The sequence below is a fragment of the Pterocles gutturalis genome, unplaced genomic scaffold (genome assembly GCF_000699245.1).
Source record: "Pterocles gutturalis isolate BGI_N339 unplaced genomic scaffold, ASM69924v1 scaffold8635, whole genome shotgun sequence".
NCBI lineage: Eukaryota > Metazoa > Chordata > Aves > Pterocliformes > Pteroclidae > Pterocles > Pterocles gutturalis.
Genome location: NW_010143460.1, coordinates 1 through 104,870, shown reverse-complemented (window position 1 = coordinate 104,870; position 104,870 = coordinate 1). Strand labels below are relative to the sequence as shown.

The 104,870-nt window shown below is 40.3% G+C and overlaps 1 protein-coding gene across 1 annotated transcript; it reads left to right on the top strand.

The window, feature by feature from the left end:
• Window positions 1-10,748: 10,748 nt before the first annotated feature.
• On the top strand, window positions 10,749-96,634 carry LOC104459503 (ecto-NOX disulfide-thiol exchanger 1; the record flags this gene model as incomplete). Its single annotated transcript, XM_010084749.1, has 10 exons — window positions 10,749-10,797; window positions 11,176-11,390; window positions 26,114-26,220; window positions 29,529-29,646; window positions 48,835-49,019; window positions 65,549-65,656; window positions 71,550-71,606; window positions 89,297-89,399; window positions 92,395-92,480; window positions 95,685-96,634. Coding segments are annotated over 10 exons (1,160 nt in total), but the record flags the coding sequence as incomplete, so codon positions are not given.
• Window positions 96,635-104,870: the final 8,236 nt, after the last annotated feature.

The window sequence follows — 104,870 nt, the reverse complement described above, 5'->3', positions numbered from 1 at the left end:
CTCCTTCTCTGGAGATATTCAAAGCCCACATGGATGTGATCCTGTGTGATCTGATCTAGGTGTTCCTGCTCCGGCAGGGGGATTGGACTAGACGATCTTTCGAGGTCCCTTCCAATCTCTAACTTTCTGTGATTCTGTGAAATCGTGCCTGACAAATTTGTTGGCCTTCTATGATGGGGCCACAGTGCTGGTAGATAAGGGAAGAGCAACTGACATCATCTACCTGGACTTCCACAAAGCCTTTGACACTGTCCCATATGACATCCTTGTCTCTAAATTGGAGAGACATGGATTTGATGGAAGGACCACTAGCTGGAGAAGGAATTGGCTAGTCAGCTGCATTCAGAGAGTTGTGGTCAATGGCTCAATGTCCAAGTGGAGACCAGTGACAAGTGGTATTCCACAGGGGTCAGTATGGGACCGGTGCTGTTTAACATCTTTGTTAGCAACATGGACAGTGGGATTGAGCGCACCCTCAGCAAGTTTACCGATGACACCAAGCTGTGTGGTGTGGTGGACACGCTGGAGGGAAGGGATGCCATCCAGAGGGACCTTGACGGGCTTGAGAGGTGGGCCAATGCAAACCTCATGAAATGCAATAACGCTAAATGCAAGGTCCTGCACGTGGGTCAGGGCAATCCCAAGCACAAATACAGCCTGGTTGGAGAATGGATTGAGAGCAGCCCCGAGGAAAAGGACTTGGGATTGCTGGTTGATGAAAAACTGAATGTGAGCCGGCAATGTGCACTTGCAGCCCAGAAAGCCAGCCTGGGCTGCGTCAAAAGAAGCGTTAGCAGCTTGTCAAAGGAGGTCATTCTGCCCCTCTACTTCGCTCTCCTTAGACCCCAACTGGAGTACTTTGTTCAGCTGTGGGGTCCCCAACATAAAAAAGACCTGGACCTGCTGGAGCGAGTCCAGAGGAGAGACACGAAGATGATCAGAGGGCTGGAGCACCTCCCCTATGAAGACAGGCTGAGAGAGTTGGGGTTGTTCAGCCTGGAGAAGAGAAGGCTCTGAGGAGACCTTCTAGCAGCCTTCCAGTACTCAAAGGGGGCCTACAGGAGAGATGGGGAGGCACTCTTCATCAGGGAGTGTAGTGAGAGGACAAGGGGTATGGGTTATAAGCTGAAAGAGGGTAGATTTAGATTAGATACTAGGAAGAAATTTTTCACTGTGAGGGTGGTGAGGCACTGGAACAGGTTGCCCAGGGAAGCTGTGGATGCCCCATCCCTGGAGGTGTTTAAGGCCAGCTTGGATGAGGCTTTGAGCAACCTGGTCTAGTGGGGGAAACGCTATGACAAGGGGTTTTGAACTCGATGGTCTTTAAGGTCCCTTCCAACCCTAATCATTCTATGATTCTATGATTCTATGATTCTATGCCTTGGTCTCCATTGCCTGCTCTGTGTTAACTATCCCAAAACCCTTTATATGTGCAAAGAACTTGGTTTGAACACATGATTTATGCAGAAACAGGGGAAACCCATCAAACTGTGGAGTGCAATTTTTTACCACTTTCCATTTTCTACTGTGTAAGACAGTGCTATTTTGTAGGTAACTTGCTTTTCCTTTTCTATTTCCTTTTCCTGTTTCCTGGTTTTTTGTGGGTTTTTTTGTGTTGTTTTTGTTTTTGTTGTTGTTGTTTTGTTTTGTTTTGTTTTGTTTTGTTTTTTTCTCCATTAAGGTCTTCAGGGTCCTGCAAATTAAATCCTTCATAACTTTTTACATGTTGGCAGTGTGGACATTTTATCCTGCACCTTTCATTTTGTTAGCCAAGAGTGTATTCACTTTTCTCTTAGTGCCTGCAATGTTGTTCCTCTCCCTATCCACCTGTTGTACTTTGTTATTGCCCCTTTTCACTATGTGGTAGTGACATACTGGTTGTAGGTCTCATGGATTTCAGCCTGTAGCTTTAAAAATATAGGTCTACACTATTAACTTTAATTGATTAAATATTTTTTGACCTGATCTGCACTGATAATTTGCTAGTTATGTTCTCTGACAGAGCCAAAAGAAGGAGAAGCCAAGGAGATGATAGTTCACAGAAGAGGAGATTTCCTGCATTGGAAAGATGACTGGTCAACAAAATATTTGATTTAAATTTGTTTCATGCACTCCCACTATTCATGAGTCCAGCACTTAGAAAGGAGTAGAGACCTGAGCCATTAGAATGAAATGAGCTCTAGCATTCGAGCTAGATGGGTAACATGGGGAAAAACATGAGCTCCTTCTCGTAGTAGGACTATGCTGATTAGTTTTAAGTTCATACCACACGTTTTAGGTTTGCAAGCTGGTTAGGAAAATAAAACCACAATTTAATTTTGCATGAACAAGTTATTTTTGTTTGGGGGTTTTTGACCTTCCAAACCACTAAAGTGGATTTGAAGGGGGAAAGCAAAATAAAAAATAGGCACCATTTGTTTAAAATGGTAACGTAAAATTTCAGTTTTTCGAAAGGTACTCTTCAAATCTACTTTTTTATCCTAATATTCCAAAATTTGTCACAATATTGCATATAGTTTCATCAAACAATTTTCTGATTTCCACAGAATAAGATAAGAGCTAAGCATAACTCGGGTTAGTAGAACTTCTGGCCTCCTTTCTGACATCCTCCTGCCTTAGGTAAAAATCTGTGTTTCCTTGAGGAAATATATCAATAAATTAATAGATGTGAATTCTGAGAAACCAAGGTCTTTTACAGTGAAGTGGAAATTTGAATTGTCTCCTTAAATAGCCTTTGAGCCTGAGTTCTTGTTTTGACAAAACCAGCAGAATATTTTGTCTTCTGCTATTACATTACAAAAACTTGACCTTCTTGTCTTCTGGTTCATTACAGCATTTTGTTTAGTGTGTGTCTTTGAGATCTTAATTCCTCACTATTAAATCGAATGTGTTATTACTGCACAGTGAGATGTGTCAGTAGATATTTAGGATCAAATCTGCATACTCTGACATCTGTTTTCCTAGGTGCTTTATAAACGGTTGAGTAATGTGGTACCCAGAACATCACACAAGTGGAGATAGGCTGAACGTTTTATCCTTAAGTGGAACGCTGCTCTGTCAGGTGCATTGGAACAAAACATTTTAATCTGTGTGCTTATGACATTTCAATTTTAAAGCAGAATTTCAAACATTGTGGTATTCTTAATTCAAGCATATCTGTACCTAATGGTATCATCTTCAGAAATCACTTCTTTCAAATAAGCTCCTTTAAAATACTACATCTGTCTTATTTGCTACAGGTAGTTAAATAGTTCCATCATCTAACAAAGACATCTCTTTATATCTGATTGTCTGTTTTTTAAATATTTTTATCAAAGGATACATAAATATCTGCAAGTTATATATAAATACCCTGGAATTTACCTGCCTTTTAAGCACAGTAAAATTATTCATGTGGTTTTTCCATTTAAAAAAAAAATATAATTTGAAAAATTAAGAAGCTGCTTCTTTGCCAGGCAGTGTATTATCCCCTGAAGAGAGAACAGATTGGAAATTTAAATAAATAGATGGCAGTTACAGTAGAATGAACTAGCCGGGGATGCATCTTGTGAAAGATTCAGGTAACATCAAGCCTGACAATCTCAACCTTTGCACATCGTTTGAAATATAAACAACATTTAATTGCTTGGGAAATAGGATATTTCACTGAGAAGAAAACCACGGTGCTTTCATTATCACTCTGCACTTGAGAGCCGGACTTGTGGAGAACTGCAGAAGCAGTGCGGTTATCCAGAGAGGCAAGCCTCACAGAGAAAGGATCAAATTCAGTGCAGGGTTATGTCAGAAGGAGAGGCAAAGCTGAGATCCTCCCACCAAATCCAATGAATGCCAGGTTTAATTGCTACTGAAAGACTCCAGACCTTTTTTTAGCACAATCTTTTTTTATTAGAAGTATATCAGGATAGAGCCCTACCACAGACATGTTTCAACGCTTTAGCATCAAATCTGTTCACTCACCCTTCCTGTTTTTAGATCATCATTTTCTCCTTCCTTCTTCCATATGCTGCTGACATCTGCTGTGACACAATACATCTGGCTCTGAGAGCCTCACACAGGGGCTGTGAGCAGGCACAGTGTGAGGGCACTTTTGTCTGATGGCAGAGGGCGTCAGGTGGGCTCAGCTATTGGCAGCCTGTTAACCCAATTCCCTGGGCGCCATCCTCCGAAAGCCTGCAAGAAATACGTTCACTGTTAAGTGTATTACTAAAAGTGTCCTCCTTCACCTAATCTGCATTATAACAACGCAAATTTAAAGATACTAATATAAACCCACTTGATTAAATGTAATGCACTGCAAAATGACTCTTTAATTACTGTAAGCTGTGAAATTGTAGTGCACGAATCTGAAAGTTTGTGGTGTGATTTTGAAAAATAGGAGGGAAACTCAATACCCCCATAATTACTTTTATGGGAAATAATGGCATCATCAGGATAAGATAACGGATTTCTATGTCTCATATGAAACACCCATCTCTGGAAGAATATTGTGTGATTTAATTTGGAAGAAAGAGTTTGATGATACAAGGGGGAGAGACTACCTTTTAAGATATCTTTTAGTAAACATATATGCATATTTTTATAAAATCTAGTTTCAGCTAGTCATTTATTGCATAACTGGAAAAGTTCCTTGGTTATAGCATACAGTTAAGGCTATGTAAGAAATAGTAAGGTGGATATTAATCATTCTTTAAAATAACCCTTTGGCAGGATTTTCACTTATTATGCAGTGCCATTGGGTTAAAAATGTTGTTAATCCCAAAAGCACCAGACTGATGTGTGTTGAATGGCACAATTATATAAGGTGTTTGAGCATTGCAAAAAAGAAGGTGAGGGTAGTAGCTGAAGAGTTGTGTTTCTAGGTCAGTGGCAGCCACTCTGTGCGGGAGAAGCTCTTAAGCCAAGAGAAAAACAGGTCATCATTGTGGTACCAAAAGTAGCCTGTGCTGGGCAGGAAATTGTTCCTGATGCACAGGGGAGCTGGGCTGAACTTACTGATGAGAGAAGTTAGTAAGCCTTTATCCCTGACTTGCTTCACCCACAGCAGTCACCCACTGTGGTTTTTTATTTTTTGTATTGAATTCAGTGTTTGCAGTTTAGAAATCTTAGTTATATCATAATAAGTTATAAATCAGAAGTCAGATTAAGAGTAACCTTGGCCATACATCCTCCCTTGGCTGCAGTTACATGGAATGAAGAAATCTGCATCCTGAACTGGCCTCTACTACTTTTCTGTAATAGCTGGACTGGGCCCAGTATGATAAGCTGAGCAGCTCCAGGCAGACCTGAGGGCAGTGTAACCGTGAGCAAAGGGGTAGGTGAGCAGGTGGGGATGAGGCAGGGGACACAAGATCCTCATATGGCATAGCTACAGCTGACAGGGACAGGCTGTCAATCAGAGGCAAATGGATGGGACACATCCTATGATTCTTGTCCCTTCTCTATATGCCCTGCAGCTCAGTCATTCTCATTGTTCAGAAGAATACCTTCAAGATCAACTGGATTTCTACTGGTCAGGGCAGAGCTTAGCATAAGGGCACACCTACTCCTTCCCATCTTACAGAAGGGCCAGAGAAACGTCAGATCATTAATGCAGCCCAAAATATACACAGCCAGCACAAGAGCTTTCCAGGTGTAGTCATTAGGATAAAGAACAGCTCTGTCTTTTCAGCATCTCCTTGCAAGCCTAGGAGATTGCGTTACAGAGCAAGATTAGGGACAAGAGATAGTATGTGCCGACTCTTGACAGCTTCATGGCCCATAGGACAACATAGAAGGATTGCCGTGACTTAGACAGGCTCCAAGTGTTGTGTGAATTATCTCAGATAGTTCTCAAACATTTGAGAAAGCTCAAGGTTGGGAAGATACTGACAAAGCTAAAAGCAACTGTAGCCCAATATTTGATCTTATCCTAGCTAGAAGTCCAGCATACAATGTCACTCTCTAAATACAGAAATATAAAGTAAGCTATATCTGAAATATATCTATAAAGGTAAAAATGATAGTAATAGAGTGTTTGAATGCCTGGCTTCAGAGTGATGGATTAGTCTATCTCCTTTCTAATGGTTAAAACCTTAGAAACCGTCACCCAAGTTGTGAAAGCACCTTATGGAAGTGCTTAACATTGTGAGATAAATAGTCACAACACTTTAGATTATTCTGAGCTGAATTCTGCTCTGTGTTACACCAGGGAAACTTTGTAAACTGAGAGTAAAATCTCTGTTTCCAACACTTCTTTCCCAGTATACCGTTTTGTAGCAGTTCTTGTCATAGCTTTTTTTGTTAAAAAGTCTATGCCAGTTGGGGTTGCTTAGAGGTGGTCAAATTACAAGCAGAAGAATGCAAAACATTTGTCAACAATTATTCCTTTTTTTTCATAGAAATATCCCTGTTGACAATTTCCTATACAGCTCTAGGGATGCATTTTCTTTTCTTTACATTTCATTTCATCTAAGTTGTGAGCTCGGATTTAAGTGCCAAATATCTTCAGTTGATATAAGAGGAATTTGAAATATCTTATCTCTAGAGGCCTGTGATTGAGTCTACTAGCAGCACCTGGAAATCTCTGTCAACAGAAACCCGGCAAGCCATCCTCAACAGATGGGTAATATTAAAGCCACATAGTGTACATCACAGATTGCAGTATAACTGAAAACCCAACACAGGTACACAAATGCTGAGCTGGTGTTCTGTAACTGGTGCACTGGTGCAATGGTTGAGATTACTCTGACTAAATGTAGATGTTTGTTGCAGAGATGTCTACATATGAGCAGGTCACCCCAGGCTGCCTTTACAGCTGGTTGAGGGAAGCAGCCACTTCTGGGGCACAGTTCACCTCATGCTCAAATAGACACCTAAAACAGGACTGGTGAAGCCTGTCTGACAAGCGTCCATCTTTTTTCCATGGACTGTACCAGGACCCTGAAGTTACTAAATGTTGACATAAAGGCGATGAATCCTACCTGATCTGCTTAAAACATGCTATAACTTGGAGGAGAAAAATCTTGAAGTGTGAGAAATTTGTTGCATGCTCATTTTAAAAGAACAATTACATATGGGAGGATGTCTTATACAAAGGAATTTATTTTAAGTGTATGTTTTTAAACAGTGTATATTTATGTGCATCCTACTGCAAGGGAATAATTTTGAACAGATTTAGGACTTTTGTTTTATTTTTTTAATGAATGGCTGCAATCATGGAATCATAGAATCATTAAGGTTGGAAAAGACCTCAAGGATCATCAAGTCCAACCATCAGCCCACACCACCTAACTCACTAAACCATGTCCCTAAGCACCACATCTACACGTTTCTTGAACACCTCCAGGGATGGTGACTCCACCACTTCCCTGGGCAGCCTGTTCCAATGCCTGCTCACTCAGTGAAGAAATTTTTCCTAATATCCAGCCTAAACCTCCCCTGGTGCAACTTGAGGCCGTTTCCTCTTGTCCTATCACTTGTTACTTTAGAGAAGAGGCCAGCACCCACCTCACTACAACCTCCTTTCAGGTAGCTGTAGAGAGTGATAAGGTCTCCTCTCAGCCTCCTCTTCTCTAGACTGAACAACCCCAGCTCCCTCAGCTGCTCCTCATAAGACCTGTGCTCCAGACCCTTCCCCAGCTTCGTTGCCCTTCTCTGGACCTGCTCCAGCACCTCAATGTCCTTCTTGTGGTGAGGGGCCCAAAGCTGAACACAGGATTCAAGGTGCAGCCTCACCAGTGCCGAGTACAGGGGCACAATCACTTCCCTAGTCCTGCTGGCCACACTATTTCTGATGCAGGCCAGGATGCTGTTGGCCTTCTTGGCCACCTGGGCACACTGCCGGCTCATGTTCGGCCAGCTGTCAACCAGCACCCAAAGCACCAAAATCATAAGGCAGTTCATGCTCTGCTTATATTAGATTCCATTGATGCATATCTTCTACTATCTATCTATTAAATAATAAAAAAAAACCCAACAATCTGGTATAAAAATCTGATTTTCTACGTGAACTTCCTGATTGTTCAGAAAGGGTCACTGCATTCTAGATAAAGAAAATTAATTCATGGTGAGTTACCTTATGCCAATTACTGAGTATTCAGCTCAAGAACAGAAAAGTTAGAAATTAAGGTGAAATAAGGAAATTTTAAAACTACAGAGAAAAGATTTTATTTACTAATGTGCTCCTGTTGTGCATATATTACCCTCTAGCATTTTTAAATTTATCTTCTAATTACATAACCAATGAAGATGCTGATGTTTACAAATGAAAGGATTTTTTCCTGCTAGTACGGAACCAAGAATTATCTATAACAGGCCTACAGACCTCTCCAGTTCCCCGGCAGTATAGTGCATTGAAAATAGGTTTTCAGCATGTCCTTTTAAATGGTTTGAATCTATGTGGCAGAAGGACAGCATGTTTGTGAACTTCCCTCACAGACAGCAACAGTGCCTGATAAAAAAAAAAAAAAAAAAAAAAAAAAAAAAACAGTTTGGCTCCCGGTTCAACTTTCCTTAGTAAAAATACAGAAAAAAAAAAAAAAAAAAAAAAAAAAAAAAAGAAAAAGAAAAAGAAAAAGAAAAAGAAAAAGAAAAAAAGAGAGAGATGTTTTCATTTCATAGAGACTCTATAGCAAAATAACATACATCTCTGTACTGGGGAAATATTAAGGAAGAAAAAGGGATAATGGTTCTGTGCAACTGATTTTCCTCATGGAAATACATGAAACATTTTTGCTTAGTTCTGCACACTGTTTCTTCACAGGTCAAGGTGGACCTCTTCAGAGATGCTTCTGTGTATCATTTCTCCCAACTTTGCTGTTTGTGTCTTGACCTAGATTGAATGGGATAATTTACTTGAAATGGGACTTCAGTGCTGGGTGAAAAATTATGTGTGATCATCTAGATAATGATGTCTACAAGGGAAAAAGAGGAGCATTCAGCTATTGTTACTCTCTGCTCACAATCAGCCACATCCTTGGTGTTAACAGGCTCGTGCCATCCACAGGGTGACCTGACTGTACAGACTTGGAAATTGCATGCTTACATTGCCAGAAACCATTGCAGGTTATTCTTATTGACTACTGTAATTATAATAAACATTATGTTCCAGGGATGAGTTCTTGGCTGTACTGGATCCATGACATTCGGCTCCCATGTATTTCAGCAGGCTGAAGATTTTACCCAAGCATGGAACACCTTATCCTAGTGTTTTCTTGCAATGAAGATGCTTTGCATGAGTTTTGTTTACATTTGGCTTTCCTGAGGCCCATACTCAGCCACCTTCACTTGTTAGAGCCACTTAATAGATACATGCCCTGTATGTATCCAGCAAATCTAGGACGTAGAGTCTAATCCAACAGAGCAATATGCAAAGAAAAGATGCCCATCTGACTCTTCCTTCCCAGAGACAATTATTTAATGAATGATGAGGCAGAATCGTATGTTAAAGTAAAGTCACAACAGATACATCATTGTACAAAGGGAGGGTGTTAGGATGCTCTTATTTTGCAAATTTTTTCAGGGATCTTGGGTGAACATGCCTATCCATCTGTGGCGATGAAATCCTATTGCTGTAGCTGAAAGCACGTTTCAGTTAATAAGATGCTAAATATCAGGCAATATAAAATCTACTCTTCACAGGTTGTGGGCACAGATCACGTCACTTGCCCTCTTTGTACTTTGGGCTCCTCACCTTTTAGGGAAGTGATTGCTCATTTAGAATAAAAGTCCGAATCGTCACTTAAGAATTAGTATTTCATTATTCTTTGTACATTGAAATCAAAGTCTTACAAACTATGTCCCACATTTCTGTGTTCTGTAACACAGTTGGTTGGGTTTTATATTTTCCAATTTTCATTTTAAATGTCTTTTGGTTAAAAATCATCGAATCATAGAGTCATAGAATCATTAAGGTTGGAAAAGACCTCAAGGATCAAGTCCAACTGTCAACCCAACACCACCTAACTCACTAAACCATGTCCCTAAGCACCATATATATCTACACATTTCTTGAACACCTCCAGGGATGGTGACTCCACCACTTCCCCGGGCAGCCTGTTCCAATGCCTGATCACTCTTTCAGTGAAGAAATTTTTTCTAATATACTACTAAAATATACTACTTATCCCCATCATAACTGTATACCTTCTCCTATAGAAAGGTATACCTACCATCTAAAATATATATATAAAGAAATCTAACCAACAAGGACTAGATGAGATGTTTAAAACGATTTGTTGGGAAATGGAAGTTTTATGGAATAAAATTCTAGGGAAAAAAAAGAGATCGAATTGCACAGAAATGGTTCCACAGGAAGACACTGTGTCGTAACAACATTTTATTGCAGTTCAGCCTAGATGGGACTTAAAAAGAAATGTGTCCCCTTAATCCTGATGAAGACAGAAGTGTAATGGAGGCTGTGCTAAGAGTCTTATGGGGAAGCTGGAAGCACTGTCAGAGGAAAAAAGATTACTTGGAGAAGGAGTGCACAAAATCTAGCCACCAGTTTTGACGATCTTTCTGCAGAGAGATAGAATTTTAATTACCTGAATGGTAAACATAAATCCAGGTGTTTGCCTGAATTCATCTGGGCTCCTTTAAAAAATATGTAGAAGAAAACACAGACAAATGCAAAATACAAAACAAGTACAGACACATCATCTGTTCAAAGCGGTTCCTTGTAATTAATCAGTGCTTTGAGGAGGAATTGTTCAGCCTCGTCATTGTTCGTTAATTAAGAATGTGATGTTAGTGAAATCTGTTGACAAAAGTACAGCTGAGCCCAAGCTCCAAGACTGAGCTTTTGGCTGAGCAGATTAACGTGGACACATTTCATTTCCTCAGTGGGTCAAGTGACACAGAGGTCTCCTCACTCCCACTGTAAGGTCATTTCATATCACTGAACGGCTTAAGCGAGATGTTGTGAAAGGAAGGACTCGGGTCTCAGGGAAGGGAAGGGTGCCCTTTGGTGTGAGAAAGCTATTAAAATCAGCAGAAGACAAGTCTTGAAGGAAGATTTATGTAGCTTCATGTGGCAGTATTGGCTTCCAACATCCGATAAAACAAAGAACTAGAAGTTGCCCAAAATGATATATTGCAAACAGGATTTATGGTGATTTTAATGTGACATGGAGCAGAAAATGTGTTCTCAGCAGGATATTTATGCCTGCAATTTAAAACCTGTGCTTTGATCTTTTTAGATGATAGCAAGTTTTCAGAGGCCATCACAGTGCTGCTTACCTGGATTGAGCGAGGCGAGGTGAATCGTCGCTCAGCAAACCAGTTTTATTCCATGGTGCAGTCGGCCAATAGCCACGTCCGCCGGCTCATGAACGAAAAGGCCGCTCATGAGCAGGAAATGGAGCAAGCCAAGGAGAGTTTCAAAAATGCCTTAACAGGGATCCTCACTCAATGTAAGTAACTCTTTTTTGTCCAGTGTTGTTGTAGTGATGGTGGTGGTGGTAGTGGTTTTTTTATCATTTTGTTTGTTTGGGGGTAAGTAGTCGCAATGCAGTCATATTCTACTTCATATCCTATTCCGTACCCTATGGCAATTTGGAGGAACAAGGACCATTCCTAAGAGCTTATTTCTCAAGGTGAGCAAAGTTTCAGTAGTTTTTTTATTAATAGACAAAGACATGCTCTATGCGTAATGTCTACTGTTGCATAGACATAACGCTTCAGGAACGGACCAGACAGAAGCCTCCCTGTTCTGAGCAAAGTTCGTGCTTTTCTGGACAGAAGTGATATGTAGCCTGTCCATTGCAGCTAGTTAACTAGGCCAATTACAGAACAGAGGACAATTAGGTTACATTTTTAGCCTGGGTTTAGGTAAAAGGAAGTAGGATTCAGCAAGTTATGGAAGTATATTCACAGTATACAGGCCACCCCCACAATAGAAGAATATGCTATACTGCTGCTGGCATCAAGACTGCTTGTCTGATACAATGCCAGTATTAATTTGGCAGAAAAGCTGCCTGAAATATTTAGTGCTGGCAGCTATTTCCTTAGTGCAGAAATATAATCAATGAAACTACCTTAATGAGGTTCCCTCATAAAACAATAATCCGGATACTTGCCTAGAAGTGTTCTTCAAAGGGAAGAGGAGAAGAGAGGAGAGAAGGGGAGGGGAAAGGAGACAATAGAAGGGGACGGGAGAGGAGAGGAGAGGAGAATAGAGGAGAGGAGAGGAGAGGAGAGGAGAGGAGAGGAGAGGAGAGAAGAGAAGAGAAGAGAAGAGAAGAGAAGAGAAGAGAAAAAAGAAAGAAAACTTATTTAATTGTTGCTGGTTTTTTAACATGTCTACTCATAGCTGCTCATGAGAGGCTTTATGATACTCAGAAGGATGGAGCCTGGACCCAGCTCTCATATGCAAGTTAAAAACAAAAACCAAAACAATTTACCAAAAGTAGGACGACGATGCAGTTGTTGCATTGCAATTTCTGAATCACACCCCTAATCTTTACATGTGAAAAAAAAAAACCAAACCAACCTTAACGGGACCTTTGGAAGTTAAGGCTGAAGGCAGAAGCTTAGATGGACTTGCCTGAGTTAGGAGAGCAGCCTCTGGAACCTTCCATGTGATGGAGAGCTCAGCACCTCAGAAGATCAATTCACTCCTAGGGCACATGTCCTTCTAATTTTAGAGTTTAGGTGCCTGAACTTAAGAAGAAAGAATCTGGGCCAAAGTAATTTGATTTCTGAGGATATATGTTCAGTGAGTAAATTTAAATAGCAGCTAATTCCCTTGGTAATTGGCTAGGCAACGTCATCTTCCAGCTCAGCATCTAAAAGGGAGTGTGAGGAGCAGAGACAGGCACCACATGTGGCCGTGCTGTTCAGTTCACAACAGGGCCTCTGTAGCTCTGTGTGCACAGCCATCCCTAGCATTCGGAAATGCCTTCTTCAGCTGCATTTAAAAAAAAATCCCCCATTGTCAGCAGGCTGAGCTTTAGTTAAATCAGTCTAAATTAGCCTGTTTGTCACCAACTGTTGTAGAACATCTGTCACTTGGAAATAGAGATCCCTGTAGTTTCAGGTGGAAACTTGCACTTTCAGCTGTCTGCTTTGTTTCTGTAATGTTATGAATGCTGAACTTACAAAACCAGAAATAGGTCTGGCTTCAAACCATGAGTTTCAGGGTGCCACAGTCACAGAAATGCCTGGAAGAAGAGAGTTTCTGGCAGATCTGGCCTAGGAGAACAAGGTCAGCAAAAACAAAACAGACTCAGGAAAAGGTGTTACACTTTGTAGACTTTATAAGAACAAATTTTATAAGCTTTCCAGATGCTCGACATTAGTTATTTTATAAACATCATAAACATTGGCCATTATTAGCATTTATAGGTCTTATTAAAATTCTCTGCAAACTTTCTACAAACAGATGGATGATGTTTTTGCTTTACATGTGTATATGCCTAAGATTGTTAAACATGGAGACTGTGAAATGAGCTTCCCTTTTTCAAGAATTTTTGTGTGTTTGAGTTGATCTGAGGAATGTTTTTCATGTGTCCTTTTCCATTGTTTTCCCACAGCCCTTTTTAATCAGTTACAATATGTCACCTGCTTTATGAAGAAGAATTTGAAACTATTAGATGACCAAAATAGGTGCATGTGGTCTATTAAATTCAGCAGAGTGGCAAAAAACCACACTTGCTGTTCTGCAGTAAGGATCCAAAAGTCTAGTGTAATGCTGCAGCTGTGTGGCCATTTGTCATAAGCATTACAGTATTTTTAAAATACCATGTGGCATTCCTCTGTCATGATCTAGGTCAGATGTCCAACTCTGAGCTGACCATTCTGGGCTTTATTTGCAGTCGGCAGAAAAAATAAGCATCTCCATGGGATGAATCATCAGGCCAACCTCATGGTACTCTTCCAGTGAGATGAATCATCCTTTGGAGATGCCATTGTTTCTCTGCTCCCCATAGAGGACTCGCAGGGGGCCTAGCCCAGAACCAGATGTCCAGCTTTTTACATGCCTTGTTCAGAGCAGATTAATCCCACTTGCTGTGTGTAGTCTTGATACAGAAGCACATAGCACAAGCAAAGAACTTGGAGTTAAATAAAAATGGCAGCATGATAGCAATGAATATTAAGGGGAGTGAAGAAGAAATACATTAGCAAAATGGGCTTCAAGTGCGCTCACCTGGAACGCACACACTGTCTATGTGAGTCTCGGTATAAAATGCTAATGAGGATTAGTGTGACCAGAACATTTCAGCTTATGGCCCAACTACTAAAGAAGTAGTATTGAAATCCCTGCTACAAATTTCTGCCTGCAGGTATTTAGAAGATTACCAAGCGGATTACCCCTAAAAATTTGGGTCAAGTGTTCAGCACGTGAATTAATTACCTGACCAATATTCTTTTGCCAGGATAATCAGAGAAATAAAATGTATTACTGCTGTCACATCACCAATTTATAGCCCCTGATGTAAGTTCTACCGGGAGTCTTAGCCTTATTATGGTGCTTCTTCAGTTATTTAAGGGATAAAGAGAGAAAAATGCCCACTACCTTGTTTTTTATTAAATTACTTAGTTTTTCTAGATTTGAATCTGTGCTTACAACATGGATTGTTTTCCAGGATTTTGGATTGTTTTGTCTCTGTCAGTTTGGTATGTAAATTCTTTTACTTTGGTTCCACTGCACAGTTACATGTGACGCTGCTCCCTGACTTTCCAGGCCTCTCCATTTCATTTCCTCCCAAACAACCTTTTCAGCCTAAAGCTTGTAAATGTTGATCCTCATGTTTAAGAAAAATGGAAGCCCATGAGACATCCATGTGTGGCAAGATGCAGGTAGACAGGTAGACAGTGTAATTAACAGAAGTGCCCCATAGCTGGGTACTGAGCAGCTAATGACACTCACTTATTGGGTCATTTTTGTCAATTTTACTAATGGATGAATCTTGAAGGGACTTAGGTAGCAGATCCCCATCAGGGTCTATAAATCAGTCTCTTGTGTGCCTGTGGGAGAACAGTGGTTTTCATCACGGAGGCCCCTGGCCAGATTACTTCCTTGTCACATGGTGACCTTAACTTTCACTGTCTCCTTGGCCTTCAGGGAATTTCAGTGCATAGTGGTCAGGACAATCTTTTGGAAAGATATGTTTAAACGCCCTGAATGCCAATGAAGGAACTGAACCTAAGCCTCCCTCCTTCCATGCGTGCTCTAAATGGTGAGGTCTGGTGCTCTGAAAGGCAATATTGACCTTCCTTCAGGTGTCTGACAGATGGCTTTTAGGCACCTGATCCAGAGCAATGTCAGCTGGAGGGAGGTGTCTCCATGTCTCTAGTAACACAGCACTGAACAGAGACAACAGCTGCACCTATGGCGCGTCCCCACCCAGGAGATGCGTATGCATAGTCCATCAGCTAGTTAAAGCAGTGGCTGTATATACCTTCCCAAATGTGAAGCTCTTCCCATGTACTTTGTAGGGCACCTGAGCTTTAACCAGTAAACCACATTTAATTACAGATAATCAACCAGGGTCTTAGAACTTGTGTAAAAGGTCTGAGAATCAAAATGCAAGTCTGAAAGTGTGGGTAGACATATGGTTCATACTAGAGGGCAAGCTGGAGTATAAACCTGCAGAGCCATTTATTCCCGTGCAACTAATCACAGAAGTATACTTACCTCCTGATGGATGTGAGGTTGCTGGAAAGGGAAGGCAGTTCCCAGGGCACCAACCCTGGGATCCCTTTGTGCATTAACTGGCACCAGGGAGAAGAGATGTGGTGCAGGTTCTTACACTACCTTGGCAGGCAGTAATTAGCTCATTGACTCTCAGTAAGCAATTTTTGAAAAGAGAACGTAGACCCCCTAAATCTCTTAAACATGTTTAAAGGTTGTCATCCTGAATTTCATTCTCAACAGCTAAGTGACAACCCGGCTGTTGGCATTAGGCAATCCAGTGGCAATCTAGTGTAGCAGTCCCAAGGACACAAACTGGGCGAATATACACAGTAGACCATCCTGGTCTTTTTAGGGGGCCTCATGAACAAGCTACACACCTTTTTTACCATTTCAGCTGCTAGTTACCATGCTATCATAATAAGAAGTAAAATCAAAACTGTTACAAAGTTTAATGTCATTTATAAGTGACAGGATATAATCTTCAGTAGTTCTGCTGGCGTATTTGTAAATTGTTAAATAGATTTTGCCACTAACTAAAAATAAAATATTGGTATCTTTTTCTTGGTACAGTTCTAATTGTGATTAGAGACCAAAACCTTGTAGGTTTGGACCACTTATGAAGTCTTAAAATACCAGGATTCATATCTGGGGGTAAAAGTGACATCTTTAATTCTTTTAAAAAGGAAAGAGACAGCATCTGAGTGAGTCCCTACTTTGTCCCTACTGGACAATAAGCTGAATTCTGAGTGGGTCAGAAAAAGCACTGCAATTTTCGTTCACACCACTTCACTACCTTTTCCACAAAAGACACGGTGGTGGCAGAGGAAAAGCCATCTGCATGTGAGTAGTATCCCAGCTTTGCAAGGAGCTGTGATCAGAGTGATGTGCTATGGTGCTCTGAATCTAACAGCTCCCATGTAAGTGTGCCACTGCACTTAACTGACATGGGTGAGGAGGGGAAGGGGGAAGAACCCAGAGCTACTGGAGTATTAGGCATCATCTAAAGCAAGTGCACAGCATCATCAGCCAGAATTTCATTACAAGTCTACCTGCTGTAGCCTGCTTTGATTTTTTCAAAGTGGTCTCAAGATCTGAACTGCATAGTCTATTTCCAGTCATTCTGTAGATACTCTATGCATCTTGCCATCAATTCAATTGCTCTGCATTAATAACAACTTCTAAAAGGATTTTCTTGCTCTTTAATTTATTTTAACTCCACAGCTTAGTATACAGAGTGCCTGCAACTTTGTTCCACTGACAGTAAGCTTGTTTGCTTCCCTGTGTTCTTGCATTGCATGTAAAGGTGTACATGGAAGTAAAAACAGAGATACTCATCTTTCAAGAAGTCCTGAAACCAAAGGAATGTGGAATTGTGAAATTGTGCAGTTTACCTGCTTAGCTTGTTGCTAAGCATTCTTAGCCCTTTTGTTCATAACACAGGATACACCTCTGAGTTGATTTAATAGGACTGTTCATTAAGAAGAATCAAAGGTTTGGGGAGAAGACTGTATTTCCCCTCACCATGGGAAGGTCAGGATTGTCACCTTGAGTTTTTCCTCCCTTCCTCCTGAAAAAGTTTAATGAGGTATTAGAGTACTCTGACTTTTTTTCAAATAACTGGTAGGTATCTGATATAAATTTCTGTCCTTCTCCATCCCCTCCCCCGCCCTTTTTAAAAATTGAACTTAAATAATTCTGAAGGGAAGTGCATTCTCAACAGACTGAACAAAATTTTGCTCTCTTCTGGTATTTTCATTCTCTGATCTCTCTGGATATGATTTAATCTATTCTAACATTATCAGTGCCTTCACAGATAGAATCTGTATTTTTAATATTAAAAAAATGAAGAAAAAAATGTTTAAAATACTTTTTGAGCTATCTTCAAAAAAAAAAGGATTGATATCAGTTTGTTTTTCTCATTACAGGTTCACTTCAAATGTTGCCCCGTTATTTTAGAAAAGGTAGATTTTACATTGAAATGATGGTGATTACTAAAATCACCATCTTATTTGTTTTGCTTTAAATTCGGTACTGCAGTCCTTTTTTCCCAAATTTTCCAATAATCCTTCCACTTTTTAGTATATTCTCTTAGTACTAAAAATGAAGACAATTTCATTACAGGTATTGAAAGAATGCTGGTTAAAATTCTCTTAGCAGTCAGACTTTTTACATGCATTCATGCTTTCCAAGTATTCTTTCAATTGCTCTGCATTAATAACAACTTCTAAAAGGATTTTCTTCCTCTTTAATTGTCCAGCTTTACAGTCTTTCTTTCTTTTGCCAGTGACTAATTCAAAAATATGAGCTTACTTTATGTGCAATTTTTAGGTCGTCATTAAGTCCTTTGTGAAAGAGATTGAGTCATGTAATGTGTTTTTACAGTGCAGCCCAGATCTCAGTTGGTGTCATAGAATGCTGCTATAATACAAATAAAAACATTAATCATTCGTGTAATTAGTTGCCACTATTACTTTCTACCTTGATGTATTTCTAAAAAAAGAATTAAATACAAAATAACCTCCACAATCCATCCAGTCCCTTTTGATTACCTCACGTAGTCGGTGTGCTTTTTGCTTCCTTCTATACTGCCAATTTGTCCAGTAAAGCTCAGCTGAGTATCTCTATTCTTCTTTACTTGTCCTCCTATTTTCCGTCTCCTGTACACAGGTTCTCAAAAGTATTTCTATCCAGGATGCTGCAGCAGTGGCAAAGAGATTAAAGACTATATATCTATTTTACCTTGCATTCTTATAATTTCTCCCCACTTTCTGGTGGTATAACCCTTTGTGGTTGCAGCCTGTAGTGTTTCAAATAGTTTATCCTTTGTGTTTCTTTGAATTTCTTCAATCCTTCCATTTTCTGTAGCCTTCACTCCACCTAAAGTCAATAGGAATCCTGGTATCAATTTAAGCATGGGCAGAATTTCAACAAAAACTCTTCTGTTATTTTTAAGACTTTTTTTTTTTTAATGTAAGCCATTGGATTTGCATGGTGTTTTATAGCAAAATAAAAGCACTGCCTCCTGAGAGATTTCAGTCTAAGACCCTATTTTGACAACTTGTGCCACTTGCCTGGATCCTGCAGGATCTCCTAGATGGTGAAGCAAGGTTCAAGGCAAAAAAGCACATGCTTGAATCACATGGAAATCTGTGCTTGGTTTTGAGCTGCCTTGCTGAGTAGAGATGGAGGTAGGGGCCTGATGCTTCACAGAACCGAACTGTAAATGTTGTATGGAAATGAACAATAAGGGATGTGAGTAAGGCATTGGAGCAAGGAAGGAAAGATGGAGGTTTCACCCAAAAGGTTTTCCGAGTTTGCAATGCACACGCGTCACGTGGCTCTCACATCTAAAGATGTTAGGGCTGCTTATATGTGAATGAATAAACCTTGTAAATATGGATATGAATAGCCCTATACAACTATGACTGGTTTAAACACTTCCTTCAGTAGGCACTAGTCTTGCTTCATGTCAAGTCACTGGATTTGTCCCAAATGGTGTAGTTTGTGATGATGACAGAGATGTTATGGAGACAGGAAAAGAGTTTTGGAAAGGGATAGACTATGTGGGAGGGAAGGGTGGACACACACAGAAAGAGGGAAAAAAAATGCAGAAGTAGGATGAGGCTGGAGGCAGTAAACAAAAAGAGAAGGGGACAAGACATGGCAAGCAGGGGGATATACGGTATGGCAACAGAAGGAGAAGTAAATGTTCCCACTTAAGATGTGTGAGACGATTTTTTTGTTTGATTGCCAGAAGAGGCTATGGCTGTTGAAGCCTCCTCATCCACCTCTCCGTTGTTTTTCTTCAGCAAAATAAATCATATTATGCCTGAAAAAAATATAGCCCTCTTGATCTCCTAGAAAGATTTTAATCTGCAAGATCCCTGGACAATTATTATTTAGAAAGAATCCCTTCACTCAGTGAGACCTGAACCAGAGTTCAGTCACATTTATGATGTTCCTTCATCTCAGAGTTCCCTTATGGTTCTTTTTTTGGACAGGTTTACAAAAATAGTTGTTCCTACTTCTGCTATTTTTAAGTCTGAGAATTGAAAAAAAGGTCTGCCTAACCATAAATAACAATGAGAACAGCTAATTAAATGCAGTGTGTTGGGGATGGTTTATAATCTTGTCAAGCTGATGAAGAAAGTAGCATTCACTTAATCTTCCTTTCAGTTGAGGGGGGGGAGAGGGCGGTCCGTGAGGATTTTTTTTAGGTTTGTATCTGGATGTCAACACAAGGTCCATAAAGTCTGTTCTGTAATATAAGATGGTGGCATTAAAAGAGCAGGTACTGTACATTTGTACCTGCCCTACTGTGTTGTGCTGGCCTGATGTCAGGTTCCTGTTTGTTGAGAAACGACATGGAGGTGAAGGGGTCTTGTTGAGTCCAAGTGATTTGTGACATGGCATGGCGCCAGAACTTGTTGTTAAACCGAGCTGTCAGTTTCTTTGTTGTAAATTAAACCACATTTCACAACCTAAAAGATTTTCAAAGCTTATTTTGTAGACAGATTTTCTAGCAATACCTTTCAGGGCAAACTGGGCTCTCTTTATTCAGACTGTATTTTTTTATTTCAAAGTTTAACAAGGAGTCTTCTTCCATTTCTAGAACTAATAATTGTTGCTATATGTACCTCAGACAAGTTACTATGCAGGTTTCAGTATAAATTCTGAAAATGGGGCATTTTCACTCGGCTTCTTAATAACCCATGCATGCGCATTGACTAGGACCAGTCTGAGCGAGACAGAAGAGGAAGGAGAATCAAGCATCAACCCAAATAAACCTCCTTCTGGTCTCAAACCCTGTAGGCCCAAATGGAATTGTAGAAATAATAGAGTGTAACTTAGAGGGAGAACACTTAGACTTGATTCTCATTCTTTCTGTTATTCGGGTAGGTGAGACAGGGTAGACAAAAGATGAAAACATCCTTCTTCCACCGAGTAAGCCTCATAATGGCCCTTTGGAACACTGAGACTCCTGCATCAGGACAAGAGCAGAAGAGGCAAGGCTGCAAGAAGATGACCCCACTGATTCCGTCTATAGGAGTAAATAAAGCTGAGCGAGGGCAGGCTTGTCCATACTGTTCAACCATAAGAAAGTTGTTGCTCTGGACCAGAGAGCATTTTCCTATGCAATGTGGGTTTAGGATCTTTTTAGGGAGAAAGAAGGGTGGCTGCTGCAGGGACACTCATAATGTTGTGCCAGTTGGTTTCAGGGGACGAGAATGGTCCCTGGCTGGTTTTGATTGCTAGTACGGTTGCAGTTGCTGGCAAGTTGAGGGATGGCAGCCTTGCAAGCTAACTTCCCACACAACAAAATGATTTGGGAGATAAATCACTGGGGGCACCATTTTCTTGGTCTGTCCATAAAGGTAGAATTTGGGGATATAATAAAAAAGTCCTGTGGTTTTCTCCTTTATCATGCCATTTCTTAAGATCACATCTTAAGGAAGCTACAGCCACCCAGACAACAAGCAGACCAAACAGTAGTCTCCTCTTCACTGTTGGAATTGCAGGCATGATTCACCTTCTTGTTGATACCCGTGGATTTTTTCTGGGTTCTTGGTTTTTTGTTGTTTTATTTAAAAAAAAAAGCAACAAACAAACACAAACCCCACACAAAAGCAAGAACAAAACAAAGCAAGGTTGTAATTTTATTTGTGGCAGATGAGTAATTTTGCACATCTGTCAAAATCTATGTCTTCATTATACAAATCTATAATGGCATTTGCTTATGTATACAACTGATGACCAGCAGGATGCTTTACTTTAAACCTTGTCCCTTGCATTATCTGCAGGCTTCTTCAGGGTGATACTCCCAACTTTTTCAGTTCCCTCCTCTGCCAGTCAATGGCAACCACATCTGTTTCTCTATGGCACATACATTGAGTAACAGAGAGGGGCTGCAACTTTTCAGCTGTAAATGTGTGAAAGGCAAATTATTTTCTGAAAGTAAACAGTATCATAACCAAAACACTGAGAGTTGGGCCCAGATTAACTTTAAAAAAAAAAAATGTTTATTTCATTACTCTGCAATCTGCCTACCGTTTCTCTTAGTGATGTTATATGTCATTCGCCAACATGCAATTTTAGCCTTGGATTTAATGGTAAGATCTGTTCAGTACGTCACCAAACGTCTTTCAGGAGTGTTGACAAAAATATTGTTTCCTATCCAAAACTGACCTGGAGACTCACTCATAGTGTCTAGCCTTGACTACTGTAATTCCTTGGTTTGCTGTTGCTGGGCTTGGAGCCAAATCAATTGGCAGACTCCAGCTTACTCAGAATTCAGCAGCAAGGCTTCTGACCCGAACCACACCAACTCTGTATCCTTGTGCTGCAAATCTGTATTAGAAAAGCATGTTATACATTTACTGTAACAGTTTCCTTTACACTGTAATTTTATGGGTGGAATTTTTCTTTTACCCTGCATGTCAACTGTCGCACTCTTACAGAATTTTTCTGAGCTAAATTGCCATATATTCTACTCTTGCACTTACAGTAATTTAGTGCAAAGCCCTTTTCATCCTGTATCACTAATTGGTGGAATTTGGAGTGAAATTCTACATGAAATCTGATTATTATATCTGCCAGCAAAGACTTTTGGTTCTATTTTAACACGTTGTGTTTCAGTTGCTTTTTTGTTTCGTTTTTATCCTAAGGCATTATCAAACATGTAGTTGCTGATGTTCTTTATTATTGCATACAAGAAATTAAAAATATTCACGTGTGCATGGCAGCTGATAGTATAAAAAATTGACTACTCCTTGTCTCCTGAATCCAAGAAGAAATTTCAGCCTTCACTCAGTCATCTATTTAAAATAGCCTGCTTGATAAATGTAATGGATGGTAAAAGTATTCTCTCTACCTCTTAATCTACAGATGAGGCTATACTTTATTTCTCATTTATTTCTGTTCTTCTCTGTTAGTATAATTTTCAAATATCCTGTGTCAAATATTCTCTTGCCCTTGGTCTAATTCTAGTTTTCCCTTTAATCCAATCTTGTATGCAACTTCTGGAGGCATCATTTAAGGGATTTTTGTTGTTCCTAGTTTTTCTGGCTGATTTTACATTTATACGTGATCACAATACCCTATTCTGGTAGCATGTTTTATGGCAACAGAAGCTGAGATTAAACTTTCATTTAATATGCTTACTATGAGCTGGCACCTCTAATATAAAGTGTATTGTAGTTACACTGCATTTGTTAAACATTGGCACTTACATATCACTCTGGGCTTAGTTGTTTGGGTCTTTTTAGTTATTTATAACTCAGCAGAAAAACAATTAGATAATAATCCTTTGTCTGAAACATGCCACATAAATTACCAGCCACAGAATAAGCTGTTAGGAAAGATGCAATTATTTGCATCCTGTAAGTTATATTGATAGGAAAAACAAAGATTATGGTATGGAACCTTCCAGAACAATGTGGTTTTTTAAAACCTAATTTAGTAAGGACACAGTTTTGCATATGGTCAATGAAAATTTGATATAGCATAGAAATCACCAACGGATGTTTGACAACGAATATTTCATATTACTTAATAATTCTACTTACCAGCCACAGTTGACAGTACTGTGCATCCTAGAGTTCAAGGTGCCTTAGAGAGATAGGTATGATCTGTTATTTCATTTTGAAAATTTCTTTCTGGAGGTCAGGAAATAGTCAGAAAATTGTGGTCAGCAGTGAGACTGGGAGCAACAGTTTCACTCAGATTCTGCAGATATCAGCCCAAAATCTGGGGCCTCTTTTTAGCCAAATCTTACCCAGACATGGAGGAAAAGTGAGTTAACTGGACAGTTTCTCGGCTGATATAAACTCTCCTGGCTTCTCCTTAGGGATGAATCTACCATCCTTATGGGCTGTGTGCTGCGGGATCACTTACTCGTACAGATAGGGTCCTGATCAGTGATGGGTACATTGTGTCTTGTCTACCAAATAGCCAGAGCACAGGACTTATGCCAGCTTTAGGCTTCCAAGGTGTCTGTGGGAGAACAAGTGAATCTTGATGCAACATGAATTAACCTGCAAACAAATGTGAACTGGCAGAATGGGTTTATATTGGATTGCAATCTCAGCATGCCAATGCAGGATTTTGATGCAGTACAAAGAGATGTGAAGCCTTTTCCCAGTACTGTTGAACCATGGCTTTGGCTGCTCTTTAGCTCTAATGTGATGCTTGGAGACCTTTTAAGTTGGCTGTTACCTGTGGGTGTTTGTAACACTTCATAGCCTAGATTACTGTGTACATTTAAATTGCTGTATATATATTGACATTCTTTTACTATAGAGTAGTGGGATGTTGGTCTTTGATACGTACTAATTTATATTCTCCCCTACATTTCCCTTTTTTATTATCACTAGCTGTCTGTTGCGTAAAGTTTCTTTAAATGCCTTTATTTTTAACTTCTAGTACTCTTAGTACCCTACCCCCTTTCGTTTTTTTAATACCTGAAAGTTAGGTAAGTGAAGGAGAGCCTTCTTTTCCTCACTTTGTCTACTGCAGTTACGCAAGAAAAACTCTTTGACATCTTCCTAGCTTGTGTTTCGTTGAGGAGAGTTTCTGAAATGATCAGGTAATGACTTTCAATAAGTCTTAGCACCTATTCACAGATTGGAAATTAAACACTTTAAAGTTCAAATGTTTTTCAAAATTCAGATGATCTTATTAATACCTATTAGTGGAAAATGGCAAACCAGCTCTTCCTAATCTCTTTGTGAATCTTTTCTACTTGAATTTCCACTTGCAATCTAAGCCCAGATTGTTAATTAAGCAAGTTTTTCTGAGCACTGGGTCATCAACACAATGACAGTAATTAAATTCTAGCCTCAGTTTCTATACATGTAATAATAGAGTACTTTAACATTTTCATTCTTTTCAAATCAATTGAATAAATATACACAGCATAACTTCCTTTATATATCCACCCTTCACTCCAAGCAAGTTCTAATAGGCCGAAATTATCACATCTGCTATTAAAACTTGAACAGATCACAAATGGATTGGAACATCCCAGTAGTTTTGAGGTGCCTTCTTTAGTATAAACTACATATAAGTATTAATCTTAAAAGACAACATTTATTTCTATGGCTTTAGAAATTATTTAACCAGTGGTAATGATTGCAAAGAAAAATTTCCATATGTGATTCAAAATGTTGTAGTTCCTGAATCTGAAAGCAGCCTGCAACGGTGGTAAATAGAGAATAAAATAGATGTGCTCCTTTTCCAGTGAGTGAGTAACTTTCAGATCTAGAGGTGAAAGATACATAACTGACTATGTGAGGTCACTGTTTTAGGAAAGATAGGTTGTTATGTATAATGAGAACCTCTACGTGTGTGACTTGAGGGGAGAAGGAGAGCAGGATGAGAGACCAGATCAGAGGGCATTACAGCACTCCTGCCACCATTTCTCAATGAAAGAGAGGGGACGAAGGTGCTGCAAGCTGCAGCTTTACAAAACAGTGGGCATCATTACAGCCCAGGAATCTAAAGAGATAAGTAGCCAAGAACTGTGTCACAGAGTTGAAGCATTTTTCATTTTGACTTCATAGGTCAGCACAGCTGCTCACTCAGGAACACAACCCAAGTCATTTGTAGAAAATCTGGATTTCTCTTGGTGGTCCTTCAGTTAACTGTGCTGGGATCAAGACAACTTACATCTTGGCCAAATCATTTTTAGGCAGGTCACTGTTGTGGAAGGACAATGTTGCTTGTAACTGATGCAAAGACACAGAAAAAAGTGTTGGGAGAAAAGGTTCTGATTTAGGATGAACAAGTAGCTAAAAACATAAGGATCTTAATTGTCCTGGATATTGTCCTAAATATTGGTGTCTGACTTCAGAACAAATTCACTAGAGCTGAATGAGGGAAGCCCATTTCACATCTCTTCTCCATCTTATATGCACAAAAATGTGACTCTTCATGTACATAAACATGCATAGGCCATGGACACAGGACAGCATGATCTACCACAGGTGAGCCTGTTTATATTAAATAGCAGAGAAGCAACAGCTGCAGCTACAGAATGCTGCATTAATGTATGGTTTAGCCCTTCCTGTCTGCTGGCAAATTCCCGCTATCAGATAGCCACCCTCCAAGGCAGAGTCTGCTTGTCTTTCACACAGCTGCCACAGGGGAACATGCGTCAGGTTTATGCCTCAAGTGTTGTTTCTGTAGTCACACGCCTATAGCAACACACAAAGGCGTGTGGCTGCACAGAGAGTTCCAGCAGACATCACTGGGAAGCAGCTGCATGCATGTTTTTTTGGTGCATAGTTATAAGCTGTGTAAAGTTATGGAGACAGACTTGAAGGGAGACATCTCCAACATTGATAAAATGTAAGTACAAAAGACACATCATTGGATGGATATTGATGATGTTGTTTCAGTAATGACATCATCCATAGACTCCTAGTGTCTTTGCTTTGCTTCTCTATAGTGATCACAACATAAATTGCTTGTCTTGTTTGACTTCCTTGTTCACCAAAGTTGAGCAGATTGTCGCCGTTTTCAACGCTTCTACCAGACAAAAAGCTTGGGACCATTTCTCGAAAGCCCAGCGAAAGAACATAGACATTTGGCGAAAGCATTCTGAGGTTGGTGATTTTATTATTACTTTCTATCCATCATCTCACAGCTGGATTGACACAGAACGAGTGTGGTTGTAGCTGGACATAGTGTATTCAGCAATATTTACGGCTACTGTTTTAGCTCTTAATCAACTGGCCATTATACAGTCTCATCTACAGTATGAATTGCTCCCATTGCTCTCATTATGATAATAGTCATTAAATAACACTAAGACAGAGAGCAATGTGTTTTTATTTTTCAAGCAAGATTTGGGAAATCATTGGAGGATTATGTTTACTATCTAAAATAATGAACTGAAGTAGTGAAATTGTGAACAATATTTTCAACTAAGGATAGAATTAAGAATTACTTCTGGAAAAACATCTTTCTAGGAGTCATTGTGATCTGTTTTTAAAAGACGTATTCTGTAGCACAGATTTTTTTTTCTCATTGTGGCATCATATGGTCATTATAAGACCTGCCCGAAAACAAAATAGAGAATTTATTTCCTAAGTAATGACTTAAGCATATTAAGTCTAGAATTATGACATGCTCCTTCCCATTTGTTTTATGTTTATCTTTAAAAAAAGTAGATACATCACTTGTATTTATCCTAAGTATTATGTTTGCAAAGAAACCAGTATAAATGTAATCATACTACAACGCAGAGTTAGCAATGTGGGACCATGCATGTATGACTGTCATAAGCACGAGCAGAGCAAATGGGATTCTAATTCTGCTTGCTGTGAGTGGCAGCAAAGGACGTGCTAGAACTCATCCTGTGTTTTGGTCATCCAGCTTTCGTTTTTAATTCAGTATGTACGCTATGAGCCTGTATTTTAAAAAGTAAGTACCGCTGTCTTTGTTTTCTTTCTTTCTTCTTCCTTTTTTTTTTTTTTTTAATATGAGCAACCTACATACACTTGGTTTACTTTCATGTAGTACAGTATGTTGATTATTAGTTTCACAGTCCTCTAAATGATTTTTCTCTGTCTCAGAATAAAAATTTTAGAAGGTAAGGTGCACTTATTTAATTATTTTGTAGTACACTTGTAAAATAAGTGTTGTACACTTAGTTTGAGAAACACTAAAGTGCTGCAATATAAATCATTTGGATAACATTTTAAGTGCCCATTAACTAGCGCTAAATTACAGTTGAATACCAATGGCACTAAATGTAACATCCACATGAATACCAAATGAATTCTTTATTATCAGTGCTGTTATGGTGAATATAAAATGACTTCACAATAATGGGACACTTAAAATGTTAGCATAATTTATTGGTATAAACTGTATTTTGCATTTTGTTCACAAATATTTCATATAAGTAGTGGATAAAGCTTTTGTTCAATTGAAAGTTGGGAAGTTGGGGATTGATGTTTGTCTTATCTTTTAGAGAAGTATGAAAATATGATTTGCTAGTAGCTTATTTCAATTATATTGACCATCCCTTCTTAAACTAACTTTCTGTAAAGGGATGTGGTGTGTTGCATTTGCTGGCTTCTAAATCTTTAATAAACTGAAATGTGTAAGAGTTGGACTTTTACAGAAATGTTAATTTACTACTTGCTTTTTCAGATGTTATTGCCTTTTGTTTTCCTAAAAAAAGGACAACAGAAACAACTAAAAAACATGCGAAGGCTCTCACTGAAACAAAATATTTTAGAAATGCCTGCTTTTCAGATGTGAAATGTGATGGAAATGTACCAAATGGAATCTTTGATTTAAATAATATTTTCTAACCGTGACATTATCTACTATTTTGTTTAATTACCTGATCACCTTCCCCCTTTTTCTGAATTTATAAAGCTTTGCTAGAAACCCAAACCCGAAGAAAACATTCATACACATAGACATTCTCCATGGAAGTTTATTGGCTTTGCTGATAATGTAGACATTGATGCATCAAGGATATTTATCCCCTAAAGAGGCAGTAAATGTAAGATGATGTCTGTTCATGTGTGCAGTATATTTCCCTGGGAAAAAGTGTGGGTGGCCTTTTCCAAAAAGGAATTAAGAAATGGCTTGCTAATTTATTCCAGAGGTGCCTCTGATTGCATGAGACACTGGTTGACAATTTACCTTTTTAATCACTTTTTTTAAAATTTGAAATTATTCTCATGTAAAACGCCCACTAATTAGCTTCCTTGCCTTTGCTGGGATTAATGGACACATATACATTTATTGGAATATTTGAGATCTGCCGATGAACCAAGGGAACAGCTCCAGGGAAACGCCTTCCCTTTTTTCACACAGTCCCTCTCTGACAGCTTATTGTTAATTGCACAGAGCAGTGGTCGGACTCCTCAATGCTGTCTCCTCCTTCCACATGACTCTTCCTTGTTTCAGAGATTTCAAACCACCTCTTTGGGAATTAGGTTCTTTGTTGGCAGAAAAATTAGCTGTCTTCAGACTGAAAAGGCCTACACTAATCACGGTGCAGCATCCCCGTGTTACACCTGACAGGATTATTAGGGCAAAATAGAGTCCTCTCAATCTTCTCAGCGCTGCCATTAAAAAGCCAGCCGCTACACCCACGCTGGCTTTTCTACACAGAACAAAGATCGTCTAGACTCCCACAAAGCCCGCGTGCCTGCTGATCATTTACCTGGTGACATGTGCACGGGCTCCCTGCCCGCTCGCCTGCCTGCCTACCCACCCTGCGGTGGTCGCCCGGCGACCAGGCTGTCCGTGCTGGCACCTGTTTTGGAGCAAGATGCAGAGATTTTCAGGACAGCACTGTTGGGCCGGCTCTTTTAAATCTGAGGCGATCTGAGCACAGGGAGAAAGGGTGAGATTCCTTTGCCCAGTGTTAGGCACCTACAATGTAGAGCACTCCATCTGCACTGGCTGCTCTCTGCTCTCTTCATCAGCAGAGAGAACTAGGCACTTAGTAATTAATATGACTTTGTTTAATGGAAACACCTACACTTGGTCAGATGAATCCTACCCCAAGTGGCAGAGAGAAGCAAGAATTAGCTGTACCTTAAGCAGGCTGACAATGTCTTTATCAGTCTGCTTTATACACGTTTTTAAGCATTATCACTGCTGTTAAAGCATTCTGCTATGTTTAGTAGAACTAAAGATCGCTCAATGTGGAGACTCACTTTCTCTCTTGTTTTCCTTGAGTGTTAACCTTTGATAAACTCTGTTATTTCACAGGAAGGATTCCCTGTGCTACTGTTGTTATAAATATTCATACACAAATAAATACGATTGCAATGATAAATGATTTATAATTAAAATCAGAACAACACTAAAAACAGATACTAAATAATACATGATGATTTTATGGAAGTTAATATTGACAAAAGGTCATTTTGGGTTTTAGGAGCTCCGAAATGCTCACAGTGAACAGCTCATGGGAATCCGCCGGGAAGAGGAGATGGAAATGTCCGATGATGACAGTGGTGACAATCCCAGTAAAAAGCTGAGAGTAGATGATTCAGGTAAAGCCAAATTCCTCTATAATGTCAAGTATATGCAACTGGGGTTCTTTTGAAGAGCAAACAAAAACTTACATGTGAGAAGTGAAATGTTAATAGCTGATTATATAAGACAGTATCTTATTTTAAACCCTCGTAAATTAGTTATTTAAATTATGTGAGCTGTCTCTAGGAGGTGTCTGTCACCTGCTATGATCTATAATGATGAAAATTCTCCAGTTCAGCCCTTGACTGGAAGCATTATGTTTCTTTAGTGTGCTCTCTGCAGTCTTACATAACAGTCTTTCTCTTCATGGTTGCAATGTCTTATTATGAGACCAGCTGTAGTTATGCTTTGGTCAGTACTCTCTAAGCCTTACTTTTCTTTTCGATAAATAAATAGTAATGTATAAGCACTCTGACAAATATGCTATACCATTTTAACTATGTGTTTTGTGGTATTAACTTGTAAGGGTACATATTTCACAATATCGTACTGCATACTTCATTAATTTGGCTCTTGTTAGATGAAAGAAAGAATAAGGGTGCTTGTAATAAGTGGAAGGAAAAGAAACTTTTTCAGCCTTCTTCAAATACTCTGCTATCCGGGGTGTACACTCCCAAGAGGTGGCTCAGAAGCTGTCTGTGTTACTGACTGGTAACATGATCTGACCCTTTGCTTAATTTCTTGACATTGGCTAATAAAGGTGTAAGTAGCTAACAAAGATTTGCCTGTCTAGACACTCATCTTCAGAAAGAAAATTTACAGAGCCTGAAGCCAAGGCATGACTGGGAACCACCAGCCAGCAGTGACCTTTAAGGAAGGTAAAGGAGGAGGGAGTAACATGGAAAGAGACTGAGAGTCTAATGATAAGTGTAATTTTGATCTAGGCCTTTGCATACAGGCACCATAATAAGAAAGGAAGGAATTTAATCCATTCAATAGTTTCAAGTCTTTGTATACCTGCACAAAAGTGTGAATTCAACTTACACAGAGAAGAGCTCTTTGGCTTCTCATGTGAGAAGATGCTATGTGAGGTCAAATGACTCCAGAAGTGAAGATCAAAGGAAGAAGTGTCATTTTAGCAAAGAAATTTTTAATACAGCATCTCTCTTGAGGGGATATTCAATGTTTTTCCTAGAAGAAAAATGAAACAATAAAACCTGTAAATGGCAGCTTTCATTTTTGCTTGGCTAATTGTGTGGGTTTGAATTTTCTAGACACTATTAGCAAATGTTTGGAGCCGAGACAGTGGGTCTCTGCAGACAAAGCACTGCTAGCAATCAGAGATTTTTATGAATGTCTAATCATTTTACCTTGACTGTGTCCGCTCTTACAGAGGGAAGACATTAGCATTAACAACAGGAAGACAGAGCCAGAAATACCCACAGCCTGCACTCCAGAAGAGGAGTAATGATGTTTTGAACTGTCATAATTATCAGTTCAGCTTGGTTTAACATAGGCACGCTTAGGGCAGCCCTATGCCAGTCATTCTTTTTGTAACATCACAAATGGGAAAGTATCTTTGGTTGTCTTCCGAAAATATGTCCCTTACATTTCTATCTAGTGTTTTGATATCTGAGATTTCTTCAGTATTCCATCCCAAACAAGTTCAGTTTATTTGTATTGTTATAATGTGGGGAGTTGAGTCCCCCGCAGCAATAACAGTATCAAACCCAGTAGTGCGTTGCATACTAAATCAAAATTCAGTAATATGAATCCACTTGAGTACTTGTCCATCATTGTCCATTGTAGTGTTCATCATCTTCTTCATCTTAGTGGAGTTGATCTGTCCTGCTGCATATGTAGAGTCATCCATTTCTAAAATTAATTTTGTAGCTTTCTTCTTCCAACATTAAACTCTCAACTAAAACAAGTGCATTTGATTCTTCTGTTATTGACAATAGAGGGAACTTGGAGTTAAATCAGAGAAGTTACTGGGTAGAAAACATTGGTAAATGAAAAGAAAGTGAGAGGACATTTATTTTTTTCATTTTTATATACAGGGAAGTGATTCTTCCTTCTTTTAGCATTTTTTTTTTAAATTACTCTGTGTTAGCCACCTTCTCTTTCTCTTTTTTTCTTTCCTTTTGAGTGTAACGTTGAAGAAGCACCTCTCTGTCTCACTGGAGTAGCTCTTTGTATTCACAGTAACCTCTGTTCTACAAAGAATGTCTTTTAAAGAATCTTTTATCACAAAGAAACAATTCTGTACAGTAAGAAAATGTTGGCACTTTATTTTTAACCCTTTTTCTTAAAATGTTTGCTTCAATGCTTAACCATAGGAAGGGCAAGGCTTGAGTAACACAAAGAAGATATTGTGCCTCTTCAATTCAAGGACAGCATGCACACATAAAGGCTTAAAAGTCTAAATCCAAAAGTGTCTGAAGCAATGAGACGTGATGAATTGGTTTAAATAGTTTCAGAGTTCTAGACCGCCTGTCCTACCATCCCAACAATTTTCTTGAGAACATTATTCTTCAGCCTGCCCTACTTGACAGTGGGAACAACACTTCTGGGAAGTTACCATCCCCAAAGCTACAAGTGACAGAGATTCCCCCCCGCTTCCAGCACCTGTGTTGGGTCTTTATTCACCAGTTCATCTAATTGAATCACTGAAAAAAAGGGGCCCAATGAGTGGGCTATTGCAAGTCTGTTCAGTAAAAGAAGGCTCAATTAATTCAACAATTTAGAATGGGTCCTAAGACCTCATTCTGTCTTAGCGAAATGTAGTTTCTCTCCTCTGGGATATCTGAAGAGAAACCTATTCATCATCCTGAAAAAAAAGAGAGTGGATTCTAGCCCCAGCATTTGAAAACACGGTGCAATACATTTAAGCCCTGAGGCTGTACAAAAGGACTTAAGTGCCTAAATGCTTATCCAGACTTGCTGGACTTCAAGTTTCAGGGGAGCACCACATTTTGCTGAGGCCCTTGGATGCATTAAGTTCTGGGCATTTGGGATAGATGATGAAAAAGCTGTTAGTAAGGATGGTTTGCATATTTTCTTCAAGTTGTGCAAGATACTAAGTCATGTAAGAAATCAAGTCGTGATGCATATTAGAAATCTACTAATAGTTGTTCGTTTGGGGAGATTTGGGCTTGCTACTTGAGACAAGGCATAACAGCTCCAGGGGGACATGTTGAAAAGTGTGTCACTCTGTTGAGACTCAAATCCTCTTCTTTCATCTGCCAATTGCTCTTCTCCTAGTTGTTTGTGTACTTGATTTACTGATATCAGTGACTCAGTGGCATAGCTGCAATAAGAATGGGGACTGTTATTCTCCTGGACCTGTCTTCCACCCTCTAGGCCATGTTGCCTCCTGTGCAAAGACCTTCTGCTTCTCCAGGTGTTTTGCAGGTCACTCTTCCCAGGCTTAGTTAGTACCCTACTCTATTGTGTGCAATCTGAATCTTCAAGGAAAAGGAAGGCATCACTACCTGCTTGTTCTTTTGGAGAGCATCTCAAACTGCTGCCAGGGCCCCCTGAGAAGCCACCCAGGGAAACCGATGAGTTGACTGAACTAGCATACATGTCTAGTTTGTAGGAAATCCTCCTGGTTTCACAGACTAAAGGTTATCTTCATTACAGGGAAAGCTGTCAAAAAGCTGACCTGAGACTGAATTAATCTCGCCTGTGGGATCAGCTGTTCCTTTAGAATTATGGTTTTTCCCCAAGTTCAGCCTTTAAACAGTGATTTTTCTGCAATGTGGATTTTGGAGTTTGAAAGGGACAGGAGGATTGCTGAAGTAAAGCTGAGAGATTGCTAAGAAAAAAATAATAATGATGACTGGCAACTCAGTTAATGCATTTGAAAGTCAAGGTGCAGCTACTGAAGCATTAGCTCGGGGCGGGGGGGGGGAAAGAGATTCAGTGCTGGAGTCTAGAGGATATATGAAAATCTTCAGAACAATCAGGATTTATGGATGCTTCGTCTCTCACCTGCTGGCACTGGGAGTTAGGATCCACATGTAAAAGCCTCCAAAGTAATTTTAAGAATTAGTGAAGTGAAGCTGCATGTTGTAGAAAAGAGCTGAAGTTTGGTTTATGCCTAGAAGGCACCTGTAATTTTACTTTAAGAGGAGGTGGGTTAATCTCTACCTTTTGCAGTTCTCAGTGATGTGCCATTAATTTTAGCAACTCCAACTTCAGCGAGAGACTGTGGCTGGCACTGCAGAAAAGAAAGATGCACAGTGCTTGCAGAGAGATGCAGGAAGAATGGTTGCATGATTAAAGCTTTTGACTGGGATCCCAGAACTCTGGGCCAAATCCCAGCTCTGCTACATACCCCCTCACCTGGACTAATCAATGACACTAATTGTGTTATCTTGGTTTCCTACTATCAAATGGAGGCATCGATGCTTCCTTTCATTAATCCACTGCCTGTCCTGTCCATGTGGATGCCAAGCTCTTCGGTATAGGACTCTCTGGCTGAACAGACTTGCAATAGCCCACCCATTGGGACCCTGGATTATTTCACCACCTTTGTATTACCTGTGATGAAGTAACTTAACAACATCTCGGGGGCTGCATGAAAATAATAAATTGCAAGTTATGCAGCATAAGCTCAGTTTGAACAGTAAGACTGGCATTGCCTTCCAAGTCAGGACAGACATCCTCTATGGTAGGATTTTCACACATACCTAAAGTAGGCACCAAATTTAAACACTGAAGCTCTTTCTGCCTTGAACAGTAGCCTGGATCTTTAAGTGCTCTCCTGAAGAGATCTGTCCTGTTTGCAGCATCAGCTAAGTCACTTGCCATAGGAGATAGCCTGAATAGTGGGCAGTCCGTCTCACAGAAGGGTCCTTGTGAAAGTCAGTATTCGAAAATCACACCCTGGTGCGTGCAGCATAAAACAGGCTTTGTGAAATTGTTCATAAGTCTATCTTGAAAGTTGCAAGCCTGGCAACAGGAAAGCCTGAAACAACACTAAAATGATCTGTGTGATGCTTATTCATCTTTTCTCTGCAATTCAGTCCTCTTTTTGCTGTCTCTAAGGCTTGCGTGAATGCAGAGATGCACACGTGGAATGGAAGCTGTGTTTTATAGCTGGATTAAACTGGTAGGAAAGCTTTATATAGCTTGTTACAACTTTGAATAGAAATTGCTGAGCCCCAGCTGTGTGGAGCTGAGCTTTGCTCTTCCTTTTCTTCCAACTGGCCCAGTGTCATGTCAGATCTCGTGTCAGATTTTCCTCTTCCTTCTGATCCCAGGGATCAGGTATTTTTCTCTTCCTTTCTTGTAAGTCTAATCTTTTGGGTTTTATGGAGATTTTGTTTTAAACAAAAGTTCAATTTATTTTTTTGTCATTTTCTCTCTATTCCATAGCTTTTCAGCATTGGATTTTGTGAAAGTGATACTGGTGTTCAACAAGCCTGTAATTTGCCCCTTTTCCTTTTAAACACTTGTTGATAAAGATAATGTAAAATAACAAAAATGTATTTACTTTAGAAATTAATGGGCTAGCATAGCTTTTTTCCTCAAATCAATCAGTACCATTTCAAAACCATCAGCAGCTGGTGTCATAATCAGCCCTGCGGTAATAAACATATAAAGACGTATGAAGAGGAAAATAAATCTTGTTAACAAAAATCTACTAACCAGGTTTTATAAGCAATCTCAAAGAAAATAATGTATTTAAAATCTGAAGCTCTGAATTGTTGCTGTACTGACATGGTCCCCTCCCTGGCCAGAGAACAACTCTTTTGAGCTCTGCGAGTGGAGTAACTTCCCTTTGAATGGAAATGCTCTGGACACAGCAGACAATCAGCCTTGCTCCCAGGGACCATCAGGGATGATCGCTAGAAAGCAGCACAAGATGATTACTCCCCCTACGCTAGGAAAAGTCTGTTCTCATGTCTTTCATGCCAGTTCAGAGCTGTTATCATCAGGTAGAGTCTCCAATTTTGTGCTTTAAAATGCACTCCAGTTTTCCCACAGCTTTTACAAAAATAGGCTGAAATTCAGGAAGCATGGAGACAGGGGCCTAATTTTATGTCCCTGGTTTTAAGTTCATTTGGCTCTAATAATGCTTCTTGTGCAGCTGAATATAGGATAAATGCCTTGATGAATCAGGGCTGAAGATAGTTGCCAAGACTGTCTTCCCTGTGGAATAAAAACAGCCTTGTCCTGTCCCAGGTACTGGTCCAGTTCCTCTGGACCGTGCACAACACATCGGCTTTGGGATGAAGGTCTGTGATGGTCCCATGGACACAGCAGTGAAGGAGTTAACCTAAATTTCAATTTCTGGAGGTAACAGACACTTCAAAGGCGTTTTCCTAATATGGGTTTTAGGAGGATGTCCCGCTTACTCAAAACAAGTCTGTTGCACTTTGATGCTTTTCAACTGCCAGCAATACTATTATCTAGATTACATTTTATCATGTTTTCTGGGTATTTCATACTGATAAGGTTTTATACAGGATCATTACATATGAGAATAGATTTAATCCTGTTTTTAGTAAGCTTTAAGGACACTGAGGGATTATTTATGTAATAAAATGCAAAGTTGCTATGGAAAATGCTATAGCAACCTAACATCTTCACAAAACCAAGCAGCCACTTGTGACAGCAATCTAAATTTACATTTATTTTAGTGTCATTTTATTGACATTCTTAGTATCTCATTTTGACAGCATGTTAAAATATATTTTGCGTTCATGCTAGAACAAAATTAACAGCATGTTGTTAGAATGAAGATGATGGTTATAATTTTTGGAGATAATTTTATCATATTTCATTTTGTGTAAATAGCATTAAAATAGTAGTGAAAAGAAGTTTGGGTGCATCCCCTCTATGTGTAATAGAGCAAACAATGCACATTGAAAGTAATATTTTACAAGTCAGTGAAAGCTAAACTGTTTTTATTTGCTTTGTATCTGAATGAAAATATTTTTAAGAAATAAATGATTTTGTTATTAGAATTTATTTCAAATCCTGTATCTTTTATTATAACCTTCCCAGTTCAGGATACAGTCTATAATTTTTCATTAGGTTTCATAAAGCAGGGCGTCCTTTCTGAAAGACTTGCAGTTTGATAGGGAATTGCCCTATTTAAATGGGACTTTTCTAAAACATAGGGTAACAGTACACATTGCCCCTTAGGAGGTTAAATAAAAAGGGAAAGAAAAAACAAACAAAAAGTGACAAAACAGTCTGAACTCTGTTCTATGCTCATTGCAGTTAATAATGAAACTAGCATTGACTTCAATGGGAGCAGAAGCAAGCTCTGTATATTGATTTTCTCCATCCCCCTCCATTGAGAATCCTGAAGTGTGGCTGTAACATTGTTGAAGCGGGATGTTGGCAGGAAAATCAATAAAAGACAATATTAGAACATATGCTGTTTTCAGCTTCCTCACAATCTGATATAGCTGGTATTAGCATTCTTCTCCAAATTACACTTCATGCGTTCTATAAAGTGACCTTCCTTATAGTGCCCTCTCCAATATAAAGCTTTTGTGCTCTTACTCTAATATTTAGCCTTGAAGAGAATGAGCCCTATTTGTGACAGTGGAGATGGTTGATTTTGAACAGAGCATAAAGAACAGATGCCTTCAAGAGTGGCTTCAGCCTAAACCCTATTTCTGACCTCCATTTCTATTATTGTTTAAACTAAGCTCTTGGTTTTAGATTTTCTTAATTATGCTGCCCTTCATGCCCTGTTTTTAGAGACCCTTTTCACCCCAGCTCATTACAGAAGCTTGCAGATGTTACTTGAGGTGGAGATTTAGGTACCTTCCTATACACCCTTAAATCCAATAAACATCATCCATTGCTAAGGTGTCCCAGGAGATATTGATCAGAAAGCAGAGTCTTTTCCAATGTTAGTACAAGCTTCTAAACTCATAACTGCAGGTTTAAGGAGCATCCTTATGTCATGAGACATGCAAGGCTGTCTGAAGTTTACAAAATATTAAAAGCTTCCTTTTCAAAATATGCACTTTCTCGTTCCTTGTGTGTCCAGCTGACGGTCAGTGTGTGGTGTGGTTGCATGACAGAAGTTAAAAACACACCCAGCAGAGCTCATGCTTGAAGCTGGATGGCCACAGAAACTCCCAAAACTACTACTAGTTGGTGATGCCGATTTACTTTGGTAAACTAATCTTAGATCCAGAGGAGTTTCATGATGTCCTGCTTTTTGGTTTTGGCCTAAAGACCATCTCAAGAAAATGAGATTCTTACTATGACACATATCCATAGTATAGCATTTTTGTGATCAATATATTGAAGGACTGGGTTCATAAAGTTGAAAGCCAAGTGGATTCAAAGCTGCTTGGAGGTGAGTGATCTTATTCTAGTCTTACTTGGTTTTAGATTCATGGCAAAGGCTAAAGAGAACAAGGAAAAGCCATCTCAGATGTGAGATGACCAACTGAAGAACTAAATAACATACCAAAACCATACCATTTTATTCCGCTTCTCCACTAATTCCAGCATGTGACTCCTTGAACACCAGCATATAGAACTCTAGAGGAAAATTTGTTTCTTCTATGTTAAAAGAAAGGTGGGGGTTTTTGTTGAGTTTTTCAATTAGAAGTTATAATTCCTATTTTTTTTGCTTTTCAATTGGCAAATAGTTTGCAATCCTTTTTTTTATTTGTTCAGCCCTCCCCGTATTTGATGCACAGCAAGTTTCATCAAGTGCAAGAACTGTGCCAAGCACATCTTTACAGCACTTGTATCCAGTGATTGCTGGGCTGCTTCTACAACTGCCAAGTGCCCACCTCCTATGTCAACCATGGATCTCTCTGAAGACATCTGGATGGTTGCTAATGCACAACACCACTTTCTTCAATGCTTCTTTGTCATTTGTCAGATATAGACTGTTTTTCCTCTAAAATTTGTCTGAGCTCTGGAGACAAGTGAGCACTTTTAACAGTTGAAGAAGGAGATGATAATAAGCAGTAGCTCTCTCCATGTTTTTCTGTTATCAGATAGTCATCTGTCTCATCATGTTTTGTTGATAGGTTTTGAGATGCCTGTGCTATTAGACCTTGAGCCCACCAGCTACTGCCTGCTGCTCAGAGTGTTTGCACTCACCTTTTGCTCAACACCCACGTATACAAAGTCCCTAAGCAGTGGCTTACCCAGAAAGTCTGGTACAAGGAGTATTTCACAGTTATCTCTTCAAAGTTACACACTCTTTGCAAATTTCAATAAATTGTCTGTTTCTGAAAGGACTTGAAGTACCACTAAGCTCTATAGAACCCTGTCATCTGGAAGTTTGCAACACATTTTATTTTTCAGTAGCTGAGAAAATAGCTACTAAACGTGTTAAACTGTGGAGAAGCACAGTGGCCTCTATTAGCAGATACTGAATATTCTGGAGGCAGGATGGAGGGGAGAAAAGGATACAGCTTGCAGATGCAACTCTTCTGCACACCCTTCCATTCACATAAGGGGTAAATTGGTCAAGAAATGCTATCTCTGAATGTGAGAGTCAAAAAATTACAAGCTTCGTGTGATAATTTCCTTATGTTTTCTAAAGGGGTAAAACATTTTCACATATTTAAGATCCATTTTTAAGTAAGGCCTAAGTAACTGAACAAGTATTTCAGTATTATGCACAATTTTAAAACAAAAATTAGCTCAGCCCTCCAATCCACTACAAGGTCAGTGAGATAGCTGGATAAATGCTCTCCTGCAATTTAAGGTGCGATAGAATTTTCTACAGATATGGTTTATCCTCACATTTATGGAAAGCACTTTACATTTACAAACAAAATTTTCCCATTATAAATAAGAACAATTCAAAACACCACAGTCACTAAAACACTTAGATCAGCCGTTTCTTCCCTAATGAATGTCACAAACTGAGGGATTCACATGCACGCTGTCAAGCTTGCTTCCAAGTAGCAATGACAGTTTCTTCATGTTTATAAATCCTACAGATTTTTTTTTCAAGTTGTCACAGTGGTGCTGTCCCTGAATGCAGTTCCTAGTTTGAATGCCAACAGTATCAATGCAGCCACATGTCTTGTAAATGTCAGTGTTCATTGTTTAAGTTTGAATAAAAATATGGCAATTACTTTGACTCCTAAGAAGTAACCATCATTAACGCACCTGTACAGAAGTTTACCTATATACAATGTTTGAATATCCTAAGTAGTTTATGTATCACATGCACACACATACACACAGTCCATTTACACAATACACATAAGATTAACATAATGCATATGAAACTCCGAGAATTCATCATCATCTTTTGTGCTATGTGGAGTTCTAATGTCTGTACCCTCAGTTGCAAAGCACAATTAATACAAGCAGCATTTTTCCATTACTGATGTGGGAGAGGGTCATCAATGCCGTTTGGCATCTCCCTAGTAACCAGCGTTTTTCTTACTTGGGTCAACGTACTCCTTCCCCCTTGAGACTAAAATCTCTTGTGTTCATTTTTAATGTTAGGGAAGTAGTCATTTTTTTTAATATCATTGATTAGAGGAAAAATTAACTTATTTGCTGGCATGTTTAAAGCACAGTCTCTGTAAAAGTGCTGTAGCAGCTCTATTTCTCAATTAAGGAAAAAAAGCAGAATCTCTAAAAGAGATCCAGTACTTGATTAATTATATTTAACTGAGGCAGCAGTTATTGGTAAACATGAAGCATAAGGATGTGAAAAATTAATCTCATCACAAACCAAATATTCTGTTAGGCAGTGAAAAGCAGTAATTTTTACTGAATTTTGAAAATGTCTGAACTGCTACTAATTTTGATCAAAGTTATACCTCTACATTTTCTTTTGATGGCTGGCTTCCTGCACCCCTGGTTCCAGAGGAGAACCAAGCAGGAAAGGCAATGCAACAACCAACACAACTAACAGTCAACCCATCACAGCTGTCTGTGCAGAGGCAACTCTTCTTTATCCTGTCTCCCCTTATGCGTGAGCCAAGTCAGTTGGGCTTGGTCCTATCATAGGTGGCAGTAGGAGAAATGCAACCCAAAAAGGAGAGGAAACAAGGGTCCTTTGCTTTAAAGAGGTGACCTGGAGAAACTGGTCTCAATAGGGCAGATTAACTAACAACTGTCAAAATATCATTTAAGAGCTATGCAGATTCCTGTTCTCCAAAGAGATGCTGTCAAGTAAAATAGACCTAAAATGTGATAGGCTTTGATATTATTGTAACAAGGTGGTCTCTTCCAAATTCTAAATACGCATTTCAGTAATGTGATGTGACATCTTTGTAGGAGAAGTCCAAAACACTTAATGCTGCAATCTACCTGGGACAGAACTGGGTAAGAGGGGACTGGGGAATGTACTGCAAAATAAGTGAGGGAAGAGAGAAACATCTGGAAATGTCAGGCAGGTGGGAATTAAAAATGAACAAAGAGGTGGACTTATGTGTTTGGAGCTGAAGGAGGAAGTGAACTGAATTGAACCAGTACAGAGGTAAATGAGAGGAAGGTATGAAGAGAGGGGTAGAAAGATTGGCTTAAAGTGGGAGATTAGCCTTCTGTCTTTTGAGCCCTGTAGAGAAAGTTGGTTCACTGTTCAAGTGGCATTTCTGCAGCCATGAAGTCTAGATCAATGGTCCCAAACTGAGCTCCTGAGCCAATGATCACTCATAAGACCACAGTAAGTAACCTGCATCTTATTCCTAGATAAAACAGTGAGATTAAATTGCCTTGTTATTGTTTTTAATTAAAGTCAGAGTTTGTGAAAGCATGGTGAAATACAGAGAGCCAGTACTGATCCACGGTCTAGAAGGTTTGGAAGCCATTAGTCCAGAAACTTAAAGTGGAGATTTCCAGTTAATGATCTCTCTAGGGCTTTAAATAAAATGTCAGATATTGTGAGACTCATCATAACATCACAGGAGTTGGCAGCACTGGTCTCTGGGGCATTCTTAGTCTGCTACAGAGCCAGCATTTGCGAGCTCCTTTTTGTTATGAGGCCCAGATGGACTGTAATCTGCCCTCCCTTTCCTTATACCTTCTTTGCTATTTGCAAAGAGATACGCTTCATTACACAAGAAATATTAAGCCTTCAAAAATTACTGGTGAGCCACATGTGTAGTAAACCTAGGAAAGAACAGTGCTATTGCTAAAGTCTGCTAAGCAGGAAGAAGTTTTGTAAACTGAGAAAATCTCTCTTCAGAGAAGTGCTTTAGTTTCTCAAATGTTACATCTGTCTGTACTGGATGGGATGGATAAAATTGCAGTTAAATGATGGTGCAACTTTTCTTTTTCATTTCTTTTTTTTTTTTTTTTTGACAGCATCCTTCCATTTACTAATTGTTTGCCAGCAAGTTTTATGTGAATAGAAAGCCTGAAAATAATTCTCATGAGTATTCAGTTTGAACATCTGGTATCATCATGAACGAAACTGGTATAATGAGCTTCTCTGCATTGAACATAGGCTGCACAGCGAGGGAAGGACTTTGAAGCAACTGCACCTGAATAAAGCAGATTTTTTAAAAAGCAAATCTCCCTCCCAGTGTGCAGACCCTAACACCCACTAATATTAATTACAATAACACCTCCACATATAGGATAATTAGTGCCCTTAGAGTTTAAATTTGCAGGTACTGAGACATTCAAATGAAGGGAGCCTACTATTAGAAAAAAAATGCTTTATTTTTTGGTTACATTATGTCTGAAGAAGGAAGGAAAGAGGGCTGAGAAAATGCCTCAAAGCAATGAAGATGTAGCTTAGTCTTACTCTTCCAGAAAGGTTCTTGGAGATACCACCAAAGAGTTGCTTTCCCAAATGCCTTTGAACTAGGCACAACTTGTTCTCAGAACTCAGTTTTTATGGTAGGGTTTATGAAAGTCAGGTGTGAGACAAGTGGATCTATACCTGGACAGCTGTAGATAATAATGGCCTCAACTTCCATTCTGCCAGGAGCTGACAACTAGTGGGGAATGCAGAGAGGGTCAACTTTGACAGTTCATGATAGAGGCATAGGTTCACACTTCTCTAGTTTCTCAGTGTGTCCACTCACCTCAGAGGCCATCCAGCTTTCCATCTGCAACAAGGGCTGTGCCTTCCTTTCCACCACCTTGCAGACCTGCAAGCCTGACCTTCCCACGCACCTTGAGGTGTGGGTCACTCACTGGCATCACCCCACAAACTTGCTGCCACTGAGTGACCACAATGGGATCCTCAGAGTGTAGTACAAAGTTTATTTTCCTGCAGGCTGAAGCACTAAGTAGAGCCTTATAGGGTAAAAATGAATGAGGGTCCAGTAGTACCATCTAGTCTATGAAACTGAAAGTTTCTTCCTTCATGGTAACCCTCATCTCAGTGTCATCCTTTCCTGACACATGCCAGCACGCACAGACCAGTGTATCATCTCACAGTTTCCAATTCAATGTGAAACTGGGCCCATTACTCACCTTTGACCTCTTCCTCCTTACACCCAGTAACTTAAAAACACCACCACCAGAAGACCTACCACACTTCCTTTTCTCTCCCTTCACATATTGAACTCAGATCCAATTTTTTTTTTTGTTCCAACTAGCTCTTCCTAGCATCTGACTTCTTACCTGTATTCTGTCAAAATTCATACCCAAACCTTGTGACCTTGTGTTTGAATTCCAGGAGTTCCCTTTCTCTGGCCCTCACTTGAGCCCTTTCTCGACATATCTCCTAAGACCAGCCACACTATGCTTCTGCTAAGACCATCTTCCTTACAAATGGCAAATGTCATTATCATATAAATTACCCTGTGTTCTACAGCATCAAGGCATAGCACATACCCTTCCAGATCCCCCAGAAACATTTTTCCTTGCTGTTTTCCCCTGGCTGTACTGCTTCACAGTTCACCTATTTGAAAAACAAGCAAGCTAGCTAGAGGCCAAGGATAACTTTTATTGTTTGTATTTATAGTTGTAGACTTTGTGTCCTTATTTCTCTTCTCTCACATTTGTTCAGTCCCTCAAGCTGAAAACTCTTTGAAGAAGTACCTGTGTCTCGCAAGATGGCTTTTTTTGACATTGTAGGTGCTCTGCAATGGGAGTGATGCAAAATATTAACATAATGACAGCCATCATTGTAACACTTTTTGATGCTTTTTGTGTTGCTGTTATCAAAAGGAGCATTATATAATTTAAAACCTTATTTTCAAGTCATGAAATCAAGATAATGGCATTAGTAGAACTAGGAAGGCAGGGAGGTTTTGGAATATGCTCTTCATCCGTTTTCATTCACGTCACTGTATTAATACATTGGCTAAAGTTCCAAAAACCTGAGAAATTCTGAAGATAGACAAATAAGCACAGAAGTTATCAGATTTATGATCTATTTCTGTACGAGTATAGAAAAATCTATAGAATAATCTATAGGAAAAGTTCTGCTAGGAGGACCTAAGGGAAGTCTGTGCTCTTGAATTTACAAGAGGGTTTCCAGTTATTGTTGTTAGTGTTTGCTCATTTGTTTTTCAGATACTACTTCCAGATTGCCTCAGACTCTTGAGATAAGCTACTGCCTATGCACTTCAACTCAGTGTGTCCCCAGTATGTGAATTAGTATTCTGCCATTAATATTAAGCACAATGTTACTAGGACACCATCTAATGAGAAATGCACAACTGTGTTACTAGAACTGATAGAAAATGTTGAATTCTCCCTAATTTCCTCAATAAATAGATACATTCAGAGATGTGGGGTCTTCACTTTATTTCCTGGCCACTGTGACACGTTATGAGTCATCAAATACTACAATTACCCTATATGACCTGTGAAGACTTAGTCTACATTGGTTCCAGTGGGCATTATTATGTATTAGGTTAAACGTAATCACATAGTACCAGCTAAAAGTAAAAGGTACAGGTCAGTACTACTCATTAAGAGAGCACACTTCTAACTGTCCAAGATAGATGTCCTAGAAAAATAAAGTTAGTTGGTTGTTTCTTCTGAGACATTAGGCAATTAGTATATCCTTAGACTTAAGGAGATTTCTGATCAGCCAGTCACTTCTTGTTTTAAAAAGTGTCTTTTTGCTTTGGGTCTAGCCTGGGCCTGCTACATGGAGTCTATCTTGCTGCTGAGGCTGTTGACAAATTATATGTAGCACTTCTGCCTCAGCACAAGGAAATCACACTTACCTCTTAGATGTCCTCAAAGTATCAATGTGAAGGTTTCCCCCACTTACACATGTCTAGTCTTCCTCCAGCCGCTTCTCTGAGACTGGCGAGTATCATTTTGCATCCCTCAGTGAAAATGCTGTAAAGCATATATTGAGCTGATTTCCAGCTGTGTTTGTTTAGTAGGAATATTTTCTTCTGCTTGCAGGATGGGCAGTTGTTTGGGATTCTTGTCAGAGTTTTCTTTTGATATAGCTTCCTTGTATATAGTTCTTCTGTAAGGGCTTTTCAGCATTGATTACCTTTTAATCCTAAAATGCTTTTTAGCATGTCTTGGAGAGGGATTCTGTAGATGAGTATCTGAACTACCAAACTTAAAATGGCATGAGAAGTTGCATTGAGATAAGCAGAGTAAACATTTTTCTTCAACTAAAAATACATTAATCACCTTTGTCAATGAAGTCATAGCAAAAATTTCTGTAAAAAATTGAAAAATATTTACTTTTTAAAATGTAAATTCTCTTCTCCCCCAATTCTTCTCTAATTTTAATTTAGCATTCAATGAAGTGCTTTTCTTTATGTAATGTATAATTACATATTGTTATATATAATTGTTATAAATGAAATATAATTGAAAATTAATTATAGTTTTCTGTATAATGAATATTTTGTTATCAAAAGAGACATTGGTCTGAATCCAGAATTATTTTTATAAATATAAATATCTTAAAATTGTAGTTAAGTTAGGTCAATACAAAGAATGTTTCCGATTCTGTTTAAAACAGTTACCCAGTGCTGAATGAGCTGGAGCCCCTGGGGTCCACCAGATGTCTTTCTTTGACTCATTCTCCTTTTCTGTTAACCACTCTGTCAGCACATGTTAGGAACTGACTATTTGTAGCTTTAAATTAAATAGCAAAAGAACTATGTGTATTTAATGTCATATTGTTTGTGGACTCTTTTCAGTAATTAAATAATTTAAAAGCTTTTGACAATTTAGCATTCTGTTATACTGCTGGTATATGTGTTGCATCCTCCTTATTTAAGGACATATTTCTGCCTTGAACTCCAGCTTTAATTGCTTACTATGAATGGCTAGGAAGATCACCAGAGTGTACAGTAATGCTGATGAGACAATCTACACCTCTGGGAATGCTGCCTAATATAATGAACTTACCTTTGCTGTATTCCTATTCTCTCACTTTAGGCTGTTTGGTTTAGTTCCGTTTTGTCTTAAAATAGATTGTAACATCTTCCAAATACAGCCTTTGTTTGCCAGTGTCTGGAATCTAGAATAACAGGGCACCTGTCCTTGGATGGGACTTTTTGGTAGAACTGCAATGTAATTATTCCCATATAGGTTTTAATATGGTATACTAAAACTAATGTTAAAATAATAAAACAAAAATTAAAAAGAGACTCAGAAGTGCAACTCTGAATTTTTTATCAGTGAAAACGCTGTATTGTATTTCTAAAGGAAAAATGGGTGGTTACCTTCACTGCTCATGTAGAATGTGACCTGCTCCATTTAGATGAGTTGTTTTTTAAACCCCAGCAGATTCATCACATATAGGTTCCTTACTTTTGTGATATGCCATATGCCATAGCCCTTTCCATTTCCTCTAATTTCCTGCCCCTGTAGCAGACTTCTCATGCTGTCCCTAGCCCCACTGAATAGCCTGAGCTCACTCAGGAGGACAAAAGGAGGAGTTCTCCAACTGGGCTGTGGTGTGACCCAGAAAATACACAAAAGCAGCCTTTCCAGGTGGGGCAGCCTGAACCTCAGCTGAATTGGTGTCATAACAAACATTTCACTGAGGACATTGATTAACAAGTACATAGGCCTTATGCCATCCTCTCGTATGGCAGCTCTCAGAAGATTTTTAAGAACTTGATTAGGTGATGGTCAGCAAATCAATTACTGCTCCCACGCCACCATAAAAACTTGAGTATGCCCATGATAGTCTCCTTTCATGCTCTCAGAGAGCAGAAGGATAGACAGTTTCTGACTGGAACTGAGTATTGGGTTTTTTTGGTTTTTGGTTTTTTGTTTTTTTTTTTTAATTAGAGAAGAGTCTTATTGGCCAGAGTAAGAGAACACAAATGACAGAGAGACTATTTAACAAGGCCAGTAGTTACAGGACAAGAGGTAACAGTTTTAAACTGAGAGATGGTAGGTTTGGATTGGACATAAGGAAGACTTTTTTTTATTACGAGGGTAGTGAGGCACTGGCACAAGTTGCCCAGAGAAGTTGTGGATGCCCCATCCCTGGAGTTGTTCAATGTCAGGTTGGATGAGGCTTTGAGCACCCTGATCTGGTGAAGGTTGTCCCTGCCCATGGCAGGGGGGTTGGACTAGATGATCTTTAGCAGTCCCTTACAACCCAAACCATTTAATTTTGACTTGAGTTTTCATTAGGCTGAAGTTTTTGTTTACTTGGCCCCTTCCCGCCCCCCCTCCTTTTTTTATTGTAGCTTGTTGGCTCTTACAACAACAACAACAACAACAAAGAATTTTATCCTCTTATTTGCCCATTGGACTCATCATTGCAATTTCTTGAGGGTAAATTTTGTCATGGAAGGATGATTATGTGCTTTTCAGAACAATTTAATTTGATGTAGCAATACTGTAACTGTTGATAAATCTTCCAAAGAGATTCTGTAGAAGATCCAAATTAAGTGCAGTAACTAATCCATGTCTGTATTTGAATAGTAGCTAACTGCACTTTATTTTGAATAATGCATTTGTACTATTTCAAAATTAGTAAAAATTATCTGTGAAAAAGGTAGATTAGTCCTACCAAAGAGAAAATATTTTTGTTGGTAATGAAATATTGTGACATTCTACCTAAGTGCCGATATAATTTCATAAACATGTTGAATTGTGTTATCATGGGGAACAGGGGACTCTTTATCTGTGGAAGGTCTAGTTAAGAGAGGCCCAACATTAAATGGAGTTAATATATGGTTTCCTATAATTTGGAGTTTAAACATATTGCTATTGTAGGTGGTCAAGAAAGAATTCTGTGATACTAGGCCTGAAATCATTTAATCAGGAATGTAAATCAGTTATGTGCTTCAGTTACCAAATGTTGATAGACTTGGCTATGGTTGACTGTTGTTTTTTAATTACAGCTGCTCTGTAATGTTGTTGTGTTACCAGGTTCCAAGAAGGAAAATTGTATAGTATGGCAGTTTGCTAGGCCAAATGACCACTGCTACTGCCAAGTACAAATACTACCAGGAGAGGGTTCTTCTATAGGATGATAGCTACATCCCTAAAGTAGTGAATGCCACACTTCCCTATATGTATTTATGTTTGGGTTATTTATTTAAATAATGTTCCTAGTACATGCTTTATAGCCTTCTGCCTTTTGCTACACAAATTTTACCTTATATTGCAGACTCTGCAAGTCATTTGGCAAATGTAATTTCCATCCCTGCATACTAATCGATTTCTTCACAAACACCTGCTATCAGTTATGATAATAAAAATGCCATTCTAAATTGAAAAGGGGCCAAATGGAGCTTCCTAAGGAAATGACTTAAGTGTCTTTCAATGCCTTTAATGTAGTAATGCTCTTTTAGTGACAACACTTTTTTTGAACATTTGCATTTTATGTAATTTTACTCTATTACATCATTTTTCTGTCTAAATGTTTCCTCATAACCATTGCTATGAAGCAGTTCATAGTGAGATTGGAGAGGAACTTCTGTGTTTCCTCTCTTGTGGGATTAAATCCAGCAACTTCACATAGTCAAATTCCTTAGCACAGATCTGATTGGAACATCTGGCTACTAAACTACTATAATTATTAAACGGTTGTATCAGTTCCTATAACATCATAGGGAAAATGTTATAAAGTTGGTGGGTGCTTTGCCCTTGGACTGCATGCCAGTTTCTTCCTAAAATATAAGCCTAAATTTAGCAGCCAGATTGCAAGTAGCATTTGAATTATCCAGGGTCACTTTATGGCTCTTTCCATCCCAGGAAATAACTTCCCAGTAACAGTCCTTGCCAGAACCTAATAATTTTCAGCTCTGCTGGGTCTTGTCTCAGCTCTGAAATGTCTCACTGGGTTTCAACTGTATTGTCATCTCCCCTGACAATGTCCTCTGCATTATTTTTAAGGAAACAATCCATTTTACTGATTTCTTCACATTTTAATTTTCTCTTAGCTCTAGCCGCCCAAGCATATGCGCTAAAGGAAGAGAATGATAGTCTTCGGTGGCAGCTGGATGCTTATAGGAATGAAGTGGAGCTCCTGAAACAGGAGAAAGGACAGCTCTTTCGAACGGAAGAAAGCCTTACAAAGGACCAGCAGCTGCAGTTCCTACAGCAGACAATGCAAGGCATGCAGCAGGTATTGCTAAGGAAAAAAAGCACAGGTCATCTTTTTTAAGGAAAGTGGTACCATGGGGCTGTGCTGTACACAAGACGATTAGCCATTAAGGTCCTGATTTCTTTTTGGAGTCAAAATCTTAGGGATTTTAGATGGCGGAGAGGGGAGGAGGACGTGGGAACGTATTTAGGGATAGTCATTTTAAGAATTAATAAACTGTATACTCATTGATCATTTAAGAATACTCTTTATGCATGTTTATTTAGGAACAAATTACTTCAATACATCCCCTGTTTCTCTCCTCACTTAATCCAATTGGCCCTAATTCTGCACAAAAGTTCAAGAATATTTGTCCAGTGTAACATAGCCAGTGCTCTGTGGTGCCTTTGCATTCATCTGCATCTTTAGATGCATTTCCACTTCTCAGCTTTGTCTTTTTTCTGCTGACTGTCGTTTGAGGATGACTGAGACAGCTCCAGCTCGTCCTGACTACCCTCCTCCTAACTTGCAAGTGGATAGCAACATCAGTGCTATCTCCTGAGCTTTTATCATTTTTGCTGACCCATGGATGTAACCTTTTCATTCATACAATTTTTAAGTGGTTTAATGCAGCAACATAGCTTTTTCTCTGACATCAGTCAGACAGAAACTGCAATGTGTCACTGCAGGGGGTGTTCAGTTTATGTTATCCGTTCCCCTTTGTTTGTCAGTGTGCTCCTGATATCACGCTGGGCAAGTCTTGGCAAAGGACATCCAGACTGCTCCTACTGCTTCATCTCACATGCCCACTAACACATAAGCACCCCTCATTCAACACGCATGTGTACAACCTCTTTCCTGACCAGGCACTTGTGTTCAGCTGCTACATGACAGAGCACAAGGGCAATGGCTCACCACAACACGCGATTGCGCTCCCATCTGGAATGGAGCTTCCAAGATGTCATTGCAGAGGTTAATTTTGCCTCCTTACTCTGTGCCCTGAAGCAACATGTGCACACCTGGTTACTAGATTCCAGAAGGACACAAGTTGTACCAACTTCCAGATTGTACTAAGCTGTTTTTTAGTGACAAAAACCTGGAGACATTCATTTACATATGAGCTGCCTGGTTGGGTTAAGAATTGCGTGACCGTCACAATACCCGTCGAATCCAACAAGTCCTCAAATCCTGTCTAACACCAAATAACAGAGCACAAGACAAGCCTACACATGTGTTTACACGAACGTACACCCTTTTAAGACTGCTGAGTTTTACAAAATTAGGGTGATTTATGGTACAGTGGAATAATTTTGAATCAAATATTTGAAAAATTGAAAATAAGTCATTGATAGTTCAGGAATAAAATCTTTCCTGAACTTAGAAATAAAATAATTAATCAGAAATACTTGGGGTTTCACTATACTTTAGATATGCCTGAGGTCCATTCACAATCTTATCCTTATATAAATAGATACTTAAATATCACTGGCTTCCTGAACTTTAACTGCATGTATAAATATTGTGCTAAATTTTAGCCTGCTGCCAATTCTCTGTTAGAATTAGTGAAAGGTGGACACAAATTGCTACTAAATCAAAATTCTAGAGTCCTAATGCTCATTTTGCGTTATTATAATTTCCTACCTGCAGTCTTGATGAAGAATAATCAAGTCTGTAGAATATAAATAGATTTCTGTTGTAACTTCAAGCAAATGTTGATAACACAAGTCAATAAGAGAGAATGGCTTACATATCACTCTTCAGCTAGCAATGGACATTGTAGTTCCTATTCCTCTGAGAGTTTTTATGTTCATTACAATTTTGCTGTGAGGTTCCAAATTTTTCTAGTTTGACATCTTGGGGTCAGACCTACTAACTCCCAATGGGATATAATTAGAGATGGCCCAAGGAACTGGAGAAGACATTGCAGATAATCCAGTCTGACAATATGCTGAGGAGGGCAGCAACACAGAAGCACAGGAGGTAGAGTTCAGAATATTTGGTGGGAAATTATCAGTCAATTAGGCAGCTGGATGATGGCTTTGGATTTCAATGATTAGCCATAGTCATGACATCCCATAACCTTTGCGCTTTTCATGCAGTTCATGCATGAATATTTAGAAATAAACCTTTGATTTAGATAGACTCTGCTTTATCTCAGCTTGGTTTTGTAAATGGTGAGAGATGACAACCTTAGCTGAAATCTGTCAGTATAGCAGGTGCTCAGCATCTATGGAAATCAGGCTCTCTATGCAATATTAAACGTATAGCCAGGACTCGGGTAGTAATAATTTAACAGGAGACCTGCATTCCCTTTTATCCTTTTGTATATATTAAAATTAATTTCAGACAAGGTAAACCGAATGTCATTGAATTCCTGCATCCTACATATATGTCAGCATTAAAAAAATGTATTCCTCCTCCTTCTTTCTTCTTCATTCTCCCCCGCTTTTTCACACACCTCTTCTTCTAGCTTTGAAAACTAGAGAACAAGTGATTTGAGCTGCAGCCTGAAAAGCAGATTTAGCTGAGAAAAAAATGGATGCATTTTCAGGATTAAGACTTTTTTTGTAAACTTATTTGGTGCCAAACAATAGCAAATAACACAACACCAGTGTATTTTTAATGTACTTCTACCATCTGGACATTTTTCAGGATTTCTTCCCACGTTCTTTCCCACATTGCTGCAGCTCAAACACTGTGTTCAGCTTTGCACCCCTCACTACAAGAAAGACGTTGAGGTGCTGGAGCATGTCCAAAGAAGAGCAACAAAGCTGGTGAAAGGCCTAGAGCACAAGTCTTATGAGGAGCAGCTGAGGGAACTGGAGTTGTTTAGCCTGGAGAAAAGGAGGCTGAGGGAAGACCTTATCACTCCTTACGACTACCTGAAAGGAGGCTGTAGTGAGGTGCGTGTTGGTCTCTTCTCCCAAGCAGCAAGTGATAGAACAAGAGGAAACGGCCTCAAGTTGCACCAGGGCAGGTTTAGATTGGGTATTAGGAAAAGTTTCTTCACTGAAAGGGTTATCAAACATTGGAAAAGGCTGCCCAGGGAAGTGGAGATCTCCATCCCTGGAGATATTTAAAAGACGCGCAGATGTGGCATTTAGGGACATGGTTTAGTGGTAGACTTGGCAGTGCTAGGTTAACAATTGGGCTCGATGGTCTTGAAGGTCCTTTCCAATCTAAATGATTCTGTGATTTTCTGGACTGATGAAATTAATGTTTATTTTCCCTTCCATCACTCCTGCTGATCCGAAGTAGCATCAGCAAAATCATACAGACGTTTGCTTATGAAGTGTACCTTATGGGCAGTAGTAGCAACTTGCTTATTTATTGTATCTAAAAAAGAAAATCCTTTGGACTAAAGACATTGAACTTAGAGGGGTTTTAGTCAACTTCCTCCATAAAACTGTATCACAGTTTAATTTTATACCCAGTGTGAGATCTCAAACAAATAGAAATAATGTCTTGTATCCATGGTAACAAATGAGATACACTTTACCTGATTTTTAGATGGAAATTGAATTAACTTGTCACTGCTGCATAGGTGGTATTGCTTTCAATTTATTCCTGTATGAGAACACACACTTCAAGCAGATCACTTTCCAAATGGCTCTGTTTTTCCAGAGAAAAATTATTCTGTAACAAATCTGTGATCCCAAGGAAGGGTGTTTTAGTTGCAACTATTTTTACAATACTTCGGAGCACAGCTTTAAGAATTTTTTAAATCTTGTCTCTCTGTCTGAAATGTTTTACTAGATAAATGACTATAGGTAATGCAGAAAATGTAACCCAGTAGTGTTGCTTAATGTTTACCATTATAAGACTCAGTTTTCAGTGGGTATATAATTTCTCCAAATTTTAACCATTTGGGTTAGCAGTTGCACATGGAGCAGCAAGCAGCATTCTTTTGAAAAATTCTCATCAAAATATTTCAGCCATTCCAAGAATAAAGCAAAAAAAATATACTTTTCTTTTTTGTTGTCCACCAAAGAAAATTCTTAAGGAAATGCACTTGCCACCTTCATGGTTTGAAACAAGGGCTCAGAATTGAATGGTGAGTTGCTATTGAATTAATGACGAGGTTTCCATATCCTTTATAAATTCTGCCTGAAACTGATTATGTTACAAGCCTTTGAGAAATGTCAGTTTGACACATAGGAGATGGCACTCATTAGCATGTATCCAAGTAAATTTTACATTTTTACTGGTCGTCTGGGGTTGTTCATGAACCACCTCCATAGCACAACCATCAGTGCAATGTTTTAGTCCTCAAGTTAGTCCTAAGCTGACTCAGCAGACCTTCTAGCATGGATCTCTAATTGAGCAAGTTAGTTCCACCTTTTTTGTCAGGCTTAATTGGCCAAGTTATGGGGCCATGCTTGCATGGCTGTACTGATGCCTGAACTGGTTCATTTGCCAATAGACTGGTAATTCTTCATGGTGCTTCATTACATCATGTAAATGTATGATAATGTTCTGTCCTCTCACAACTCCCTGAACATGATGGGCTGAATTTAAGCTCCTGCGGGAAAGGGTGTAATCCAGAAATCCCCATTTAAATCATGCTTTCACCTATGTTCTCTTCAGGAAATGTACACAAGTGCCTATAGTTCTGCTATTGCAAATGCCCGGGTATATCTGGGACATTTAAGAGGAACCTCATTACCCTGGTCCCCTAAAGGGACTGATTCATTAGCTGAGCTCAGGTTCATGCTCCTAACCCACACCAACGGCACAAATTCCCCTTTGTTGGCGGTGATGCATTAAAGCCTAGCTATGGGGTTATTGTATGAGCCAGGGATGTGCGGGTGTGCCTATCCTAAAATTAGTGCTCAGTGTGGAAAGCAAGAACGATAGGTACAGTCGTGGGTGGTAGGCGTAGGGCTGACATAAAGGCTGATACACTCCTGAGGGTGCCACTGACTCTGTTAGCTTGGAATGTCTCAGCAGGAGACTGAACATACTCTGGCCCTGTTGGTGACCCATATGGGTGTCACTTTGATGGAGCATGATGAAAGTCTTCTTTTGTCTTGTCTTCTTTTTTTCCCCAAACAATATCAATTTCACTTGAATAGCAATGCAGATTGCAAACCTGAGCACTCAGAAGCTCGAATTGCCAGAATTGCCGCCTGTGTATTTTGCTTCGTGTGCCTCAGAGACCCTTCCCTGTTTGGTGCCGCAGACAGAGAGTGCAGTTAATCATTACCTATTCAATACCTTCCTGTCCTTGCTGCTCAATATGCAACTCGAGGTCTTACTGCAAAGGCCACATTGCTTCTGACATTTCCTACCTACTGAGGACTAGCTTTTGCAGTTTACTAATCATTTAGCACATAAAATAAGTAGCATATGCATCTGAGACGTATACACCTTTGTTTCAAAGGGCTCTGATAAATGCCAGATGTCTAGCAATCCTTTCAGGCTTTTGGTGTTCATCCAGGGAAGGACAGTTATCTCTGTGATGATATAGCTCACCGTTGTGGTCGGGAGGGTGAGAAGAGCTGCTCGAGTGCATCACACCTCCCTCTTTACAGTCGCTCCTCCCTTGAAGGAGGATGGCCAGGGTACATATTTGGTGAAGAGGACCATGGGGTGCACACAGCTTCCCCACTACAGTCACCAGGAGCTGGATTAGGACCCTTTTGTCTGAGACAGCACAAGGGTCATCTCTAAGCTTTTTAAGCGAGATCATATACCTCTAATGTATAGTAATCATTCTGAGCAGAAAAGCCAGAGGTAGGTAGTGTTGGCCTCACTGTGCTTCCTTTGGAATGAATTGTGTTTCTACCATTCCCTGCCACTGGAGCAGAGCTAGTCCATTTCAGATGTCCCCACTGATTTTTTTTTTTTTTTTCTACAAGCAAAGATAGCATTGCTCAGGTCTTCCCTCTCCTATCCTATCTGAAAAGTAGTTTTTTCTCATACAAGTAATGGAAGAAATAATGATTCCCATGGTCCACTCTCTTTCAGTGGCAGCAGGGAGGAAAAACACATTTCTGTCCAGGAGGTTTGAACAGCTAGTAGGATAGGGTAATATGATGGGTTGTTTTTTTTTTTCCTCTTCTAACCAATCTACCACCTATTAAATTCCAATAAGCCTCAGCTGGCATTTAGGTCTGCAGCTCTCAGATTTTTCACAGAAGTTGTAAACTGTCACAGACATTCCTTTCTTTCACAAAAAAAAGCTTTCTGAAATGTCAGAAGTCACAGACACATATGCTGTTGTCTGAAAATTGCCAAATCTGGTGCCATGTGAGTGCTATGACCATTATAACAACCATTTACCTTTAAATATACAGTCTCTAGTAGCAGTTTAGCACTGAAATTAACATCATTGTTGAATAGATGAGGCATATTATGGCTAGTATTAATATAGCCTAAATGCAGAGGAGATTTGTAGTCTTTTTTTATTCACATACCTTTTGCTCACTAAACAACTCTTTAGCATATAATCCACCCAATGTACTTATGCACAACTACAAACTGATTCTTCTACAAATGCAGTATTAAAGAGAAGAGTAAACAAAAGAGATAAAAAACATTACCCCTTGTATTTGCATTTTACCTACTGAATAAACAGATGAGAATAATTAAGTTGGACATTCATATTACACTTGCAGTATGAATTCCAGTTAGATCTTTCTGTTTTCCTATAAAAGTTGCACTGAAGTGGTAATGGCAGTATTGGTCAACACTGATAAATTTATAGGGAATGGATACAAGATAAGCACAAGGGACTGGACACAATGTCCAGATGTTCACTTCCAGGCCTGTCTCTTCTTCTCTCACCCTATGGTTGATATTTGGAAACTGGTTAAGAAATATGTCTGCTGCCAGGACAGAGAGAAATGTTCCCGTAAGTGTTATCTTTGTTCCATTGGGCTTTTCAGGGCTCTGTACAGTACTGTTCACGTTCAAACTTCCAGAAAATACTTACTCTTTCTGGTTATATTAAAAAAAGAGCAGCTGGCAATTAAGTGCTAATTATTTACCAGATCTCAGACAAGCCAAATGGGTTCTCCTCTGTGTTTAACAAGCTTTCCCTATTGAAGGTAGTGTTTAATTTCCCTCTTCTGCCACCACCACTTCAACAATATGAGAGGAAGTGTAAATAAGGGCCCACTGATGCTTTAAGCACCATATTCTCTATAGCTGTTCTAGTGGTCAGATGGTGGAGGGTAGCATCTCTTTGCCTGCTACCACTGGTAAAGCAAAACTGAGATTGGCAGGAAGAATAAGCACTTCAGAGAGAAATAATTGGGTGCACATGTTTTATTTAAAATATGAAAGAAAACAAATAATAGCTGCATTAACATGCTTGTGTAGTCTAGTGGTGGTGAAGGACAGATCTCATAAGTTTTACAGTCCAGCGATCTTACGTGAATTCTTTAAAAGATCCTAAATACCAGCATTGGCTTGCTGACTATATAGTTTGCAAATGTGTTTGATGCTATCATAACTAGGAACTCTGCTTCCACTACTAGAAATTGTGTTTCAATGGGAATTACACTGGGTAAATCGCTTCTCTTCCCTAATGTCATTCTTCTCATTAAAATGTGTCAGATCTTTTTATTCTCTTTCCAAATAAATAAAATATTTAATCTTGAATAGGAAGTCAAAATTTAAAAAATATCTAATTTGGTTTGTTGAGAAAAGAGCATTCTGCATCATGCTCAATTGCAGTCCCACGAAAGAAGAGATGGTATCATACAGTTCAAGTGCCATTGCCTGGTAAAGAGTTATCCACAATGGACAGGTACAGGTGAAAGGGTGGACAAGATGAGGTTGCCATGAATGGATGATCATGTCTTCTTTTGACTGTGCATCATACCAAGTGCCAGCTGGTTGCCTTGTAAGACAGATATGAGGGCAGAGGGAACATGATGCTCATCTGGGATCAGCTCTCTTCCTTTGATCAGGATCAGAGCAAACTGTAAGCCCACCTGTCCACTCACCTATTGCCAGTAAAGTCAAAGGCTATGTAAAATGCCAATCAACTCATTTAACAAAGGTAGGAGGGAGCTTTATTGATGAGGTGCAATGGGCTTTCGTCAGACTTCTTCCCCCTGACAAGCCACCATCAAAATCAAAGACCTTGTGTAATCTTCTGTGAAAGTCAGATCCCAGAGGACAATCCCTGATGCTAACACTATCTATTAATAAATTGTGAGAATTTCAGTTCTGAGAGGAGGGATTGATTCTGTAAGGTTCCTAAGGACTTGGGTCTTTTCCTCATTAGCTGCAAAAGTTCGTAGCTGACTGAAGAGAATTTGTCTTTCTTGGGAAGTAAGAGATATAGTTAAAAGTTACTTGGTGAAGGAAAGCTGTAGACTGGCTCTCAAGCCATTCATTGCACCATCAATGTTCTCCTTTCATCTGCTGTCCAGCCCCTAACACTGCCTCTTGTATTTGGTGTGGCTGAATTACTATGCCTCATAGAAACAAATGTAATTGAGAGCTAATTATCTGATTTCTGTTAAGTATTCTTTAGAAACATAGAAGAACAGAAGTCAGAAGGTATGTCTGGAGGTCAGGTACACCATCCCTCTGCTCAAAGCTCTGGAGTTGTCTGTTTTGCTCAGGACCTTGCCCAGCTATGTTCTCAGTACCTCCAAGAATGGAGAGTCCACAGCTTCTCTTAGCGTTCTTTCAAGTGGCTGGCCATGCTCACTGTAGAATATTTTCCTTATGTGTAAGAGAAATGCTCCTTGTTGAATATGTTTCTATTTGCTCTCAGCCTTTATCCAAGAAAAGGCTGACTCTGTCTTCTCTGTAACCTCCCTTTAGGTAGTTTCAGTGTGTCTGTGTCCATCTGTCTATTTTCTCATTTGCTATATTTATCAGGTTCAGTCCTGTCTGCCCCTACTCTGAGTGCTGTAAAGCTGTAGGACCTCTGCAGTCAATCTAATAGCAGGGGGAGAGGAGCACGGAAACATCTCCCTAAGGAAGCAGCTGGATAGAGTTCTTCAGTAGTGCCACCATATGCACTCGCCTGTCAAGTATGTTCACCAGCTCGGTCTGAGATGGTTAACCTGTGGAGCTAACATGTACAGCGTGGTCTTTACCTCTGGCCAGAGAGCCAGAAAAACTCACTTTGCAGGTGGATGACCAGCAAGCAGGAGCTGAGCTGTTGGTGCATGTGCTCTTCAACAACCCGTGGCAGGGGGCCAGGGCTTGGACTCTTTCATCATTGCAAACCCCATGATCCATTGAAATAACACCATCCATGTAGTTCCTGTGAGACAGGCGGTCCCTGAGAGGTGGGAGGGATGAGAAACATTGCCCTATTACACTATGTTCCTTTTTACTCCCTTCAATAAATCCACAACCACACAATCATGCTCTTTATCTTAATAATACCTTGTCACACCTTAGGATGGCATGTATGTTGCCCTTACTGCTGCAACATGGCTAACTTCCTTGAGGGCTCATTTCTAAAGCTTCTTTGACTTGTCTTTCACATTCTCTTGTTTCCTTGGTGATTTGTCTGGCCTCATCAGTGTCTTGTTACTAATGCATATTTGCTCAGCTGGGAAGTCACTTTCTCATTACTCAAGCCTGCCATGTGCTGGCCATTTGTGATACGAAATCTTGTCTGTCTTACAAAAAGAGAAAAACACCCTTCCAGACAGCCTGTGGAATTACTGGGAGAGAGATTTGTCTTTTTGTTTTGCAACTGGTTGTGTACCTGAGATTTCATTTTGATTCATTATTTCTTTTCCTTCTACCTGTGGAGGATTCTGAAAAGAAATATTTACTGCCCTTCCCCTCTGTATTTGAGAACAGCTTTTCAGAATTTTGAAACAGTTATTTTCCTTGCTGATGTTTGTCCTTTTCCATTTGGCAGACTCTAACTTGTTTTTCTTTCTATAAAATAAAGTTAGAAAACACACATTGAGGTTTTACATGGGGAAAATATAATAAAACCTCAGAAATTGCTGTCTTAAGTGAGTGTTTTAATTTTTAGGTGAAGTCTGCAGTCCTTTCAATGACTGTGAGTTCATGCTTTTTACATCTCTGGTTCTAGTGAAGCTTAGGGGAAAGGGCTGCACTTTTGCACAAGTGAGGACTGCTTCCCGGGGTTACTGTTTAGTGTGCAAGCCCTGGTTTCATTGGGACTGAAAAATGTAGCCTTGGCTGGGATACAGCTTGCCTATTTGAGGCATTTAAGTTTTGCTTTCATTTTAGGTACCTAGTGAATCAGATCTCCCCATTTTTCCTGTATAGGGATATATTCCCTATACGTAGTAAGTGGAGAGTAATGTGCTGCCCCCAAACATTGTATGGGTAGGAGAATTCAGTTTGCCTGAGTTCACTGGGTGTCTAAGATGGCTGTTCAACTAAGTTGGCTCTGTCAGGCTGTGTAAGACCATCCATCTTTGACTGATATACTCATTTTAGAAGACTTTGCCACAGATCTGGACACTGCAGCTGCTCTAGAAATGGGAGAGTCTGTGCCTCCTTCCCATGGCTAAACAGGCTGGGTTTGCTGAAACTGCCTGCACAACCTGTGGAAAAGTCATCAGTCTCACCTCAGAGGTGTTCTTTTGTCTGCTCTTCTTTGCTTCCCTTTCGTTAAGGTCTTTGTAACCTTTTCATGCTTTATTTCAAGCAGCTGTAGAGAAAACCATAACCAAAATAACAGCAGCAGGACCATTCAGCAGTATAACTGCTAAACTTGTGGCAAATGCTGGTTTTCCTTTTCATTATTCTGTCAGCCTTACAGTATCTTAAGTACAGCCTCAGGCCCTGTGGTCTCTTCTGATCTGCCTCCCTTTTCTTGGCATGCTAAGTTGATGGTTTCATGCTGGAAACCATGCTTTCCTTCTGAGACCCTTCTCTGTCCTGCTAGGCTCAGTGTGTGACCATTCTTCTAGATATGTCCCTAATTTATATTTAAATGTACACATGTAATGCTGCCTTTTGGGGAGAAATGAAGAACAGTAGGCAAGGAGGAGGAGAGGAAAAAGAAGGAGTATTTCATGGCTGCACAGTGGTACACAACAGCAAGCTATTACTTTCCCTTTAGGGCTTCTCATATATTCCGGTGTGTTGTTCGGTTGTTAGCATTCTTGGCCACACTGGCACTGAATTGTACACAGTCTGAGTAATTCAGCTAGCTTCAATAATGCCATCTATATTTAATGTTTCAGAAGCTGCAAAGATTGGTTTAAGATGGTAATTTTCTGTCTGCAATTTTGAGATCTACGCAATATGGGCCGTACTGGACTGTCTCTGACAGATTCAGTATTGGAGGTGGGAATGTGTGAAAAAAAAAACCCAAAATAAAACACACACACTCTTCCCCCCCGTAAATAAATTAGCTACCCACTTATGTACAGAGAGGATTTGGTCCTCGTGAATGAAGGAAGCTTAAAACTGGAGAGTGATATTTACCATTTCTGTGTAGCAGACTCCAGATCTGCCAATGGAAACAAGCAGTCTGACTTGTGTTTTTTGCCTAACGTACATTGACAGATCTCTGGAGAGACAATCTGTAGGTTAATTATATCTCCTTTCCTGTCTCCTCTCTGGAAATGCCAGTAAGAGGATATCAGTTATGTCTGCCTGTCTGATCTGGACCTACTACAGGGCTCCATCTATTAGGGACAACCTGGCAGCCACAGTGACAAATGGCTTTGATCACACATAGACGAGTTGAGATTCCAGACTGGTGCTGGTGGAGCTCTAGGCTGTACAAGTGTCTCTCCAGCATCCTCAAAGCTGTGATGAGCACTGTGAGATGCTTTTCTGCTTCCTGACACAGGGATTTTGGCCCAGGGAAAAGTCCCTTATACAACTTGCAAGGGACCCCCAGAGACCCAAAGTATCACACACTGAGAACCACTGATCTGGAAGACAACAGGAGAATCATAGAATCATAGAACGGTTTGGATTGGAAGGGACCTTAGAACTGATCGAGTTCCAACCCCCTGCCATGGGCAGGGACACCTCCCACTAGACCAGGTTGCTCAAAGCCTCATCCAGCCTGGCCTTGAACACCTCCAGGGATGGGGCATGCACAACTTTTCTGGAAAACGTGTTCCAGTGCCTCACCACCCTCATAGTGAAAAATTTCTTCTCAATACCTAATCTAAATCTACCGTCTTTCAGCTTAAAACTGTTACCCCTCCCCCTATCACTACACTCCCTGATAAAGAGTGCCTCCCCGTCTCTCCTGTAGCCCCCTTCAGGTACTGGAAGGCTGCTCTAAGGTTTCCCCAGAGCCTTCTCTTCTCCAGGCTGAACAACTCCAACTCTCTCAGCCTGTCCTCATATGGGAGGTGCTCCAGCCCTTTGATCATCTCCGTGGCTCTCCTCTGGACTCACTCCAACAGGTCCATGTCCTTCTTATGTTGGGGGCCCCAGAGCTGGATGCAGTACTCCAGGTGGGGTCTCACGAGAGAGGAGTAGAGGGGGAGAATCACCTCCCTCAACCTGCTCGTCACGCTGCTTTTGATACAGCCCAGGATAGTGTTGGCTTTCTGGGCTGCAAGCGCACGTTGACAGGTCATGTTGAGCTTCTTATCAACCAACACACCCAAGTAATTCTCTTCAGAGTTGTTCTCAATCCATTCTCCGCCCAGACCATATTTGTGCTTGGGATTGCCCCAACCCATGAACAAGCCTGGTATTTTCTGTCTGTGTAACCGAGAAGTCACTCCTTTGCCTAAGGAAACTGGGGAACTGCTATCTGAATGTCATGGCTGTGCCACAAAGTTGGGGACATCAGGGCTAAAAGGAAGGGGTGGTAGAGGTGAGACAAGATTGAAGGAAGGAATATTTTGATAGCTGTGCTGGCCGTAGCTCTGAGAGACAAGCCAGCAGGATACAACAGGTGGGAAGCAGGGAAGCAAATGCTGCATGAGTGGGTGGGCAAGGGGAAAGCTCTGGCAGAAAGGCTGGATAAGATGGCAAAGTAGGTGGAACAGTATCAGACAGCACAAACATTAAAACCAAGAAGAACAATTTTTTTATTTAATTGATTGTGGTGTATACTTGCAAGCAATCTGAATGGCAGAAGAAGTATCTTTAGGATCAATTTTTAATAAGCACATTTGTGTGAAAAATAAAATAATTCTGAATAATTAAATACCATCATCCTGGCATCATTCATTACAATCTTTATGGAGCGGCTGTCTGTTTATAAGCAGGCATGATAGTAGTCCCTGTTATGAAATTTGCCTCAGTCCTGCCAGTGCTCTTCCCATTTGCTTCTGATTTTGCCAAGCATCACATGTTTGTGCTGAAATTTTTCAGGCTGTTCGTCTATCTTAGGCTGACAATTTTTTCATTCAAAGCTGTTTCTTCATTTTCCAAAATTATACTAGAAGGGGAAAATACGCTGTTTGGCAGGAATAACGCCTTGTTGCAACTTCGTGGTGGCAGCATCAACCACTCAGGAAAAAGACATCTCAGAACCTAACCCATGCAAAATGGGCAGGTTCTGCAGCTTTTAGAAATAAATATGTGGCACAAATGGAAAAAAAAAAAAAGAAGAAGAAGAAGAAGGTTAAACTCCATCAGAATGACTACAAGGTTTAAGCAATTCTGACATTTTTGGGGGTTGAATGGGAAGGTCCCAGTTCTGTGAATTAAAAATTTTATGTGTGACTGGCAATATGGTGCCTTTAGTTACAGATACGCTGTTTTTCACCCCCATGAAAATAAGACCCATTTGCTGTCTTTGAAAATAGGAGCCTATGCACGCCTGCAGCAGTTGACTGTTTAACCATTAAGACTGCTGGAAGGTTTTATCTCATATCAAGTCCTTTGCGGCTTATATTGCAATGAGAACACGCACTTTTACCACAGGGAAACTGAGCATGTTGGATGTTTTCCTGGTATTCCTGTTCCTGGCTGGTCCAGAGCCAAGTACAAGGATGCAGAGCAGGAAGCATCTGTCTCTTTTGTGCTCTCAGGGAGTGTCTTCCACATCACGTCCACCCATGCTCGGACAGCTTGGGAAAAATTGTCTCAAACACAAAACAGAAAAAGTCAGGATTAAAGGAAGAGGGATATAATTGGACTAAATCATAGTGGGAGGTAGTAGTGGGAGATGTGAAAATAAAGCAGTGGAAGTTTGTGAGCTGATCTGTGGTATGGGGAGGGGGTGAATAGGATATGGAAGGAGATTTCACATTCATTCAGTAGTGAAAAGGCTTTCCAGTGGCAGAGATGGACTGAAAACTCACTTGGGATCTTGCAGATGGGAGTTTATATTTTTCAGAAGGATGGGCTGTAGTGTTTCTTCCAGAAGCTGGAGTTAAATCCGTAAACGAGGATGAAGGTGCAGTCTGAATGGTGGCGATATTCTCCTTGGATATACATGTCTATTCACTTCCTTCAGAGGCTGTGAAGCAATTAAGGTCTCTCTTGGTTCTCCTCAGACTCCTTAGTACTTGTAGCACTGCATGGAGGCAGTGATGATAATCAAATCCCATGCTTCAGCATTTCAGCTGATTGCCTGGAGAGGCAAAGAAGGGCTTTCCTCCCCCAGTAGCTGCATTCCTGGCTTTGTGTGAGGATCATTTTGTTCATTTTGGCTCCTCCCTTTGAATCAACAGAGGGTCACCATGCTGGTGAGACATAACTGCTCAGAGAAGACAGATGTTTGTGGTTGAACTGGTTGCAGCTGGGAAGAAGAGGATATTTCAGCAGCCCCTGTTAGATGACACATCTGCTTACCAAACCTCAGGTGTCTCAGCTAGTGACCCTTGAGAGGGCTTATGCTATCCTTCTGGTGTCTTGTATGCCCTGCTTCTCTTCTGAGGATTGGAGTCCTTTCTTTCTAAAGTACAGACATTAGCTAGAGCTATCCTGGGTGAAGCTTAGTGGTCTGTAATAAAAGGCGGTTACACGAGGTGACCAAATAAGTCCCTTCTGTGCTAAAAAGTTATGAAATGTCTGGAAAGCTATAAATGTGATAAGAACCCGCGTGGGTATCAGTGTGTGACATATGACAGTATACACAAATCCAGTATATCTTCTGACAATGTAGGGAGCAATACCCAAAAGACAAGATGAACACAGGCCTGAGGTGGCAATCCATCCCCGGACAGCAAATGCCAGAAGTAGAGCTTCCCACACAGAAGTAGGTTGGACAAGAGCCTCAGTGGAATAGACCTTGTTATTTCGTGCAAAATCTTGATATTTGAAGTGCTCTTGTGCTGTGGTAGGGTGAATACATGTACCTGAATGTCTCTTGGAGGTTCCCAGGGAGCAGCCCAGGTGGTGAGATCCATCAAAAAGCTAACAGAGCTGGGCTGTAGAGTGTGTGAGATATGATCAGACATATACCCACATGTATTTTTACTTTAGTGGCTGAATTAATCCATCATACTGAGGTTCACTTACAACAGAAACACACAGCCAGTTACTCTGTCAGTCCCTGAAATGTCATCTATTTCCAAGCAGCTCTGAAAACAATACTGGCACTGAGTCCTTTGGTGCCTGGGACTTCCAGTGCAGTGGAACAAGGCCAGGGACTATTTCTAGGTCTGCTATTTGTAATTTACCAAGATGCTGAACACCTGCAACATCAGTTCGAGTCAGAGGTACCAGTCCTAAGCACAAGCATAAACTAAGCTTTAGATGCTTCAATACGTGGTTAGATCTGTAACAAAAGTTAGAAAAGCAATTCCTTGTTCAAATAGTCCTTAAAAAGGAGTGTGCTTGCAAGCAATGTGTTGTCCCAGAAAAACAGAGTTTCCTTTCTTGATCACTAAGGGGAAGCACCATAAACTCCATTTTAATCTCATGGTTGTCTCCTCTTGTTCTTCAGCAGTGTCTAAAATTCATCACATCAATACCAACATATATAATCATCTCAGAATTAATTAAATCTACTGACCTGCTCTTGACAGTCACAATAAATCTAGGCAGAACGTAAAGCTAACCAAGACCAGAGGACGTGGGCTTTTAAAGATGTCCCTACATCCCAGAATTCTCCTCATAAAAATAGGTTTCGGTCATAGCTTTTTGTTTTGACAGTTCAGTTCAACAGTCTTCCTGGCTGATGTATTGATTGCAGAGTGTCAGTCTTCCTGATCTAATAAAATATCACAGCACAAGGGAAAAAAATGAAAGCTTTTGTCTTCTTGGCAACTCAGTATGAAAGATTTCCAGAATATTGCTTTGCATAGAATGAAAATGGCTGTGGGCCAATGACTAATTATATTAAAGGGATGTGCTTTTAAATTATTTATGTACCATAGTGTTTACCCTAGTATTATTTAAACCACCGCATATACTTCTACAAATAAGATTTTGGTTCAGATTAATGTGGCAGTCACTCTGTGGGTGATATACAGTACCAGGAGTTTCTACTTTAATGCAACAAATAGCTTAACACACATTAACAAATACATTACTTGTGGAGCATTGCTGCAGGAGATGCAGATGAAAATAATTTACTTCTGGTTCATTTAGACACAGCAGATTATGCAACGATAACAAATGTAGGAGCAGACTGCAAAGCATTGCTTGAAATGGGAATTTATCAAACTGAGGATTTAAAACTGCTTTGGATCCAGACAGCACTAACCAGAAATTTTTTTTCTTTTGTGCAGCAATTGCTGAGCATACAGGAAGAATTAAATAACAAAAAATCTGAACTCGAGCAAGCCAAGGAAGAGCAAACACATACACAAGCGATGCTTAAAGTCCTGCAGGAACAGGTGAGTACTTCTGGTGGGAGAGAATCACAAAATCACAGAATGTTAGAGATTGGAAGGGACCTTGAAAGATCATCTAGTCCAATCCCCTGCTAGAGCAGGAACACCTAGATCAGATCACACAGGAACGCATCCAGGCGGGCTTTGAATGTCTCCAGAGAAGGAGACTCCACAACCTCTCTGGGCAGCCTGTTCCAGTGCTCTGTCACCCTCACCGTGAAGAAGTTTTTTCTTATCTTCAAGTGGAACCTCCTGTGTGCCAGCTTAAGCCCATTGCCTCTTGTCCTATCACTGGATGTCACAGAGAAGAGCCTGGCTCCATCCTCCTGACACTCACCCTTTACATATTTAAATGCTGGCTTGGGCATGCTGAGGGGATGGAGGACTAGTGGCTTCACCTCCAAAATCCATAGGAGTCTGACCACTGACTGTGCTGTGAGCAAGACATAACCTTATGTGGCCTGTGTGTCTGCTCTGATTAGCATTTGTGAAAACAGCTGAGGCTGACACAGAGTTTGAGAAAACAAAGTGAAAAGTGACCCTTATTTTATATTATCAAATATTGAATTTAATGTTTTGAGTAACATTTCCTCTTATGTTATTCTACACAGATATCAGTGATGAGTGTTTTCACTCTGCATTAAAATAAAATGTTGGGAGAGTTAAATATACCTGAAACAAAGCAGTCTTTTCTTTTAAGACTAGAATTGAAGAAAAAGAGCCTGGCATCTCCTGTGTTATTCATGCAGATATGAGTATACAAAAAACTTTATCATAGTGGCATTAAAAAAGTAGTTGTCAATGCACTTACTCAAGCAGTGAGAAGCAAACCTCTGTAAATCTGATTCATCGAATCATAGAGTCATAGAATTGTTTGGGTTGGAAAGGACCTTAAAGATCACCAAGTTCCAACCCCCCTGCCATGGGCAGGGATACCTTCCACTAGACCAGGTTGCTCAAAGCCTCATCCAGCCTGGCCTTGAACACCTCCAAGGATGGGGCATCCACAGCTTCCCTGGGCAACCTGTTCCAGTGTCTCACCACCCTGACAGTGAAAAATTTCTTCCTAGCATCTAGTCTAAATCTTCCCTCTTCTAGTTTAAATCGATTATCCCTCGTCCTATCACTACACTCCCTGATAAAGAGTTCCTTCCCATCTCTCTTGTAGACCCCCTTTAGGTACTGGAAGGCTGCTCTAAGGTCTCCCCAGAGCCTTCTCTTCTCCAGGCTGAACAACCCCAACTCTCTCAGCCTGTCCTCATTATCATATAATTCTTTGATACTAAGGTGTTCTATGTCAGTGAGAAGTGTATTTGATAGTATTGTTTTATAAGCATGGTAAGATGGATAGTTACACAGTAAAAGGATCTGGTGCTAAATCTGTAAATCTGGAGGTGAGACAGTGAATTCTGTGCAAGCACAATGTGCACAGATATGTGTTGTCTGTACAAACCATGTGGCTTGGACACACTGAAATCACAAATCCTCACCTGTGCTGCACAGGCACAGTCTCTGCTTTGAGACCTTATTTTGATCCTTTCTATATAAACTTTGAGTTAAAATATTTAGTGACTTAGTTAAGTATTTGCAGTTTAAAGACTGTGGGATCTGAATTGCTTAGATGGCAGAGATTCAAAATGCTAATGGTTCTTATGTTCAAGATTTTTCAGCATGTATGTCTGAATATGTCTGCAGACAGACATACATTCAATATGCATATTAGGAAAAGAAAATTATGCTTATTTCAGATTTTTTTAATGCTCATTATATAAGCTGTGACATTGTTCCACACCTAACATTTGCCTTTGAACATATCTAGTGACAAATATATTCTAGAAACTAATAATTTAGATTCTGAAAAAAAATAAGCTTTTATGTTCATGTACATGTTATTAGCACTTACGGTTACAAAGATAACCTTCTAAATGAGAACTGATGCAAGACTGTATTACACAAAATGTCATGAGGAAGAATGGATTTGTTAATGACAGAATCTTTATAAACACAGAATCCACCCAATCTCTTGAGTTAATGGCATCTCATTTACATTTTTACATGGCATTCAAGGTATAGTGTTATATAATACTTTAAAAAAAAAAGAAATAATGAAATTGCATGAGGTTATTTTATATCTTGGTAGCAATTAAATGCTGCAAAAATGTATAGGAAGATCTTACAATACTAGGCACCAGTAGGAACCACCAGGGCAGACTTTTGAATCTCTGCAGACTCCTGCTAATTACGAATCAAATGTGCACTCATGCTAGGCAGACAGAGGAATCACTAGCTGGAAGAAAGGCAGAATGGATATGCATTTCTCTTGAGAATTAGCTCTGAAGCATGCCTAAGGCCCAGACTGCAAGTAGCCAGAATTCCTAAGGAGTGCTATGTAGCCAGTGTGCTTCTCCAACAACCCTGAACCAGTTCCAAAACTTTCCAGAACTGCAGAAGACCTAACAGTAATGACCCCCGCCTGCCAAGGCTCCCAGCTTTCCTTTACAAGCACCACAGCTCATCTGTGTCTTTTATCCACAATGGGTCTTGAAATTCATCCAGCAGAGTCAAGCAAATATGAACATGCATTTCAAAAATAAATAGCACCGGGCTCCTGCCTTGATTGCCTTTTCATCTCAAGCTGGTGGAGGGATCCTGTCTTGCCTTGCCACGGGTATGTTTGCAGAGAGAGGTGCAGCTGTGCCTGAGCACATCTGCTGGCTCAGCACATCTCATGTTGATCCAGTTGCACTAACCCAGCCACATCCAGGCTGGCACAGCCTGCTGGGAGAGGTTCTGCTTTCTCATGCACCATGTTGCATTACTGTAGCCAAAAGGCTACAGATCAGATCTGGCCTGTGGTTTGTCAGAGGGATTCACACCCCCTGGTTTGTGTCAGACCTACACCTGACACAGCATTAGATGCATCAGAGACTTATAATTCCTCAGCCCTTCTCCTTTCCTTTTAGGTAGGCCCTTGGTTGTTACTGGCACTAGTTCAGTGCGTTGCCTCTGCATACTCTCTGCTGATAACATCATGTTCACCACCAGCCTGCGATGGAGCCTGCATAGGTGGTTAGGCAAGTCCGTTTTTTTCCAATATTGTATGGTTTTCTGAGGTTCCTATTCCAACATTTCAGTATTTAGGATGTGAGAGAAGAATATATTTTAGTTTATATTAAAAAAACCCACAATATTGGAAAAAAAAGGGGACTTTACCCCTTTAGGTTGTAGGAATACAGCTGCACATTCTCTGCCTACAAGTTTTTCACCATTATCTCCACCAGTTCACCTCCACCTCCCTACTGCATTGGTCCTAGTGTAGATGGGATGCTAGTACCTTCTTGCCTGAGCACCCTTTTCAGAGCATGGCAGGCAATAAAAGAGATGGAAAAGCTCAAGCATCCTGTCTGCATAAGAGTTAGAATAATCAGCAGATCAGTGCCAGGGCAGTGATGGTGGGAAACCATGGTAGGCTAGTGGCTGAGCCCACTCTCCTGTTAAATGCACATGTGGCTGACAGGGGAGTGACATGTCACCAGCAGAACAAATGCAGAGCATTGCCCAAGAAGCCAGCAGTCACCAAGGGGTGATGGCACTTTATCAGCCTGGAAAAGGAAAGGTAAAAGTTAAGTAATGAACAGCACTCCATGAGCATTCAGGATGTGGCTTAGTGTGCAGAGCAGTTTTACATAGCTGAGCACACTCTCCTGACCTCATATTCAGATGAGTAATTCAGCTGAACTCAACAGGACTGCTCACGTAAGGTGAATTTCCATAATGAATCATTGGCAGAATCAGGAAGCGGCTCTTTTGGTCTCATCGCAGTGCACAAATACCTAACTTTGGTGCTTGACTGGAAGTAGCCATCTCCATTCATTCCTACCAGCCATCCTCACAGTGAGGTGGTTTCACAGGACGGTTGTTTTTTCAGAGAAGAGAAAACATGTAGCATTCATTGGAAATGCATCATCCTGCTGTCAGTATACATTTCAGACTTTTCGAGGGCATTGAAAGATGAGCATCAGTGAATTGAACGAGGACACCTGACGAGTTTGCAGTGCTCAGCTATCCTTTGTACTGCTTTATCAGGGATTGCTGCCCGCTTCCCTCTCCATCAGGAGTGGTTTAGTGGCTTGAACTGCAGTTCCTCAACCGGTGCAGCTTACAGTCCTGCATAATAGGGTACACAAGAGACCATGTCCCATTTACCTTAATTGTCGGTTGCAATAAGCTGGGACCTGAATCATACACAGTTTAGCTGTTCCTGTCGCACATCAAAAAGATGATGGAGGTAACCTAGCCACGCTAGAGTGGTAGTCCTCCAATGCTTCTGGATCAGACATCTAATCAAAACACAAAATCATAGCATCATAGAATGGTTTGGGTTGGAAGGGACCCTAAAGATCATCTAGTTCCAACCCCCCTGCCATGGGCAGGGACACCCTCCACTAGCCCAGGTTGCTCAAAGCCCCATCAATCCTGGCCTTGAACACCTCCAGGGATGGGGCATCCACAGCTCCTCTGGGCAACCTGTGCCAGCATATCACCACCCTCACAGTAATTTTTTTTTTCCTTATATCTAATCTAAATCTACCCTATTTCAGCTTAAAACTGTTATCCTTCATCCTGTCACTTCACTCCCTGATGAAGAGTCCCTCCCTATCTCTCCTGTAGGCCCCCTTTAAGTACTGGAAGGCTGCTCTAAGGTCTCCCCAGAGCCTTCTTTCTCTAAGCTAAACAACCCCATAATAGTATTCCTGTTCACCTGGATTTTAGAACTGTTGCAATTCAGGATCACAGCTGTATCATCAACAGTTACATCAATCCCAGCTTTTCTGGCAAAAACAAGAAATCATATCATACGTAGGAGTTCTACCAATTAAAAGTGGTGGAGAAAACAGAGTGTGAGAGCAGCAGAGTTAAGACATTGCAAAGTAGAATAGAGAGAAAAGTTGTGTTTAATGTTCCCCACCTCCTCCCACCAGACCCCCACCCCAGATATCTACTCTGAATTAAGTCAGAATAAAAGCATGGCCCTTCAGAGATTTACCTAAAGAGTAAATGGTTCTGAGTGCTTCTTTGAGTGTACAAACCTCCATGGCTTATAGGCTCAGGAGAGCTGCAGTGTCTCCTGCTTTCCATGTTTGCTGAACCACAGGGTGTATGACTGCATATTTCAGTGTGGCTAGAGACATAGTCTAGGACATTGCTTAAATCTTTTGGGAGTCACTTTTACAACCCCCTGTAATCCTGGATTTTTCCCAAAAAGCTAATTCAGGAGGAAAAAAAAAAAGAAATTTGTTCAGATCATATATTTGGAATTGGCAGTGTCTCCTCAGTTCTTCCTGCCACTGGCTAAATAAAAGAGCTGTTCTTCTCTTCACCTCCTTTTCCTTCATACCTGGGAGCCATGTCAGTTATTTAGATGCTTCCTCAGGAAGGAAATATACAGTAGCACTTCAGCATCTTAAACAGCTCAAGATATATAATTCAAAAATAATTGTTAACAAACCACTATTTAGCTAGCGGCAACTTGCAAATATTGTGAAGTTTAAATTAATAACAACAAGAATGGGAAATGAAATTGTTTATTATTCTTGAGAGCCATTCTGTACACTTTTTATGCCTTGAAACTACTTTCTAATCTTATTATTTAAAAAATAATGACCCAGTCTTATTATTTTCCTTTTTTTTTTTTTTTTTGCCACCCTATCAAGCCTTAAGTATGTTGGTTTCAGAATGGTTTGAGCAAAAACTCATTAGAATTATATGCTCCATCTGTTTTTCTCATTCGAAGCTTTATAAAATGCTTCTTCAAATAAATCAAAGATAACTGTGTGAAATACTCAAGTAATGTGCTTGTTGTGTTCTGTTTTGTTTTTTTGTTTACTCTTTGCAGTTAAAAAGCACCAAGGAATTAGCAGAAATCAATGAGCATGATGCATCTCAGGCAAATGTACGTACAGCTATCTATGTATAGATTTAGGGGTGTGTATATATATATATATATGCATGTGTATGATCTCAAATTTACTATTTATGTCTTAAAGCTGATAGAATGGCTGAATGATTTGCACATCAGGTTTGAAGTGCCTGGCTTTTTTCCTGAAGCCACAGGTTCAAATCCCAGCAAACTTCATTTCGAGGTAGATAAATTGGGTTCCATGCAATTTACTTTGTGGGATTTATTTGGACGAGACTAACAACCAATGTCCTACTTGCTGCATGTGGGTGTTGAGATACCATGGAAACGACTGCAAGAGAAATGCTTTGCCTTAGTGTCCTGTCCAGGATTACTCAAGCTACAAAGTTATACCGTTTGTCTCTGTGGCTGCCACCTTGCTGCTCAGCAAGTCTGGCAATATTTCAGTTCTGAGTGAAATTATTTGTATACGTGTATAATTTGGAAACAGTTAATTTGCACAAGAGGACTAAATTAATTCATTGAGTCATTATTTTGTGCAAAATCATTAAAGGACTTGTTGAGGTTGTCTTCTAAAACCTATTGCCAAAAAAATGCTTCTGTTATTCCCTCAATGGTTCCAGTCAAAACAGCAATTTGGATAAGGGGAGAGAGAAAAAAGGAAAACTTTCCTGCTATATTTGTCATCCAAACCATGCAGCTTTGTGCTTTGCCATAAATATCTAAAAATTAAAACTGATTATATATGGTATCTTCCTCCTAGCCAAGAGAACTAGCAGCAGTCTGAACGCTAATATATTTTAACATCTATTTTAGTCTAATGTCACAGCCAGGAAAGCAATTTTATTCTAAACATGAATGGGAGGCTCAAATTTTCTGAACTGCTTAGTGATGAGGAAATGTTGTCCTCTCTTTTTTAATCCTTTCCTGAATCTCATTCATTGTGGTCTGTTTCCGCAGTGAAGTCGATAGAGCCTCATAGCTCTCAGTGTTTGGACAGGAGACATTCAATATTGTCTGATAGCTCCAACAAATCTGCAATTGCAGCCTGTCTGCACAGCGTCTTATTGCCCCTTTGAATCAGATTCTGTTTGCAAACCAAAATAAAGATATTAATCTACCAATGATCTTGAAATGCTCACATTTTCTACCTAAAAACTTGTCCTTCTACAACAGCTGGAATTTAACAATATAAGACTCAGAAACTTTCTAAAGGTACTTGCTTCCTCTCTGAAAATTTGGATGAAACAATGTTTTGCGGGTTTTAAATGTTTTAAAGGAAAATAACCGAAATGGTTCAACTTTTATCATTCTGGCTTTTATGTAAGTGGATAAAACAGAAGAGCCTGAAAGTAATTCTTGTATAATATAAAGGTCAGAATGGCATTAAAATGAAACATTTCAGTTGTGTAAAGAGAGTGTTTCAGTACATCATTCACAGATATCTAAAACAAAATATTTCAGAATCTTTGGTTAATGGTAGATTTTTCAAAATGTAATGTTTTGTTCTAGTTTGTATTTGTAGGAATTGTTTAAATGCCTGAATTTTCCATAGGATAGAAACTCTGTGTTCTGCCCCTTTTTGCCATAAGCTCTTCCCATGATGATCTCATAGCAATATTAGACTCCTAAGAAAAGAAGTCAATACCTAAATTAGTGGTGAAGAGGGAAACCAGACAGGTACAATTATTGAGTCACAGTTGCAGCCGTCTATTCAACAATTGTGCCACCATGAAATCAGAGAAAGCACAGCAGCACAAATGGAAATAAAGAGGGGGAAAGAATGGATGTTAAAGCATTTGCTACAGCAATGGACTTTGTAAAATGTAAGTTGAGGAACCTTTAAACAATTGTCATTTATATCAAATATGTCATGCTTAGGTGTTGTGCCTTGCAGGTTGTCTCTCCACATCTGTTCTCAGCAGACTTCATGGTTCTTGCCTTTGGCCAGTGTGCAAATCTGGGATGATCAAAGAGAAAAAGCCTTGGTGGCTCCTACGTGGTTGTTAGTGAACTGTGATGCATATAACGGGATTAGGACATATTTGTTACAGTTGACAGGTTGAATTCAGCAAATGAAATACCTTTACATTCAGAGCAATAGTGGGAGGTGTTGATAAGGAAAAATGGCAACATATGTCTATACACTGAACACACAATCTAATCTCACTATGACGTATTCAGATTACTTTGCAGAAAATCAGGCTCCTAGAAAGGACGGTAGGAAACATTAGGCACACTGCATATACATTAAGAATGCCCATACATTTTCTGCAGTCCTCAGGCTTTCTGCTGATTGCACTGGTCTGCATCATATTTTATATTTAAAAAATTGTTTCTTAAAATAAAACCTGAAAATATTTTTCCTAGCAAACCAGGTAAAGATGAAAATATATACTTATACCTATACTGGTATGTCTTCTACATTTCCATTATGTGAGACCATCCTGGAAGAGAAATAAGGAGCTGGACACCTTTGGAAATAGAAAAGCATCCCTCCTGAAATGTGCCCAACCTAAAAATGGACCAATCATCAGTTTTTTTCTCTTGTTTTTGCAGGAGAATTGAGCACAGTTAACTAAGAGGCTGGAGCGATTGCAATGTTACCTTTCCTGCCTTGGCAGTTCACACACAAATCTGGGGGAAAAAACCCAGAAATTTTAGTGTATTGCTGGTACATCTGTTATTTCCAGAAAGCAAAACCATCTTACAAGGCTCTGTAAACAGTCATAAGGGTGTTTCATGAGTGACTTGCCAGGTACACGCAGTAATATTTGTTATGGCTGTTGACATTTCCCAGCTATACTCTGTGTCAGGAAAGGCCAAATGTCAGGCTCAAGCGGTACATAAAGACCGAGATCCTGGTCCGGTGTTAACAGAGACTTCAACACCCAGGACTGCCAGAGGTGCTGTCACTGAGCATTAATTTCCTTCAGCGGTTAGGAAATATTGCTTCTTGCTTCTAATCTGCCCCCCTTTTAATTTCCTCTTCATTGCTACATATAATGATATTTAATTCACATCTCTGTCTTAACTGAAGGGAAAATAATGGTCAATGGACAATATAATTTCAGATATAATCCTCTTCCAGGATGTTCCCAGACTCTTGGGACCTGATTAGTCCAAACATGAAAAAAAATCTTGCTTGGGAGGTGTGCTCAAGTAGAGAACATTTTACGAACTGAAAATGCTAATCTCATGTTTTGTGGCTAACTCTATAAAGGCTATTTATTCCTCCACTGTTTCTGTAAATTCAGTGGCTTTTTGTGGAGCCTCTTTCATATAGGTTAATTCTGTGTTTTGAGCAAAGATTTCCTTTTCTCACTGCTAAATAGATAGGGCACTCCATAAAAATAGAGTTCTATAGCCGTGGTGAATTCACACCTGTTTCGGGAGTGTGAGGGTTAACGTCCATGGTATCTCTCTATTGTTAATGGAGAAGGGGAGATTTTTTTTACACAAGCCTCTTTTTCCAAGAGTTTGGCTTTCTCGACAGCTACCTGCCTTCCTTAGATGGAGGATAGCTCCTGTGAATATCTCCTACCCCTTGTAAAAGTGCCATAAAATGGTAGTCAAGAGTATCAGTCCTCCAAGTTCAGACCAAAGCAAGAGATGGGTCATGGCCACAGAAGCATTTTGAATGCCCAGATTGCCTTTGCACAGTAAAGTCTTGACTCTGTAAATTCCCATCAGGTTTAATAAGCCAGGATTTCACCAAAAGACTTTCAGGGTTACTTCATTATCACCAGCGTGAAACAAATGAATATATTTCAGAGGGTGAAAGTGATTTCACCACAATTTTTTTAACAGTTTTTTCTGTTTGAGTTTCATTGTCTGAACAAAGTAATGACTTTGACCTCATTAATCTGTCTGCCTCCAGTTAGCATCTCCAGAAGCTTGGACACAATATTCTGTGGGTTTTTCTCCAGACATGAAATCAATAATATTAAGTAGAGATGTATTTTTCCATTTGAATGCTTGAAACTGTTATCAGAGAATTTCTCAAGTTCAACCAAGCGTCTTATAGTTGATGTTGATTCTTCCTTTAATTTTTCTCCTCTCTAACTACTTTTCAAGCGGTTACCAGATGATCCCGACTCTGAGGAGAAGTATACCCAGGGTGAAATATTTCAACCATTTGACTAAATTGCTCATTTTATGCTACACTGAAAGTGATGTTATTCCTAACTGCACCTTAGTCTTCTCTTTTCACATAGTATGGTTAATCACTGGTGATTTTTACCAAATACAAGTAAAGACAGCTCTTAAATGAGGCTCATTTTTGCAACGAACCAGGCAAAGATTTAAAAAGCTAACCCCCCTCCATTTTTTGAGAAGCCTGTAATTCCATCAAACTCATCGGAGTTCAGTTCTTCTCCTTCACTATGAAAACCTTTAACAGAAGCACCCAAGGGTACCTGCTGTCGACGTCCTGTGTCAGTGTATGTGTTGGTACACAGCTGCCATGGATAGGGCACCTTTGTGCTGTGAGTCTGCTGCACATCGACCCAAGTGAGATTAAAATGGCCCTTGATCACAAGGAGAGGGAGCTAGAAGAGTGCAATGCTCGCTTAAATCATCCCAGTGGTTTGGGACTAGAGAACAAAAGTTGTTTACCTTTATTGATGAAGGCCCCAAGTGATGGCTGATGTTTTTGCTTCACTTCTTTATGAGTGCACCAGTCATTTCCTAGCTAACCCATTCTTCAAAGGGCGTGCTCTTCCCATAACAAGGCTCGTGATTAAAAATGTGCTCTATATGGCTAATAAAAGAGCAATTTGGGCCTAAAGTTACAGGCCAGAAATGCCAGTGTAAGACTTACACATGAGAGGAAATTGTGTGTTTCTTTTCCATCTGAGCTTCCCAGGTGCCTGGGATTTGTGAGCTGTGAACCTCAGCCTCAGGAAGCTGATGACATAAGTCAGGGAGTAGCTGCCTCATCTTGGCTGAGGTCCTCTGGCCTTGCAGCAGGCATTTCTGGAGCACACAGGAGTGGGTGGGAGCTGCAAAAAGTGAGGGGATGGCAGCTGGGTGCATTTGAGGGTAGGGAGAGGGTGCTGGCAGCCTTTCCGTACCTGAGAGCTCAGGGGTGACATCCCCTGCAGGGAATGCCAGAAGTTGGGGTTTACTTTTCTATTCCACCTGAGAAGGTTCAAAACTGTATTTCCCAAAAAGAGCATGGGCTGTGTGCACCCTCCAGCACCTCTTGTAACTGCTCCCCTTTGCAAGATTGTATTCGGTCAACTAATTCATTTAATAAATGCAGTTAATTGCCTAAAGAGAACAAGCAGGTGTAATGGCGCAGTGCAGGGATGAGGATAGCCCCTTGAGGAGAGAGAGAGATGTGGGGTTAGATTTGTCATCATGGGTATATTATCTCATTAGAAGAAGGTGCAAGGACCCTGCACCCTGATTGGAGTAGGGTGTAAAGCCCCAGGGATTACAGAGACCCATTTGCTGTCTGTATTCAGGTTCCTCTGTCCTGGCAGGACCAGGGCCAGGGGGTGAGTAGTGGCCATGCCTCTTCTACTCCCTGCCTTTTCCATGCCAGGCATTTGTTTGTAGCCCTTCCATCACTCATTTCTTCCCATTGCCTTCAATTTAAGGCATGTGGAGTATAACAAATTCAAGCAGCTATGACTGCTTGCAGATCAGCAGCTTTCCTACTTACCGCAGCAGGCATGAGAAATGTCCACCTCATGAATTCCGTACCGTGAGGCCTGAAAAATAACAGGAGTTTAACTGGCTGTTTAGGACCATGTTATCAAGGAGCCTGCTCAGCCTTTGGAAGTTCTTGCATGCTGGTAGATCTAGTCCCCCTGAGTTCCCCTCTTTGCCACCCCACCCCTGGTTCGGCCTGTTAGAGGACAGCAACAGAGTTTTGTTAGCAGATCTCTCTGCTGGTTGAATCACAGTCTCTGTGATTTCAGACACAATCTAACCCTACAGGGAGCAAACAGCTACAGCAGACCGAGGTATATTCTGGCAGAGAGTGTGCTACCTGAAGCAGATCTGGGCTGTAGCAATAACCCCTTGGTTAATGTGCAGCCAGAAATCACACCACTTCCCTTGACCCTAATTAAAAGTGTCAGAGTGGCATCGTAACTTTGCATTTGATTGGAGTGAATTCCCATCATCTGAGGGAGAAGAGAGAACTCTGAGACACAAAGATAAAACCTATTCAGCCACCCACTCAGCAAATCACAAAAGTTTTTTTTACTTTAAATTTCATATGAGCTCCACAGGGAGACTGTTCTTCAATGCCCAGAGTTACCTGACATTTTAATAATATTCGATCATTATGTGCTGCCTTTCATCCCAAAGCATTTTCACCGAGTATTTATACTGCACACGTTTACAGGAGTCATCCTGTCATTTCTAGTGAGGAATAACATTCAGGCTTATACATATGCAGCTGTGTGCTTAACCCACACAATGTACAAGGCAGATTGGCTTGCCAGAGCATTCAGACTCCCCTGCAACCACCTGAAGCATGATGGGCCACCGCTGCTTCAGCCACAAGCCTGCTACTGCAGTCCTGGGGATTGTACACCACTTTCATGCTCCTTCCAGCCTGCTGAAGTCCATCAAGGAATAGATGGCAAAAAGTGACAGAAGTGAGAAAGGTCCTTCAATATCACCAGAAGATACTCTTCTTGGAAAAAGAGATCATCCTAATCAAGATCCAATCAAGAGGAATGAGAGCTCAAAAACATTTGTTTCAAGGACTTCTCACAAGACCCGGGCCTCATGGGGGACTTACAACCACCCCAATATCTTTTGGAGGGACCACAAAGCAGGGCATAACCAAGCCAGGAGGTCCCTGGAATGCATTGAACTTCCTTCTCCAAGTGATAGAGGAGCCAATGAGGAGAGGCGCTATGCTGAACCTTTTTCTCACCAACAAGGAGGGGCTGGTGGGGATTGTGAGCTCAAGGGCAGCCTTGGCTGTAGTGACCATGAAATGGTGGAGTTCAAGACCCTCACGGCAGTGAGGAGGGCGCATAGCAAACTCATTGCCTTGGAGTTCAGGAGAGGAGACTTTGGCCTCTTCAGGGATCTGCTTGGTAGAGTAGCAGGAGATAAAGCCCTGGAGGGAAGAGGGGCCCAAGAAAGCTGGTTAATATTCAAGGATCATCTCCTCCAAGCTCAGGAGTGACGCATCCCAACAAAGAGGAAGTCAGGCAAAAATGCCAGAGGGCCTGCATGGATGAACAAGGAGCTCTTGGTCAAAATTAAACACAAAAAGGAAGCCTACAGAGGGGGGAAGCAAGGACAGGTAGCCTGGGGGGAATACAGAGAAATTCTCTGAGTAGCCAGGGCTCAGGTGAGGAAAGCTAAAGCCCTGATAGAATTAAATCTGGACAGGGGTGTCAAGGGCAACAAGAAAAGCTTCTGTAGGTACATTAGTGATAAAAGGAAGACTAGGAAAAATGTGGGCCCTCTCCAGAACGAAATGGGAGACCTCGTTACCCAGGATATGGAGAATGCTGAAGTACCCAATGACTTTTCTGTCTCAGTCTTCACCAGCAAGTGCTCAGGCAACACCACCCAAGTTGCAGAAGGCAAAGGCAGGGAATGGGAGAACGAAGCACTGCCCAGTGTAGGAGAAGATCAAGTTCAATACCATCTTAAGGAACCTGAAGGTGCACAAGTCTATGGGACCAGATGAGATGCATCTGCAGGTCCTGAGGGAAATGGTGGATGAAGTTGTTAACCCACTATCCATCATATTTGAGAAGTCATGGCACTCTGGTGAAGTTCTCACTGACTGGAAAAGGTGAAACATAACCTCCATTTTTAAAAAGGGAAATAAGGAAGATCCAGGGAACTACAGGCTGGTCAGTCTCATCTCTGTGCCCGCCAAGATCACGGAGCAGAGCCTCCTGGGAACTATGCTAAAGCACATGGAAAATAAGGAGGTGACTGGTGACAGCCAACATGGCTTCACCAAGGGCAAATCGTGCCTGACAAATTTGGTGGCCTTCGTGGGGTGACAGCATTGGTGGATAAGGTAAGAGCAACTGTCATCCTTTACCTGGACTTGTGAAAAGCATTTGATACTGTCCCACATGACATCCTTGACTCTAAATTGGAGAGATGTGGATTTGACAGATAGATCACTCAGTGGAGAAGGAATTGGCTGGATGGTTGCACTCAAAGAATTGCAGTCAGCAGCTCAATGTCCAAGTGGAGACTGGTGACGAGTGGCATTCGGCAGGGGTCGGTATTGGGACTGGCATTCCTTAACATCTTTGTTGGCAACATGGACAGTGGGATTGAGTGCACCCTCAGCAACTTTGCCAACGCCACCAAGCTGTGTGGTGCAGTCGACACGCTGGAGGGAAGGGATGCCATCCAGAGGGACCTTGACAGGCTTGAGAGGTGGGCCCGTGCCAACCTCATGCAATTCAGTAAAGCTAAGTGCAAGGTCCTGCCTGTGGGTCAGGGCAATGTCAAGCACAAATACAGGGTGGGAGGAGAATGGATTGAGGGCAGCCCTGAAGAGAAGGGCCTGGAGCTATTGGCTAATGAGAAGCTTAACATGACCTGGCAATGTGCGCTTGCAGCCCAGAAAGCCAAGCGTGTCCTGGGCTGCATCAAAAGCAGCGTGACCAGCAGGTTGAGGGAGGTGATTCTCCCTCTCTACTCCACTCTCGTGAGACCCCACCTGGCGTACTGCATCCAGCTCTGGGGCCCCCAACATAAGAAGGACATGGACCTGTTGGAGTGTGAGTCCAGAGGAGAGCCACGGAGATGATCAAAGGGCTGGAGCACCTCTCCTATAAAGACAGGCTGAGAGAGTTGGAGTTGTTCAGCCTGGAGAAGAGAATGCTGTGGGGAGGCCTTACAGCAGCCTTCCAGTATCTGAAGGGGGCCTACTGGAAAGAAGGAGGGGGACTTTTTACAAGGGTATGTAGTGATAGGACGAGGGCTATTGGCTTTAAACTAAAAGAGGGCAGATTTAGATTAGATATTAGGAAGAAATTTTTCACTATGAGGGTGGTAAGGCACTGGAACGGGTTGCCCAGGGAAGCTGTGGATGCCCCATCCCTGGAGGTGTTCAAGGCCAGGCTGGATGAGGCTTTGAGCAACCTGGTCTAGTGGGAGCTGTCCCTGCCCATGGACAGTTGGAACTGGATGATCTCCAAGGTCCCTTCCAACCCAAACCATTCTATGATTTTGTGATTCTCATTTTTTTTCAAATATAGAAATTCCTGTGGATATGGAGGTTGTCCTGGGTTTTCAGATACCTAAAATTAATATCTTTGAGATCCAGATCCTTGCTGAAAACCCATTCATTCTCATGAAACATATATGGTTGTTTCCCTGCCCCCCATTAGTTCTGTTTATTTCCACAAAGACATTTTCAAAACAATTCTACACATCCCAGAAGGGAAATGAATTGCTTTTTTTAATCTCTTTTTTTTAGAAGTGTATCATTCTCGAGGAGATTGCTAGGATGATATTTGTGTTAAAGGCCATTTAGAAGGGCTTTCACAAGTTCTCTATCTCAAGTAAACACAAAGTATCCCCTCCTACAATGACTATAGCAGAGCCAGTGGGCAGGTAATGCTTTTGTTCAGCCAACCATTGGTTTGCTGCAATTCTCCAACACAAAATGTGTAATATGACAATTACCTTTTACCTTACAAAACAACCATGTTCGCATCACATAACATCTGTGTTAAGTCATCAGGAACCTACACATAAATCCAGGTTTAGAAAATGAAGCAACCTGATCATACTTTCAAAAATAAACATGAAGTAACTTTCATATTAGTCATCCATATTTTGCATATGTACATTCCCATAAAATAGATGTGCTCAAATACAATGAGAACAATAGAAAGAGATAAAGAGAAAGCGTTTTCAGATTATTGGTAGTTGCCTAAATTCAGCAGGTGAAAGTTATAATAGTAAAAACTAATGAAAAAGGTAAAAGCATCTCTCTGGCAATTGGAGTGGGAAAAAAGGATGTCAAGCACTGTAATACAATTAATCTTCACTCCTGAAAACAATTCTATCATGTGGGATAAATCAGACAAACTAATCTTAGATGCACAGAGGTGCATTTGAAGTGCTTCATTTGCAAGGTCTTATATTAGCTGTTCTAATTTTTCTTCCTTGTTGTTCCTATAATTTTAAGGCCAGATAATTTTTCAACCCAGTTGTCAACTGTTTATTTAATATCAGTGCACTCTTAAATTTACAGTCATGGTAAATTCTATATTAGTGTACTTTTAAAAGTAATTACATGTGCTGTGGTTGACAAAACCAACACTGGTTTCTTGCATAGCACAAAGTAGGTTGTCAAGTTTAGGCTTGGTCTGAACGAAAAGATGACACCTGTTCTTTTTTTCAGTGATAGACCAGTCACATTCACTAGCAGTGTAGCATATGGCAAATACGTACTTCTGCATCACTAGGTAGGTAGTAGAAGGAGAAGGATCCTCTGAGACCTTGGGAAAAAAACACCAAAAAACCAAGGGATTTTTTACTGTATTGGTGACCTGGTGCTAACTCTAAAATCAGTGCAGGCCACTTTTGAGACCTCTGGTTTGGGGTAGATGGTTGGATGCCTCATTCCTTGCTTTATTCTTTTTATACCTGGTGCAACACTGTAATTTGTTACTGTAAACTGAGTTATCACAGTGCACACAGAAAAGGCCAAGAAACCTCTGTACGTATAGACAGTGTGTCAGCAAAACCACCTAACAATGTCAGCCACTTTACTGAAATCAACTCTTAGGCTATGAGGAACCAGGACTTTGTAAAATATCATATTTCTAGGAAGGAGTTAATTTGATAGCACAAGATAAGTTTATTTGCATCAACAAAAGAATTATATTAATCAAAGATTATGAGCAATTTTGTAGTCATTAAAGTATTTTTAGAGGAGTAGTCAGCAGAGCATCAGAAACTGTCATTTGTAAGAGGACGTGCTGAAAGAAGAGCTGTGTAACACACATGATGTTCCTGAAAATTTTGAGTTACTTTCAGAGTTCAGACACTCAACCAGATTTCCACATATCACATCACAGGTGTCATAGCAGCCTGTGAAGGGGAATGAGCTCCATTAAAGGAAGAATTAGAGTCATTTGGCCCAAAGCAAGCATTGCTGCTGCTGGGAGTTGCTGATCCTGCAGCCTGACAGAGACAAGGTGGTTGTAGCGAGTCTGAGCACAAACTCCCAACAGGCATGTGCACAAACACACATATACAACATGTGCATCACATGCATATGTATATACACAGCCAGCCACACAGATCAACACACACTCATCATTCAGAAACACAAACAGCACTGATGGCCTCATCTTGCTCCTCTTTCTGGCTGATAAGGATAAAGGTCCATTAGTGGGAAATCCATATGCAGGCTGACACGTATAAACAATGTGGATGCCTCCAGTGACTGGCCTTTGACTCAGTCTATCCCATAGCTGGCCGCTGCCTCACACACACACACACACAAACAGGTCTTCTAGTCATTCCCCGGACCCCATGATGTCCCCAGTTGCTAGCTTGGACCCCCTGGTCATGCACAGTCTCTCTGGTCTCTCCTGGATCCATCCCAGACCTATAGCCACTTCAATATGTAGCCCCTAAGCTTGTTATCCTACTCAGTGGCTACTCTGGCTTGATGCTTACCAGATTCATAGAGCAGCGCATGTGCACACTGGTGTCTCTAGCTGCGGCACCCCAGACACACGGCTGTCTGACCCCTGGTCCCATCCCACTCCAGCTGCTGTGCTTGGACCCCCTTACGCACCCCCATGCGCAAAGAACAGAGTCCCTTGCTCAGGAAGAGTTAGAAATTGAGTTTCATGTGTGTAATGCACTGATCAGGGCACAGCATGGCCAGACAAGTGTACTGACCAGCAACCTGTTCACATGCAACCAATCCCTTTTTTCTCCTTCCCAAACAACCATGACCCCTTCTTTTTCCTGCTTTTTGTTTCCCTGCTAAGGACCCTCAACTAAGTCTTATACAATCCCAAGATGCTCTTCCCCTACATCCCATAACAAGTCCCATACCCCTATAGGCAGTGCCCCCCTCAATCTGCAAGATGATCCAGAGAGCATTTCCACTGACTGGTCTTTTATAGGTGTCACACTTGACCACTGGGGCTGATGCTCTCCTGTGACAGCCCTGAGAGGAGCTGGGTCAGGGGTCTCCCTTTTCTCTGGTTAATTTATCTGGCTTTCCTCATCTGTGATGGTAACTCTGTTATTCTTTGTGTTCATAGAGATAAGATTTTAATTACAAGTATTTTGAAGAAGCAGCAAGTGATGGTGGTTGAAAAATCCATTTTGCAGGGAATGGAGGCACACATCTGTTGATGACACATCTCACATGTTGTTTGATAAGAGCACAGAACTGAGATGTTGCAGAGAAACTGCTGAGGCTTACCCAGCCATTGGACTATTACCCCTTGTTGCACATCCATGTGCTCTGACCCTGCAGCTGATCCTACTTTGAGCAGGAGGTTTGACTAGAGACCTCCCAAAGTCACCTGAGTGGTTTTGCGATTCTGAGATTGTCTGAGTCATGATCATTGTCCATGAGTGTACTCATACATTGCCACATTTGCAAGGAAATTTGATTTAAGTTAAATTTAAATAAGCTCTTTCATTGTAGTTTAGCTCAACTTGGATTGAATAATTTTGTATTCACCATGGATAAGAACAGAGACAAGGACAGCCGCCAATTCTCAACTGACAACCATGTTAAGCTGTCAGAAGTTGTCCTGTACCTCAACCTTGCATGTCCCCATAAATTTAAGATGCCTGACTTGATGTGCATTGAAACTATTGCAAGGCTTCCACCCACTTGATTGGAAATTGAATTAGGCTCCATTCAGGTTAAAACAGCAAGATTAAATTTTCAGATGTGGGTCTGAAGTACATTTAAAGAAAGACCAGCAAAGCAAGCACAACTATACCAGACTTTAAGAGATTCCCGGGTAAATTAAAATAAATTTACAATGTGCAGTCTTCATGTCCCAGGCCAGTTTCTACCCATGTTTGCAGTAGAATCATCAAACCTGCCTGGCTGTCAATAAGCAGTTTGGGCAAGCACATCTGAAGTCTCCGCTCAGTTCTGTGGACTCAGAGCGTGTACACACACGCCTTTCAAGAGCTTAAGGACTGCAGATTTGTTATCACACGTGCATAGTTCTTTCTTGTATCAAAATCATAAAATTAACTTTTCTTTTCAAGCTTGCAGCATCTCTCTGGCCTGCTGTGAAGAGCCTGCAAGATTTTTGCTTATGTTTCAGATATTTTTGGTTTTTTTTCTCCTCCTACTTGTTTTCTCTCATAAATCCCCTGTCTGATGAGAAAGTGTGGTGTATCCCTTACATATAATAACATCCAGCAGTTGATCTGTCACATGCCTGTTGTATCCAACATCTAGTCTTTCCTTCTGCTACTGTTTTAATGCCTCAGATGATCAGCTTTGTACATATAGTACAAAAGCCAACATATCTTGTAAACTATTCCGGAGTCTGGTAGATTTGGGTGATTTTTTTACTGGGTCTTTCAGAAGGCATAATATTCTACAGTGTGGGACCCAGCTGCTCTGTGGCGGGCCATGGCGGACAGTGAGACCAGGCACCATTTAGAGCAATCCATTTACCCATGCCTCTGCATTTTCTTCCAAAAGAAGCCAAGGTACATGAGAGAAAGACATAAATCCAACTTCTGTCCCACCTTATGGCCAGGGCATGGCTAAAGTATACATCCACGTGCGAGAACTGACATGTATGACTCTCCACAACCATCAGGTCTGTGTCAGAGGTGGTGTCAGAGGTCTGCCCATGTAAATGAATAGTCCATGTGAGAAAATTGTTACTATGCCATCCTGTGTTTTACCCAACAAGTTCTCCTGAAAGTTTTACAGAAAAACTCTCTCTCTGTCTTTCCCTCCCTGGTTCAAAAGCAGGGAGCCCCGAATCAAAATGCTGGTCCCAAGGGGTAGATGCAGAATCACAGAGTTTGTCAAGTCCACAAGGGAAATTAATGTCTTTGCATCATCTGATGAAGGATGAAAGTCATTTGCAGGGAAAAGCTCCAAGCTGGCAATGGTGAGAGCATCACACAGAATGGTTGCATTCATGCTGAGCAGTTCTGGAGCTGTCATCATCAAATCAGGCCTCCATGTTCTCCAATACCAGACATAATTTGTGAATAATGAATACAGCCAGGTCCCTAATGATCTCCAGGTGTGATTTAACCTGGATTAAGCCTTCCACATACTGCATTTAGTTCTTGCAAGGTCATTTCACTTCTAATAAGTACTGGTTTTGCACATGCTCAGCTGTGTTCTTGTCCTTTAATGCAGTAACTGACAGATGGTAGCAAAATATTCCTTTTATAATGAAACCTGCTGAAGGAGATTGCTTAGGGCCTCAGAAAATATAATTTGCCAAATAAAGCATAGTCTCCAGGAAAGAAAGGAAATACTGTAATGTAATATATATTAAATAAATTTCCTCAGGCATCTGGTGATCAGTAGCTTTTTCTCACATCAGAGAGGTGACCCAACTGTTTATTTCCAATTAGTTATTGCCTCATTCACCTTTGTACTCTCAAAAGTCTAGTTTCTGTGAGTTGGCATAAGTAGTGCCTCTAAAAATGTGCACATTAACTGTGTGAGGATTTGTTGTAGAGGCTTCATAGGTACCAGATTTGTATCTGCAGTGTGTAGTCACATACTTGAGGTTTTCACTTACACTATAATTAGCCTCGTTTCTGGGTGAATTTCGCACTGGTTTTTTAGACACAATTATGCCCATTTTTCTTAAATCACTACTCATTCTTACCAGCATTGCTACTGAATCCTTTATGTGACCATGCACACCCTGGATTTTTCCATGGCCTGTGCAAGCTTATTTTGGCACCTGAATACATCAGAGATGTCTAATTTATCATCTTCCATGAGGCAGGCAGTTTTGGATGGCTGAAACCTCCCCTTTTCACACCTTCAGGAACCTGCAACCTTCTTTTAAAGCCAGTCGTTTGCTAAGTAGCTATCTGTGCCACTCTTAGTTTCCTCAGGCTCCCCCATAACCCATTTTTTACTCTTTTATCCTCCATACCAACACACAGTTAAGGAAGACTTGATGTGACTTCCTTTAGCATCCATTTACACTGTCCTATAAATCACACAAAATGTTCTGCACAGGCTCAAATCTGGGCATTAAATGAGAATCCGTCTGTTCGTTGCTCCCAAAGGGAATACAGTTTCTTTCTCTGCATCACTGCTTGACAAAACTTCTAATCCCGTCTGAAACTGCTAGTGTGCTGTGTTTGGGGCCTGTTATATCAAATACACATATCTCTCTGCTCTCTCCTTCCCCTGTGAGGAATTGTTATTTTTAGCCTATTTTTCTATCTCTGATGGAGTCAAAAGTTACATCTTAACCTATACAAGCTCTGGTGGCATTATGCTTCTCTGCTCTTCTGCTGCAGTGTCATGAAATCTGTGATCCAGCTCTGTTCTTCTGATCTGTAACTCCCTTGTCATTACTGCCCTTATGGAGAAATTCATGCAAACACTTCTCTTGTTTTTGTTTCTTGCCTGGGTTTTCTTTCATTATTCTTGGATGTCATGGCCAGCAGTAAATGAGTATTTGCATTAGCCTTTGGCTCTGTCAGGAGGGGAATCAACAGTACTGGACAACTTAGAGCATACTCCTGCTGCTATAATGTGCCCTGTCATTACAGCACTACAGGAGTGTTAGTGTCAAGGTGATGGAGCTGCCAGAGCACTCAGGCACACCATTATTTTAAGAGCGGGTCACTGCAACTCTTGAACTGCAAACTCTCTCCTACTGTAGGTGTCTAAATCTGTGCTATGTTTCCCTTTGCAGCCAGTGAGGAAAATAAGAGGCAGCTCGAAGGTCCAATCTGTTTCAACCTAAAGTAAATAACTAAAATACGTGACTGAAAAGTTATTTCATTTCTACTGACTAAAAGGGCAGCATAGGCTGACGAGCTTCCATGGACATGACTTCACACAGATCTCTGGCCAGGAGACATGCCCCCCTTGGCCACTACAACTGCAGCAAACCACGGGTGACTCAATGCATCTCACTCCTCCTTCCCTCTGGGCTAAGATCTGTCAGAGCACTTTGTTGCTGGGGACTAAGGATACACATATGTGTGTACGTCACTCAAATGCACATACTGCTTCTTAGCTGACACATGGCAATTTGTTCTTCTTTGCAATGCGAGGGAACCCGTGAACCCACGATGCATCTGAGCCATCGGGCACCGCATATGGGGCAGCTGCTCCTTGGAGCCAGCCTATAAAGAGCACAGAGTACATCACTGGGGGCTTTTTTGTGTTGATTTTTTTTTTTTTTAATTGAGAATGAGGAAGTGCCTGACTCTTTTTACCAGTCTCACAGATTGTGAAGCCTTTACTCATCTATAAAGAGGCACATTTGACATAGTTTGGATTTTTTACCTGTTTTTAGCTTGGAACATTCACACCTCCAGAAATGCCCTAGAGCAACCCAAGCCCAGTGTCTCTCTTTTATTACCAAAAATGCTTGCCAAGAATTTTGGAACAAGGCACCACTCCAAGTGCATGTTCTAGATGGGCCACATCATTACACCAAATAGTGCAAATTTGCTTGTGTTTGAGGCTATCCAGTCCCATGCAACCTCCAGATGCTTACCTTGACTCCCACAACCAGAACAAGAGCACCATTCCTGCACAGCCCCCTCTCAAACCACCATATCTCCAGCCCCATGCTCTCTGCTTCTGACGTTTTGCATGGAACTGCTGAGCATTTCACAGAGCAGATGCAGCAGCATGAGTCACTGCCTCACCGAGGAACAAGCTGCTGCATATCAGTTGCTCCATGGAAACAGCATATGTATATCCTTGAATATTGTACAATGCACTTTGAGGCCACATACGTGCTTCTGAAATAGAGATAATTTGTTTACTTCAGGTATACCCAGGAGAAGAGCAATCTGTGTCACACAGCTGCCTGGGTACTTCTGATGGAACATCTAACATGTGATGGCTTGGCTGGGATTTGGATGGTTCAGGCCACCTGGCTGCAGAAAAAGGAGGTCAAAGCAGGAGCCTTGACTTGTTTGCCCTTAAGGCTGTCTCTCTTTCAGTCCTCAAAACAGGGTAGCTTTCCGCAAACCACCTGTTAGGAATGGTCCCTGAAATATGCTGACCCCCAAAACGTGCTTGGGAATTGTTTGGGACAGGGGCCAACACCATGCCAGGCACTGGTTGAAGAGTATAACAGGGTAGATGATTGTGCTCTAGTATCTAGAAACATTGCTAGTGACTGCTGAATTTATTCTTATAGATGTAGCTGGATGTTTTCATCCATGTTCCCTAGAGGCGATCTTTGTTTACAGCTTTAATAGCTAGAAAATGTGAGTTTTCTGACCATCCCCACAATTTACGGCACATCCTTCAAGCTGTTATAATGAAGAAGCACTAGCAACAAACTTATTACTTACTCCACAAGCAAAATTTCTCTTCTTGGCAGCTCTTGGCATAAATGTACTTCAAAAAGTGTCTTAATATTTGACAAACAAATAAATTGTTTATAATTGTCTTGTCTTTAGATGTGATATAAAGTAATGATCTATTTTATAGAGTTGAAAGGAAGCAGACAGGTTTAACTGAAGTAAATGAAATCTACATGACCACCTGTTTGTTTTATTTTTAAACTGTATAGGAAATCAATGTATTGACAGTAGCATTGGTCAACCAAGACAGAGAAAAAAATTCAGAGAAACGAAGCCCGGGTCTAAAATCAGAGAAAGAGGCACTATTAATAGGTAAGACAACCCCAAAGAAGGTATTTGAGAACAAAAAGCCTTTTAACAAGTTTTGGTTTTGCATGTGTCTTTGCATGCATCTCTGTGCTAGTAAAATTAAAAAAAAATATTTTTTTTGTGTTTTATATGTATTCGTAATGGCTTTTAGTAAGATAAATCCTAAAGTACAAGTGAACTTTTCCTTTCTGAAAAATTCTGCAGAGTTTAATGACAGGATTTTGGGTATGAAAAGAATTGCAGGATCTGCATTTAGACTTGCAGCATGAAAGTATGAAGACTTTATTTACATCAAGATTTAGCTAGCTAGAATTGTATAACTTGTCATCTTATTATTAGAAAAAAGGGTGAAGGAGAAGGAGATGGAAATAATATTAGCAAACTACCAAGTAAAAAAAATATATATACTGGATGTGTTAAGCAAGCCAGATTTATGCTTTTACATTAGGTGACGAAATTATCAATATGAATATTTATAAAGAATACCACAAGGACTGTCATATCCTTTACTTAGAATAAAATCTTTAAAATAAACTCTTAGAGTGCCTAAAAGCTAAAGCTTATAGGCAGTGGGCCAGCTAACTGGTACCTAGCATTTAGCCACAGAGGAATGCTGGCTGTACCCATGGCACCCTTGGAGGGAACAGGCCCCATGTATATCTGTGCATGTTTTGCATTTGTGGGGCAGGTTTTCATGGAGCCTAAAGGCCCACGGTCCAAAGTGCTCCCTATGGCATTGTTGCCATTCACAGGAATGCTGACCTGAAAGACCAGGTTTCATTTCTTTGGTTTGGTCTTTTCACAAAAGCAGCGGTATGCCGGTAGGTGATAGTTCCAAAACTACCTCAATTTGTCTAAATGCAACTCATTTGCACCTGCTAAGCACCAGGAAAGTTGCTGGTTTATTGCTGGGGTACAGATTCAGGCAGTTCAGACCACAAAGGTCATTTTAAAGTGAAGAATGTATTTAAATGTTTAAAGGGCTTAGTACACAAACTTCCTGTGACTGGTGAGATGTGGGACAGGGGGATGTACAGAAGTGCATGAATTGATTTAGTTTTGCTTGTTATAATAAAATTTGGATCTTTTAATTGCAATGGACAATATTTGATCTGTTCAAAGATGATTTCCATGAGAAGGGTAGCAAGGATGGTATTTTAAGAACAGAGTAACAAACTTATTTTTCTAGGTGACTCGTTATTTGACAGTAACAAGTAGTGTCAGTGTCCCAAAGTGGGTTCCATCCACCAGCTGTCCAGTTGCACACTCAGATAAACAGTGTAATCTCAGTCCAGATATTACTGGTCATAATACCCTCACAACTGGCTCTTTGTTACAGTTCAAAGGCAAAAGATTGCTCAAGATGGACTTCATGTTATCTCTTCATCGGAAGCATGTTCAGATGTTGCAAGGGAAAAACTGTCCTTGCCTCCATCCGTTCATTAACTTTGTCTGTATTTAAAAAAAAAAATTCAATTTTATCTTAGAAGAAAAGAGCATAAAAGGAAAAAAATACTAAACAGTTATCATGGAACTCCAGTAAATAACTACAAAATATTTTCAAATTACTTTTTATTTACATCATATGAAAGAGCTAGCTTTGAACATCCTGAACTGAAAAGGCTTGGGAACATACATAACAAATGCAATGCCACTGATAAAATGTGATTTGAATACAAATTAGATTTCCAGTCAACCCATCCAAGTGTGATGGTCTTGGCTTTTGCTTCAAGAGCTCTAGTGTGTGTGCTTATGGTCACGCACAGAACAAAGAAGGCAACTGCCGTAGGACTCACCATAGTATGAAATTAAATTAAATACATGCCCCTCCCTTTGCAGGATCAGAAGCTTGTAAATTCTACTGTAAAAATGAGGGAGGAAAAAAGGTGTTCTTTGCAAGGCCAGTCTAAAATGAGTTACATGTTACTTATAATTTTCAACCATGGCCAGTATTTGGGGAAAAATTAAATCCAAGATTATCCTAACTCATTTAGCATCAAGAAAGCAGTATGGCCTGCAGTACACAAGATACAGTGACCCATTTTTGTCATTTGTAAGCATTTTTAATCCTGGTGTTTATGCTTTAAATATAAGGAACTTCCCCTAGGGTGGTTTAGCTAAGAAACCCATCCAAACAGAGTTGAAAATGTTTGCTCTGATTCTTACAGTTCAACTCTCCCCAAACAGTAAACAACACACATGCCATTTTGTATTTTCACTGTGTGTTTAGAAGAGGAGAAATTGGACAGTGTCTTTAATAGCAATTCTGATGCCCCAAATCTTGTTTTCTCTGGTCATCATTATTATGCTGTCACTTGATTTTCATTGCAGAACAAAATATCTCAGTTTAGATCCTGACTCCTCCTAAGCCACTTTTATTTCCATACCTTTTACAAAGATCCTGTAAATAACAGTGAAGATAGACAGAACTGGCTCTCTTTTAAGAGAAAGTAAATAAGTAAATATGTCATAAAGGATTTGTGTTTTCTGCAGCAGTAGTTAGGGGTAATATGGATTAAACACTTTTCATAACCAACATCAGCATAATTGCTAGAAAAATTTGAGGGAGTGAGGTTTCTGACACAATTATATGAAACGTTTTCACAACAGAGCATCCAGTGAAGAGGAAAAAAGCAATAATTTTACCATTACAATATCCACAATTTTATATTGGTAAATCAAGCATAAAATTGGTAGTTGAAATGCTTCCAGCGAGTCTTTGTTTAGAAATTCCTTTATTCATCAATATATTATCTTGGTCACTTACTTGCTAACTGCTGTCATTCCTGAAGATGAGCTATTGTGTTTACCATGTTATTATGACTGCATTAAAAATGTGCCATTTTGTTATGTTTATTGGGTTGTGTAAGAAAAATAAGAATCATAATTCATACTGAAAAACCTACAAGAACAGACTATTCAGAACTATTTTTTCTTATTGTAATGATATATTGTCTGAGGCAATTTCAATACTTTGTTTGCGTTTTTTTTTATACAGGTATCATATCCACATTTCTTCACGTCCACCCTTTTGGAGCCAATATAGAATATCTTTGGTCTTATATGCAGCAGTTGGACTCTAGGGTAAAAAAAATTAATCAAAATCTGTTTTCTCTATAGAAATATTGTATTATTCTTTACTGCAGGTTAAACTCTTCATGTGTTTCCATTAGAAAGATAATGGGATATGGGGCTTGGGGGTTTGCAGTCTTTATTCATTCGCAAATTACAGTGCACGTGCTTGTGTCGAGGTCTTTGCCTTGCTCTGCTTAGCTATTCTTTGCGGCAAAGAAGAGCAGGGCTTTAAATGGCAAAGACTAGCAGCTGATTTTATGATATGTGATCCTGAAGTACAGCTGAGGAGAAAGAAAGCAGAACAAGAGGCAGGTGTAGCCATGGCCATGAAACTGTGCAGCATTTTAGGAGACAATTCCTTATTTTTGTAAAAGTTCTTAGCCATGGGTAACACTGAACCTGAACTTTCATGATCAGATGAATGGACCATGAACCATACCCTTCATCTCCATGTGGAAGTGGAGAGGGCCTCATAAAAGAATTGTCTGACCCTATTGCTAAATTCAGAGGAGGAGTGGCCAACACAAAAGTGAGGCTGACACACTACAGTGTGCAAAGTGTTTTTAGTGCATATTTTGTACAGTCCATAATCAATACATACCTGTAGGATAAGAATGTTTGACTTAGTTTTAAATATCTACTGTAGGATGAGATGAAATCAAGCCCCAGAAGGGCCTATTCATCTTCACTGAATGTTAGGTAAGTCAAGGGTGAGAAGCTCAGCTGTGAAATATCCACCTTTGATCAGGTGAATGCTACTCTTAAGTGCTAAACAATGGCTCTGCAGGATGCTAGACTGCATGAGATACTTAGCCAATGCAGGGGTCACCCTGCAGTTAGCCACAGCTCTGATCCACACCTGCCAATACTTCCTCTGGACATGGGGATGATGGTGCTTGCCCAGATCTTCTTACAACGCGGAGTCATGATGTAGCTATGGTGTGCACCTGGACTCAGAATGTGAATGGGACTCCTTGGGTGGTGGTCATTAGACACACCTCCTTTGATCCTGGTAATATTTTGTTCCTGAACACTCCCTCCAGCCATGCCACCCATAGCCAGGATCACCTTCTGGCTGATTTGATGGGCTGCTTTGATGGGCTGCTTCATGCCTCTGAAGGATTTTTCTGTTTCTATTAAAAAGTGCATAGTTAAAAACAGAGGAAATCTTGAGCTAGAAGCCCACCGGAAATAAAACAGGCTCCATGGATGAAGGATGATGAAGTCCTTAGGCGCTATCTTCAAGCCATGGCAGCTCAGATTTGCTAGTGCTTTACAGTCCACTGCTACCCACAATGAAAAGGGAATGAGGGATGAGGATGGTAGTGGTGAGAAACTGGTGAATTTCAATTTAAAAAAAAAAATCTGATTTGATCAAGACCTGATACTCCAGAGCTTCACACCTGCAGCCATTCCTCATCTGCTTCTCTATTCCCTGCCTCTGCCACGTGTACACCTCTTCAGTCATCTTTCAAGTCCTTCCTTAACACACAGTATTTGGCTAAGTTTCAACTGCTTTTTCCCCTGGCTGACTCCTCCAGCTCTGTATCTCTTGCGTGGCAACAGCAATCATTTAAAACACCAGCTTCTTGGGCTCCAGCCCTGCTGCACATTGCTTCTGCCCACTGAGCTCTTCAATTTTCTCCCTCTTTACTGCTGCAGTCCCTCTTTGTGAGTGTCCATGGGCTCTGTCCTTGAATTTCTACTTGTGTGAGTAACTTGCTGGCATCTGCAAGGCTCCCAGGATCAAACTCTTAACTTGCAAACAGAGCCTTCATGGAAGGAGCATTGTCTCCATCTCTCCGAGGTGCCAACGTACCAGCCCCTGCAGCTACCACTTGACCTACCTGCTGCATAATAAACATGAGCCGCAAAATTTGACCTCCCTGGTTTACTTTGGAAGTAACTGCTTGTAGCAACAAATTACTTTTTAATAGCCCAATCCAGAGATGCAATCTCAGAGATTAATTTTAATTACTTTCCATGGTTAGCCTGTCATTCCTCACCTGAACAGGGATGATAAGGTCAGCATACCCGGGCGGGCTGAGGGCTCAGTATAGAGCTCAGATACATTACCCAAAGGTAACCAGCTATCCATTACTGCCATAAAAGTATGTAAAAGATGGGCCTGATTACTTTGGGGCTTTAAACTGTCTCCAACACTGATTTTTGAGCACCTTTAACAAATCATTTAATATTTCTGCTTCACTAACCTCTTCAGGAAAATAAGAAGTGATAGATACTTTCTGTCCTTCTTTGGGTAGAATAAGGTGTAATTAGCACATTTTTTTGCTTATATGCTACTTTAAAAAAAATAAAATTTTTCATCATGTTCCTACTAACATGAATAAGCAGAAATATCATCATTGCCAGAGAAGCCTATCAATCTGTGGAGATACCTGTGGATAACAGGCAGCACCCACAGATTTTTACTGTTCCTTTCATGACCATCACTTTACAAGAAGTAGCTGTGGGATAAAATGGTTCATTTTCCATGACTGATCATGTCTTGATTTCCCTACTGATTATACCAAAAATGTTGCCTTTGTGAAAGTGTTTCCTGCAATAAGAGCATCCTTCCCTTTAGGGATGTGACCAGTTATTAAGATTTCAAGACCATAAAAACATCCTGAGCAATGCTGAGGCAGGAACTTCACTGTTCAGTTATCTGGGGCTGCTGAACTGGTCCAAACTGGGAGAAGATGGTTCCACAGATAGTCAACCCTAAGTAAGAAAACTGAGCTAATTAAAAATAAAATCCACGTGTTAGTAGTTTTTGCAACAGAAAAATTGATGGAGCTGGGAGAAGAAGGATTCAAGCATTTGTGGGATGAGAAGGGAGAATAAAGTCTCATTTGCTTCCTTCTCCGCACAAGTATACACACTATCATGGTTCTTAGATGGACTTTGTACTGTACTGTATGGCAGCAGCCCCGACATAGCAGTTGTCGTTCTTTTACAGTGGGACAGCACTTACAAAAGCAGAATCATTCCTGCAAGGACAAGAAATCTGCACTCGCTTTGCAGTCTGGCAATTCATGTCAGACTAAAGATAACAAAAAAAATTAAAAATAATAATGGTGGGTTGTTTTCGTCTGCCCTGGATTTCCACCTCCACCTTCCCCCCCACCCTTATTTCTGTTCTCCATATTTCTTCTTTCCAATCTACATGGCAGCTTTCTCACTTTAATTTTACCTTTCTCTTTTTCTCAGATCTCTGCAAATGAGATAGAAATGCTTTTAACAAGACTGCCACGCATGTTTAAACAAGAATTCACTGGTGTAGGAGCAACACTGGAAAAGAGGTGGAAGTTTTGTGCCTTTGAAGGAATTAAAACTATCTGACTGTGACTAGTAATGAAGCTATGCAGAAGAATTCCTAGAGCATGGCAGGGTTATAAAGTATGAAAGTAAGAAATTTTGGTTTGGGCACATAGTAGTATGTTTTCAAAGTTATCCAAGCCTAATTTTAGTTACATTTGTGATGTTTTCTTGTGAGTGGAAATGTAGTTGTGCACCAGTTCCTAAAATAAAATAAAATTTTTTAAAAGTTTCAAAATGTGACAGATCTGTTTCCTATGAAAACTGAAGAAAGATATCACAATCATAAAGATTTCAAAATATTACATGTCCTACATCTAAGAAAAGCTCATTGAGCAAACAGTTAAGGAGAAAGATTGCCCAGTTATGGTCGCCATGCTACAGCAATGTATATGTAATATGTAGTAGAACTCATTAAGTTTCGTTATTGAAAGTTCTTTCTGTTTAGTAAGAAAAACTGAGTAATTTTGCAGTGAGGAAAAGCATACCAAAAGAAAACTTGAAGATGTGTCTGAAGTTATTGTATTTTGTAAATTAAGTTATATGCTGTACCAGGGATTTTTGCCTTATTGAAAGAGGCCTGAAAATGTGATTGGAGTCCTCAAGAATGCTTTATCAAGAATATTATTTTTCTAATGTAACTATTCTCCATTACAAGTTCTTTTAACATGGATTGCATATCAATTTTCATAAACATGTAAATAAGGAGGAAACCAGTGTTACTGTATTGTATTTGGTATGTAACATTCAGGTTTATGCATCAAAATAAATACTCAGTTGCATTACTGTTAAAATTTTATAGCAGATATATTAATTTTTATCAATAAATATGACTTCTACCATATTGTTTGTGAAAGTTTTTCTTCTGCTGTTTTTGAATTTTTATCAATCCAGCGTCTCCTGGCACTTATCTTTCTCCTACCTAAACTACTAATTGCAGATAACTTGGTTAAATTAATTAGGAATCAAAAAACAGCTTGCAATATTATCTGAGATTGAAATAATTAAAAATATTGGCAGAGGAAGTACCAGCATGGACCTTTGTTTAGCTGAACAGATTTCAGTTGATTTTTTCAGACAAGCAACCAGATTAAAAATGAACACCTTCAAATTTCTCATTTTCAGTGGTGTGTTGGGTAGTCACGATGCATCCAATTAGTTACTTCTTCTAACTCCCAGCTAATGCTTCTGGCCTTTGGCCAGGCAAGGAATGGTATAACTCACTTTTGGTTGCGTCCCTTAGGTAGGGACATCTATGTAAATTATCATTTAGGATTTACTGTCAAACACACAGTACTCCAGCACTCCTCTAAAAGCCAGCGACAGCTGAAGAAATGTGTGCATCAACCAAGCCAGGAGAGAATGGAAAGAATCATTCCTCCCTAAGCTCTACTTTAAAGGACTGAATCAGTACAGCATTTAGCATGGCGCTGGATAAGAAACATCAGCCCCCTCCAAGTCACACCTCTTGGTAGGCAGGGGAGCTGGCCACAAGAGAGTTGGCCCCAGAAAGTGGGGCACCAACAGCAGGAAATATGGCCAATTGCAACAGACGCAGGGAGTATCCAGATACCTGTCAGAGTGATGTTTCACTCAGGTTCTTCAATAAACAGCAATTAGTGTCAAATGCAATTAGTCATGAAGGAACTCTCCTACGTGGCTGTTGGTGATTACTGCCTTAGGACCTATTTCTCTTCTGGCATCTACCTGGAATATAGGAATATTAAATTAAATGTTAATTGTGTAGGAAAGGGAAAAAGAAAAAGGCTTAGCAGGTCTATTATGGGAGAAAATTATGCTTTCAGTCAGTACACAAAAATTGTTTTAAAGTACATGCATTTCTATTATGGTTGCTACAGAACCTGTGTTAAGGTAAGTTATTTGTGTAAAACTAGTAATTATATGCCAGTTATGTTAATGAAAATTAACTAGTTTAATCCAAATAGTAACTAATTCTTTTGTGACCATACAGATTTATGAATAATTCAGGCAAAAATGTGTTAGGTCTGACAGCTCATATTTAAGTACTGTAACATAAATGTGTACGGATGGCACTTAGGCTGGGGAAAAGAGATGTGAGAAAACTTTCACCTCAGCTTTCTTCATACTTATTCACTATATTCTGTCCTCTCTTTTCTCTTGTGTCATCCTTTTTTTCCCTTTAGCTTGTCTTCTCTCCCACAAAACAACTCCCATCCCAGTTAGCCACAAAACATCTTCAAACTGACAGGACCTTGTAACCTAATCGTCATCTTTTCTCTGTGTGTGTTTTCTCTTCCTGGGTTTTTCCTGTCTGTCTAGACCACAAGAGCTTTAGGACAGTGACTTTCTAGTCCTTGTGGCGTATCAGCTAAAAGGGAACCTCTTCACTGGTCTTTAGATATCACCATAGAAGATCTAAACTTTAAGTATAAATAGCATGCAGGCATCCTGCAATATTGTACCATATCAGCTGAGACCATGAAACTTCTGCAGATCCTCATGAGGATCAGGCTGAGCTCCAGAATTGGCTTTAACATTGTGTGCTCATTGGCTTTGGAGGAAACTAGATTAAAATGCTCAACTGCACTTAGCTGCTGAAATGTCCTTGTCATGATCCTTGGGGGATCTAGCTGGGTGTCCTGAAGAGATGGAGTGATACAATGACACAATGGGATGAATATCAAGGAAGCCACCTTTGAAAGACATTTCTTGCAGGTATGTTACTGATACATGGAGAAGATAGTGATGTTCTGCAAGCCAGCATTAAATTCTGGCAATGCCAGTTGAGCAGTAGTGTCAATCAATCTGATGCCATCATAGCTCAGAAAGATGTACTCCATATGCAGCATGTCACTGGAGGATGTCTGTAAAACCCTGAAGCCATGGCTGTAGGTGACAGTGCTTTTGGCACTGTTGGGTATTGCAGCAAAGAGACTTATCTATAATGAAAGAAGAAGTCAGTATGATGGAAATGAAGACTAGCTTTTCTCTATGCCACTTTATCCTGATGACTGGAGCAGAGGCGTGGTCAGCTGCAGCAGAAGTCAGCGTGCTCTCTTCCAGAAAGAAGAAGATGTTGAGGTGGTCAGGTGGTATTTAGAGAAACGAGGCAGTGCAAGTTTATCCAAGTCAGATTGAAAGAGGACACACATATGGCAAAGACTCAAAACCAGTTGGCAGGAGCCTGACAGTGGTAGTGAGAAAGAAAAAAAAAAAAAAAAAAAAAAAAAAGAAAGGAAAGGATAGGCCAAAGAAACACCACCCCACCAGGCTAACCACAAGCTCAGAAGGTGAGATTATGCAATAACCTGGCATGCACCTGCAAATTACATCAGAAAATTATAACAGTGTCCCCTCTTCTCAAATAGGGACTAGTGGAAAAGAAGATTTGGTATTTTGCAGGGAGTTGTAAGCTCAATTGGCCTGAACTCCTGTTCTCCCAGCAGAGCTTTTTAGCTCATCCTCAGCTTTTAATTGTCTTGGAGTGGTGTCAGGGTTGATTTTCATCAGTTTAGAGGGCTAGCCTCTTACGGCACTGTATTTGATTCCCGCTTGAAGGATTAATAGATACACTGTGCAAAAACTCTTGGACAAATGTGCATTTCACCCTGCCCATTCAAGGGAGATGAGTGTAACCTCTCCGTTAAACTGCATTTTATGCCCACAAGAGATAGCAATGTTTGATGAAGACTGCATCATACCTATTACTAAAAAGGGAATTTCTCATATCGCCTCATGCTATTGCACATAGTGGAGCCTAATTGTTTATTGAAGTGTGCATGTTTGGGGCGAAACTCACATGTTCACAACTGCCAGAGCATCACACTTGCTTACGGAACAGCTATACTGAGATTTAGAGAAAACCCTGCATCAAGCTGTGCTACATTTAGCTACACATCATGTACAGTAAATGCTGTGGAATTTAAAGCCAGAAAAATTGTCTTAAGAGCATTCTGGGTGTTTTGTTTAAGACAAAATTCTGGTCTTGCAAGCATTGCTTTATTTAAAATAAGAATGGCTTTGACAGTCAATGTTAGCATGACAAAAATGTTCTGCACTGATGTGAGCTGATTTGCAGAATGGGATTTGGGGAGAGGAAGAGAGGAAGGAATTGGTTGGTTTGGGAGTTATATTCTTTTTCTGCCTCCAGCACCAGTAGTAGCCAGGTCTGATATAAGACTGATGCCCACTTTGCATCATATTCTGTTCATCTCCCCAAAACAGAAGCTTAACAAATCCATCTCAGAGTTCAGCATTTAAAGTGTGCAGCTTTTATCATCTTCTTCCTGTGAAAAGGTACAGGAAGGTGCAGGACTTTTCCTGTCCCTTGACTTGTCACTCTGGTTACCCTGATAAGATCTGCAGCTCTTTTACCCAATTTTTTCCCCTGAAATAGAAAGTAGAAGCAGCAGTAAAATTCATTCTGGTTCTGTAGTCAGTCTCCTCTGGAAGCAACTGCTGAGATGCTCAGGAAAAAAAGAAATGTTCCTACATTTGTTGGCATTAAGTGCCAAAAATCACAACACGATCTGGAGGAAGCCATCCCTTCTCCCAGACTCTCTGAGAGCACAGTCAGCGTGACTGCTTGGGCTAAAGGGTGAGTTGAAACCGCATGTTTCAAAATAAGTAAGTCAACTGAAAAAGCAGCCGAATCAGGAAATTATGTTTACAAGGTGCAGATCCTCTGACTACATAAACTCATTGCATTGAATACATGGAAATCCTAATTTGTAAACAAAATCAAATGGATATGCTCAGGAGTACCTTTGATTAAATGTTTTGCCTCACAGCGGGTAATAGACATTGTCCCTGTTCAGACTTAATGGGCTGACTCCAATGTCATACTCCCTCTCAATATGGATATTTGAGGGTGGGGGAGAGGAGCAGCAAGAGAAAAAAAATTTTTATTCTTCTAAACACAGCAGAGAGCACTCCTGCAATCCTGCCATAGCTATACTATAACCATTTGCTCAAACTTCTGGCTGCTAAGTACTTCTTGCCAATTTATATGCTTTTATGTACACAATATTGAAGCCTAAAAAAAAAAAATCAACCACTTGGACTGCTCGTATCGTAGCCATGTCACAGTTAATTCTGTAGTGATCCCAATAGCGTACAGTGGATTAAAATACATCTCCCATAAAAGCATCCAGCTGTAAGCAAAGTTATCAAGTGACCAAAAAGATACTTTTTTGCTTGATATTTTTAGAAGGGATTAGTATTGTCAAAATTGTGTCCTTACTTCCTAACTTGATTTTTTCTTGCTTCTAGCAATTTTGCTTTTCTCTGCAAGATTAAATAATCCTTTAGTACTGCATATTTTCTCCCCGTGAAGATATTTATAAATTGTAGCCTATTTACTCCTCAGTATTCTTTCTCATAAACTAAACAGATTGAGATTTTAAGTATTTTGCTATAAAGCATTTCTCTTCTCTTCCTCAAATCATTACATCCTTTTTTTCTAATATCCTTTCCAGTTTTTCAACACCTGTTTTAAAATGTGCAGAGAAAAGCTGTTAGGTGTATTAGTCTGATCAATGCTGTATACAGACATGAAGTCACATCTCTGCTCCTATTCAGCTCTCTGCCTTCTATGCCTGTAAGACTATTAGCTGATCACAGATGTCAAAGCAGTAGTCTAAGTAAATCATTGTTAAGTCATCTTCTTCATCCTTCTGGTGTAACAGATTCCTCTCCACAGATGCATTTCTGTATGGCAAATCCTGGCTTTTTTATCCCTGCTGATAGGCTTGTTTGTGCAAGGGCAAAGGTCCCATCCCATGAGGATATTTTGGGGCTTAGATCGCATGCATAGTCTTCAGCATTTGTTCTTTGTTGCGAGGAAAGACTGGATAATCCTATGATGTTTATAGCCTTACGTGATTAAAATGGGGTAATCAGATCTGCTTTCAGGATGTTAGTGGATCGCATCAAGCATTCAGAGGGCAATCGCACAGGCTTTGTCTAGACTAGAGTTTAAGTGCGTGTCATTAGCGCATATTAGCTGATACATTTTAAAAGTCTGATGCAAACAAGGCGTAATGCCTTTAATGTGAAAAGCTGTCTGAGTTAGGCCCTTGGGCATTGGTGTGACACTGGTTTGTCTGTTTTAGAGTTTTAGAATAAGTTAGCCAAGGTCTTGTCTGCAAAGACCAGTTAATTTTGGAGAAGATAGGCTATGAATTTAAAGGGCTACAGTTACTCCAGGTGTCTAAGACTAGAAAGAGATTAATTCTCAAACAGTTACTCTGAAATAGCTCTGTATAATAGTATTATACACTTAACTAGGTAGGTTTTATCTTTTTTTTTTAACTTCCCCAAAAAGCAATTCCCATATGAGAGGTGTTATATTTAAAAACTAACCCTCTGGTACATTTCTGTTTCCATCACTGCTCCTTACCGAGTACAGCTGATTAGCCTGTTCGTGTCTGGGGAGGAGGCTGGAAAACTTTTACACTCTGCAGATCTGGTTGCTGACGTCAAGAGCTGACTTGCATTTCACAGTGGGGGGGAAACGTGGTGCACTTGTGAGAGGAATGGGAGTGGAGCAACAGAAGGCCATAAAATTGGATTTAAAATATAGACTGGAAGGATTTTGTTAGAACCTGACATTCCATTAAAAAAAAAAAAAAAAAAAAGACAAATCCCAGGACATCCCAGAAGCCTGTTATAAACTAAAATGGGGAGAAGGGAAGAAAAAGAGTTGAGATTTTATAGAAAAAATCATTTTAAGATATAGTGTTATTGGATGCATGAGGGTTTCTGAGTTTCCTTAGCTGGTTCTGCCCATGGGGTCAGCTCCGGTGGGTGTTGTGTCTGAGGCTCTCTAAAGAGGAACCTTCCAAAATAACTCTGCAGTTGACTCTATCCCAGAAATAAGCTACTCAAATAATACTAACTTCCAATGGCAGAGGAGCCCCCTTTCACAAAAAATCTGCATCTCTAGCTCTACAGTTCACTGGTTGATAAAGAATGGTGATGTTAGCAAAAAAAAATTAGTGTCCTTGAGGGCTAGTGAGGACACGTATTACTCATGGAAAGTATTTACCAAGCAGTCAAAACTCATTTCAGGATGTCATTTCTATCCCTCCACTCTGACTGGCTGTCACCTTGGTGAAACTTGTAATTTGGTTAGATTGAGACAAAAAAGCTAAAGTCACATCAGGGTGGAATCTACACTTTTGTCTTCAGAAGATGAACAGTCATGGATAAACATCATGCCTCCAGTCCAAGGCTGATTTGTGTAATAAAGAACCGTGAGGCACGAACTGCTTTGCAGGATGACAGTGGAAGCCTGTTTTGCGCAATAAAACGTATCAGCAGAGAAGGGAGCCAGATGGTAGCTCAGCAGCAGAAGTTTTCTAAAACACACTTCCTACCCTGCAAGGTTCTTGATTGACAGCTCTGGAAACAGGTGTTTTATTCATCCACAGGGCAGGACAGGGAAGGCATCTAATATTGTCCCAGCAGAGGGGTACAGGAATCACCTGCCTTTTCATTTCCATCCCTGTGAAGTCCTTGCCTCATCTGTGCAAACCGCAGAGAAAGGAGACATCTGCAGAATGCGCATTTGACCCTGATTTGAGGCCACAGAACTTCTGCTAGTTAAAAGTTTAGTTTCAGGGCTGTATTTGAATCTGATCTACAAAATGGATATCCTACCATCCTAGTAGGAAGTTCTCCAATGACTGAGGAGGGGAAGGCAGCCTTTCTGGAAGTACAAATGAGGAAGCATGCCCAAGTGAGCCCATTCTTCTCCTTCATCTTCACATTAAGCAAGAAAATTTGTAAGTACATAGCTGTCAAAGAGGTTCATCCTATTAGAAAGACAGAAAAAGAGTTCATGTTACGTTCACAGAAAATGTTTTGAGATTATTTTTAAGTCTAAAGAAAACCCTCTGTAGTTTATGGCCATGAGATGCTCTTAAAACAAAGTTTAGCACAGGGAAATGGAGCAGCAATGACAAAAATGTATTTCCTTTTATGAGCACTTCACTGCTCTTCCTCTTTGAAGAGATTTCCGTGTGGAGGCTGCAATCCTTATTGTTTCAAAGGTTTACAGTCAAGAGCAGGAATAACATAGGATTTACAGCCTTCCTTTGATTTTTGTGGTCTATGCAGTTCAAACATCCGAAGAAAAACATGGCGGTGTGTGCCTTGGTGAAATGGAACTGGCGGTCATTTATGCAGCACAGAAATGTTGCTTTTCTGCAGTGCAGAGCTTTTTATTTACAGCAGTAAAACACGGGCAGATGGTCAGAAGTTCAATGGCATATATTTATTATCCCAAAACTTGGGTTCATCACCCAGTGTGCAAAGAACCAATCTACACACAGAGTGGAGGTATTTCCTTTTATAACATGTCTGTGCAGAGATGAGCGTCTGTCCCAAGACAGCACATGAAGCTTTCAGATTAACAATTATTTATACAAAAAGCACTAACATATGCATTGTTATTCTATTAAGTAATTGGTTAAAATCTCTTCATCTGGTATGTAAATTAGTACATATGTTTAGTTCTTTCTTTTTAGTCAGTGGTATAATTGGGATAGGTGGTCTGTGAGTCAGTGGTAACAATCTCCCCCTGACAGAATTACCCTTTCCTCAGTTTCTTATTTCTTTTGCCATCTCTAAGCAGTTCTTCACAGGTTGCTGACCAAAGTAACATTTAATCATTTTGAACTTCTACTTTAGACAGGCACAACCTGCTCAACAGACAAAGGCACATTGCTTTTTTTTTTTCTTTTTTGCAATTTCATTAAGTCAAGTAAAGTTAGTTTCTAACCTGCAGTTATTTTGATATTATATTGGGCACACAAACAGCAAGAAATCTGTATGTGTTCAGGATTCAGACTTCAGATTCTCGTTTGTTTTTCAAGAATTACGAGATTTCTGTCATACAGAGCCTTGAGAAAGACAATGGAGGGGAAACTGGATGGATCTGGGCAAAGAGCCCCAGTCAAAGGCTAACTAGTGATGTGACTGTCACACAGTACCATGCAGAGATATTCACAATAGCAGTGAACAGGCTAGTTTGGCCCCAGGAGACATCACAGCTGTGTTTATACAGCTGTCTCGGTGTCAGGACCACCACCA